A 127,869-nucleotide genomic window follows, 5' to 3' on the forward strand; every position below is an offset into this window, starting at 1 on the left:
AAAAAGAGGGTAGCACATTGCACCCAACAGAAGTTAACTTTCTATGACCTACAGTATATGCAATAATATATATGCATATATATATATATATATATATATATATATATATATATATATATATATATATATATATATATATATATATATATATATATATATATATATATATATATTGTGTGTTATAATTGTGGTAAGCCTTCATGTCTACAAGCAGTTCAAGCAGTTTAATAAGTGATTGTGTTGAGCAGAACAACATGCTTCAAAATCTTAAAGTTTAAGGCTGTGTGCCCACACTGCGTTTATGCTGCATTTTTTCATGCGCTTTTTCTTGCAGATTTTATTAATCAATACTGCAAGGAAAAATACATCCCAGGAAATCCTATGAGAATCCTGACTTGCTATGCACATACTGCGTATTTCTTTTCTTGCAGATTTTTGTGCAGAAAAAATCTGCAGAATGTAAATTCTTTCTGCGTGTTTTTCCTGAGGATATAATCCACTATATTGCTCGAGCTTGATCACCACGGTGGATTATATCTGTCAGTGCTGCACTCATAGCACTGATCCTTGACCTCACATACCATACATACGGCATGGTCTGTGACGCTTTCCGTAGCTCAGCCATGGCAGCAATCAGGTCTCTGTGATGGCATTACAGGGACCCAGTTGCCAGGGAGATGCAAGCGATTCCTCTCCCTGCCTCATGAATGTTGCAATTGCATTGATCAAAGAATTCAATGGGTTAAACTACCAGGAGTAGCATGGACACCACTCTGGGCAGTGAGAGCTGGGTCCCGGCTGTAGCATCAGCGTGGAACAATTCTACATGTCAATGGATCTTCCTACGATTGAACAAGGATCATAATTTGGCATTTGCTTTTATTAACAAAAGTTACACCCACATACCTCTCCTCTGATGACTAATAATAGGGATGGTCATGAGATATCGCTTCTGTCCCCAGAAATTTATAAAATCACCAACTTTTCATCTGGATGATGCTATCCATGCTAAGTTTCATCTCTATAGAAAATTAAAATCATGATAAGAAACATGACCATACCATCTGCATGCTGGTCCCAGAAAGGCTGGTTGGTTCTTTTGATTAGAGAAAGAGGTTTCCTTTAGAAGTATACTTGTCTGCCTCTGAATATAAACACCCCAGAAATTGTATATGTTTCTCAGCAGACAACCAATGCAATTACCTCTACAGACCAGAGTGACCTAGCCAAACAGGGGACAGATGTTGTGTTAGGTCTCTTTACTTCTTCAGTTATAATTACTCCAATATGTTCAAAGAGTGGGCTGGATATGTAACCGCTCTAGAGACCAAAGAGATGTCTTTATGGACTTTATAATTTCTCTATGACAGTCAACATTTGAATTAAATAAAATACTATGGCAGGAGACGAAGGTGGAACCTACTGCTAACACAGGGACATCAAAAAGCTAGACTGCAGTTTGCCAAAATGTACTTGAGTAAGCCAAAATCCTTCTGGGACAGAGTCTTGTGGACAGATGAAACCAATATAGAGCTATTTGGTAAAGCATATCATTCTACTATTTACCAAAAATGGAATGAGGCCTACAAAGAAAAGAGCATAGTAACTCCAGTCAAATTTGGTGGAAGTTTAAAGATGTTTTGGGGTTGTTTTGCTGTCACTGTCACTGCATGTCTTTACTGTCTGCAACGATGCTTGTTGATGGATATAGAAAGCGATTTTATCCAGCCCATTTTGGGGTTTTGTGTGTAAATATGTCCAATCTGCCTTTTTTCCCCTGTGTTTTTGTGTGTGTGTGTGTGTGTGTGTGTGTTTGTGTGTGTTGGTAGAAAACACACAAAGCAAATAAATATATTGAAAACCAAACATTTGTAACTGCAATAATTTTCTGGGAGAAATACTTAATTTTCCTGAACAAATTCAAGGGTGCCTGCCGACACTTTCAGTTATAACTGTATTAGTGTCTTTTAGCCCCATAATATTGTATTCATTTTTACATATCAGCTTATGCGTGCTATAGCCATAATCCATTTACTCAGATTTATTTATATTTTTGAATTTGTAACGTATATATATATATATATATATATATAAAAATATATATATATATATATATATATATAAATATATATATATATATATGTATACATATAAATATATATATCTAGTATATATACTATAGTATATAGTATATAGTTAATTACAGCCCTTAGAGTCCCTTGTCCAATTACTTTTGGTCCCTTGAAAAAGAGGAGGCTATGCATTACAGAGCTATGATTCCTAAACCCTTTCTCCGATTTGGATGTGAAAACTCTCATATTGCAGCTGGGAGTGTGCACTTTCAGCCCATATTATATATATAATTGTATTTCTGAACATGTTTTTGTAAACAGCTAAAATAACAAAACTTGTGTCACTGTCCAAATATTTCTGGACCTAACTGTATGTATATATATATATATATATATATATATATATATATATATATATTAGTATCCGTTAAACCTTTATTTTATCCAAAGAAATGATTGGGTACAGATTAATTTTACATGTTATTCTTCTTCGCATGATACTTCTGAAGTTATTTTGTTTCTAAAAATGGTCTCTATTTACATAGGTCCCCATGTTTTTATCTCCTTTTCAGGAAAAAAGTTATTTATATTAATACTTGTAATTTTTAATATTGTTTTCTATTAATCTTTGGACTGATATTTTTAATAATCCATGAATTTATATTAATTTCTATTACCTAGTCCTTGATGGACACCTTAGTATTCACTTCAACTCTTCTTTCTTGTTTTTTTATTTCTTACCCCAAAGTGTTTTAATTAATAAGACTGTATTCCAATCCATTCATTCCGTATTCCATAGCACAAGCTAAGTGTTATATCCCTGCTATTAGAATATAATCATTGTGATAAGGCTGACACCCTCTTGCATCTAGAGGGTGACTGTGAGTTCCATATTGGCACATTATCACTTTATGGTCTGCACTGCACTTTAATTGATTTTTTGCACTGCACTTTATCGTCTTGGCTAGGGACTCACAGGGCCATAGTTGGGATAGCCATCAAGGAGCGGGGGCGCCGCTGCGCAGAATTTAGGGTGCCAACCTCCGCGGCTAGGTAGAGCACAGGAGGGAGTGGATATTATAGGGAATTTTCCCTCTTTTTCTCTGTGCACATATTCATGTAATGTGGTGATTAATCTTTTTAATATCGAGTAATTAAATGTTAAGTTTTAATAGGGTTTATGAATTTTTGCCCGACAACATATCGCCTGATATATCGTACTGTGTGACGCCGGCATTACTCCTCCTCACATTCTAAAAACAATTAAACTTTTATTTGTTAAGCCTGCTTTACACGTTTCAATATGTTATGCGATCGCATTTGCGATCACACACGCCCCCGTCGTTTCTGCGGCACGGGCAATTTCTTGCCCGTGTCGCACAATGTTGTAACCCCCCGTCACACGTACTTACCTTCCAAACGACCTCGCTGTGGGCGGTGTACATCCACTTCCGAAGGGGGAGGGACGTTCGCCGTCACAGGGACGTCACACAGCGGCCGGCCAATAGAAGCGGAGGGGCGGGGATGAGTGGGACGTAAACATCCCGCCCACCTCTTTCCTTCCTTCCTTCTGCATTGCCGTCGGCCGCAGGTAAGCTGCAGTTCATCGTTCCTGGGGTGTCACACGGAGCAATGTGTGCTGTCCCGGGTACGATGAACAACAGGACGTGCGATTTTTAGAAAATGAGCAACGTGTCAGCGATGAACGAGAAGGTGAGTATTTCTGCTCATTCATAGCTGTCACACGCTACGATATCACTAACGATGCCGGATGTGCGTCACTTACGACGTGACCCCGCCGACATCTCGTTAGATATATCGTAGCGTGTAAAGCCGGCTTTAGTCTATGTCCCTAACGTATCAAATAATCAATTTTCTTTTTATTTCTTTGTATACTTTACACAATCCAGTTGCTTAGCTCATTCTTACCGCAAACCTCTTGTCTCATAGCCTCCCCTCCCCCCTTTCATACACCATAACTTTCACACCACACATTTCTTCACAGAAAAAAAATCTTTATTTGATAGAACTTCTTTTCAAATCAAATATCTCTTTATCTTTTTGTTCTTCACAACTTTTGAAAGCGCTATCCTGTACACAAAACCACATCTAAGGCTAAAACACCTTCACACACTAACAACTCTGCTCTTTATTTCACCACACACTATTTTTCTCTCAAACTCTATACACACTAATTTTGCAGCTACTGTCTTTCCCACCTGTCACAAATTTCTATTTGTTACAATTACACTAATAGTTTCCCTTTTTCTTTAATTTATTCATTTTTTCTTTTCTTGTCTTCTTTCCTTTTCCTTTCATGTCATCTAAAGGCTGCTTTACACACAGCGACATCGCTAATGATGTCGTTGCAGATCGCACCCGCCCCCGTCGTTTGTGCGTCACGGGCAAATCGCTGCCTATGGCGCACAATATCGTCACAATATCCCCGTCACACATACTTACCTTCCTAGCGACGTTGCTGTGGCCGGCGAACTGCCTCTTTTCTCAGGGGGCGGATCGTGCGGCGTCACAGCAACGTCACATGGCAGGCGGCCAATAGAAGCGGAGGGGCGGAGAGCAGCTGAAGGAAAGACACGCCCACCTCGTTGCTGGAGGACGCAGGTACGGTGTTGTTCGACGTTCCTGGGGTGTCACACATAGCGATGTGTTCTGCCTCAGGAACGACAAACGACCTGCGTCCACAATGAGCAACGATATTATGAAAATGAACGACGTGTCAACGATCAACGATTTGGTATTTTTGATCGTTAACACTCGCTCGTAGGTGTTACACGCAATGACGTCCCTAGTGCGTCACAAATTCCCTAACCCCAACGACATCTCGTTAGCGATGTCGTTGCGTGTAAATGGGTCTTTACACGCGCTACTCACTTCCATTCAATGCTTCTTTTTGAGTTCTAGTCTTTTACTTTTTCACTTTCTTCCTTTTTCTTTTCCCAGTTTCCTTTCTTCTCCTATTTTATTTCATTTTTGTTTTCCATTTTCCTCCATGCAATCTAGATAACTTTTCTGTTTCCATGTTTCCACCTCATACTTTCTATTTCCCTTAAAGGGGTTGTTTAAAACCAACATTTACTCCTTATGGCCATGTGCACACTAGAAAATGACTTTTTCTTAAGGAAAAACCAGACCCTGTGAAAGAATCCCGCACCTGTGGTAAAAAACTCAACGAAATTCGCATGCAGTTTTGCTGCGTTTTGGTGTGGTTTTGGTGCGGATTTGCTGCAGATTTGCAGCGGTTTTTCCGCAGGGTGGTCCCTGCGGATTTTTACCATTATCTATGGCACAAACAGCAGATACCTGCGGAAGAGAAGTGACATGCGCATTTATTCCGTAGCGGAAATTCCGCGGGTAAATCCGCAGGTATAAAAAAAATTCAGTGCACGCACAGCATTTTTTTACACCCATAGGTGTTGCTGGGGAATGACTGCATCAATGTTAGAAACATTTTCTGGGGTAAAATCCGTGGTAAATCCGCAGTGTGCGCACATAGCCTAAAGGGGTTTTTCCCATGAGCAAAGTTCTTTTAAAGTTGATTTTAATCAACAGATCTGAATAGGGATGAGTGAACCCTAACGCAAATGGGAAAAAATGTCTGAGGTCAGAGTTCGGGTGCTGTTCCTATGCTAATAAAGTTTGTTGGTTCATTGAGAGGCTGCACTACAGCCAATCAACAATCTTTATTGCATGTGGAAGATGCCTGTACACTGCTGTGAACAGTAATGAAAAACATATGATGTGAGTTTTCTACTATATTCGATATGAAGCACAGGTAACTGCAGGCTGCAATCCAAAGCTGTCTGCTTTACCTTAGCTGATTATCAAAAATAGAGGGGATCCCACTATGTTTTTCATCAATGATTTATTTAAATAATTTAAAAAAAAGTCTATTTTTGATAACCAGCCAAGGTAAAGCAGACAGCTGGTGGCTGGTTTTTATCAGGCGTGGAAGGCCCATGGTTATTTGGCCTTTGCCGGTGTAAAAAAAAAATCTCACAGCCGCCCCAATTCTGGTGCTTTCTGGCTGTTCCTGATTGCCCTGGTGTGATGGCAATTGGGGTAATACTTTTGGGATTAATGTCAGCTGTGAGTTGACAGCTGGCATCAAGCCTACGGTTAGTAATGGATAGTCATCTATCAGACACTTCCATTACGAACCCAACAAGTGTATTATTAAAAAGCACACACACTGGAAAAAATAGTCTATTTGAAGGAAGATACTCTCTTGTTTACCAATTTATTATTTAAAAAGAAATGGTATGTAAGAGTTTGGGCACCCCTGATCAAACCTACTGTTATTGTAAACAGTTAAGCAAATTGAATATGAAATGATCTCTAAAAGGAATAAAATTAAAGATTACACATTTCCATTGTATTTTAGGAAAATACAAAATTATTTTCATTCTTTCCATTTTTAAATTAACAAAAAGAAAAATAGCCCTATGCAAACGTTTAGGCACCCTGCATGATTAATACTTAGTAGCACCCCGTTTGGCAAGAATCACAGCTTATAAACGCTTTTTTTTTCCAGCCAAGAGTCTTCCAATTCTTGCTTGAAGGAATTTTTTCTAGTTCTGCGAGTTTCCTGTGAATGATAATTTTCACTAAAATCAAAATCCAGATTTGTAGGATCTGAGGATCAAATTTAGTCCCCATAGATAGAAATGCATCAAAAGACTTGTTATATACATTGGTAAAGTGCTTTTTACAGTTATTGTTAAAATGTGTGTTACACTTTAGCAATACTTTCCATAAAATTAACATTTTTACCTGTGTTTTCGCTCCATTGGTTTAAAAAAAATGTATTTTTATACATTTTTGTACATTTAGAATCTAATTAAATGTTGCTTGTTATTTGTTATTTATTTCTTTTACTAAACATTTAACGTGTATCTTAGTTACAAACAGATGATGCTTGAGCTATCTTTAAAACATTTTTTTCTACTTTTTACTGTTCTTAATAGTCTACTTAGGGAACTATAACTTGTGATGGTCTGATTGCTTGTGCATTGCTGCATATTGTGAAAATTATAGTCTCCTTAGAAGCTCAGCCACAGGCCTTGTTTCAAAGGATCACTGCTATGACAAGCACGTCACAATAATCAAAGGTATGAATGGAGAAAAAAGGTCACAGAATTTCAGGAAAAGAAGATCTCTACAACCATTAAGCACCGGGGTGGATTAATCATGTTTTGGGTTTGTGTTTCAGCCAATAGCATGGGGAACATTTCATGGGTAGAGGGAACAATAGGTTTAATGAAATTTCAGAAAATTCCTAATACAAATATAATCTGTAATAACACTGAACTTGAGAAAAATATGGCTTCTACAAATGGATAATGAATAATCCTAAACACGTCAAATCCACAATAAACTACCTCAAAAAGCGCTTGCAAGCTGAGGTTTTACACTGGCCCTCACAGTCCCCAGATCTTAACATCATTGAGAATTTGTGGCTAGACCTCTAAAAAGCAGTGCATGCAAGACGAGCCAGGAATCTCACAGAACTGAGAGAACTTTTCCAAGGAAGAATTAATGAATATTCCTCAAACAAGAATTAAAAGACTCTTGGCTGCCTACAAAAAGATGTGACACTTGCCAAACGGGGTGCTATTAGGTACTATCCATATAAGCAAGGAGAACAACGAAGTTTTAAGATAATAAAATTGTATTTTAATTTTTATATGAAAAAATATTAAAACATTACATATAAATGACATTGGCACATGACACGACTTAAATAGATATGTAAAGAGTTAAATATACAATTATGGAAGTACGGTGGGTGGGCAAGCATAAGTGACTGGATATGCACCCCTATCCTGGCACAACCTATATCACAATAGTCTCTGGATAAGCAAATTATCAGTATTACAGTATCGGGGAAAGGGTTAGCGTGACAGGATATACCTAAGGCGCCAGTAAAAGCAGCTTGCCGGTGGAGAAGGAGCTCCGCGTGGAGGACCCGACATACGTTTCGCAATGAATTATGGTCGCTTATTCATGGGTAGGTACTAACCATGCAAGGTGTCCAAACTATTTCATCAGCCCAATTTCCTGCTTAAGCAGGCATATAGGCAGTGTTTAAATGCTATTACATCAATTCTATAACACTGCTGCATCATTAAAACATAAGTCCTTTTCAGGGCTACATACAGTCCTTTCTCTAGTAAAACTGCTGTTACCTGCATTCAGTGCAGGGATAGCTGGTGGAGGATGGATAATTTTAGATTAGAGGCATATAGGCAGGGCTTATTGCCTTACAGTATTATGCAGGGCTTATTGCCTAAAAAACAAAAGTATTTTTCAGGGCTGCACCTTTTCTTTTCCTTAATAATACCAGAAAATTTACAGGCATATATTATATGCCTAATTTACAATGCACAAGGTGTGTGGTGAGGGACGAGGAAGTGGGCATGCTGCTGATGGTACAGACTGGGGCCATGGGCCAGATGAAACTGTGCCTGCTGCAAGAGTACAACAAACAGGGTTATGCAAGAAACCCAGCTTCCTGTCCCTCATTGCAGGGTGGCATGGGACATTACTCTTGAAGCCAGAACAGTGAGAACAAGTGGTTGGGTGGATGCCAGATCATGTTTTCAGTAGGTTTCCTAGCAGCACTGGCCGAGAGTCTGGTTCACATAATCCTCACTCTTATCCTCCTTCCTCTGACTATGGTGAGTTCAAGCAGACAAATGATCCCACAGATTGACACTCCAAGGAGCTTTTAACATTTACATTTATTGATTCTGGCCTCTCACATTGCATGTGTCAAGAGGGACATGAGGAGATTGTGTGTAGCGATACCCTAATATTTGAACAGCCATGGTCAGAAGAGGTCCGCAGTGGGGAATGACAATTAGTGTCTCAGGAGGCAGAAGCTGATGAGAGATGTGACGCCCTGGGCAAGCCAGGGGTCACAGGTCATGACACCACCACACCCGACACCCCAGATAGGTACACCAAAGCTACACAAAAATCCTTGTTGCCTTCCTCCAGGGGCTGATGTCCACACCAGGGGGCAGGCCAGGCGGTTGGCTCCGCCTACCAAGGAGTTCACAGCCCTGGAGGTGGGAAAACCAGGCAGATCAGATTAGAGAACAGTTAGTGAAGTTGAGGAAAGTGGTAGTGGAGGAAGAGAGAGGAGTAAAAGTGGAAGAGAAAGTGACAGTTGAGAAAGCCTGAAGTTGGTCCGGGTGTGTGCCCCGGACTGAGAACAGCAAGGTTAGCAGACGGCGGTGACCGTCTGCAGGAGAGGCTGCTTGGAGGTTGCCGAAAGGACCGTGGACGGGTGGTGGCCCGGCGGTACCGGAGCGGTATACGAAGAGAAGCCAGCACCATTGGCAGGGGCCTTTCGGATCCCGGCAAGGCTAGGAGTCGCCGTGAATTTGCCAAATCCGTCAGTGAAGGGGACCTCTGGGTCTCCCAGCAACCAAGTCCCGATTGAAGGCAACAGTCCAACCGTTAGAGAGAGACACCGCCACCGCCAAGGCACCAGTTTCTCAGGGCCAGCGCCTGCGGGCAAAGAGGGGCTCCTCCGGCACATATCCAAGCCGGGGAGCGGGTTACCGGTGGGAACCCATCGCTACCAACATAGACTTAGGTGCTGGAAAAGGGACCGTCACCGTCAACTACTGGGGAAAAGCAACAGCAGCCGTCCGTGGGAACCGTCTTTCCAGCCGTGTGTTTTACCGAGAACTGTGTCCCCGTCTCAGGCTGAGCGAGTACCACAGTGCCGTGAGGCACAGCGCTGCCCCCGCGTCCCTGCACCCCACCAAGCCCTGCACCGGCCCCGCCATCCCTCATCCCCCAACTCATCACTGGGCCCCGGGACGACCCATGGAGGGGAGAACCAACAACTTTGCTGCTCCCTGTCACCGCTCCCGGGATCCCCATACAGAGCAGCGGTGGTGCCATACAATCACCACAACCGTGGGTGGCGTCACGGACAATAAACAATCCCAAAAACCAATCCCCTTTCACTCACGGGCAAGGAGCGCCGCTCGAGTCCCCGGGATCCGGCCCATCGCTCGAGCCACCGAGCAGCAGCAGCGGCAGCCAGACCCGAGCAGTGGGAGAGCGCAGCGTCCCCTCCTTTGCCCGCGACAGAGACAGTTGCCAACAAATTATGTTGTAAAGTTAACAAGTCAGGAGGACCACATTGTGCAAGTGGAAGATGAGTTGGTGAACGATGAAGTCACTGACCCATCCTGGGAAGATGCCATGCAGAGTGAGGATGGCAGCGCAGAAGGGGAGGGATCCGCAGCAGTGCAACAAGCTGAAAGAGGCAGTGGGGTGGCCAGGGTGTAAAGGAGGGGAACTGTTCCCCATATCACCCACATGAGTCAAGTTCCCAGGCCAAGGCTTTGGTGTACCCCAGACTGGCGCTTTTTTCATGAAAGTGCGGCTGATAAAAGAATGATCATTTTCAACGTGTGCATTCTAGCCTGACCACCACCTGCATGCTCAGGCACATGTCATCAAAGCTTCTAATTAGGTAGGCTAAACATGTCTGGGTCCACAATCAGTGTTTGCAGGTGACACTTGCCAATTCCCTGTCCAGGATGCAGGTAAAAGAGCAGATGGGGTCTTACCAGATAAATGAAGTGAATAAATTAAGGATGATGAACTCATCTATTAGGGTTGTGCCAGTCACAATCCCTGAGTGCACTTCAGAAATGGCGGCTGCCACAGCTCCGCGTATGTTAACTTCAGTATTAAAGTAGAGAATCGTGGTATATGCCGCGCTGTCGCCAGAATGACCAAATGTTAATTGTATTCATAATTTCTTTTATTCAGGCCTGAACGTTTCGGAGAGCTCAGTCTCCTCCAACAGGACAATCCAGAAAAAAAAATTGATTGTCCTGATGAAGGAGATTGAGTTCTTTTATTAATACAATCAACATTTGGTTATTTTGGCGACAGCACGGCAAACACCTCGATTCTCTACTTTAATACTGAATTCAGGACGCAGATGCGGATACTTTTTGCCCTACACCTGCTATTGCACATTTGCAAGCACCGTCAGAAACCTTGTCCAACTCTTTGTCTAAGCGCAGTGTTCAGTTATTCCTACCCCAGGCCTTGGAACACAAACGTAAATATACTTATTTGAATCCTTCTTCCTTCTCATTTTCTTGTATTGTCTGCATAGGTTTTGTGAGTTTCAAGAGTCCCTCCTTCATAAATTAAGCAGGATGTGTCTGACCATGTCACACACCAGATGCCCACATAAGGTATAAAATGTTAAAGTTATAATTACCGCTAACTACCGGCGGGTGTAGTTTTATTTTCCTCTTTACTAGGTCATCTACTGTAGTCATAGACGACGGAGAAATATGGTGAGAGATGGACCGGCTGTTAGGAGTGGCGGAGGCAGTTTGTTTTTTCTTTTTGCTTTTTTTTTGTTAACTTTGCCTTATATTCAAGTCATGTTACAGGAAAAAAAATTGTAATTTTTTCCTGTAAAATCCATTTTAGCTTTGGTTTTGAAAGTTTTATAGTCACTCCGTAAAAGTGGAGTAATACTCTGACAACATTGTTCCCAGCAGCGACCTGGGAGTCAGATGCATCCAGTCATCTTCCCCATGCTGTTCCTATTCTATTTGAGCGCTGTTTTCATCCACTTCAGTGATTTTCCTGCCTCCCCAGCCCTCCTGATAGGGTTTACCAGAAAAATGCTTGAGTTTCCTATTGACTCACATTATACTCAGTACTCGAGTCGAACCCATCCGAGCGTCTGACCTGCTTGATTCTAGTACCTAGAATTAAAGCATTTTAGTGTTTCCTCATCTCCAGTAACTGTCAATATGAGTGGTTGTAACCATGGATACGTAAGCTGCAATGCCCTGCACATGAGGTAAGAGACATGGCTGTATCAGGAGAAATATGGGCATACTTGTAGTATCGGGGACTGGAAGTGACTGGCCATAAGATAGTGTGCGGAGCGGAGACAGTGGGTGGCAGCGGAATGAGTTAGGTCACGTGGTAAATGGAGTTCAGCAGGGGTTTGGGGGTAATAGCCCCCAACTGGGTAGGCAGGAGGGAAGGGGGGGACCATGAACTAAAAACGTAATGTTTATTCCGTTGAAAAAGAAACGTCGGGCCACCTAAACTTGTCACACCTACCCTATCTGTGTTCCACCCACTAACTCCAACTGATCGCACCCACTATCTCCACACCGCCCACTATCTCCGGGCAGTCTCTCCCGGTCACTTACAGTCCCCTATACTGCAAGTATGCCAAAATATGCTACATTTTTAATTGGAGGGAGGTATTTCCTAATACCATTATTATAATACCTATGACATAATAGGATAGGACCTTGGAGATGGGAACTTGCAGTCTGTAGTATGCAATCAGCAGTCTATGAAGTTTTATCACTTTACCTTTCTACAGCACCAACAATTAACAAGGGGTTATGCTGGAAATTGTAATTTCCCCAAGAATCGATTATTCACTTAGTTTATGCTCTAGTAATAAACCCCCAGTCTGTAGCACTGCTCGAATATTCTGTGTCCTTCCTACATATATTACAGTCAGCCACTGTGTCGTGATGATGCCACTCCTTTTTACTTTTAGTTTCATCTTCTCGGTTACATTCCCTGTTTACCCAGCAGCTGCTATCATAATGGAGCAATACACTAAACAGGAGTCTCGTCTGGATGTCTGCGCAAGGACAACAGAAGAAGGGGCATATGCAAATAACTCATATCTTACAGGTATATTACTAGTTTAATGAGAGCACTAGAGCTATGTATAGTAACATCATTGCTTTACAGGATATATAGGTGTGATAATTTACCGGTGTACAGAGTATTCACAAGTGTTGTGTATTCACCTTTAGTAACATGTATACTACTTATATGTGCACTTTACTTACTGTGTGACCTGCTGTATGTATAAGATAGTGTTTAGCAGCAGCTAGAATTCTACAATATTGGAGGTATTCCTTACAAGAGTGCTGTCACTACTCCTGCTCATAGTTAGATATCCAGTCTGTGGATTCTAGAGGGGACTTCAAGTGGGGTTCCCCTTCCAGAAACCTTCCAATTAGCTAACTATGGGTAAATATATTCAGAAAGGGGATAACCTCATTACACAATAACTTGTTGAATCCAGTATCATACTCACCTTGCCTCACATCCACATCACCTGCCCTCAGACGAGTGGCACTGACAGCTAGGGGGGGCAGCAATAATGGTATTGCTGGGCAGCTCTACTTAAATACTAACTCGATGAACAACCAATGACAGAACCGGTCACAAATTTGGTGGCCAATGGGAATGTAGTTTCCCATGTGATACCGGTCCCATGCCTGTTATTTTATGATTTATTTGCACCTGATTTGTTTTATTCTTGATTGATAGTTTACTGTCTACTGTTTAGCAGCTACTCCATGGACACCACCTGGGGACCTCTACAGTGAAAGCCAAATCTGAATATAGGGAAAACCAGAGTGTTCCCCGAGATTTTCTAAGCAAAGTTGCTATCACATGACATGTTCTTTGGCCTTCTTCACGCTACATCAGGGCTTCTGGCGACAAACAGGCCTCTGACATCATGGTATATGTCATGATGTTGCGGTGCATGTTGTAACATACAAGATGTTACAATGTTAGTCTCCCAACATTTTTACAATTGTTTTGCGAAATGTCGAATCAAATTCAATTGATTTCCAACAAATTCTCTCATCTCTAATATTTTATTTTGCATTACACAAGTCTTGACTATTTGTATTTTGTATTTCAGGTGGTGAAATTGTTGCTACTCAGGTAAGCTGTGCTCTAAAATCATTGTTCTAGGGTGCACCAGTCTGTACAGTGACGGCATTTCTACATAAAGTCATTCTCTGTCATCCATAAAATTCTCCCCTTCAGATAAGTGAAAGTTTTAGAATGAGACTTCATTTTATCTCTTGTCCCAATATTCAAACAGACAACTTTATATTGTTTTTTAATTGTGGCTACAGAAATGTTTTTCTAATTTTAATAAAACTTAAGCTTTTGCAATGAAAGTTATATTAACCTTATTTTCATGTTATGGGTAAAAGAAATGTTCTATGAAACATTCTTGCGTTTAATGAGATATTGTTTAAAAAGATGATTTTCAAAGTGGGTGTACTCATTTATGCTCAGCACTGTACATACCTTTAGGGACATGTATTGCAATCTTTTTTATGTTTAGCGAAATCCAAAATTTCTGTCATTTTTTGTGCACCCACATAGAAAAACTACCCTAGTGAAGCTCTTCAGTGTTTCCACATACTATGAGATCCCTTTCATAAACCCAATACAGTATCATGACTCCCCATGAATGGACATGATGCCCCCTCACACTTTGCCCATGGGGGGTCATGATGCCCCATCACACTGAATGATGGCCCCACAGTGCCTCATTATATATTCTATGATGCCCCTACCTTACATTTGTCCAAGTAGTATGACCTCAAAGTATGGGTAGCATGAGCTTACAGTTTAATTTACCTGATAGGAAAATCAAAAGTTAAAAGTTATAGCAAAATGTACTTTGAATGTTTATGCCTAGGACTTCGATAGAGCTAAGCAAGAATGTTGGCTGTGCCCTAGAATTTGTAGAAACTTGTGGTTATCTGGGACTTAGATAAAGTCCCTTTCACATTGAGTTCTATGCTCCGTTCAGTGGTCCCTTTGGGGCTTCTGTCCAAACCCCCCAACAGGGCCATTGACTATAATGGTGAAGACAGAGTCACCGTGTGCTGTTTTGTGCACCATTTTCTGGAGTATATGCTTTCTGGAGGTGGACACCCAGACGTAGTAGACTGCATCTGGCTTTATATCTCCAGAAAGCGTATACTCCAGAAAATGGTGCATGACAGAGTTACTCTGTCTTCACCATTATAGTCAATGGCCCCGCCGGTGCATAAATCCGAAACTCATTTTGGGGGGTTCACACAGAAGCCCCAATGGAACCACTGAACAGAGATCGGTATGCAATGTGAAAGTGGCCTAAGATATAAGCAAACAAATGCGCAGGCAACAGTTCCAATTATTAACTTCTTTAATTCAATTATTAATTTCCGAAGAACTTATGTATACTTTTAGATTTTCACCAATAAGAAATGGACAAGTATACCTGAGTTTTACACGGTATTATGATGTAGAACTCTCATGAATCTAATGGTATTTTATAAGTCAGACAACGCCTTAATTTTGTCTTGTCTACTCACTGCAAGTAAATAAATCAACCTTTAGGCTGCGGCCACACGGGGGACTAGTGCAATCCTTGCATGACACTCGGCTCACGCTGGCAGCACAGTGGGAGCCGAGTGTCATGCGAGTGTCACTGCGACTGAGGTCCGATCATGCGATTGGACCTCAGTTGCAGTGGCGGGCCGACTCTGAGAAGGGGTAGGCCAGCAGCCAGGAGGGGAGGGCCAGCGTTGAGGAGAGGGAGGTATTTATCTCCCTTTCTCCTCTGTAGCCGGCTATTGTCATTCTCGCTCTGCACTCGTGATACACCGATGTACCGTGAGTGTAGTGCGATTTTTCTCTCGCCCAATAGACTTGAATGGGTGCGAGAGAAACCAGGAATGCATTACAGTCGCAGCATGCTGCAATTGTTTTCTCGGTCCAATTAGGGCTGAGAAAATAATCGCTCATGTGCGCTGACACATAGGCTAATATTGGTCCGAGTGGAATGCAAGGTTTTATCGCATTTCACTCACACCGATTTTCATGCCATCTGTCTTAGGAATTACTTTAATGATCCTGCACGTTGAGTACATTTTTTTACAACATTACCATCTTTATCACACATACAGACTGTATTCTCAATGTTTGCAGATTTCCACCGATCCAGTTGGAAGAAGTATATGTGAATGGTTCTACTATACATTACCCAGAGAGATAAATGATACTGATCAACCTTTCATCAAACTTGCATTGCGTTATTTTATGGAGAATGTACAACTTCAGTGCATCTATAATATAGAAGGACAAAATAAAGTAGACTGTGTGGGTCTGAAAATGATTATTTGGGTTCTATCTGGAATATTCAAAGAGGAGAATCTCCGCTTTAGCCCAAACTTTGAAGGTGGAGGACTAAAGACTGAAATGGACCGATATGGAATATTGACTGTGGAAATGTCTGGGACTGTACACAAGGACAATTCTTATATCGGAATATTTGATCACACATTCACAGCGGTACGGTGTCCAAATACTGGAGGATTCAGAATTAAATCAGTTCAACTAAAAATGGTCAAGTAGCTGTATAACTGAGCAACATGGACAGCTTTACTACTAATGCATTTAATATAAATGTAAGCCTATGGTTTAATGTGCAGAGCTTTTATGTGTGTTCCAGGCAACAGGTGACAAACAATCATGACGTGTGGTCAGAAGTTCCAACTAAAGGGGGCTTTACACGCTACGATATCGTTAATGTTTGGTCGCCGGGGTCAAGTTGTTAGTGACGCACGGCGTCATTAACGATATTGCAGCGTGTAATACTTACCAGCGACCTTAGGCGACCTCAAAAATGGTGAAAATCGTTCACCATGGAGAGGTCGTCCCAAAGTAAAAAATCGGTAAGGGTTGTTTAGCGTTGTGGTTCATCGCTCATGCGGCAGCACACATCGCTATGTGTGACACCGCATGAGCGAGGAACGTCTCCTTACCTGCCGTCAGCCGCAATGCGGAAGGAAGGAGGTGGGCGGGATGTTACGTCCTGCTCATCTCCGCCCCTCTGCTTTGATTGGCCGGCCGCTTAGTGACGTTGCGGTGACGTCGCTGTGATGCCGAACGTCCCTCCCCCTTGAAGGAGGGATTGTTCGGCAGTCACAGCGACGCCGCCGACCAGGTAAGTATGTGTGACGCTGCGTAGCAATAATGTTCGCTACGGCAGCGATCACAAACAATTGCATGCGCGACGGGGGCGGGTACTTACACGGTCACTAACACTAGAAATTGCTAGCGATATCGATACCGTGTAAAGCCCCCTTTAGTGTTGCTGTCCACAATCTGTCCCCTTTTTTAGTTCTTGCAGGTCAGGAAAGGAGTCACATGGGGTGAAGACAAGTCTACAGGTTCAGACTACACAAAATAGTATCCTGTAATCATGGAAACATGAGTCTGCACAGAAGCTATATGCACAAAGAAAGGGGTCGCTTATTTGGAATCAGAGTTTCTTCATTTTAGCTATTTTAGGTATAAAAGCAATAAAAATAAAAATGGTGTTCAGTATATTTCATTTTCAAAAATGTTGCTTGATTCTTTACTTTACCCCTCTGAAAGCTGAGCTTTATTCAATAAGAGAAAACTTTTGAACAATATTTTTTTTTAGAATATTTAGTTAAATGCATAAATTGGTACAAAAAAATTCTTAATCACATAAGGACTGTAGGTTATTTCATTTTTTTTATTAAGTGCATATTCTGACCACATTATAATTTTTACACCTGTTTTCCAACTCTAATATATAAAGCTGTGTGTGTGTGTGTGTGTGTGTGTGTGTGTGTGTGTCCGCTAAAGCAATCCGAACCGTTGCATTAACAATCACAAAATTTTGCACAGCCACCGCATTTGACTCAGGGATTGTCATAGACTATGTTTTCAAGGGAAAATTTAACCCTGCGCTTTACAGTTATTCGCCCAAATGCCTGCTTACAGTAAAGTCAATGGAGCTGGAAGCTACAGGTCATTAATAGAAGCTCTGATTGGTTGCTATAGGCAACAAAGGACATTCTTGGTATAAAACAGCTTATGTGTGAGGTAATATGATGATTTCAGTAGAGACAAAGACACACAGAGACAGAGACACAGAAACACAGAGACAGAGACACAGAGACTAAAGCCTGCTTTACACGGGATGACCGATCGTGCGATTTCACGATCGATCGTACCCGCCCCCGTCGTTTGTGCGTCATGGGCAAATCGCTGCCCGTGTCGCACAAAGTCGTGAAACCCCCGTCACACGTACTTACCTGCTGAGCGACCTCACTGTGGGCGGTGAACGTCCACTTCCTGAATGGGGAGGGACGTTCGGCGTCACAGCGACGTCACACAGCCGCCTGCCAATAGAAGCGGAGGGGCAGAGATGAGTGGGATGTAAACATCCCGCCCACCTCCTTCCTTCCACATAGCCGGCAGGAGCCGTTGGATGCAGTTAAGTAGAGTTCATCGCTCCCGTGGTGTCACCGATGAACAACCAGCACAAGTAAAAATAAACGATATTATGAAACTGAGCGACGAGTACACGACTCACGATTTGTGAGCGATACTGCGTTGCTCAGAGGTTTCACACAAGATGACGTCGTGTATGATGTCGGATGTGCGTCACGAAAACCGTGACCCCGACGATGCATCGCACAATCCGTCGTCTCGTGTAAAGCACCCTTAAGACAGTGACACAGAGACTAAGACAGTGACACAGAGACTAAGACAGCGACACAGAGACTAAGACAGACACACACAGAGACACACAGAGACACACAGAGACACACACACAGACGCACACACACAGATGCACATACAGACGCACACACACAGACGCACACACACAGACGCACACACACAGACGCACAAAGAGAAGACAGACAGCAAAGAGGGAGACAGACAGACACAAGGGAGACAGACAGCGGGAGACAGACAGAGAGAGAGGGAGCCAGAGAGAGAGGGAGACAGAGAGAGAGGGAGAGTGAGAGAGTGGGAGAGAGGGAGAGTGAGAGAGACAGTTACTATCCCGGGCAACGCCGGGTACTACAGTTAGTTTTAGATAAATATGGTGAGCACACCATTAAAAATATCAAAGGTGCTAAAAAAGGGGGTCCTTAAAGCCTGCTTTACATGGTACGATCGATTGTGCGATTTCACAATCGATCGTACCCGCCCCGTCCTTTCTGCGTCACGGGCAAATCGCTGCCCGTGTCGCACAAAGTCAGTAACCCCCGTCACACATACTTACCTCTCGTGCGACCTCGCTGTGGGCGGCGAATGTCCACTTCCTGAAGTGGGAGGGACGTTTGGCGTCACAGCGACGTCACACGGCCGCCGGCCAATAGAAGCGGAGGGGCGGAGATGAGCAGGATGTAAACATCCCGCCCACCTCCTTCCTTCCACATAGAGCCGGCGGCGGCCGCGGGAGGCAGGTGAGCTGGTCATCGTTCCCGTGGTGTCACACGGAGCGGCGTGTGCTACCACGGAAACGATGATCAACCAAATTAAACGATATTATGGAACCTAACGAGCAGTACCCGACTCACGATTTGTGAGCGATACTGCGTCGCTAGGAGGTGTCACACAGGCCGGCATCGCCAGCGATGCCGGATGTGCGTCACAAAAACCGTGACCCCGACGATCTATCGCACGATAGATTGTCTGGTGTAAAGCAGCCTTTAGTCCATGAAATCTAAATTGTGAATGCGCAAAAAAACCTAGTGTATTTTATAAACACAAGCGACTATATAATTTTTGACGTTTCGACCTCTAGGGTCTTAATCTTCAAGTTGCCCTACAAAACATAAATGGAAAATAAGATAAAAACTATTGAGGGCATAACACGGTACGATATATCTGGCGATATGTCGTCGGGGTCACGTCGTTAGTGACGCACATCCGGCATCGTCAGAGTTATCGTACCCTGTGACACCTATGAATGAGCAGAAATACTCACCTTCTCATTCATCATTGACACGTTGTTCATTTTCATAATCTCATTCCTCCTTCTGTGCTCCGGTTATTCGTCGCTCCCGTGGCAGCACACATCGCTCCGTGTGACACCCCAGGAGCGACGAACACATCTTGCCTGCGTCCCACCGGCAATGTGAAGGAAGGAGGTAGGCGGGATGTTTACGTCCCGCTCATCTCCGCCCCTCCGCTTCTATTGGCCGGCTGGCATGTGACGTCGCTGTGACGCCAAACGTCCCTCCCCCTTCAGGAAGTGGATGTTCGCCGCCCACAATGACGTCGCCCGGGAGGTAAGTACGTGTGACGGGGGGTTAACGACTCTGTGCGACTTTGCGACGCACAAACGACGGGGGCGGGTGCGATCGCTTATGCGATCGCACGATTTATCATCCCGTGTGACGCCCGCATAATAACATATACATACAATCAATGTGTAGACAAACAGATATATAACTCTGACATGTAAAGAGACATACATATATACAATTATATAGAATGTGGTAAAGTAAATAGGATCCCAAATATTGAGTAACACAGAATTGTACCATAAGGTAAGAATGCTAATCATGCATCAACAAGGTGAAAATTGCAGCATACATCAATCAAAAACTGACATATATAGATCCAGGCCAAATAGCAAAAGAACAAGAATAGATCAAAAGAAGAGTTTGTGGAAAGACTCACCTATTGTCTGAAAATGTCATGTCATGTTTGTATCTAGAAACATTCAATGGGGGAAGGAGGAGGATAATCCTGAATAAGCAAACTGAAAAGGTAAGTATATGAGTCACAAGATAAAATGTGTATATAACAATGTAATGTAGATAATCCATACTAAAGTGATGGACCTGGAGTAGGAATTGTTAAATACAGTATTGATTGGAGACTTCAGGAACCATAGTGGTTGCCCATAGAAATAAGCCTCGCCAGGTAATTGAAGTGCTGAAATAGTTGTAATATTTTATGTAAGAGTACATGTTTGAGATGTATAGGGAAAGAAATAAAAAAGCATACCTGTGAATATGAGGAATATTTGTATTCAGGCCAGACTAAAAGATGTAATGTCCCTTTAAATGTTTATATAGAAAAGCGGAAATCTGCATAAACGTATAAGGGGACTAATGTTGTTGGCAGGTTCAACTGAGGCAGAATTTGGCTGAAAGAAAGAAGGCCAATTTGTTAAAAAAAAATTAATGGAACAAATAAATTAATATTCCTGGCATTATATTGATGGGCAAAAGCACTCACCGTCAGGTTAGTAGAAAAGGGGCACCGAGCTGGTGTGGAGGAGAATCTACTGGTAAGCTCAACCTGAGCTGGTGTCTGACTGGAATAAAAAATGGCCAGTGGGTGTAAGTGGGAGAGAGAGTGTACGTACACATCTCTGGCACCACTGGATGAGGTAGAGACTAACCGTTGTAAAACTGGAACTTGCTTCCTGGCTGTGGGGCCGGCTGTGTGTCAGAACGCAGTGACCGCAATCATATAGTCAGCGGGAGAAGGAGCAAAGTCCAGTCATCTGACAGGTCACATGCGCAATGACACGCTGTGTAATATGACCGCAACATAGAAGAATGTATAGTATGGAGTGACAGGCTCGTATCATGCTGTGCCAGACAGAGACAGAGACAGACAGAGATAGACAGAGAGACACAGCGAGAGACAGACACAGAAAAACAGATACAGAGGCAGACAGATAGGGAGACAGACAGATAGAGAGACAGACAAACACAGAGAGAGAGACAAAGAGAGACAGAGACAGATAGAGATAGACAAACAGAGACAGACAGAGAGCGACAGAGAGAGTCAGACTGACAGACAGACAGAGAGACAAACAGAGAGAGAGAGAGAGACAGGCAGACACAGACAGACGGAAAAATACAAACAGACACACAGACAGAGAGAAACAGACAAGACAAAGACAGACAGACAGACAGGGACAGACAGCGAGAGACATAGACAGAAGGAGAGGCAGACATACACAGACAGAGAGTCAGACAGACAGAGAGGGAGACAGAGACAGACAGACACAGACAGAGACAGACAAAGACAGAGACAGGCAGAGACAGGCAGAGACAGAGACAGACACAGACAGAAACAGACAAAGACAGAGAGACAGGCAGAGACAGACAAAGACATACAGAGACAGACACACAGAGACAGCCAGAAACAGAGACAAAGAGATAGACAGAGACAGACAGACAGAGACAGACAAACAGACACTCAGAGAGACCGACAGAGACAGACAGACAGACAGAGACAGACAGAGACAGACAGAGACAGACAGAGACAGACAGAGACAGACAATGGCAGAGGGGGAGACAGATAAACAGAGAAGGAGACAGCTAAGAAGAGTGATAGTGGGAGAGAGGGAGAGTGGGAGAGAGACAGAAAGACAGTTAATATGCCAGGCAATGAATGGTACTACATCTAGTCTAATATATAAAGCTGAGTGTATGTGTGTATGAGAGAGACAGACAAAGACAGACAGAGAGAGACATACAGCAAGACAGAGAAAGAAGGAGAGGCAGACAGACACAGAGAAAGACAGAGAGAAAGGCATAAACAGACAGAGACAAAGAAAGACAGAGGGGAAAATTTAACCCTATGCTTTACAGCTATTTGCCAAAAAAAGCTGGGAGCGGATCTGTTATTATAGACGCCTATTATTGACAGAGAAAGACACACAGAGAGACCCACTCACACAAAGAGACATACAAACACCGAAAGAGACATACACATACAGAAAAAGACACACAGAGAGACATACACAGAAAGAGACACAGAAGAAATGAGACACACTGAAAGACACACATACACAGAAGGACACACATGGAAAAAGACACACAGAGATACACACACACAAAGAGACACACATACACACAGAAAGATACACAAGAAGAGAAACAGAAAGAAAAAAAGAGACACACAGAAAGAGACATACACAAAAAGAGAGACAAACACAGAAAGACAGATACACAGATAGAGACACACACTGAAAGAGACACGCACATAGAAAGAGACACAGACACAGACACACAAACACTCACAGCACTCACAGAAAGAGACACACACTGAAAGAAACACACACACCAAAAGAGATACACACACCGAGAGAGAGACACAGACAGAAAAAGACACACAAACAGAAAGACACACACAGAAAGAGACACATAGAAAGGAACATACACAGAAAGAAATACATACACAAAAAGAGACACACACCAAAAGACACTTACACAGAAAGAGACACACACAGAAACTGTTTGGGTGTTTGATGTAATATATTGGCTGTTTTCACAGTTACCATTGGATATTTATCAGGCCTATAGCAACCAATCATAGCTCTGATTCTATTTTGCTACAGGTCATTAATAGTAGCGGTGATTGGTTCCTATAGGCAACAAAGGACATTCTTAGTATAAGAAGCTTATATGTGAGGTAATATGATTGCAGTGGAGAGAGGGACAAAGAGAGATACAGACAGAGAGAGACAGAGAGAAAGACAGCCAGAGATACAGACAGAGAGCGACAGAGAGAGAGAGACAGAGAAAGCGACAGAGAGGGAATGAGGAAGAGAGGGAGAGAAAGCAAGAGAGGGAGAGTGGGAGAGTGGAAAAGAGAGAGAGAGACAGTTACTAGCCTGGGCAACTATCCCAGGTCCTATAGCTAGATGAATATATGTACGAGTATTAGTCTCTTTACTTGTCATTGTGTTATATTTCTGTATGTCTTCACATTGAATGTACAGTATGTACATTTTATTAATTTTTCTCTTATTTTCCATGTATGTTTTGTAGAGCGACTTTATAAGGCTATGTGTCCACGTTGCTTTTTACCTGCTTTTTACCTGCTTTTTTGCTGCTTTTTCAACTGCAGCGTTTAATGCCAAAATGGATGTGTTCGGCTTTTCAAGCAAAGTCTATGGGATTTTGGTTTTCTTGTTCCCACTATGCAGTTCAAACTGCAGCCTTTTTGTGGCAGAAATTTGGGCAAAAACTCTGCTTTTCAAAGAAGCAACATGTCAATTGTTTTTGCCATTTGAGTTTTGAACTGCAAAGCAGAGTTTTTGCCCAAATTTCTGCCACAAAAAGGCTGCAGTTTGAACTGCATAGTGGGGATAAGAAAACCAAAATCCCATAGACTTTGCTTGAAAAGCAGAACACATCCATTTTGGCATTAAACGCTGCAGTTGAAAAAGCAGCAAAAAAGCAGGTAAAAAGCAGGTAAAAAGCAACGTGGACACATAGCCTAATAAAGAATCTACAGGTCGAAACGTCAAAAATTTTCCAGTTGTCTATGCTTATAAAATGCACTGTTTTTTGCCCATTCAGAATATTAAAAATTCTGTGCATTCTCTATTAAGTGTGCTACAATTTTGTGGGACTTTTGTTTTCCAACTCTATGCTGTATAAACTTGAATACTTATTGGATGAAGTAGATCATGCAATGTGTATTTATGTAAGGAGGGAAGGTGAGCGTTAAGGATTTATAAAGGTGTATAGAATTATTAGGCAGCTCATTTGGCCTCAGGCAAAATGGGCCAAAAAAAGGGATTCAACTAATTCTGGAAAGTCAAAAACTGTTAAAAGTCTTACAGAAAAATGCAGTACTCTTGAAATTGCTAAGATATTGAGTAGACATGAGCGAACATGGGGTTTGATGTTCGTACTGAACACAGACTTTCCCAAAAAACAGAGTTCAGGTTCGGAGTTCGGATACTTTACATATGTAAACTACTCACGTGAGCATCGCTGTGCTCGGCTATGCTCAGTACTCGTCCCAGTACGTGCCGTTTGCAGTGTTTGACTGGTTTGCACTGGAGGTAATAACAGTGTTATCGTATGTAGTGTGCAAAAAAGATGAAAAAAATGGAAACCTCCCCCCCAACTCTCCTTCGGAACTGATCTGTTTATGTCTGGCTGCATGTGGGTGGAGACAAAAATTGCCCAAGTAGTGACTTCCAATGGGGTTCAGGTCAAGTCCGGGTCCAGCTAAACCTGCAGAACCAAACTTCTGTGGGTCCGCTGATCTATAATACTGTGGAGTGATCACAGAACCATCAAAAGTTTTGTTGCACACATTGTATATCATATGACGAAATATTGTAAAGGAACATGAGCCAACTACTTCCTAATTCAGTTTACAAATATAGACTCAAACGTACTATCACCTTATGAAATATTGTTGAGTAGCACAAGCTATATCTCAAATAATGAAAAATGCTTAGGTGGACTGTTTGTCTAAGCTTACCAGTGCTTTTTATGCCACCTTTAAAGTTTAAAAGGAGTCTCGCCATTAAATAAACACAAAGCCCAAGGGTGGATTAAAACTATGTTCACACATAGCATTTTTGCTGCATATTTTTTTTGTTATATATCCTACAAAGAGGCAATGCACCTAGGATTTCACTGTGTTGAATGCCTTTGCTGGCTGCCGGCAGTGTTTTCTCTGGCTGGTCTCCTCGAGATTAGTGATTGTTTTGTCTTGTTGGTCTACTAGGCATTGCTCCCACCTAGCCAGAATCCTTCTCCACACTGATGAGGGGCAATACCCCAAAACAGTTGTCTGTGGATGGATACCTGTCCTTGGTATTTCCCTTGTCATATCTTTAAACTCGTCAAGAGCTGGATATTGACTAAAAGGGCCACTTAATATGGTCGTTATGGTGGTCTCCGAAAAAGAGACACTCTTTGGCTAGGTCCTTCCTGGAGGGATATCTGGCTATTTTCCGTGTTGAGACTCCTAACAGAGGCTCCATGGACCCTTTTGGTTTGCATAAAGATTACTGCGTAATAGGTAAGATAGTCACAGGAATTTTTTCAACAATATTCCAAATTTTAGTAATCAAAAAGTACATGAAAAGACAATACAAGATATAAAAATAGAGACACTAAAGTGCAAAGTAGGCAGTAGGTACATCAAAACCCCTTCCCACATGACTAAAATGAGACACAGATAAAGATGGTATAATAAACAAAATACTGCCACAGTTGTAATCCCAATTTTTTAGACCACCTGCAGTACATATTGTATATTCAAAAAGTGACCATATAGTATGGATTGGCCGCACCATGTGATCAACAGATCCATGCCATATATCCTGCAACCAGCCTAGAAACAACACCATAAGTATTGAGTGCTCAATATAAATCAGGAAAATGGGTTTCAAGAGTAAAAAGTGCTCACAAAGAGCTCAAGGTAACTCATCCATTTTTAGCCTGCACAAAGAAAATGAGAAGAGAGGATGACCTTGGGCCCCGACGCGCGCGTTTCTCGTAGGTCTTCCTCAGGGGGCCATATGAGATTGCGTGTCCCACCATCTTAAATACTATCCCGGCAGGTATTTGAAATAAGCGCGTTAAGTTAACGCATGCGCACTCACACAATGCAGCTCTATTTTTATATTTTGTATTATCTTTTCATGTACTTTTTGATTAATAAAATATGAATATTTAAAAAAACAAAAATCCTGTGACTGATGTATTACACCGGAATCTTTATAGGATATATTATTCTCTGGAGTTGGTCAATAATGATTATTCTATAGATGACATTTTTTCGGACTCTGACAATAATATTTTTATTGTTTTTTAGATTGGATTTATGCAAATAAATCCAAATAAAAAGCTGCTTTTTACAGTACTAGCAAAACCTATGGGATTACAAAAATCTCATGTATTCCAAGAAGGTAGAGCAGAAAGCAGGTTTCAAACTCCGCGCCAAAACCACAGAAAATCCAGATGTTTATCAGTAAATCCTTTCTTTATTTATTTTTTCACAGGTCTACGCGTTTCGAGGACACATCCGTCCTCATCATCAGGACAAAGTACAAAGAAAGACTAACCGGCGCGGAGTTTGAAACCTGCTTTCTGCTCTACCTTCTTGGAATACATCTACACTGCGGGACCGCTGCCTTCCACATTTACTACGTGCCTTCATAGGGGTTGTGACTTGCACAACCCTTCCAGGTGAGTGTACTAACCCACACTTGCCCCCATGTGTCATACCGGGTAAGACCCTATTTTGCGCCTTTCTTTCCACAGTTATCCTTAAAAATCTCATGTACGCACAGATGCACTCCTGCTTTTTTTTCCTTGACTGAAATGGAAAACTGCTGCGCTTTTGCTGCATTTTTTAATAAACCAGAATGCCAGTTCTGTCATAATTTTTGCTGCTGTTTACACCATTGAGAGCAATGAGAATGCAAAGACGCAGCTGTATTTTTTGTTGTGTTTTTGCTGCTTTTGTGGTGAATTAAACTAAAACATGTACTATAGACAAATGACACACCAAAAATACAGCAAAAAAACAGATTATGGGCGGGTACTAGCATGACGCTGGTGAGGTCATGCACAGCACCGCCCATAATCCCGTGCCTCAGCAAATACATCCCCAGCGCGCGCGAGGGATAGTTTGTGCACAGGCCCGCGATAGTGGCCTACGATAACGGCGCATGAGCGATACTTTGGCACAGCGTGGAGGATGACGGAACCGTTGTCATCAATTCAAATCAACATGGGATGACGTACAGCGGCAGGAGGGAGGAACGAAGAAGAAAGAGAGCCCGCCCTTTAGGTCCACCGATAAAATTTACATACGAAAAGGTAATATTTTATAAAGTTGTTTTTGCAATCTGAAAAGGGGGCCAGATACAAAGTGCGCCCTCATAGAATGCAGCCCAGGAGCTGCAGAAGGTGGTAGTTTTAGTTGCATAGGGAAAAATCAGGTGACAGGTTCCCTTTAAGTCTGTGTTTGGTACAGACACAGAACACCGAACTTCGGATTCACTCAACTCTAGAGATTAGCAAACCAAGGTTCAGTGTTCGTAGCAAACACCGACTTAACAAGAAAAACAGAATTTGAGTATGGAATTTGGGTGCTTTACGTATGCAAACCACTTGTGCGCGCATCACTGTGTTTTGGTACAGTCAGTTCTCAGCTCAATACGAGTCGCTGGCAGAGTTTGAATGGCTCGCACTGAGGGTAACAACAGTGTGATCAGATGTAGTGTGTACAAAGAAATAAAAATGGAAAAACTGACCCAAACTGCCCAATTGGTGACTTCCAATGGGGTTCAAGTCAAGTCCGGGTGTCAGACAGAACTTTATCTAAAGTCCGGCTGAATCCATTGAACTGAACTTTCATGGGTCTGCTCATCTCTTATCCCAAGATCTGAACATCTCATAGAGCACTATTCAATGCATCATCCAAAAATTGTAGGATTTTGGCACCATCCCAAACCTAACAAGACATGGCCATCCACCAAAACTGACAGCACTAATTATAGAAACATCTTAGAGTCACACATGATCACTCTGGTGGAGCTGCAAAGATCCATGGCTCAGGTGGGAGAATCCATCATCAGGATAACTATTAGTTGTATAATTCACAAATTTGGCCTTTACAGAAGAGTGACATGAAGAAACTCATTTTTGAAAGCAAGCTATAAGAAGTATTGTATTGTTTGTAAAAAAACAGATAGGTGCCACAGCAAGCATGTGGGAGAAGGTGATCTGGTTGAAAAGACCAAAGTAGAACTTTTTGGGTTAAATACAAAACACTATGTGTGGCAGACAATTAACACTGCACATCACCATGACAACACCATCCCCAACCATCACTTATGGTGGTGGCAGCATCATGCTGTGGGGAAGCTTTTCTTCAGCAGAAACAGGGAAAATGGTCAGAGTTAATGGACAAATGTATGGAGCTGAATACAGGGCAAACATGGAGGAAAACCTGTTAGAGGCTGCAAAAAGCTTGAAACAGGACAATGGCCCTAAACATACAGTCAGTGAGACAATGGAATGGGTTAGACCCATGCATATGTATGTATGTGAATGGCCCAGTCTCAGTCAAGATCTGAATTCCATTGAGAATCTGTGGCAAGACTTCAAAATTAGTGTTCACCGACGTCTCCATCCAATGTCACTTAGGTAGAAATATGTTGCAAACAATGACAAAAGTTTCAGTCTCTGGATGTGCAAAACTGGTAGTGACATTCACAAAACTCTAGCAGTGATTGCAGCGAAAAGGTGATACTACAAATTATTGACTCAGGGGGGCTGAGTACAAATGCACATCACATTTTTCAGAATTTATATTTTTAAAATGTTTAGAAAACACCCTTTTATAGCCCAGTGCCCTACAACCTAAGAAAATACTGGTAAAAAAATACTGCTGGTAATTGCCCCACATCATTGACGACAACCGGTCCAATAGGTGACTCTGAACCATCCTCTGCTCCTTCTCTGTCTTCACAATCACTATTTTCCTATCTTGCTTGGAGTATCCTCCATCATCTACAAATGATAAACTCTCAAGCTTGCACAGTAGAAAACAAGAGTTGTGCAGTTCAGTAGACGGTGGGGATGACAATAGCCATGTCAATCAATGTGTTTGTGCTGTGTGGTGGCCATTGTTGCGGTGATTTTGTGTCTGTGGGGTGTTGTTTCCTGGAGTCTTGGAGACTCAACCTTGCAGTATTGGTGCTCTGAGGCACCAGGTTACCTGACCTGCTGGTGCATTGTTGCTGCGGCAGTGGTTAGCGCACAGCACCGCACCTTTAAGGCATAGATTAGGTACCCACTCAGAGGTTCGCCGAAACATGGCAGTGGGCTTCATACAGTCTGATCAGAATGTTAAATCAAGAATCTCATGTTCAAGTATTTATATTTTGCCTAGCGGCATTAGATCAACTTATGATTTTTGGATGTGCGGTTTGTCTTTTTTTTTACTACTGTGTTGATTTCCCAAAACACTAGCAATTGTGATTGCAACGAAAGGGGATCCTACAAATTATTGATTCAGGGGGCTGAATACAAATGCCCATCACATTTTTCAGAATTTATATTTTTAAAATATTTGGAACATGCCCTTTCTGCAACCCTTTCATAACCCAATTCCCTGCAACCTAAGGAAATACTATTGGTTAGTGCCTTACATTATAGGCTACTTGGCGACAATCGGTGTCTCCTCTATCATCCAAAAATGATAAACTCTCATGCTTGCAGAGTAGAAAACAAGAGTTGTGCAGGTGCAATAGACTGTGGGGAGGACAATAGGCATGTCAGTCCAGGTAGAAGGACAGTGTTTGCAGGGACAGATGAGGTGCTGCGTCCGGTCCAGAGACACCCATCAAACCAGACAGTGCCGATTACCTTACCAAGCTGGACAATTATTGTACTTTTTTAGCTATGCGTTGCCGCCTCTCAAAGAGCTCAGCACCTCTGCCTGAGAAGATAATGGAAAGCGCTCAGAGCCGCTAAGCTCACTAATTGTCTACAGATCTGATAGCGCTGTAGAAAACAACAGACAGTCGGTTAGTGGCACTAAACCTGGGGAGGGTGAGTAAAGCAAAGGCTTTTTGTGTACCACATATATGACAGCATTGTCAGTGTTTGGGATATATAGCGACAGTCTAATTAATATGGTGTAATTTAGCAGTAAAGATAACTAAAATATTAATTTCTTACAGTTGCTAATTAAACTAATATAGCAAAAAAAGATACAGTTGCACTCTGAAATGGTAAAGCTTGAAAAACATGAATGTAAGAATATAGCTATCATTACTGCTAAAAGGGAATCTAAGAAAAAATTGAGATATTTAGCATACAAAAATGGCTATTTTTATATCTGCCCAGTGGCCACGTCAAGGCTACTTTCCGGATAGAAAAATGGCTGGTTTTGTATGCTAAATATCTCAATTTTTTCTTAGATTCCCTTTTAGCAGTAACGCATGTCTATATTCTTACATTCATGGTTTTCATGCTTTAGCATTTCATTGTGCAACTGTCTCTTTTTTTGTCATTTTATGTCATGTTCAGTTATGCACCTGTTCACATTGCAGTTTTGGGAGTGACGTCAGTCTTTTTGTCTAAACTAATATAGCAGTTATCCTTCACAAAATGTATAAAAGTACATTAGAAACACAATATATTCTAGAGGTGTAGAATGAGTTGTATATATTTTACACATACTGTATATTCCTAATATATAATGGTTTATTTCTTATTAGAAATTGACCTTTGATTAAGATTTTATCTCCTAGTTTCTTTATCATCAATAGAGGTAAAGAGAAGTTTTCGGTGCCTCTTGACAATTGTAAATAAGAGAAGACGGCTCCTTTAAGATTTTGCTGTGTTTCCTTCTGTGAACAGAAGTCTCCTCCCTGCCATTTAGAATAGATTTAACTTTCTGTTTTACGTTTCGTCGAAGAAGACGGTGGCAGTGGAAAACAAGGGAACAGAGAAATACTGATCCTAAAGATGGAAACTATCTCCTTGCCAGGTAAGGAATAATACAGGATATATTATAGATAAGTGTTTTAGCTGCATACATTCAAGAGAAAATTATAATATGTTCAGTTCATTGTCAAATACTTTTTAAAGGTTAGAGATATATTGTGTAGCTATGGGACCATCACTGCAGTCAGATTGCACAGCACACAATGTAATGGCTTACTCAGGGGGTCTAAGGAATGTGGCACTGCGGTCTTCTCCACATGTAATTACAACAAGATATTTCTCCCATGTGTATGGTCTGTCAAAAGTCACTTTCCTCTTATCAGTCCATAAACCTTTGAAAAATCTGTCTTCAGATAGTTCTTGTCCCAGACTTGTCTTGTTCAGGGGTGGTCAGTTTCAGCCTCCCTTACCTGTGCCTCTGAGCACACCTTGTACTCTGGGCCTCCATGGAGGCTGCAGTTTTGGAATATGACAGTACTGGGACAGTGAATACTTTCAGCGGGATCAGAGAGGCACTACTGGAATAACAACATTATCACTGCGAAGATAAATTGACACAATGGAAGTCGAGATGGCTCACAGAAGAGAAGTGTCTGTGTATATCCGATGGATGCTCAGCATGGTAATAAAATAAAAACAAAAAATATTTTGTAAGCAATTTAGAATCCTGAAACTAACAAAAAAGTACTCATAAAACATAAATGTATTAATATATAGTTAAAAATCACCAAAGGTTGGGATAATTTTGCAATGCAACACACAGAAATTATAAATGTATAGAAACAGTATGAGGGTGGGGGGCACTGTGCCTAGTGTGCCCTGAACTGATGTACTGTGCCCACTGAGGTTGAAAAGTGCTTGACTATACTGCTGCTGCCAGGGCTGCCCTTCATGGCCCTAATCTGCTAACATCTTCTTGCCTGCTCCCTCTTAGGCTAGTTTCACACTTGCGTTGAACGGCATCCGTTGCATTGCGTTGTGTGACGGATGCAATGGATGTGTTGCATATAATGGCACAACGGATGCAACGGATCGTACAAAACAATGGAAAGCTTTTTTTTTCTTTTTTTTTTTCTTTACAGTTTTACCGGCAGCAGACTATTGTGAATGATCAGCTGATCACCCGGCGGCCGGGCGCTCAGCTGAGCGCTCTCACATAACGGCTGCTGGCCGCTCAGCTGAGCGCTCTCACATGCCGGCTGCTGGGCGCTCAGCTGAGCGCTCTCACATGCCGGCGGCCGGGCACTCAGCTGAGAGCTCTCACATGCCAGCTGCCGGGTGCTCAGCTGAGCGCTCTCACATGCTGGTGGCCGGGCACTCAGCTGAGAGCTCTCACATGCCGGCGGCCGGCCGCTCAGCTGAGCTCTCTCAATAGCCGGCGGCCGGGCGCTCAGCTGAGCGCTCTCACATGCCGGCGACCGGGCGCTCAGCTGAGAGCTCTCACATGCCGGCTGCCGGGTGCTCAGCTGAGCGCTCTCACATGCCGGCTGCCAGGCACTCAGCTGAGAGCTCTCACATGCCGGCGGCCGGGTTCTCAGCTGAGAGCTCTCACATGCCGGCGGCCGGGCGCTCAGCTGAACGTTTGGCCACCGAGAAAGAAAATAAAGTTGTGATTTATAAAAAAAAAAATAAAAATTGAGCATGCGCTGTGAAAAATAAAGGTTTCCGCCTCTCAAAAAAAGTTACATGCTGCGTTCCCTCCGTCCGACGCAGCGTCAAAATAACGATGCTGCGTCGTCTAGCGGATGCAACGCTGACACTTACGTTACAGTGCGTCATTCATACAAGTCTATGGAGAATAGCGCAGTGCGTTAACGGACTGCGCTATTCTCCATAGTGACGGACTGCACTGAATGAAAGTGTGAAAGTACCCTTAATGCTCTACAATGCTGCCCCTGCCACATCCACTGCAGAGCCACGCCAGCCACAAACCACTTGGCTGACGACTGTGTTTCATAGTACTTTAGTTTCGTAGTTTCAGAGTTTTTTATGGTTGAAGGTAGACTTAAGTCCATTGAGTACAATCTATACCCTAATATGATGATCCAGAGGAAGACAAAAACCCAATGTAGCAGACAGTAAGCTGCACATTAGGGGAAATATGCCTTCCCGATTCCACATTCGGCAATCAGACTAGTCCCCTGGATCAGCACCCAATCACAGAATCTAGTGCACATGACCAATAATATCATATTTTCAATTATTTAGGCATCCAGGCTTTTAAATCCAGTAGCTGGGCTTTCAAATGCACAATGTGCACACATCTCACCAAGCAGCATGCACCATCAAATAGATGTTCAAGGGTTGTGTGCTGCCCCTGCAGCGGTCGAACTGCTCGGATCCGGGGTTGCTGCTGTGGCTTGAGGATCTCCGGACCTGGGGGCTTGCGGCCACTCAAATGTTAAGGGGACTATTTACAGGGGATAAGAGTTTGTGACGCCACACGTGGTTCGCGGTAAGGGGACTACCACCGCTGACGATGGGCATACCTGGGGAAGATGGAGAGGGGCAGCCAGATGACGTTCCCTCCATGGGTAGGGTAAGGCCCCGGGACTCTGGATGTTGGAGGTATAGGGAACGCAGTGCTGTTGGGAGCAGGGGAGGACAATGTACTCACTCAGGCAGTGTGATGATGTGACAGCAAAACAGACTCTGACAACAAGGTAAACCAAGTCTCTGGGTGCTGCTGCCCTCTTGGTTTAGCTCCTCCGAGTATCCGTTCCCTCTGCTACTGCCAGGTGATCCGGTGCCTGCCTCCATGCACAAATTAGAAGTGTTCTGGTGGCACGTTGGCTTAAAGCTGTCCGGGCCCCGCTCCCTACTTGTTTGTAGTAGAGCTGCACTCTCAAAGGCTCACGCTTGGGATTTCTGTGGGCTGCGTGGGTTGGAAAGCCCTATTCCCCTCGTTGCGCTAGTGCCCCTGATCTCTGAGCTTCTTGGGGACAGTCAATAAAGTCACTATCCTCCACAGGTTAATTGCCGGGTTGCCTGAAGCTACTCCCTGACCTAGGGTCCTGTATCCCGCCGTGCTTTCAGTCCAGGACCGGTTATTAGGCTCAAGCTGCTGACGGTCCTCCAAGACCAGGTCTAGGCACCCAGCCTCAATACCCTGCGACTGGGTCTCTGACTCCTCCAGGCCCAGACCACCATCTGCGACCCAACCTGTAACATACAGGGAGCCACCACTCCCCAGCTCCTCACTTCTCGAGGGCTACAACTTCACTTTCTACTTCCCTCCCACCAGTCTGCCTGACCCCTAGGTAGGCAGCCCTATTCCAGCTAGGCAGCCCACTGGTGTGCCTGCCAGGGTGTGGTGTGAGATGTGGTTGGGATTTGAATGCTGATGGAGGCAGTACCATAGGTTGGGAACTCAGAACCATGAGGGGTTGAGTCCTGCACTAAAGAGCAGAAAGTGCAGTACCCTGTGACGCCCTGACTAGTCCAGGGGCGTCACAATTGCATACATGCTACAAGATGCACACTGAATGGCATTGTCAATAATGGATAATATTTTCCTAATGGGGATTGCACAAGACAGAAATATTAAACAAAAATACAAACAGTACAAGTTACTCCTTTCTAAACTCCCTGAATCCAAAGTCACTGATTCACAAGTCACATAGTTAATCAAAGTCACACTTAGAAACAAATCACACTTACAATGGAAGATGGTTAAATATTTTCCTTTTCCCTTGGCAGCTAAACAACCTGCAACTCACAGCAATGTCTGCAAAGGAGTGCCAACCCAAGCAGCTGCTACTTATAAACCCATAATTATGAACTCCCACCTGTAATTATTTAGTAACCCTTTTTGAATATACCAATACCTCAGAATCTATCCCTTAAGTCCAATGTAATTAACCCTTAAGCAAACTGATAGTAAGGTAAGAGATTTGTGAGCTGTAGGGAGAATATAAATTAATTAAGAATGTATAAGTAAATTAAAGAGATGGGTAGAAATGCACTTAGCAATGAACAAAGGTATTTGATGCAGGATTCCAAAATACCCTTTCACTGAATCACAAGTCACAAACTTAATCCAAATCACACTTAGAAACAAATCACACTCACCTGCGCTTTCACACTCGCATTGGATGATAATGTGAATACTTTCTTTTTCCATTAGCTGCAATTCAACCTGCAACTCACTGCAATGTCTGCAAAAAACTTTAATGTCCTACTGATGCTGGGAAACATACTCATATTTTTGAACCCTCAAGAAACATCTTCCTCACATTCAAAACAGTACAACTGTTTTGTCTCTAAAAATAAGGGAATAATTGGACAGTTTGGCAAAAGCTGTTGTAATTTCCTATTTTTATTCCACTTCTCGTTAAGAACCCATTTTGTCTTCTCATTGAAAATATAATACAATATTTATTCATTTATATAGTGCTATTAATTCCACAGCACTTTACATACGTATACAACAGTACAGTACACCTGTAGTGTTAAATGTATCATTTTTGGATTACTAATAACAAAGCTATTGCTTTTTCATTTAGCAAAGTACAGATCTCTTTATACCCCTAAAACAGGGATAATTATTGCACTAAGCAATGTGAAAATCCCATGGCTTCCTCCATTTTTACCACCTGTCAATAAACAACTGCAATGTATACAACTAATTGGCCAATTTGGATAATTTTTCAAAACATGTTAAAGGAGAACTCAGTATTCTGCAGATATTTTCCAGCAATTAGAGGCTTTTTTATGCAATTCACACAAATTTTTTCACACAAATCTAATTTTTGGGAGAAAGTCGGCAAATGCAAATTTCAAAAGATCCGCCCAGCTTTATAACTCTAACAATATTAATACATTGTACTCATTTTACAGCTTGTCTAAGCTGCTCCTTTTTCTTTATAATGTTTGTTAATATTTTTACATACTATGTAATTCCATGATACATTTGCATCAGGATTCTTGTGTAATTTTCTTAGTAAAGTGAACCCATTGAATGAAAGTGAAAGCTCTTGAGGGAGATGTGATTTTCACAGCAAGTATCCATTGGTATTCCTACGTAGAATTCACATCTTGTTCTTTTGTTTTATTTTCAACATATGGCTTTATTTATATGTCTGTGTTTCACAGTTTATTTGTGGATCACAACCTCTGTATTTACCATGGGTCTCCTAACCCAAACGAACAGCTCATAGGCATACATGATGGTGTTACTTCAGGTTAAGAGATTGCTGTTTGGTCAAAGAATAGAAGTCTGTACACTGTCATATAAATGAAGCCTAATCCAAAGCTATTTTTTTTACTTGTTCTTATTGAAATGTGCATATTGTAGAGTCAGACTGATGGAAGCAAAATCACGAAGGAACACAAATAGAATTAAGGTGTAAAATAAACCATAATGTATTAAACCTAAGATTTCTCAAATTATCCTTTTTAGGCCCTGTGTGCACACTTGTTTTTTTGCTGCATTATTGCTGCGTTTTTGGTGCAGAATTATTATTATTAATATTTATTATTATAGCGTCATTTATTCCATGGCATTTTACAAGTGAAAGAGGGTATACATACAACAATCAGTAACAGTACAAAACAGACTGGTATAGGAGGAGAGAGGACCCTGCCCGCGAGGGCTCACAGTCTACAGGGAATGGGTGATGGTACAATAGGTGAGGACAGAGCTGGTTGCACAGTGGTGTACTGGACTGAGGGCTATTGTAGGTTGTAGGCTTGTTGGAAGAGATGGGTCTTCAGATTCCTCTTGAAGCTTTCCACGGTAGGGGAGAGTCTGATATACTGAGGTAGAGCGTTCCAGAGTATGGGGGAGGCACGGGAGAAATCTTGTATGCGATTGTGGGAAGAGGAGATAAGAGAGGAGTAAAGAAGGAGATCTTCTGAGGATCGGAGGTTGCGTGCGGGTAAGTACCGGGAGACTAGGTAACAAATTAAGGAGGAGACAGGTTGTGGATGGCTTTGTATGTCATGGTTAATGTTTTGAACTGGAGTCGTTGGGCGATGGGAAGCCAGTGAAGGGATTGGCAGAGTGTCGAGGCTGGGGACTAGCAAGGGGAGAGGTGGATTAAGCGGACCGCAGAGTATAGGATAGATTGGAGGGGTGCAAGAGTGTTGGAAGGGAGAATTGGTTTAGTTTGTGTTCATAAACTTCATGCAGTCCTTCCCCAGCAAAGTCTATGAGAAATCCGAAATGCTGTGCGCACGTTGCTTCTTTTTACCTTACAGGTTTTGCTGCAGTTTTTCTGCAACAAAGAGAAGCAGTATGTGACTTCTTTCTGCAGGTCCCTGCATTTTTTCCTGTGCTTTGCTATTGATAATGTTAAACATATGCAGGGACAAAAATGCAGGGACATAAAAGCAGGCAAAAATGCATCAAAACCGCCCCAAAACGCGGGAAAAATGCATGCATTTTTCTCTAGTCCCTTCCACGACAGCATAGGAGGTTGTCTCTCCACGCCCTAATTGGGACAGGAAGTACAAGAGGTTTAAAAGGACCCTCCCACCTCCCATAGCCAGTGTCTTTCCTGTCCCCATGGGGCATGGAGAGGTTTTTTCTTTTTCTCCTATGCTGTGGTGGCCGGCGAACTACAGTATAAAATTTTTTTTTTTTTTCCCCTCTTACCTTAAGCCGGACAGTATCGGTCGGGCCTTCGCCGCTCCTCCCTTGCTGTTCCCTCACGCTGTGGGGGACCGCTGCTCCAGCCTTCCGGAACTCCTCTGGGGTGATGCAGGCTGTGGAGCTCCCCGGCCGGCGTCCTCCCTGAGTCACCGGCCGCTTCCTGCATGCACGCTGCTGGAGCGATCCGGAAGTGCTACCGTGTGCGGGACTTCCGGTTTAGCGAACTTCCGGTTTGAGCACTTCCGGTCGCGGAGGCAGAGTGGAGGACACGCCGACACTGACTCGGCCTGTCCGGGACTGGATGCAGGAGGCGGGGAACGTTAGCTGTCACTGGGGGGGCAGGCCCTTCTGCATAAGGGCTGCCGTGAAGACGTCAGATTCATGGTAAGAGATTCGGCCGTGCTCCCTGTCATGTCTTCCCCTGCAGCTGCATCTGCAGAGCCCAGTGTGCCCCCTGCAACAGTAAGTACGGAGGGGGATGGTCCCTCAGGCATAGGTCTCAGGCGGATAATTTATGGCTTTCTGGTCTGTGTTTTCTAGGAGGACAAGGCCACTAAGAAACTTGACAAAAATGAAAAGTCAGAGAAGTCTGAGAAGTCAGAGAAGTCTGAGAAGTCCGATAAACCGGATAGACCTGACAGATATGAAAAGATTAAAAAATGTCCAGTCTGTATAAGGAAGCTCCCTGCAGTCTGGGATAAGAAGCTTTGCCAACAGTGTACGGACCAGATTGTTAGGGCCGAACAACCGTCCCTGGTAGACGAGTTGCGGTCCATGATGAAACAGGAGATTCAGGCCTCACTAGCCTCCCTCCCTGCTCCTGGTACCCTCTTCTCCAAAGAAAAGGAAACTCCAGTCAGCCCCGTCTGATCATGAGGACGCTGATTCCGCCTCAGAGGGTCCTGATGAAGGATTTCCCTCTGGGAGGTCTGACCAATCCTTTCTTTTTCCCTCAGAAGATTTGGGGGATCTTATTGGGGCGGTTCGGAGTACTATGGGGTTAGAGGAAGTACAGTCTCTTCCCTCTATCCAGGATGAAATGTTTGCTGGCCTGAAAACAGTCAAACAATTAGGGTTTCCGGTTCATGCCAATATTCTGGATATTGTCTCTCAGGAATGGGAATTTCCTGAGAGGCGGGTACGGAGTGACCCTAGACGCCGGTTTCCTCTAGAACCTTCTGGATTACATTGGGAGGTCCCAAAAGTAGATGTACAGGTGGCTAGGGTAGCTAAACAAACGGCGCTTCCCTTTGAAGATACTTCCCAACTTAAGGATCAGATGGATAGGAAGGTAGAAGGCCTAATGAAGCGATCCTGGGAGGCATCGTCTTCTTCTATTCAGGCTAACATTGCCTCCACTTGTGTATCCAGGTCCCTACTTAGGTGGTTAGACCAGTTGGAGGCTCATATTTCCCAAGGTACCCCTCGGGAGGAGTTGCTGGAATCCCTTCCCTTACTTAGGAAGGCTACCAGTTTTTTGGCAGATACCTCAGTGGAATCAGTCCGCCTGGCGGCCAGGACCTCGGTTCTATCTAACTCTGCCAGACGTGCCCTCTGGCTTAAGGCCTGGAGTGGAGACTCCACCTCCAAAATGAGGCTTTGCTCCCTTCCGTTTAAAGGGGATTTGGTGTTTGGGCCTGCCCTGGATGATATTCTGGACAAGGCGACTGATTGTAAGGCCTTACCTGATCCTAGACCCACCAGGAAGCGGTCCTTTCGTTCCTCACTGCCTCCGGCCTCCCAACCCAGGGGAAAAGGGAGAGCGGGCCGGTGGAGCTATCCTAAGGGTAGAGGGAGAAACATCCTCATCCCTCCACATCAACAACGTCCTCAGCAGGACAAACAGTGACTCGGCTCGGATGGGGGGAAGACTCTCGGCGTTTCTTCCCCAGTGGTGGTCCATAACCTCCTGCCAATGGGTTCTGAAGATCGTCTCAGAGGGTCTCCTAATAGAATTCATCTCCCCCCCTCTTCCGGGTCTCCGAGTCACAGCTCTGGCGTCGCAGGTTTCACAGGCTCTGTTGTACGCAAAGATTCTAGAGCTACTGCACTCGGGGGTCATTTCCCCAGTCCCGAGTCAGGAAGAAGGGATAGGACACTACTCCCGCCTCTTCCTTGTCAAGAAGCCGTCTGGCGACGTCCGGATAATAATCAATTTAAAGCGTCTCAACCGACAGGTCAGGTACCGGCGGTTCAAGATAAAGTCAGTAAAATCGGCTATTCCCCTGATAGGTCTACACCACCAGATGGCCTCTATAGACTTGAAGGACGCCTACTTCCATGTGCCCGTCCATCCGGGTCACAGGCAATACCTCAGGTTTGCGGTTCTACACGGGGAGGAAGTGCTTCATTTCCAATTCAATGTACTTTCCTTCGGGATCTCCTCGGCTCCAAGGATCTTTTCAAAGATCATGGCAGAGGTGGTCGCCTTCATACGATTGCAGGGTATCTGTCTGGTTCCATATTTGGACGACTTTCTTCTCATGGCTCCCTCTGCTCCGACCCTCCGGAGCCATGTGGAAAAGTCTTTAGGAATCCTTCGGTCCCTGGGATGGATTCCCAATCTCAAAAAAATCACAGTTAAACCCCTCCTCCACTTGGCAGTTTCTCGGAGTGCTGCTGGACTCCGACCGACAGGCATCTTTTCTCCCGGAAGGCCACAGGGTAGCTCTGTTAGCCAAAATATCAAAGCTTCGCAGTCAGGCTCGCCCGACACTTTGAGCGGCTATGTCGGCTCTGGGTTCTATGACATCCTGCATTCCCTCAGTCAGGTGGGCTCAGGCCCATTCTCGGTGTCTCCAGGATCATATCCTGGCGCATTGGGACAGACTCCCGTCATCCCTAAGCAGACGGTTTCGCCTCTCGGGGCCCATCTCCTCATCCCTTCTCTGGTGGCTGCGGCCCAACAACCTGCAGGTGGGGGTTGCCTGGACTCAGGCACCCCTGGTTACACTGACCACAGATGCCAGCCTGCGGGGATGGGGTGCTATGGTGGCAAACTCCCCATTTCAGGGGGTCTGGAGTCCTTATGTCAGCTCCCAATCCTCCAACTACCGGGAGCTCAGGGCAGTCAGGGAAGCCCTCCTTGCGGCTCAGGGACTCTCACGTCCTGGTATACTCAGACAATGTCACAACAGTGGCACATCTCCGCCATCAGGGCAGTACACGATCGGGCGCCCTGAAGTCGGTGTCCTCCCGGATCTTTCAATGGGCGGAACAATCACTGCTATCCCTTTCTGCAGTCCATCTAAAGGGCTCACTAAATCTTCAGGCAAATTTCCTGAGTCGTCGGGATGTTCATCCGGGGGAATGGAGTCTGGATCAGGCAGTGTTCTGCTCTCTGGTGGCAAGGTGGGGTGCTCCAGAAGTGGACCTCTTTGCTTCAGCAGGAAATCGCAAGGTCGCAACATTTTTCTCCCTGAACCCTCGGGACAAGGCGTTGGGGGTGGACGCCTTCTGCCACGATTGGTCCTTTTGCCTCGCCTACGCTTTCCCCCCCTCTTCCTCTTCTCGCACGGACCCTGAGGAAGATCAGAGACGATGGGGTCACAACTATCCTGGTAGCCCCGCTGTGGCCTCGGAGGAGTTGGTACAGCCTGATCATGGTGTGGACCCGTGAAAGCACCCCTAGAGGTGCGAAACGGTACCGTCGTCCTTGTGCTCCGCTCCCCCTGCTCCCTCATGTTTGTATCACCTGTCTGCAAAAAAGAAAAATAAAATAGATTTCTTGACACCACAGAGTGCTGCCAAAACTTCTCTTTTTTATGATATTGGTACTTGCTCTGGCTTCTTGGCATATAGCACCACGGTAGTTCAGGACTTCCACTTGCCGTCAACTGTTTTTTTCAGCCAAGTCCAATGTGAGGATACAGCAGCTGATCTGCACTTCAAGCACCCACAAGACAGGCTCTACATGGAATTGAGCCAAAGGACTTTCTTGCAGCATTTTCCACAGAGTGGTAAGCAGTGCAGTGCACAACTTCTGTTTTTTTCTTCTATTTTTATCACAGCCTGATCATGACTCTCGGGATAGACGGTCCGGTCCTCTTGGGTTCAGACCCCAGTTTACTATCCCAGGGTCCGATTTTCCATCCGGATCCCCAGAAACTCAAATTGGCTGCCTGGCTTCTGAGGCCCGGGCACTAAAGGCCCAAGGACTATCTGACAAAGTTGTGGCTACCCTACAGAAGAACCGTAAACAGTGACTAATAATATTTACAACAAAATCTGGAAGAGATTTTCCTCCTGGTGTGGTTCTCGGCCTCCTGACCCACTCCGGCCTAATGTTGCGCAGATTCTAGACTTCCTCCAGAGTGGATTGGACTTAGGCCTTCGGCCTAGCACCCTGAAGGTTCAGGTATCAGCACTCAGTGCAGTCTTTGACACGGCTCTGGCAGATCATCGCTGGATCCGCCGGTTCTTTGTGTCCGCTAGTAGGCTCTGTCCATGTCAGAGGGTCCTGACGCCTCGCTGGGATCTCAATGTGGTCCTTACCGGACTTTCTCAGTCACCCTTTGAGCCACTGTCCTCCTGTAACATTCGTTCTCTTTCTCACAAGACTGCCTTTCTTGTGGCTATTACGTCTGCTCGTAGAGTCGGGGAACTTCAGGCTTTGTCTATTCGGGAGCCTTACCTGACCATCAGAGATGACAGCATTGTTTTTCAGCTGGATCCTTCCTTCCTTCCCAAAGTGGTTTCGGATTTTCACCGTTCTCAGTCCATCATCCTACCTTCCTTCTGTCAGCATCCTCGGACTCCGGGTGAGGAAGTGTTTCATTCTTTGGACGTTCGTCGGACAGTGTTGCACTACCTGGAGGTTACTGCTTCTTGGCGCCTTGATCATAACCTGTTTATCCAGCCCTTTGGTCGAAATAAGGGCAGGAAGGTGGCTAAGAGTACCGTCGCCAACTGGATTGTGCGGGCAGTTAGAGACGCCTACCTCGCTCAGCATCTCTCTCCGCCTACCGGATTTACAGCGGACTCCACCAGGGCTACCTCTGTCTCCTGGGCTGAACGGGCAGGGGCTTCTCCTGAGCAGATCTGCAAGGCGGCTACGTGGTCTTCCCTCCATACTTTCACGAAGCATTATCGTTTAGATCTGGATTCCAACAGGGATTTGTCTTTTGGCAGGAAGGTCCTGCAGGCTGTGGTCCCCCCCAGGTATTAATTCTTTGGTATTCCTCCTATGCTGTCGTGGAAGGGACTAGAGAAATAAGAATTATTCTTACCGTTAATTCGGTTTCTAGGACCTTCCACGACAGCAGGTAATTCCCTCCCCTTTTGTATTCATATATTCATGGATATGTTGTACTTCTCATATGCTATGGGTTCTTTGTAAGACACTGGCTATGGGAGGTGGGAGGGTCCTTTTAAACCTCTTGTACTTCCTGTCCCAATTAGGGCATGGAGAGACAACCTCCTATGCTGTCGTGGAAGGTCCTAGAAACCGAATTAACGGTAAGAATAATTCTTATTTTGGGGGCGTTTTTCTGCCAGATGTGCGTTTTTCTACCAGAAGGTGCATTTTTTGCTGGAGAAACTAATCTGCAGTGTGCGCACTTACCATAACTCTAATAACTACTTTACAACACCCTTGGCATTCTCTCAATCAGCTTTACCAGGTAGTCAGCTGGACTGGCTTTAAATTAACATGTACACCTCATCAAGAGTTCATTTGTGAAATCATTGACTCTCAGAAAGTGTTTGTGACCATTAGGTATATTTTGCAAAGGCAAATTCTGAACCCTATTCCATGACTTTTGTACAGTAATATGGAAAGAACCACTCAGCAAATTAAAGAGTAAGAAAGTCAAACATCATTATTTTAAAACATGAAGGTCAGTTAATCCCAAAAAATTGATAGAACCTATAAGGTATTTTCAAGTGTAGTCATGAATTCAATATGATGAAACTTGCTCTCATAAGGAAAGAAAGACAAATAAGTGCCTCTGCTGCTAAGGATAAGTTCATCAGAGTTACCAGACTCAGAAACCACAAATGAACAACATAAAGAAGAGGAGGAGAAAATCAGCACTGCCATGCAGTAAAATGCAAAAAAGTCTTACTTTACATTATTGAAATTTTATTAAAGGAATAAAAGATCTAGAATTACATGACAATCTAATAATTTGCTATGGAATTTGGGAATCTTTATTCCTTTAATGAAATTTCAATAAAAGAAGACTTTTTTTTGCATTTTACCTCATGGAACTGCTGGTTTTCTCCTCTTCTTTATGTTTCACGCTGTGTGCACCAGTGGATCACCATGACCACTCAGTGGGATTTCTCACAGCCATATCTTTACAGCAAAAGCATGGTGAGCTATTTCCCCAGACTTTTCCACAAAATAAGGACAAAAAAAGATGATCCAGCACCATATAAAATTCAAAATGTCTTTTTGAACACATTGGTGTTCTTGATCACATGCCATCTCCACCCCAGGAACAGGTCACCCACAGAGCTCATTCAAGGGAAGGACACAACATTGCTTGTGGTAATACATGAAACACACCTTTACGGATGAAAAGGATACATTCTAATTATTTCTGTCATATTAGCTTCATAAAGTAATTATTTGTTTTGAGAGATTTTTTGATATTGTAGAAAAGAAGGCAAGTATGTATTTATTTGATATGTCACATATCACATACTGTATATTTATGTATTCATTTGTTATATTCACTTATATTTCCCTGTCTATAAATAGTTTTACAGTCTAGCATTTAAAGGGAATCTGTCATCACGTTTTTGCTCCCCCATCTGAGTGCAGCATAACGTAGGGGAAGAGACCCTGATTCCAGCCATGTGTCACTTACTGAATTCTTTTCTGTCATTTTGATAAAATCCTTGTTTTTTGCTGCAGATCTAGCTGTTATTTGAATGTTGAGCTTTATATGCCCACCTACAATGACTGGCAGCTTTTTCTCCATGTAAAGTGTACATAGAATGCTGCCAATCAGTGTTGGGGCAGGGTTACACAGAGCTCATGAATATGCCGACTACGTGCAGCACGCCAAGTAGTCCTGTAATGATAATCTACTGCTGATTAATCAGTGATTTTATCAAAACTACAGTAAGCAGCCCAGTAAGTGACATATCACTGGAATGAGGGACTCTGTCCCTATGTTATGCTGCTCTTAGAATAGGTGGCAAAAACCTTTTGACAGCTTCCCTTTAACCTATTATCTACCAATGTCCTTTTTTTGGGACGCCTAATCTTTTTCTTAAAATTCATTAAATTAAATGAATCATTAATTAATTCATTTAATTTATACATTAAATTAATAAATTTTACTTAAATTTCATTTTAATTTTTATTTTTTTTTTCATTAAAAATCTGTCATTTAATAAAAAAAAATGAAAACTTCTAATTTGGCAAGTAATGGGTTAATGGCACTCTTATGTTAGTAAGTGACCACTAGGTTGTGCTTCTTTTTAGATTTTGTGACAGAATACAGCAAGCTCACCAAAGAAGCTATAGAAGAATATGCTAAGAAAAATAACATTTCATCCATTTCAGCAGAAGACTTGAAACTTCTAAACTCACATGTGGCAACTTACTGCCTGAATAAGATGACTGAACAATTTCTCCAGGTTAGCAAGCACAGAATTTGGTTTTTTAAATATGCCCAACGACCTGCTCCATTTTTTTTTTCATTCATATTTTGCAGAGCTTTAAGAAAAAAGTATGTCTATAAAGTGCCGAAACATGTTTGTGAAAACAAAGGAGATAGAAATTTTGAAAATGGCTACTGTTTTATTTGGAGGACCCAACATAAAGCATAGAGATGGTATGAGGGGGTGCTGATAAGTCTTTGGCTTAGCCAGAAAGAAACAGGATGATGAAACTTTACATTCATTCCACATACTCTCCACTGATGTCAACACACGTCTTACATCAATATTCCAAGTTCTGTAAGTTCAGAAAGAAGGATTTTGGTTGTGCCTCAAAACAGGCATCAATAGCAGCCATGGCATCAGAAATGGTGTGTGTAATTTGGTACCCTTGAGGTGTTTTTTCAGGTTTGGATACAGATGATAGTTGGAGGGAGCTAGATCTGGTGAATAAGGTGGGTGGTCAACCAGCTGGAAGCCCAGCTCTGCCAGTTTTTCCATGGTTGATTGTGCATTGTGAGTGGAGGCATTGTCTTGCAGGAACAAGATTCCTTTGGACATTTTGCCGTGCCTTTTGGCCTTCAGAGCTGTCTTCAATTGGTCCAAAAGTTCAATGTAATACCTTGCATTGATGGTGGAACCCTTTTGAAGGTAGTCCACTAGGAGCATGCCCTCCTTATCCCAGAACACAGACACCATCACCTTAGTGAATGATTTTTGCACCCTGAACTTCTTTGGATGAGGAGAACCACTGTTCTTCCACTCTTGACTGCTCCTTGTTTTCAGGGTCATACAAATAAATCCAGGTCTCATTCATAGTGACCAGTAGATCCAGGAAGTTCTTAGTTTGGAAATGCTGACAAATGGACTGGGGAGTTTTCACTGGCATGACTGTTGTCAAACATTTGGGGACCCACTCTGCAGATAGCTTCTTCATGTCCAATGACACAAACACATTCACAGGAAATCCCCATGATGTCTGCTATTACTTTAGCTGAAATTCATTGATTCTCCAGTATGAGGTTGTGCACAGCATCGACGATCTCTGGAACAACCACTCTCGGTCATCCAGGACATTCCTCATCATTGGTGCTGAAGTGGCCCATTTTAAATAGTTCTTAACTGTGAAATATGAAGGGCATTGATCCCCCAATGTCTGCGACATATCACCATGAAAAACCTTCATGTACTTTCCTTGCAGAAAGAAAAATTTTATCACTCCTCTGCTCTCAGTTGCTGTGAATATCGCATTAGACTCCACCATTTTGTTATCCCATGTGCGTAGAACACTGTTGCCATAAGAAACAAACACAAAATTTTGAAAACATATATAAGACTTTAATGTGATGTAACATTTATTACCATAGAAACAAAAAACATCACAAAGCCAAAGACTTAGCAGCAGCCTCTCATATAGATGCGAGAAAAACTATTTCAAAGACCCTTAATCAGCATCCTCATTGTTACTCCATGGAAGCCACACCATGGCAGTGCACACTTCCTCAGCTGGTCCTCGAATGCCAGCAACCTTGGCACCTCTTGGGATTACTAGGCCCCCCATTTGAGTGTGGATCATTGAAATACACGCTGCCCTTGTCTGGCTGCCACAAAGTACCAATGATATCACGTTGATCGGCGGTAAATGAGAAGCCTTTTGTGTTCCAAAATGGTTCTTTATTATTACAACGCATTATATCTGTTTTTTATTTACCTTGAAAAAGCTGCTACTTTGGTGCCGAAATGCGTTGGCACAATAAAGAACCATTTTGGAACACAAAAAGCTTCTCATTTGCCGCAGTACGGCCCGATCAATGTGATATGGTCATCCTCTATTATCTTTTTGGAAAATGTTTTTTTCCTCCAGCCACAGAGCCGCAGCAGCAGATATGTAGCGCCTCAGTGCCAGCAGCCGGGCTGCTGCTCGGATCCGGATCCGAGGTGACTCGAGGGGTCTCCAGACCCGAGAGGGGTCACGTGGACACTCAAATTAAAAGGGGGGTATTTACAGGGGATTTTGTGGTTAGAGTTCGTGACGCCACGCACGGTGTGTGGTTAGGTGGGATACCACCGCTGCTGTTGGGAGCGCCTGGTGGCGATGGAATGTTTAACTCCTCTGTGGGTAGAGGGGATGCCCCGGGGCTTGGTGATGGTAAGAGGGGAGCACCGTTGAGGAAGAAAGGGTCACTGCGTACTCACTCAGTCCAATAACACTGACACCGACAACTTGTAAACCGGAATTCTTAGCACCGCTGTAGCAGGGAGGGAGCACGCTGGGATTCCGTGCCCGTTAATGTTGCTTGTTAGCCTGTGACCTTTTCCTTGCCACTCTCTTTACTGGTTGGCCTCTGTAGTGTAGAACTAGTCGGGTCACGCTTGGGGTTTTCTGGACTGTGTATTGGGAAAGTCCTATCCCCCTTGTTGCACTAGTACCCCGATTTTGGAGCAGATGGAGGATGAATAATAAAGTCTTCGCCCTCGTCGGGTAAATTACCAGGACGCTTGAAGATACTTCCCGGCCTAGGGTCCACGTACCCCGCCGTGCCCTGGCCCCTGCCCGGAGATGGCTCAAGGCCACCGGCTGCCCTCCTCAGCAGGTCTGTGCCCCTTGACATGATCCCCTGCGACCGGGGTTCCAGCTCCTACCAGGCCCAGACCAACATCTGCCACTTAGTGACTGAGGAGCCCAGCTCCTAACCTCCTCCAACTAACTTGTGACCTCTCCTCACGAGAGTCACCACACAACCGACTAATCCTGACACTCCTGACTCTCCCTAAACAACCCCCCAAGTGGGCGGCCCTATTCCCTTTAGGCTACCTATTGGTGTGTCTGGTGGGTGTGGTGCGTTTCTAGGAGTTTTGATTGGCTTGTTCTTAGCAACACCAAAGGCCAGGGACCCGTAACCAAGGAGGAGATGGATATTGTATAGAAGTGCAGATTGCACAATGTCCTGTGATGACCTGATAGGCCAGGGCGTCACATATTACACGCATTTACAGACAGCGTAAGGGGAGCACATACTCCCTTCCGTCTTTTTACTATTTACACCAGGCAATACTGCTTTGTGTGATTGTGTGCTTTTGTCCCCCAAACAGCTCTTCAAAACCCCAATGAGGACACTGAACCAGGGTTCTACAAATCTTTTGGCTCAATCTTCTCAACCACTGTAAATAATGCAATAGATATACTAGGACTTGTTGGCTGTAAAGACTTGGACCAACCTTAACCAGTAAAAAAATATAGTAGGATTCACTGCAAAAACAAAAATAAATAAATCACACATACAGATCAAAGGGTATTCCCATCTCCAAAGATCCCATCCTAACATATATAGGTATAATAATAATAATAATAATAATAATAATAATAATTATTCATTTATAAAGCGCTATTAATTCCACAGCGCTTTACATACATTGGCAACACTGTCCCCATTTGAGCTCACAATCTAATTTCCCTATCAGTATGTTTTTGGAGTGTGGGATTAATCCGGAGTACCCGGATGAAACCCACGCAAACACGAGAAGAACATACAAACTCCTTGCAGATGTCCTTAGTGGGACTACAACCCAGGACCCCAGCGCTGCAAGGCTGAAGTGCTAACCACTGAGCCACCGTTGGCAAATACTTCCAATTAAAAATGTAGTATAGTTTTCCTGATTAACTATGTTGCTTACCTCATGTGCAAGGCATTGAAGTAGCTTAGGTATCTATGGTTACCACCACTAGCAACTAACATTTTAACTAACTGTCAGTAGGCTACACAATCATGGGGAAGACTGCTGACTTGATAGATGTCCAGAAGGCAATTATTGACACACTCCACAAGGAGGGTAAGCCACAAAATATCATTGCTAAAGAAGCTGGCTGTTCACAGAGTGCTGTATCCAAGCATATTACTGGAAAGTTAAGTGGAAGAAAAAAGTGTGATTGTATCCAGGACATGGGCTACAACTGTCGCATTCCTTGTATTAAGCCACTCATGACCAACAGACAATGCCAGAAGCGTCTTACCTGGGCCAAGGAGAAAAAGAACTGGATTGTTGCTTGGTGTCTAAGGTGTTGTTTTCAGATGAAAGTACATTTTGTATTTCATTGGGAAATCGTGGTCCCAGAGTCTGGAGGAAGAGTGGAGAGTAGAGTTGAGCGCGGATCGCGGTTCGGGGTTCTCCAGTTCGCGGTTCGAGTGATTTTGGGGGCTGTTCTAGATCGAACTAGAACTCGAGCTTTTTGCTAAAGCTCGATAGCTCTAGATATGTTCGAGAACAGTTCTAGCAGCAAAAAGACAAGCTAATTACTAGCTGGCTTTCCGCTGTAATAGTGTAAGTACTCTGTGACTCACACTATTATGAAATTCAAGTGTATAGTGTGCAGGAACAGCGCATTCAGATCACTGCTGTTTGGATAATGGATCGCCATTTTTTTTTTTTTTTCCTTGTCTTCCTTCCCTAAGCGCGCGCATGTAGTGGGGTGGGCCAGCATGTCAGCCAATCCCAGACACACACACAGCTAAGTGGACTTTTAGCCAGAGAAGCAGCGGCATGTGTGATAGGATGTCCATGTCACATGTCCCTGCATTATAAAAACGGACATTTTCCTCCAGCACGCCATTATCTGCCTTCTGCGTCTTGGTGTCAGTCACCGCTGGCGTAGCTCCTGTCTCCGATACTGCTGTGTACGCTCTATACACAGCACTATACAGAATAGGGATAGAAGTTTCTTTCAGCCCTTGTAAGGGCTAATACCGGCAGGGTCAGAGCCATAGGTGACAGTCAGGTCCGTGAAAACAGATTTTAACAGCTACACAAGATGACAGCATCTGTGTAGCTAAGGTCAGGGATTTCCTTGCTGCATTTCCCCATTAGGAGGGATAGAAAGGGAGGCTTCCTTTCCTCTACCCAGACCCACAACCCTGGCACTGTACCCTCCTGCCCTTTGCACACTCAAGCTCATTGTTACTAAGCCATTATACTAGCAAACACTGAGGAAACTTAGTGGCATCCTAAAAGTGGCTGTTGGACTTCATTATTGTCCCACTAGTGCAAAGATATTTGCAGCACGTCTGCCTGCATTGCACACTCAAGCTCATTGTTACTAAGCCATTATACTAGCAAACACTGAGGAAACTTAGTGGCATCCTAAAAGTGGCTGTTGGACTTCATTATTGTCCCACTAGTGCAAAGATATTTGCAGCACGTCTGCCTGCATTGCACACTCAAGCTCATTGTTACTAAGCCATTATACTAGCAAACACTGAGGAAACTTAGTGGCATCCTAAAAGTGGCTGTTGGACTTCATTATTGTCCCACTAGTGCAAAGATATTTGCAGCACGTCTGCCTGCATTGCACACTCAAGCTCATTGGTACCAAGTCATTATACTAGCAAACACTGAGGAAACTTAGGGGCATCCTAAAAGTGGCTGTTGGACTTCATTATTGTCCCACTAGTGCAAAGATATTTGCAGCACGTCTGCCTGCATTGCACACTCAAGCTCATTGTTACTAAGCCATTATACTAGCAAACACTGAGGAAACTTAGTGGCATCCTAAAAGTGGCTGTTGGACTTCATTATTGTCCCACTAGTGCAAAGATATTTGCAGCACGTCTGCCTGCATTGCACACTCAAGCTCATTGTTACTAAGCCATTATACTAGCAAACACTGAGGAAACTTAGTGGCATCCTAAAAGTGGCTGTTGGACTTCATTATTGTCCCACTAGTGCAAAGATATTTGCAGCACGTCTGCCTGCATTGCACACTCAAGCTCATTGGTACCAAGTCATTATACTAGCAAACACTGAGGAAACTTAGGGGCATCCTAAAAGTGGATGTTGGACTTCATTATTGTCCCACTAGTGCAAAGATATTTGCAGCACATCTGCCTGCATTGCACACTCAAACTCATTGTTACTAAGCCATTATACTAGCAAACACTGAGGAAACTTAGTGGCATCCTAAAAGTGGCTGTTGGACTTCATTATTGTCCCACTAGTGCAAAGATATTTGCAGCACGTCTGCCTGCATTGCACACTCAAGCTCATTGTTACTAAGCCATTATACTAGCAAACACTGAGGAAACTTAGTGGCATCCTAAAAGTGGCTGTTGGACTTCATTATTGTCCCACTAGTGCAAAGATATTTGCAGCACGTCTGCCTGCATTGCACACTCAAGCTCATTGTTACTAAGCCATTATACTAGCAAACACTGAGGAAACTTAGTGGCATCCTAAAAGTGGCTGTTGGACTTCATTATTGTCCCACTAGTGCAAAGATATTTGCAGCACGTCTGCCTGCATTGCACACTCAAGCTCATTGGTACCAAGTCATTATACTAGCAAACACTGAGGAAACTTAGTGGCATCCTAAAAGTGGATGTTGGACTTCATTATTGTCCCACTAGTGCAAAGATATTTGCAGCACATCTGCCTGCATTGCACACTCAAACTCATTGTTACTAAGCCATTATACTAGCAAACACTGAGGAAACTTAGTGGCATCCTAAAAGTGGCTGTTGGACTTCATTATTGTCCCACTAGTGCAAAGATATTTGCAGCACGTCTGCCTGCATTGCACACTCAAGCTCATTGTTACTAAGCCATTATACTAGCAAACACTGAGGAAACTTAGTGGCATCCTAAAAGTGGCTGTTGGACTTCATTATTGTCCCACTAGTGCAAAGATATTTGCAGCACGTCTGCCTGCATTGCACACTCAAGCTCATTGGTACCAAGCCATTATACTAGCAAACACTGAGGAAACTTAGTGGCATCCTAAAAGTGGATGTTGGACTTCATTATTGTCCCACTAGTGCAAAGATATTTGCAGCACGTCTGCCTGCATTGCACACTCAAACTCATTGTTACTAAGCCATTATACTAGCAAACACTGAGGAAACTTAGTGGCATCCTGAAAGTGGCTGTTGGACTTCATTATTGTCCCACTAGTGCAAAGATATTTGCAGCACCTCTGCATTGCACACTCAAGCTCATTGTTACAAAGCCATTATACTAGCAAACTATGCTGCCAGTTTAAGGGCCGTAGTTGCATTGTCAGGGATAATTATTGTTGTTTATTCTGCTGTTAATAAAGCTAGACCACCGCTGCAATCTACACCACCTCTCAATTTTTACTACCACATTTTAAGTGCACAATTTTGTTGCAATCAAAATGAGTGTCAAAATGACAGATGCTGGTGGAAAGGGGAAGAGGCGTGTTGGAAAAGGAAAAAAAGGGTTTGTCCGTGGGGAAGGTGGCAAAGCTCCATTAACATCTGCTGAAGATAGACCATCTTCCAGCAAAAGTAAGATGTCTACTACTTACCGTGGACAATCCGATGTGCTCCCTTTTTTACGGACAAGAACAACTGGAACAAAGGTAGATGATGGCCAAAAAAGGAAAATGCTTGAATGGATCTCAAGTGGTCCAACAAGTGCCCTCTCCGCCACCTCAACTACCGCATCCAAAAAACACCAGTCCTCTGAGTTGTCAGCCCAATCACACTTGCATTCTCCCAGCTCTGAAGTCTCCATCCGCCCTGCACAGTATGGTGGAACTGAGATGGCTGAGTCTGCAGAGCTGTTCAGTCACACTATAGCCTGGGAATCAGAAGTCTGCTCCCAAGCAACAGTGAGTACAGACCAGGAAATGGTCTTCAGTGATGCCCAGAACCTTTGTGACTCTGATTCAGGCCGTGAGGACCAAGTTTCTGAGCATAATGTTGACCCTTTTTCACAAGCTGTAACACCTGTTGTTATAGACAATGAGGAACATACTGATGACGATGAGACGCAGATACCAGATTGGGATGACAACTTAAATATTCGGTCAGGGCAAGAAGAGGCTCGGTCTGAGGGTGAGGGGAGTGCAAACACAACAATTGATGAGGAAGTTCTAGATCCCACCTGCTGTCAACCCACAGTCAGGCACTCGAGGAGGTCAACAGAGGCCGTGGAGGAGGATGCAACCGACGAGGAAGTTACCTTGCGCCTTCCTGGACAGAGTCGAAGCACTGGTAGCACGTCTACAACTGCATCCTCAGCCACCACTCTGCCTCTGAGCACTAGTCTGGGGTCTCAGCAGGTCGCATGCCCTCTAAGCCTTGCCTAGCCTGATCCTTTTTTGACATAGCAAAAGATCGCCCAAATTATGTGATCTGTAAAATTTGTCGTGATTCTGTTAGTAGAGGGCAAAACCTCAGCAGTTTGACAACTTCTTCCATGAATTGTCACATGAATAAATATCATATGTCCCAGTGGGAAGCTCACCGTGCTGCAATGCGGCCTAGCGGAGCGAACCATCCACAGCCTGCCCCTTCCAGTGCATCCACGCGCTGTTCATCTTCTAGGACTGTGGGGACAGCTGTCACACCTGGTTTTCCATGCACAACTTCCACCACTGTAACCGCAACAGGCAGTTTGCTTGGTAGGTCGTCAGTTGGTTTGGAAGGGGAAACAAGTGCATGTGTACAGCTCTCTAAGACATCGACAGCACCAACGTTGGATGAAGGCAACATCATGTCTCCGCCTGCACTTTCCTCACAAACCTGCATTTTTCCAGGGACACCCTACTCAACACCGTCTACACACAGCAGCCAGATCTCTGTCCCTCAGATGTGGACAAATAAAAGGCCATTTCCTGCGACCCATGACAAAGCTAAGAGGTTGACTTTATCCCTCTGTAAGCTCTTGGCTACTGAAATGCTCCCTTTCCGCCTGGTGGACACACAGGATTTTAGAGACCTTATGTCTGTTGCTGTGCCCCAGTACCAGATGCCCAGTCGCCACTACTTCTCTAAGAAAGGTGTGCCCGCGCTACACCAGCATGTCGCACACAACATCACCGCTTCCTTGAGAAACTCTGTGTGTGAACGGGTGCATTTCACCACCGATACTTGGACCAGTAAGCATGGACAGGGATGTTACATGTCGCTGACTGGGCACTGGGTAACTATGGTGATAGATGGTGAAGGGTCTGCTGCACAAGTCTTGCCGTCCCCACGACTTGTGTGTCAATCCTCTGTCTGTCCAAGTTCCGCCACTGCTTCTGCCTCCTCCACCTCATCTGGGTCCTCCACCTCTGCCCCAAGCCTGCCTGGTCAGGCCACCAGCATTCTCACTGCGTAGAAGGAATCACGCACCCCTCATTACTATGCTGGCATCAGAGCGCAACGGCATCAGGCGGTCTTTAGCTTGACATGTCTTGGAAATAGGAGTCACACAGCGGATGAGTTGTGGGCAGCTCTGGAGATTGAGTTTAATAAATGGTTGTCTCCACTCAACCTGCAGCCTGGTAAGGCCGTGTGCGACAATGCTGCAAACCTGGGTGCGGCCCTTCACCTGGGCAAGGTGACACACGTGCCTTGTATGGCTCACGTGTTGAACCTTGTTGTCCAGCAATTTTTAATACACTATCCCGGCCTAGATGGCCTTCTGAACAGGGCACGAAAACTGTCTGCTCACTTCCGCCGTTCAACCGCCGCAGCTGAGCGACTTGCATCGCTCCAGAAGTCTTTCGGCCTGCCGGTTCATCGCCTGAAATGCGATGTGGCGACACGCTGGAATTCAACTCTCCACATGTTACAGCGACTGTGGCAGCACCACCGAGCCCTGGTGCAATACATCATGACGTATAGCCTGGGCCAACGAGATGCAGAGATGGGGCAGATCACCCTGATGGAGTGGTCTCAGATCAAGGACCTATGCACCCTTCTGCACAGTTTCGATATGGCGACGAATATGTTTAGTGCTGACAATGCCATTATCAGCATGACAATTCCAGTCATTTACATGCTGGAGCACACGCTAAACACTATTCGGAGTCAGGGGGTGGGACAACAGGAAGGGGAGGAACTACGGGAGGATTCATATGCGCAAGACACAACAACATCACCAAGGTCCAGACGTTCATCATCACCAACGCGGCAGACCATGGGGGACAGGGATCAACAAGGGCGCATGGTAGCAGGCGAAATGTTGAGGAAGGTGCAGGAGAACATGAAGAAATGGAGGACGAACTGTCCATGGATATGGAAGACTCAGCGGATGAGGGAGACCTTGGTCAAATTTCAGTTGAAAGAGGTTGGGGGGAGATGTCAGAGGAAGAAAGAACGGTTAGCACCTCTATGCCACAAACACAGCGTGGACTTGGTCCGCATGGCTGCGCAAGACACATGAGTGCTTTCTTGCTGCACTACCTCCAACATGACCCTCGTATTGTCAAAATTAGAAGTGATGATGACTACTGGCTTGCCACACTATTAGATCCCCGGTACAAGTCCAAATTTTGTGACATAATTCCAGCCATAGAAAGGGACGCACGTATGCAGGAGTATCAGCAGAATCTGTTACTCGATCTTAGCTCGGCTTTTCCACCAAACAACCGTGCAGGTGCAGGGAGTGAATCTCCCAGTTTTAACTTGACAAACATGGGACGGTCTCGTCATCTTCAACAGCCTACCCGTACCAGTAGCACCGTATCTGGTGCTGGTAACAGCAATTTTATTGAATCTTTTCATAATTGTTTTAGACCGTCCTTTGCAAGGCCACCAGAGACAACAAGTCTGACACATAGTGAATGGCTGGAGAGGATGATACAGGAGTATCTCCAAATGAACATCGATGCCATGACTTTGCAAATGGAGCCTTGCTCATTTTGGGCTTCAAATCTTGAAAAATGGCCAGAGCTCTCCACTTACACCTTGGAGATTTTGTCGTGTCCAGCTGCCAGCGTTGTCTCTGAACGTGTCTTCAGTGCTGCTGGGTGTGTGCTGACAGATAAGCGCATGCGTCTGTCCAGTGACAATGTGGACAGACTAATGTTCATCAAAATGAACAAGTCATGGATCCACAATGAATTTACTACCCCTGTGTCATCCTGGGGAGAGTAAATGCTTGTGGATTTGGAATGTGCTTGATGCAAATCAAAACATCCTGTTTGCATTTAGGGCACAAGTGCTGCCACTGATGGGGTGTCTGTGTGGCCCAATTTTTGGAAAAAAGGGAGACTCCGCTTGGAGTAACCCTTGCTTACATTGTTTTTAAAAATGATCCAAGATGAACAGAGCTGGGATCAGGAAAGACTTAGCTACCTACCCCGGTGTCCTCCTGGGGATGGTTAAGTATGGCGTATTTTTGAATGTGCTTGATGCAAAGCTAGCTGTGAAGTGTACAACTGGGGCAGAAGTGCTGCCACTGAAGGGGTGGGTGTGTGTGGGGCCCAATTTTTGGAAAAAAAAGGAGACTCCGCTTGGAGTAACCCTTGCTTGCTGTGTTTTTTAAAAGGAGCCAAGATGAACAAGTCATGGTTCAGCAAAGACTTAGCTACCTACCCCGGTGTCCTCCTGGGGACGGTTAAGTATGGCGTATTTTTGAATGTGCTTGATGCAAATCTAGCTGTGAAGTGTACAACTGGGGCACAAGTGCTGCCACTGAAGGGGTGAGTGTCTGTGTGGCCCAATTTTTGGAAAAAGGGGGACTCCGCTTGGAGTCACCTTGTGGTGTTTTACATGATTTTAGAAGGGCGTGCCATGCCTATATCTGTGTCTCCTCCTCTTTTTCCTTGTCCCGCTCTTTTGTTTTCGCATGAGTATATGTCCTTGTCACTTTCCCATGTGTTTGTGTTGTGTTGTGAGTTGTTTGTCACCTTTTGGACACCTTTGAGGGTGTTTTCTAGGTGTTTTTATGTGTTTGTGATTGCCTGCCATTGTTTCCTATGCGGTTCGAGTTCGGTTCGTCGAACGTTCGCCGAACCGAACTCGAACAGGACCCCCGTTCGACGAACCGAACTCGAGCCGAACCACGGCCGGTTTGCTCATCTCTAGTGGAGAGGCCACAATCCAAGCTGCTGAGGTCTAGTGTGAAGTTTCCACAATCAGTGATGGTTTGGGGAGCCATGTCATCTGCTAGTGTAGGTCCACTGTGTCTTATCAAGGCCATAGTCAGCGCAGCCGCCTACCAGGAAATTTTAGAGCACTTCATGCTTCCCTCTGCTGACAAGCTTTTCGGAAATGGAAATGTAATATTCCAACAGGATCTGGCACCTGTCCACACTGCCAAAATTACCAATACCTGGTTTAATAATCACAGTATCACTGTGCTTGATTGGAGAGCAAAGTTACCTGACCTAAACCCCATAGAGGACTGTAGTTGGATGACATGTGACATACACACAGGTTGACAATGGAGGAGATGGGGGGCTAAATCTCTACCTCTCCTCTGCAGCTGTGATCTGATCTCAGGAACAGATCATAATTGTATGACACTTGGCTCATGCTCACAGCAGAACAGGAGCTGAGGGTCATTGGCATATCTCATTCGATGCTTTCACATCAGAAGTGATACACAAGCGTGACTCTGTCCTAATTATGTGGTCATGACTGAAATCTGCACTAAGTCAAAGGCTTGGATTTAAGATCTGAATACATTTGAGGATCTGTTTACTTGGCCAGAGGGGGTTAATCTATTTACTGATCTATTCTGAGATCTGAATTTATTTCAGTGTCTGGCAGAATATTGTCGTCCTTTTTACTGGATACACGTCTTTCTTCCTTTTCCACCTATTAGATACTGGTAAACGAAGAAAGAAACATGACTATAAACATTGGCTCTTTATTGGACAGAGAAGGACAAGCAAATGTCCCCACAATGGAGCAGGGTGGCAGTAGCAATAGATGCTCACAGTTCAAGCAAACCAAGTAACATTTCTAGGGGCACCTATGGGTGAAAAAAAAGACAATTACAGCTCATATTTTCTAGTCTCTACAACCCCATAGAATGGTAGTGTTGGAAGGGACAACAAGGGACATCATATCCAACCCCCTACGAGTGCGGGTTTTCCTAAATCATCACAGTTATATTTTTATCCAGCTTCCGATTGAAGATTTCCATTGATGGTGAGCTCATTCTAGAATCATAGAATAAACCTATTGTAGAATTTGTCTGTTAGCAGAATATAGTCTCTTCTGATTAGGATTTATTACAGAAAGTACATCTGATTTTATTATATAATTGATTAGGGCTTAGAATTCCAAAATACCCAACATAAGATCATGACAGACAGCCTTTCTCCTTAGGGGTACTTTGCACGCTGCGACATCGCTAGCCAATTGTAGCGATGCCGAGCGCGATAGTCCCCGCCCCCATCGCAGGTGCGATATCTTGTGATAGCTGCTGTAGCGAACATTATCGTTACGGCAGCTTCACATGGACTTACCTGCCATGGACCACGTCGCTCTGGCCGGCAACCCGCCTCCTTCCTAAGGGGGCAGGTCATGCGGCGTCACAGTGATGTCACACGGCAGGCAGCCAATAGAAGCGGAGGGGCGGAGATGAGCGGGACGTAAACATCCCATCCACCTCCTTCCTTCCTCATTGCAGGCGGGATGCAGGTAAGGAGATGTTCCTCGCTCCTGCGGCTTAATACACAGCGATGTGTGCTGCCGCAGGAACGAGGAACAACATCGTACCTGTCACTGCAGTGGAATTATGGAAATGACCAACGCTACACAGATCACCGATTTACGACGCTTTTGCGATCGTTTATCGGTGCTTCTAGGTTTTACACGTTGCGACGTCGTTACCGGCACCGGATGTGCGTCACTTTCATTTTGACCCCGACGAGATCGCAGTAGAGATGTCACAACGTTCAAAGCACCCCTAAGTCTCAGTTCCTGATATTTTGGAGAATATGTGGTCAGTTGATGTTTAGTTTGTTACAGTCATGATTATGAACCGATGTTTTCTTGCAAATATTGGCAAATAGATTAATGTATTAAATTAAAATGGCATAACTTCTCTAAAGTTAATTTTTATGAAACATTTGGAGAAAAAGAACATTTTTCATGGGGTTGTTTTCTATATAGAGGTGTGGTGGACCCCAACAGATCATGTAGCCTATGGATGAGCCAGCAATTATAGATTTTGAAAAACGCTTTAATTCTCAGCTTTACTGGGAAGTCACCCTTATAACTCTGTGTCAGTTTAATTTTTTTCTGATTTTATGGTTCATACACATTTGTTCAGCCAGTTTTTGGTCACCGCAACATTGAAATATAATGCAATAAGAGGTGAACAAAATATTACATCTTTCCAATAATGGTATTAATCAATATGTCAGCTCAGTACACAAAGCATAAACCCTCACATAGCTCCGAATCCCGAAAAATGAGAATGCTACGGGTCTCAGAAAATGGAGACAAAAGCAAAATTCTTTTTTTTTTGACAAATTTCTGATTTTTTTTTCACCACTTGAATAAAAAAAAATGTATACATTTTGGAATCTGAGTACTTGTACTGACCTGGGGAACATATTGTCAGGTCAGTTTTACCATATAGTGAACATGGTAAAAAAAAAAAGGAAAAAACCCCAACCTTGTAAAAATGTATTTTTTTTGCAATTTCACCACACTTGGAATTTTTTTCCCCTCCAGCACACTATGTGGTAGAATGAATGGTGTCATTTAAAAGTACAACTCGTCCCAGAAAAAACAAACCCTCATATGGTTATATTTACAGAAAAATAAAAACATTATGGCTCTTGGAAAAAGGGAATTATCTTTCTTATAGCAACCAGTAAGAGTTTTCATTTTTCTAGAGCAGATAACTTCATAAACAAATCCCATTTTGTTTTATATTACAGGGTAAAGAATTGAACAATGAAGCTCAAATTAGAACGGAATTTCCGAAAGAAGAAAAAGATTTTGAAGAAGAGAAATGTTTGGAGCCAGCACCGATACATCAGTCATTAACTGGTCCCTCTGAGGTTCTGTTTTTTTTCCTTATAAATATTCTGCAACTATATACAGTGAAACCTTGGTTAACTAGAACAATCCGTTCTGGGAGTGTACTTGTTAACCAAGTTACTCGTCTAGCAAAGCAAAATTTCCCATAGGAAATCATTGCAATGCAGACAATGCGTTCCACAACTTGTTAAATGACCCATCCTGGTCCCCTATTGTGACACACACACACACACACTGACACACACACTGACACATACTGACACACATACAGACACACACACTCACAGACACACACACACACACATACACTGACACACACTGAAACACACATGTTATGCTCACCTTACCTTCCGTTCCATCACCGGCCTCCTGGTTCTTGCAGTTCGCTGGTACATGATGTGTATCGGGTAACCATCGCGACCGATGCCGGAGCCTCCACTGCCAGTGCGCTGACGTCAAAGGCATGAGCCGCTTGCCTCTGATTGGTCAGCGCGCTGCCTTTGTGTAGCGGCTGACAGGGGAAGTTCCTCCCTTGTCGCGATGGTTAACGATACACATCCTGTAGAGGCGAACTACAAGAACCAGGAGGCCGGCGATGGAACGGAAGGTAAGGTGAGCATAATATGTGTGTGCATGCTTGTGCGTGTTTGTGCAGACTGGAAGAGTGGAATAGAGCGCGGTGGATGTGCGTGCGGTGAGTATTTTGCTCATACTGCAAAGCTTGCTCGTAAACTGAGTTACAAATTTACAGCAAGCTTTGCTCATTAAGTGAAATATTCGCTAAGTGGGTTACTCGTTAACCGAGGTTCCACTGTACATATTTTGCTTCCTCACAACAGTGCACCATGAGCTCATCCATAGTTCCTTCCCCTGTTTATAGGATAGGTTCACTATATCAAGTATATTATTACTAGTATTACCACTATAGTAGGCTAAAATAATACTGCCGTACTGTGAATACTTCCATTACAACTAAATGGTGTATACAAAATAGTACTTCTATGAATCAAAATGCCAACTGTATGTAGGGTGTCGTGGGGTGGTATGCGTGGGAAAGGAATTGACCCCGGATGCCACAGTACGCTACGTAAAAGGACTGTTCCTGGCTGGGTGTGTGGACTTGTGTAGTGTGAGCCATTCGCCCATGTAGGCCACATGTTGCTGACGTTCGCTGGCAAGGACGAAATGACGACTCGTTTCTACAAGGATATCACCAGTTTGTTTCAAACATCGGAACTTTACTCAAAGGTTCTTTTTCACCAAGAACTTCACCAGATAGCAGACACAATTCTTCCAGCACGTTTCAACTGTACAAGGAAAATCAAGACACATTTTACATTCCCGTTAGGTTGTTTTAAATCTTACTGGTCCTGTGAGTACCAGCACAACCCAGCCTAATGCTACAGTTCAACTCATGATGGCAGCTCATGTTGGTCACTTTTCCTTCCAAGCGGTTTCACGTGCAGTCTCCCAGTAGAGGGGAGGTTCCATGCTTCTGTCACTAAGGCCAGAGTGTGTTCCCAGACACTTTTTTTTATATGAGTCTCATTTGCTCATACAGGATTGAAGGTAAAAGGTAGCCACAGGTGCTAGAGCAGGATCTTATGCTCTTCGACACTTGGGGAGCGTCCACCAGAGAAAGATCACATCATTTACATGGCAGTTATTAATAACCAATTACCTTGAAGGTTAGGGACTTGACCACCAGAGTCCTGACCTGTGGCTCCTATTGTCTCGAGACGCTCAGTTCTAGGGTTGGTCTCTAAGTTTGACATTCTCACGCTGTGTCTCGATCAACACTCAAGAGACCTGCTATCTCCATTCAGGTCTTCTTCCTCCAATTGCCACAAGTCACCCATTGCATACAGTCTCAATGACCTACAGGCTATTATTCCGCACTTAACACATACTGAATCTCCACTAACTATTTTAGAACAAACCTTCTCGTACTTCATCAACTAACCCCTCCCATAGTGGGCTAGTTACAACATTTAACTATTACAGACTCTATAGTCTGACAACCACACATAAACTTGCTGTATATTACACATTACATTACACATTAACAGCTACTTATCACAGGCTACAATACACATTACACGAGAACACATCGCAATACTTAACATTACATAACAATCCACATGACATATTTACAAAAGTTGCAAGACATTATTCACATTACACTACACAATGTGATTGGTGTCTTCAGGGGCAGGAATGTGACAGCATCAATCCACCCTCTTACATGTACAATGACCAAGATTACCAATAATACCACTATACAACTTCCGTTACATCAGTGTTCCCCAAATCCATTAAAATCCAATATCAATAACTCCACTATGCTCCTGTGCCGCCCCCATGCCAGCAGCCGACGCTGCTCGGATCCAGACCTTCAGAGGTGGTGGCTCGAGGGTCTCCGGAACCAGGGGTCTCGCGGACACGCTGAATGAAAAAATGGGGGAAATGGACGTAGATGTACCGGCTAGGCCGTAATGAGTTCGTGACACCACCCATGGTGTGTGGTGAGGTGGGACACCACCGCTGCTGTTGTGGGGCACCCGGTGGAGATGTTGTGCAGCAAGTTTTTAACCCCTCCGTGGGCAGGGATGGTGACTCCGGGACCCGGTCGGTGATGCAGTGCAGGGGGATGGTGACCACAGGAGGTGCTGGTGTACTCACTGTTAGTAAAACACACAAGTCTCTGGTAAACCAAGTTGTTGGTGGCCAGTGCCGCCTCCGGTTGCGTTCGGGTCCCCCACCCGGTTGGTCCTGTTCCTGTATTGTTTTTAGTAGAAAAGGACTATCCCAGTATGCAACTCAGGAGTCCGCTCCTGGCTGGATGTGGCCTAAGGAGCCGTGCCTGCAGACGCTGGCCCGAGGGATCTATGGGCCTTGGCGGTGACCTCTTATCCCTAATCGGTGGGCTGTTGTCTTCTATGAGGGACTTTGAGTGGGACAGGACCTCTAGTCCTGGCCTCAATCAGTGAATTAACCAGCTCCAGTTGGTTCTGGCTTCTGGCTTCAGGGTCCGAGTACCCCCCTTTGTGCTACGGTTTCTGGGTCGGTTCCCGTGTCGGTACCGGCGGGCTACAACCATGTCCCGGTCCACTTCGGTTCCACCGAGCCGTCTTCCCGTCTCTTGCTGATGGAGACCACCGTCTGCCTCCTAGCCAGTGGCACCAGGGCTCCTACCCTGGTACCGTTCAACTTGAACTCACTGCTGGAGCTACACTTAGCTCCAGCCCACACTCCTCTCCAAATTGAACTACAAACTCATCTGAAGTAGACTGCTTGTTTTCCTGCCCCGGGCTGTCTAGACCTCTGGGTGTGCGTGCACCAACCTGGCCATGCCCACTGGTGTGTCTATCTGTTCCTAAGGGGGTGACTAGGGTTTAATGGTTGGCTGTGTGTTTCCTAGTGAGGGAAGGTGTTATGCAGGGCCTATTTGTGACTACCTGGTTTTGCCAGGGCGTCACACTCCCTTGAAAGTAATCATGCCCCTATAGGGTCTGACAGTAATATATAACTTGATAAAGTAAAAATGCCCCAAGTGCTCCCTTTCGCTGTGTGCGCACGCTAAGTTTTTGTTGCAGATTTGGTGCAGTTTATTGTGCAGAATGTTACCCAAATCGAATGTCTATCCTTATGCCAGTGTAGCACCCCCTGAACACCTCAGGGTGCTACAAGAATCTGTATCTTCACAAGGATGCAGGGCCAACCCCCTTAGAGACCCAGAACCCCAGTGCCGGTAACACCAAGAACTCAGGTAATCCCAGTTACCCCAACAAATCCCCCAGCTATGGTGAGACCAATGGATGTCCGCCTAGAAGTGGAGCCACTCCAGTCCACTAGTTGACTAGGTGGGAGGGGCAGACTGTGGAGAGGAGACAGAGAGAAGTCAGAGTTGACAGGAGAAGTGTGGAGTGGTGATTGAGCAACGTCCTGACTCTGGTTAATGGTGACCTGGTACCCAGGAGTGGTAGTTGCCGATGGAGTACGGTGGTGTACCCCCGGAACTATGCACCTACGGGGTACAGGACCCTAAGACAGGAAAGAGCTCCAAGCCAACCTGTTAACACCTGCACAGCAAAGGGGACGATCAAGGACCTTGCTGACCCTAAAGAATCCGAAGACTCAGTAGCAACGGGAGAGCTGGGGACAGGACCAGAGACTCCATCCCCACAGGGTTCACACTACCGTCAGGCGGACAGAGGTGGACAAACCACAGACTGGGAATCCCCAGTGTTCCATACCACGGGGACCCACTTACCAGAGACAGGTGCAGGGAAAGAAGGTACCAGAGAACCAGGCAGGCACTGGGACGAAGGGGACCTTCGAAAAGGAGATGAAACTAGCTGGCCTCGGGCAACCAGTTGACACCAACAGTGAGTAAACCAGTTTCACTGAATACCTGTTTGGACTCCTTCTTCCAACGCTCACTGCACCATACACATGTGAAAAATAATTGCGCCACAGCAGGCTAAAAGGCGCAAACAGAAAACCCCGCCCACGACTCCAGTAAACGCGGGTGGAAGGGGGCAGTAACCTGACACTGAAGTCCTGGAGGTGTTCCGGTCCCGCGAGGTGGTGAAGGAAAACCAGCGGGGCTGCTGCAGAATGCCTCCAGGACTGCGACAAGCAACATCCTTTCTGGATATCCAGTTAACTGGTTTTAGCCTGTCCAAAAAAGTTTTTGCTCATGTTATCGCAAACCGGCATCAGGCAATGCTATACTCCATGCCAAAAGTTGCCATCCTCGGCATGTAGTACATAACATACCGGTTGACGAATTTGTGAGGGCAAAAAGGAGTTGCACGAAAAAGGTAGATTATGACAAGGAATGTATTGAGATTACTAACCGTTTCTCACAAAGAGGTTACTCCTCTAGTGTTATTGAGGTTGCAAAAAGAAAAGCTGATCGGAAAAACAGGCAAGATTAGTTGCAATATAATGATAAAACAGCAGAGAGTAGCCATCTTAATCAGGTAACTTTTTCAACCACATTTAATGATAATTATAGTGAGGTGATTAGAGCTGTAGAAAGGTATCTGCCAGTTCTTTATACTGATGACAAAATTAAATCCATTTTGGAAGAAGGAGTGAAGTTTGTGGCGAAACAGGGATGCAATTTGCGTGATATCATATCTCCTTCAGACCATACCTCCCATACCGCTAATTCAAGCTTAAATAATTGGTTGTCACTGCAGGGATCTTTTAGATGCGGAAAGAAATCTTGTGGGTTATGTAAGTACATGAGCATGACTAACGAATTTTGTTCTACCACTACCAATACAGTTCACAAATCCAAACAGTTTCTTAATTGCAGTAGTACTCATGTAGTATATGCAATTTCCTGTCTTGAATGTAGACTTCAATGTATAGGTTGTACTACCAGAAAACTACGTACTAGGATAGCCGAACATGTATACAACACCATTCACACTAATACCACTCGCAGTCTAACTGGTGCATAGTCATAATGGGGACCTTAGTAAAGTCCCCGTGAATAACAGCAACAGTGATCGTACTCGCAAATTATAGTTATTAGACGCTAGATATATTTTTGAGATGAACACCAGACACCCTATGGGACTCCATAAGAAAACTGATATTTTTTATTTTTTACTGAAATAACATTATTCATCTTATTCATACTTGCGGTAGCGCTGATTCCATATAGGCTTCAGAAATAGTTTATGCACCGTTATAGTCCCCTCTAAACAATGTGTTTTTTTTTCCTGCAGTAGGAAAAACAATTATCTTGCAGCGTTTACACCTGTTTAATATAATCCAAGGTGTTTTATTTTTCCATTTGTTGTTAAAGTTAAAAACCATTAAAAAACTAGTAATATCTAATCTAATATATAAAGCTCAGTGTATGTATGTACAGTTAGGTCCAGAAATATTTGGACAGTGACACAATTTTCGCGAATTGGGCTCTGCATGCCACCACATTGGATTTGAAATGAAATCTCTACAACAGAATTCAAGTGCAGATTGTAACGTTTAATTTGAAGGTTTGAACAAAAATATCTGATAGAAATTGTAGGAATTGTCACATTTCTTTACAAACACTCGTTTAAAAGAACAGAAAGTCCTCAGTGGTTGATACCTTTTAATGGCTAACTGAAAAGATGGTAATAATTGCAAGCTTTAGAGACTACTCAGGTCTCTTCATCAGGCATGGTAACTTGAGTAGACCTGAGTAGTCTCGAAAGCTTGCAATTATTACCATCTTTTCAGTTAGCCATTAAAAGGTATCAACCACTGAGGACTTTCTGTTCTTTTAAACAATGTTTTTATCTCTACTGGCTAACACGGTACAAAGATATATTTTACTTTACAAACACTCCACATTTTAGGAGGTCAAAAGTAATTGGACAAATAAACCAAACCCAAACAAAATATTTTTATTTTCAATATTTTGTTGCGAATCCTTTGGAGGCAATCACTGCCTTAAGTCTGGAACCCATGGACATCACCAAATGCTGGGTTTCCTCCTTCTTAATGCTTTGCCAGGCCTTTACAGCCGCAGCCTTCAGGTCTTGCTTGTTTGTGGGTCTTTCCGTCTTAAGTCTGGATTTGAGCAAGTGAAATGCATGCTCAATTGGGTTAAGATCTGGTGATTGACTTGGCCATTGCAGAATGTTCCACTTTTTTGCACTCATGAACTCCTGGGTAGCTTTGGCTGTATGCTTGGGGTCATTGTCCATCTGTACTATGAAGCGCCGTCCGATCAACTTTGCGGCATTTGGCTGAATCTGGGCTGAAAGTATATCCCGGTACACTTCAGAATTCATCCGGCTACTCTTGTCTGCTGTTATGTCATCAATAAACACAAGTGACCCAGTGCCATTGAAAGCCATGCATGCCCATGCCATCACGTTGCCTCCACCATGTTTTACAGAGGATGTGGTGTGCCTTGGATCATGTGCTGTTCCCTTTCTTCTCCAAACTTTTTTCTTCCCATCATTCTGGTACAAGTTGATCTTTGTCTCATCTGTCCATAGAATACTTTTCCAGAACTGAGCTGGCTTCATGAGGTGTTTTTCAGCAAATTTAACTCTGGCCTGTCTATTTTTGGAATTGATGAATGGTTTGCATCTAGATGTGAACCCTTTGTATTTACTTTCATGGAGTCTTCTCTTTACTGTTGACTTAGAGACAGATACACCTACTTCACTGAGAGTGTTCTGGACTTCAGTTGATGTTGTGAATGGGTTCTTCTTCACCAAAGAAAGTATGCGGCGATCATCCACCACTGTTGTCATCCGTGGACGCCCAGGCCTTTTTGAGTTCCCAAGCTATCCAGTCAATTCCTTTTTTCTCAGAATGTACCCGACTGTTGATTTTGCTACTCCAAGCATGTCTGCTATCTCTCTGATGGATTTTTTCTTTTTTTTCAGCCTCAGGATGTTCTGCTTCACCTCAATTGAGAGTTCCTTAGACCGCATGTTGTCTGGTCACAGCAACAGCTTCCAAATGCAAACCCACACACCTGTAATCAACCCCAGACCTTTTAACTACTTCATTGATTACAGGTTAACGAGGGAGACGCCTTCAGAGTTAATTGCAGCCCTTAGAGTCCCTTGTCCAATTACTTTTGGTCCCTTGAAAAAGAGGAAGCTATGCATTACAGAGCTATGATTCCTAAACCCTTTCTCCGATTTGGATGTGAAAACTCTCATATTGCAGCTGGGAGTGTGCACTTTCAGCCCATATTATATATATAATTGTATTTCTGAACATGTTTTTGTAAACAGCTAAAATAACAAAACTTGTGTCACTGTCCAAATATTTCTGGACCTAACTGTATGTATGTGTGTATGTATGTATGTCCGCTAAAGAAATTTGCACCGTCGCATTTACAATCAGGAAATTTTGCACAGACGCCCCATGTGACTCAGGGAACGCCATAGACTATGTCTGGGCGGGAAAATTTAACCCCGTGCTTTCCAGTTACTCTACAAAAATCCTACAGCCATTAGACTGAATGGAGCTGGGAGCTGCAGGCTATAAATAGCAACTGTCAGTAGTTGCTATAAGAACAAAATAAACTGTTAGTATATAAAGCTTATGTGTGAGGTAAAAAGATGTCGGTGGTGAGACGGATAAAGAGAGACAGAGACACAGACAGAGACAGCCGGGCAAAGAGACAGCCCTGGAAAGAGACAGACTGGCAAAGAGCAGACCTGGAAAGAGACAGACCGGGAAAGAGACAGACCGGGCAAAGAGACAGCCGGGCAAAGAGACAGACGGGCAAAGAGACAGACGGGCAAAGAGACAGACGGGCAAAGAGACAGACAGACAAAGAGACAGCCGGGCAAAGAGACAGCCGGGCAAAGACACAAATGCCCAAAGAGACAAATGCCCAAAGAGACAGCCCTGGAAAGAGACAGCCCTGGAAAGAGACAGACTGGCAAAGAGACAGATGGGGAAAGAGAAAGACGTGAAAGAGACAGCCCTGAAAAGAGGCAGCTGGGCAAAGAGACAGCCGGGCAAAGAGACAGCTGGGAAAAGAGACAGCCAGGAAAAGAGACAAATGCCCAAAGAGACAGACTGGAAAAGAGACAGACCTGGAAAGAGACAGACCTGGAAAGAGACAGACGGACAAAGAGACAGCCCTGGAAAGAGACATCCCGGCAAAGAGACAGCCCAGCAAAGAGACAGCCCGGGAAAGAGACAGCTCGGGAAAGAGAAAGCCCTGGAAAGAGAAAGCCCTGGAAAGAGAAAGCCCTGGAAAGAGCCAGACCTGGAAAGAGACAGACCTGGAAAGAGACAGCCGGGCAAAGAGACAGCCGGGCAAAAAGACAGCTGGGCAAAAAAACAGAGAGAGAGAGAGAAAGACAGATACAGAGATTGAGACAGATAGACTGATGCAAATACAGATAGAGAGATAGAAACAGACAGACAAGGAAAGTGACAGACAGCGAGAAGACAGACAGTGACACACAGACAGAGACTGGGAGAGAGACAGAGAGACAGTTACTATCCCGGGCAACGCCCGGGTACTACAGCTAGTAGATTAATATACCCAGTTTTTTGTTTAAATGTATTAGATTAATTCATAAGCTCTATTGCATGAACTTGATACTTTGGAATAGTAATTTGTGTATAACACTGTTCACACTCTCTATACTCATGGTGGCGCTGAGATCATATTTGTTATGTGGTCCTCAATGTACATATAATGTATGTATAGGTATATTTCTTCGCCCATAATATGGTGAAAGATTTTATCTACCTTTATCAACAATAACAATTATTACCTTGCGTTTTTTCCTTGCACATTTTTTTAGTGCTTATATTTATACAAACATATGTCAGCTTTAAAGGTAGTTTTTCCACCTGTTCAGCGCAGATATGTATCATGAACCCATTAGTTTAGAGTGGTGGTGTTTTTTTTTTTTTTTTTTATATATAACATCGTTCACACTATTTAAATCTGCGGTGGCACTAAGGCTATATTTATAAGCCAGTTTTTAGTGTAAATATACAATAGGTATATTTTTCTGCCGATAATATAGAGAGAAGTCATGTTTGTTCTATTTATAACAACAATAGCAATTATTACCTTGTGTTTTTTTCTACACCTCTATGTGTTTATATCTGTATAGGTATTTGTCAGCATTATAGATTTTTTTTTCCCACCCATATGGTGATGTTATCTAGAGTTATATATTATCGTTGTATCTATATTTATGAATCATGTGATCTAACATATACAACCAAGCATATCTATGTTATATATATAGTCGTGGCGTTCTTCTTAGGCGCTCATAGAGTTAAGAGCACTATTTTGGATGGTTCTCAGATTTTGTTGATCAATATAATTGCATTACTCCTCCTACCTGTTCCCTCCCCTATTTTGTTATTTAAGTTCACTTTGATTTTATGTTAGTTATGGTTACGACTAAAGAAGACTCTCTTCCGAAACGCGTCAACTGCGTCCCCATGTCTGTACGTGTAATGGATTTTAATTAACACTACTAAACGGTATTTTAATGATGGATATTTTCCCTGAATGAAGACGTTTTTTGTTGCCGGATTTCACCTCCTTTTCTGCGACAAGCAACATGTCTGCCCCAAGGGACTGTGCTAGTGTCCCAGTCCAACAAGGGACATGGACCATGGAGAGGCTAGAGGCGGAGGTCCAGTGGCTGTGCTGGACTCTGCGAGCTGAGCACTTGCAGAAATTTGAGGAGTGGAAGGCGGACATGATGGAGATGGTGGCAGCCATGCGAGCCCCAGAGAGAGGAGCGCGGCTTGACCAGGCTGCACCGATCCAGCTACCGGGATCAGTCCTCGACCAGGCCATGTCGCCGCCGGAGAGACCAGAAGTGGTAACACCACCTTTTCGCTGGAGAAGAAGCAAGCACCATCTGCGCCAGTGGTGATCGCCCAGCCTGCTGAGTCATTAGGAGCCACGAAGGGGGCCGCTGCTGGTGCTGACAACTGCCCCCAGGTGCTGTGCCCGGTGGCTGCAGGGGGCTCGGCTGACCAGCTTCCCGCACTGGAATGGATCCTGCATGCAGAAGGAGAGGTTGTTAGTGTCATGCTATGGAGCTATCAGGTGCTCGATCCCAGGGCATAAGAACTGGAGGACCGGTTACGCCAATTTGCTGTCATTCCGTACCAGGCCTGGCACTTTCAGATGCAGCCCCATGTGCCAGCTCCTACACCCACTCCAGCATCCACTTCAGCATCCACTTCAGCGTCCACTGCAGCACCAGTCCCTCAGCTGCCACCAGGAGGCAGTGCAGGTGCACAGGACCAGTGCACACAGACACTAAGTGCTGAGCCAGAAGGCCAGGTGAAGCTGATGGCCCCTACCCAGCACCATGGTAGCTATGACCTGATAAGCTACCAGTTCCTTGTTGCTATTGTTTGCTGTTTATGATCCTGATCTGAAAAAGTTACCAGTTTTCATGCTTGGATGGATGGATTGTGGGTGCATGAGGGGTACCCAGGTAGTATCATTAAAGAATGAACCTCCCCTGAGTAGAATGGACCTGTTTAAAAGTTTACCTGTTGAAATAAAAGAAAAAAAATGTATAACGAGTTTGTCTTGCAGCCCAAGGACATGCTGGACTTAACCAAGGGGGAAAGTAGCGCCCCTGAACTCCATCCCCACATGGTTCACGGTACCATCAGGCAGACAGAGGTGGACAAACCACAGACGGGGGATCCCCAGTGTTCCATACCACGGGGACCCACTTTCCATGTGAGTTCATGATGTTGCTCCTTTGACATACGAGACAGATGTTTCGAGCTGTGTTTCTTCAAATTGCAACCTTTCTTGACATGTGACTAGGATGGGTTGCAGTTTGAAATATGTGACAGTGCAGTGGCCATTTCAATCCTTAGGTCTCATTAATCAAAACTGCCTAATAGGAAAATGTTATGCCTTCCCCTTAGTAACAATCAAAACTCAGTTTTTATCTTTCCTGAAAATATTTCTAAATGAAAGTTGTGCACTAATTGGTTGTTATAAGCAAAACTAAAGTTTTACTCTACAGGTAAAAAAACCCCCAACAAATACAGGTATAAAAATATAAAAAACTTAAAGGTATGGTTAGTATTTGAGACATTAGAGCACCATTTCATCAAGATTGGAGATGTAGGGTCTTGATAGGGGCACTTCTTGGAGTCAAATGTCTGACAAGTTGAGTTTGCTTCTGTGTGTCTTGGCGCAAATCTTACTCTGTTAAGAAATTGGAATAAGATATCTGCTGTGAGGAACGCCACTGTGCGTCATGAATTAGATGAGCTGAGGCGTCACCCCGCCTTCCCCCAGTCGTACCCCAGTGATCCTGCCCCAGTGATTCTGCCCTAGCTTCGAGGTGCATAAAACTGTCATGAAGATGCCAGAATCACAAAACTTTTTCACAATTCATGTTGCGCAAAAGCTTAGAGACTTTTCTAAGTGATTTATACCTGAAGCGGGGTCTAGGTCTCATTATTCAAATCCAAAAGGAACATTGTTCGTCTTCCTCATAGCAACCAGTCAGAACGTTCATCTTTCTAGAGCAGTTTAAGAAATAAAAGCTGTAGTCTGACAATGATAGTTGTACTGTATACCCGTTTTCAGAAACAAATCCCATTGTGTTTTACATTACAGGCTGAAAAATTGAACAATGAAGCTGAAACAAGATCAGACGCCCTGGAAGAAAAAAAAAGTTTTGAACAAGAGAAATCTATGACACCACAACCAACATATCAGTTAGCGACTGATCATTTTCAGGTTCTCTATGGGTTTTTTTTCATAAATATTTAGTAAAAATATAAACATGTGTATAAGAAAACATATGCAATTGCAATGATTTTGTAGCAGAAATACTTAATTTTCTCTAACGATTTCAAGGCTGCCAACACTTTCAGCCATGATTGTACATTTGTACATTTTGAGAGTTGAAAGCATAGTGTGACACTGATAGTAAATGAGTTATCCTGTTTCAAATTACATAAGTAAAAAAAAGGTTTATAGACTTAAGGGGGTGTTACACGCAGCGATATCGCTAGCGATATCGCTGGTGAAAGCACCTGCCCCCGTCGTTTGTGCGTCGCGGGCAAATCGTTGCCCGTGGTGCACAAAATCGTTAGGAGCCATCACACGGACTTACCTGCCTAGCGACGTCGCTGTTGCCGGTGAACCGCCTCCTTTCTAAGGGGGCGGTTCGTGCGGCGTCACAGCGGCGTCACTAAGCGGCCGCCCAATAGAAGGGCAGAGATAACATATCCGCCCACCTCCTTCCTTGCTCATTGCCGATGGCCGCAGGTAAGCTGTAGGTCATCGTTCCCGAGGTGTCACACGTAGCGATGTGTGCTGCCTCAGGAACAACGAACAACCTACGTGCTCAAAAATCAACGATTTTTTAAAAAGGAACGAGTGAGGTGAGTATTTTCCATCGATAACAGTCGTTCCTTGCTGTCACACGCAACAACGTCGCTAACGATGCCGGATGTGCGTCACGGAATCCGTGACCCCGGCGATATATCGTTAGATCCGTCGTTGCGTGTAACGGGGCCTTTAAAGGCAACTGAGCTTTTACTTATCCTCTTGATTTCTGCCTCCACTCATGGTCTTTGTTTATTGGCTGCAAAACTGAAAAAATGGGCCAGCACATCTGTTCATATAAGTGCCATATGTAGGTGCACATTCACACTGTGGTCATAAACTGACAAAACCAAGAATAAAAACTATGAACAATACACTGCAGTAAGTAAATACAGTGGTATGTAAATGTTTGGGCACGGCTGATCAAAACTACTGTTATTGTTAACAGTTAAGCAAGTTGAAGGTGGAATGATCTCTAAGAGTTGAAGATGACATTTCTCTTATATTTTTTTGGCTCAAAAAATATTTTCATCATTTACATATGAAAATTAACAAAAAAAGGAAAATGGGAAGATGTAAAAATTTTGACAACCTGCAAGATTATTAGCACCTCCTTTGGAAAGTATCACAGCTTGTGAATACTTTATGTAGCCAATCAAGAATCTTTCAGTTCTTGTTTGAGGGATGTTTCAAACATTCTTCCTTGGAGGTAGTTGGCACCTCGTGGGAAGCTAAAGAATCTTTCATGTGTGAGGCCAACACCTTCCAAGGAATGAGGATCCTATTTGGCCACCCTAGTTCTGCAGCAAGTGTCCTGAACCTAACAGCATACTGACTTGAGGAGGTACTCCCCTGCTCCAAAGTCAGCAGCTGTAAAGCCTTATCATGAGTAGCCTTAGGCCCCAGGAACACTTGCCGTATAGACTCCAAGAACTCAGCTGAGTCCTGAACTATGGGGTCGTCCCTCTCCCACAGTAGTGTAGCCCACTCCAGTGCTCTATTCGTGAACATGGAGATGACAAACCCCACCTTTGAACTCTCTGTAGGGAACCGTGCAGCCAGCAGCTACAGATGGATCGAGCACTAGTTCACGAATCCCCTACAAGCTTTGCTGTTCCCAGAAAACTTATTGGGCAGCGAGAGGTGAGGGAGGGGTGGAGTGGGCATGGTTGGCAGGAGACACCAGTGCAGCCACTTGGCAAGCCGACCGAGCCACCACATCAGTCATATCAGCAGCGAGAGCAGACTGCTCTAAAGACCCGACTCTGGTCTTAAGCTGCTGTATGCACTGATAAAACTGCTGTATATCCGCCATGCCAGCCAGACCCTGACGTAGTTGTGCTGTAATGAGGGGACTGGCGAATTAGGATGTAGGTAGCAAATATCCCAATCGTCAGTCGGGGTCCACCATGCAGTGATGTTAAACTGCTGCTGGAAACCCGTAGGTCAGGCAGATAAGGCAGAGCTGGTGGCTCGGTAAATAATATAAAGCCCGACTCGAGTTACGTCACTCGGAGCAGGTTAATTGTGAACCCTGTTAACACCACAGGGCCCACACATCGAAACCAGGACCTCTCTTGTTAGCAGCACAGAGAGTCCTGGGGGTGACTGTCTGTGCACGTACGGGTACACCTGGACAAAAGGTGCAGCTCAGTTAGCACCACTGAGCTGACACTGAACCACTTAATCGATAGAGCAAACGTGGGGTAGCTGACCCAAAGAGGTACAGAGTTTAGTGCTGGTGTGACCCTAGACACCCACAGCTTACTGGGGTTGCCTATGTGGCGCCCTGGACTAGCCAGGTCGTCACAGGTAAGACACACACACACCCCATCCCCCAGACAGCAACACTAGCCAAACACAAATCCTTGTTGCCTCCCTCCAGGGTCTGAGTCCACACCAGGTGGGGCGGAGCCAGGTGGTTGGCCCCGCCCATCGAGGAGTTCACAGGCCTGGAGGCAGGAAAAGGCAATCAGATCAGTTCAGGAGGTGAAAGGGAGAGGAGTGAAGTAGAAGGAACTGCAAGTGTCTGGGTGTGTGGCCCAGGCACTGACAGCTAGGTTGGCAGATGGTGGTGGCCATCTGCAGGAGTGGTAAATCGACGCGGAACCGTAGGACCGGGGTTGGGCGGTGGCCCGCCGGTACCGAACCGGGGAGCGAAGTGAAGCCAGCACACACAGGCAGGGCCTGCGGACCCCGACCAGGCTTGGAGCCACCGACAAAGGTCAAATCCGTTAGTGACCAGAATCCCAGGGGTTTCCTAACAACCAAGTCCCAATTGAAGGCAACCGTCCACCCAGAGAGAGGATATACAGCCACCGCCACAGGCTAGAGATCCAAGGCCCAGCGCCTGCGGGCAAAACTGGCTCCTCCTGCACCTATACACCGGGGAGCAGACTACCGTTGGGCAACCATCATAGTCAACAGTTACAACAGGGTGTAGGGAAAGACAGCCGCCATCACCTGTCAGGGGAGAGAGACACTGCAGCCGGCTGCGGGACCCGTCCATCCAACCGTTTGGTTTACCGGAGACTTTGCCTGTTTGTTACTGAGTGAGTACACTTGTGCCATCCGGCACCGCGCCGCGCTGTCCCTGCAACCCTACACCTCATCAGCCCTGCCTCCCCGTCACACCACCGGGCCCCGGGACCACCAACCCCTACCCACGGAGGGGGAAAACAACATCCCAGCTGCTCCCTACCAACGCTCCCGGGATCCCCGTCACCAGCAGCGGTGGTGCCCATCTTCACCACAACCCGTGGGTGACGTCACGGACTCAAATCCCCAAACAAACTACCCCTCTTCACTCACGGGCGAGGAGCGCCGCTCGAGTCCCCGGATCCGGCCCACCACTCGAGCCACTGAGCAGCAGCAGCAGCAGCGCCGGACCCGAGCGTTAGTGAGCGCAGCGCCCCACCGTCCGCGACACTTACACACCGGTTAATGGCCTGACCTCCAACGCATAACCATGCCTACCGCTTCAGATGTAATGGCGCTAACTGCAAAGTGGCTGTACTGCTCTTGTAACTCCCCAGAGCTGAAATGTGATGACTGCACACCGGGGTGTTCTCTAAAGAACCTTTTAACAACTAAGGTCTGTCCCAAACACAGTTCCAATCCAAGATGGCGCCCACAGGGACTAATTGTGGAGTGCCACATCATCAATGACATCACCAGCGGCCTATCTGGAACTGCCACGTCACTGATGACACAACTGTAGCACCGCCCCAAACACCCTATCAGTCATCGTCAGAAGACAAATGGTGGGGTGCCAGGTCATATGGGTAGGCTTCCAGTCTGGAGTGGCCACATCATCTGGACACCTGACGCTATCCAGCCTATCAGGTCCTGCCACCTCACGAACATGCCCAGGGAAGTCCTCACTGGACTTAGCCTCAGATACTGCACAAAGTTTGTGAGCATGTTCAGTAGCCTGAACTGTAGACTTAGCCTCAGGAATGGAACTAACAGGCTGAGCATTCTCAGTAGACACAGCGCGAAGGCCAAGCACCTGGGTAAAGAGGCTTTTCACACTAAGTGTGTGAGCATGCTTAGTAGCCTGAACTAAAGACTTAAGCGGGCTTCACATGCTGCGACATTGCTTACGAGATGACGTTGGGGGTCACGGAATTTGTGACGCACATCCAGCCTCATTAGCGACGTTGTTGCGTGTGATACACATGAACGACCGTTAACGATCAAAATTACTCACCTTATCATTGATCGTTCACACGTGGTTCAAAGCCCAAATATTGTTGCTGTTGCAGGACGCAGGTTGTCTTCCCTGAGGCAGCACACATCGCTTTGTTTGACACCGCAGGAACGACGAAAAACACCGTACCTGCATCCTCCGTCAATGAGGTGGGCGTGTCTTACCTTCGGCTGCTCTCCGCCCCTCCGCTTTATTTGACGGCTTCCGTGTGACGTAGCTGTGATGCCGCACGAACCGCCCCCTTATAAAGGAGGCAGTTCGCCGGTCACAGCGACGTCGCTAGGCAGATAAGTCCGTGTGACGGGGACTAGCGATGTTGTGCGCCACGGGCAGCGATGTGCCTGTGACGTACAACTGACGGGGGCAGGTGCTTTCACCAGTGACATCGCTAGCGATTTCCCTGCGTGTAAAGGGGGCTTTAGCCTCAGGAATGGGGCTAACAGGCTGAACATGCTCAATAGGCGAAACACTGGACATATGCTGGCGTCACATGGGACAATAAATCGTGCGATCACATAAGCGATCGCACCCGCCCCCGTCATTTGTGCATCACGGGCAATTTGTTGCCCGTGGCGCACAAAGTAGTTAACCCCCGTCACACGTACTTACCTGCCAGATGACCTCACTGTGGGCGGCGAACATCCTCTTCCTGAAGGGGGAGGGATGTTCGGCATCACAGCAATGTCACACAGCGGCCGGCCAATAGAGGCGGAGGGGCAGAGATGAGCAGGACGTAACATCCCGCCCACCTCCTTCCTTCCGCATTGCTGGCGGGACGCAGGTAAGCTGTGTTCTTCATCATTCACGTGGTGTCACACAGAGCGATGTGTGCTGCCACGGGAACGATGAACAACCGGATCACAGAAGGAGGACCGACTTTTTGAAAATGAACGACGTGTCAATGAGCAATGATAAGGTGAGTATTTTTGCTTGTTCACAGTCGTTCCGAGGTTTCACACAGTACGATACCTCGAACGATGTCGGATGTGCGTCACTAACGTCGTGACCCCAACGACATATCACCCGATATATCGTACCGTGTGACGCCCGCATAAGGCTCTGACTGGAGTAAATCGGCACATGCATACTCACTAACCACCTCTTCACACTTAGAAGCCGAGGAATGAGCAGCCAGCTGGACGACCTGAGGCACGGCCAAAAACGGAGGTCGGCGCTTGGGCGTAACAGGAACTGCAGCAGGCTGCTTGCGGCAACGGCGGCGCAAATCTTTAACATTGTGTCATTAGCGAAGAACACTTTAAGGTGGTGTCACACACAGCGACGACGACAACGACGTCGCTGCTACGTCACCATTTTCTGTGACGTTGCAGCGACGTCCCGTCGCTGTCGCTGTGTGTGACATCCAGCAACGAGCTGGCCCCTGCTGTGAGGTCGTTGCTCGTTGCTGAATGTCCTGCTTCATTTTTTCGTCGTCGCTCTCCCGCTGTGAAGCACACATCGCTGTGTGTGACAGCGAGAGAGCGACGAAATGAAGCGAGCAGGGAGCAGGAGCCGGCGTCTGGCAGCTGCGGAAAGCTGTAACCACTGTAAACATCGGGTAACCAAGGGAAGACCTTTCCCTGGTTACCCGATATTTACCTTCGTTACCAGCCTCCACCGCTCTTGCTGCTAGTGCCGGCTCCTGCTCTGTGCACATGTAACCTGCAGTACGCATCGGGTAATTAACCCTATGTGTACTGTAGCTAGGAGAGCAAGGAGCCAGCGCTAAGCAGTGTGCGCGGCTCCCTGCTTTCTGCACTGTGACATGTAGCTGCAGTACATATCGGGTTAATTAACCCGATGTGTACTGTAGCTAGGAGAGCAAGGAGCCAGCGCTAAGCAGTGTGCGCGGCTCCCTGCTCTCTGCACTGTGACATGTAGCTGCAGTACACATCGGGTTAATTAACCCGATGTGTACTGTAGCTAGGAGAGCAAGGAGCCAGCGCTAAGCAGTGTGCGCGGCTCCCTGCTCTCGCGGTTATGATCGCTGCTGCGTCGCTGTGTTTGACAGCTAAGCAGCGATCATAACAGCGACTTACAAGGTCGCTGTTACGTCACAGAAAATGGTGACGTAACAGCGATGTCGTTGTCGCTGTCGCTATGTGTGAACCCAGCTTTACTCTCAATCCCATCCACAAGGTCATTAAAAGGAGAATAAAAAGAATTGATCCTTTCACACATACTTGTTGACTTTATCCCATTTAGAGAATGTACCATTTACAATAACTCTTTGTTTCTTGTCACTTAACCAGTTTTTTCCATTTGCATATAGTATCCCATTGTCCTAGCTTCTGGAGCTTCAGTATAGGATTTTATGTGGTGTTGTATCAAATGCCTTTGCAAAAGTCCGGATAAATCACATCAGCTGCATTACCAATATCTAGATTTGCACTTACCTCCTCATAGAAACCCAGCACGTTGGTTAGGCATGAATTGTCTTTCATGTCTTTCATGAATACATGCTGATTGTCAGTTATTATACTATTCTCTGCAATATATTTTTGCAAGGAATCTTTTATAATGCCTGCATGGTAGTTGCCTAGATCCACCTATTTAACTTTTTTAAATATCGGTACCACGTCAGCTATCCTCCAATCTTGTGTCAGTGAAATTGTTACAAGAGAGTCTAAGGGGCACTTTGCACACTACGACATCGCAAGCCGATGCTTGCGATGCCGAGCGCGATAGTCCCTGCCCCCGTCGCAGCTGCGATATCTAGTGATAGCTGCCGTAGCGAACATTATCGCTACGGCAGCTTCACATGCACTCACCTGTCCTGCAACGTCGCTCTGGCCGGCGAACCGCCTCCTTATTAAGGGGGCGGGTCGTTCGGCGTCACTGCAACGTCACACGGCAGGCGGCCAATAGCAGCGGAGGGGCGATGATGAGCGGGACGTAAACATCCCGCCCACCTCCTTCCTTCAGCATAGCCGGCATGAGCTGCAGGAAGCAGGTAAGGTGATGTCCCTCGCTCCTACGGCTTCACACACAGCGATGTGTGCTGCTGCAGGAGCGAGGAACAACATCGTACCGTCGCAGCAGCGTAATTATGGAATTCCTCGACACTACACCGATGATATGATTACGACGCTTTTGCGCTCGTTAATCGTATCATCTAGGATTTACACACTACGATGTCGAGAGCGACGCCGGAAGTGCGTCACTTTCGACATGACACCACCAACAATGCACCTGCGATGTCATAGTGTGCAAAGTGCCCCTAAGGGGTACTTTGCACACTACGACATCGCAAGCCGATGGTAGCGATGCCAAGTGTGATAGTCCCCGCCCATTCGCAGCTGCGATATCTTGTGATAGCTGCCGTAGCGAACATTATCGGTACGGCAGCTTCACATGCACTTACCTGCCCTGCGATGTCTCTCTGGCCAGTGAACCACCTCCTTCCTAAGGGGGCGGTTCGTGCGGCGTCACAGCGATGTCACACGGCAGGCGGCCAATAGAAGCAGAGGGGCGGAGATGAGCAGGACGTAAACATCCCGCCCACCTCCGTCCTTCCGCAAAGCCGGCATGAGCCGTGGGACACAGGTAAGGAGATGTTCCTCATTCCTGTGGCTTCTCACTCAGTGATGTGTGCTGCCCCAGGAATGAGGAACAACATCGTACCTGTCGCTGCCGCGACATTATGGAAATGACCGACACTACACCGATGATACGATTTCGACGCTTTTGCACTCGTGAATCATATCAAAAATGATTTACACACTCCGATGTCGACAGCGACACCGGATGTGCCTCACTTTCGATTTGACCCCACCGACATCGCAGCTGCGATGTCGTAGTGTGCAAAGTACCCCTAAGAAGATGAGATACAGCAGTCTGTTAATTACTGAGCTCAGACTCCCTCAATTTCATGAATTTGACCCAGGGGCTTTGTTAATATTCAATTTGCCCAGATGAAGCCATATTTCTACATGTATTAATTTAGTTATATTGAGTGATGAACTTTGATTTCTATATTGTGTGATGAACTTTGATTTTTGCCTTGCTGAATGATACTTACATTGCAGTGCATTGCTGAACACAGATGAAAAGTGCATGTTTAATTTCTCAGCCTTCTCTTTCTCTTCTGTAATTATATTGTAATGATTATGAATATGAAACATATTCGTTTTCTTTTGTAGATTTTTGTATTTTATCATTTGTAGATGATCAAGGGGGCAGTCATGGTACTTGAGATGCCGCTTTGAACTGTTAATAGCAATTATAGAAAAGTGGCATTACAGATGAGCCACTGGGGCAAATTTATTATTCAAAATTTGCCAAGACAGCAGAAAATTTAGTCATATTAGTTTTCAGCTTTCAATAAGTTTCTCACAAAATGGTGGAAGAATAACATTGTCAACATCGTGAACTGGTAACAAAAGGCCAATACACTGGTGTACTGTAGTTGAGACTCTCAAGTGGTGTAGTGAAGCCTACCAACTGATGTAGTGTAACAGAGACTACCAACTGGAGTAGTGCAGAGGAGACTACCAACTGGAGTAGTTCAGTGGATACTACCCTATTAGAGTGGCATATTTTAGTCTACAAACAACTTTAGTATATTGGAGACTACCAATTGGAGTATTGTATTGGAGACTACCAACTAGAGTAGTTCAGTGGAGACTACCAATTGGAGCAGTGTATTGGAAACTACAAACTGGACCAGTGCAGTTGAAACTACCAACTGGAGTAGTGTATTGAAAACTACCAGCTTGTGTAAAGTGTGTATACTACCAACTGGTGTAGTTTATTGGAGACTACCAAATGGAGTGGTTTAGTGGAGACTACCAAGTGTTGTAGTGTTTTGGAGACTAACAACTGGTGTAGTGTATTTTAGACTAACATCTGCTGTAAAGGTATACCTACTTTACTTGTGGGAATTGCCTTTTTATGTTGCTAGGTTCATTAAAGGACCCATTGCCACCTATTTGAAGCACCTATCTCCAGTAAATTTTAAAGTCAGCGCTCTTCATCATATCAAGATTGTTTTGTAACAGAAAACAACTTACTATCTATTTATTTGCAGTATTAATTTACTTGACATTATGCAATCCAGCTTCTAGTTTATCATGCATTTTCTTGTGTTTTAGATTTATATGGATTCATTAATGAAGTTGATGACTGAACTTCACAAGCAACAACAGGAGAACCAAAACGCAGCATTAAAGAGCTTTCTAGACCAACTGAAACATCAACACTCACAAGAAGAACAAAGCCAACAGCAACAAAACAGATTTCAGGAGCAGCTTCTCCTGCAACAACAAGATTTTCAAACCAAACTGATGGGAGATTTCATGAAGCATTCGGAGATGCAGACTGCCCTACTATGTCAGACACTAAGTAAGTTGCTTTTGTGCCTTACTGATGTTGTATTGATTGTATTAATTAAAGGTTTCCTGAGGGTTAACATATTAATATCCTATTTTATGGATAAGACAAAAATATAAGGCCAGTGGAAGTCTAACACCTGACACAACCACCAACAAGATTCCCTGTTTTTCCAAAAATAAGCCCTCCCCAAAAATAAGCCCTAGCAGGAATTTTCAGCACTTTCGAAGTAAGGCTTAAATATAAGCCCTAATCCAACAATAAGCCCTAGTTCATTTCAATAATGAAGTGTCCATGCAGCTAAAAAAGTAGAAGAATACTGCAGGACACCTCATTATAGAAAGCAGACACCCCCAAAATTAGAGAAGAAAGAAAACAAAAGACCCTGCTGTCATACTCACCAGAGGTCAAATGGGAGTAACTGCAGTAGAACGCATCAAGGACCTGCAGTGGAACGCACACCCACACACAATCAGATTGCACACCCACACACACATACACAAACCTCAGATCATACATACACACATAATCACCCATCAGATTGCATACACAATCACCCATCAGATCACACACACACACTCACCATATCCAGCGATACGGATTGTGTCTCGCTGGCAGAGGAACCTGGGATGCAGTACAGTGGAGAGCAAGGACCTGCGGTGGAATTCATGGAGGACTCACAGGTCCTCTATGCATTCCACCGCAGTTCCTCGCTCTCCACTGTACTGCGTCCTATCTTCCCCTGCTGGCCAGAAGCAATCGGTATTGCCGGATGTGCTGAGTGTGTGTGTGTGTGTGCGCCATCTGATCTGTAATTGTGTATGTGACCTGATATGTGTGTATGAGTATGTGTGTGTGTGTGTCCAATCTGATGTATGTGAGTGTCTGCCAGAAGCAGGGGAGGACTGCTGTGAAGCATGCCTGCTTGGAGCACCAACCAAAGATCGCAGGAGTACCTAAGAGCCACACAGACCTCTGGGATCTGGTAAGTATGATTCTCCTTGGAAAGGGGGGGTCTGCTTTTTGGGGGGTAAACTTACCCTCAACCGTGTTACCCCAAGAATAAGCCCTAGCCAAAAATAAGCCCTAGCACTTTTTTCGGGGCAAAAAAAGTATACGATATTGTCTTATTTTTGGAAAAACACGGTATTATATGGCTCTGTACATTGTTTATGAGCCATTTTAGCAGCTTTATTTTCTTTTTCTGAAACCAATTGAGAGTTTCTTTGGCTGTGTGTTTGGGATCATTGTCTTGCTGAAATCTACATTTACATCTACATTTCATCTTCATCCTGGTAGATGGCAGCAGATTTTAATCAAGAATGTGTCAGTATATTTGTCCATTCATCCTTCCTTCAATTCTATAAAGTTTGCCAGTGATGTATGCTTAAAAACAGCCCCACACCATGATGTTCTCACATCCAAACTTCACGCTCACCTGACCTGACCCCTTTGGAGTTCTTTGTGTGAGGTCACATCAAACAGCAGGTGTATGCGACCCCTCCACCAACATTTCAGGACCTACGATGACGTATCACAGATGCTTGTGCAAACGTGTCACCTACCATATTGCACAACGTGCAGCAAGATACAGTATGCTGTCCAGAGTCCAGATATGCATTGCAGCTGATGGAGGCCACTTTGAGCATCAAAGTTAAATTAGCGTGACCAGCATTCAATGTTTTGGGGGGGTTATGGGTTTCATATCATAGCATTTCTGTATGCAAGGTGTCGATTCGTATTGAATTGATGATGCCCTACAACTTTGTAATTCACTTTTTTTCTCTATCTCGTTACGTTTTCGAGATAAAAATGTTAACTCTGTTGTTTTCCACCAGGTGGCGCTATAGGTGGTTTCATTGCGTAGTGCATGGCTACTTTACTACACCCAGACACCACTTCTATGCATAGCTGCCGCCGTTCCCAAGTTAATGGCGGTGGACAGGATATGGGTGGACACACTGTGTATCTCTATGTATAGATATATATTTATATATAGATATAGATAGATAGATAGATAGATAGAGCCCAATCTCCTGACCTGAACCCCATTGAAAACCTCTGGAACGTAATCAAGAGGAAAATGGATAGTCACAAGCCATCAAACAAAAAAGAACTACTTACATTTTTGCACCAGGAATAACATAAGGTCACCCAAAAGCAGTGTGAAAAACTCGTGGAAAGCATGCCGAAACGCATGAAAGTTGTGATTAAAAATCATGGTTATTCCACAAAATATTGATTTCTGAACTATTCCTGAGTTAAAACATTAGTATTGTTGTTTCTAAATGATTATGAACTTGTTTTCTTTGCATTATTTGAGGTGTAAAAGCACTACATTTTTTTGTTATTTTGACCATTTCTCATTTTCAGAAAATAAATACAAAATATATTCCTTGGAAATTCATAGATATGTTGTTAGCGGTTTATAGAATAAAAGAACAACTTACATTTTACTCAAAAATATACGTATAAAGAAAAAAATCAGAAAAACTGAAAATTTTGCAGTGGTCTCTTTACTTTTGCCAGAGCTGAATGTGTGTGTATATATATATATATATATATATATATATATATATATATATATATATTAGTGAGACAGGGATCTTTGCTTTGGTCCAAGCGAGTGGCTGTGGATTCACAGATGACAGCGGCAGACCGGCAGGTTCCACACAGGTACGGCCACTGCCGTGTTTATTGTGTACACTTATCTCTCAGTGTTACACATTCAAAAACAGGAAAATAAATGTCTAAGGCCGTCTGGCCACTAACTAACAACAGAATGCTAACTACAAAATAAACCTATGTAACAAACAAAACAGTATTCTCTTACTGTGTCGGTTCCTCAGTAGAGATGAGCGATGTTTGAGGTTTGCCAATTTCATGTTCGAGTAATTTTGGGGGGGTGTTTGAGCTCGAGCTCGAGCTTTTTGCTAAAAGCTTGACAGTTCGAGTTACGATCAAGAATGGTTTGAGCACCAAAAATGTGGCTTTTCACAGTAAGGCTATGTGCACACGTTGCTGTCTGCATGCGTCCTGCATCCCCAGCACAATCCCTCTCTCTTTCCTACTCACCGATCACGGGCGCAGCGCTGCACGGCTGTCACAAATCTCCAGCGGCATTTCCTCTTTTGAAAATGGCTGCCACTTCATTATTCAATTAGTTATTCCATATTTTCTCCGCCCACCGGCGCCCATGATTGGTTGCAGTCAGAGGCGCCCCCACGATGAGTGACAGCTGTGTGCAACCAATCACAGCCGCCGGTGGGCGGGTCTATATCGTGCAGTAAAATAAATAAATAAATAATAATAATAATAAAAAAAAAATGCAGTTCCCCCATATTTGATACCAGCCAGGATAAAGCCGCATGGCTGGAGGCTGGTATTGTCAGGATGGGGAGCGCCACAGTATGGGGAGCCCTCCAGCCTAACAATATCACCCAGCAGCCGGCCCGGAATTGCCGTATCCATTAGATGCGACAGTCCTCGGACTCTACCCAGCTCATGCTGAATTGCCCTGGTGCAGTGGCAATCGGGGTAATAATGAGTTAATCATGCCAGGCGTCTCCCCGAGACACCTTCCATGATTAAACTGTAAGTGAAAGTAAAGAAACACACACAGCGAAAAATCCTTTATTTGGAATAAAAGACAAACCCCCCCTCATTTACCTCTTTATTAATCCCCAAATACCCCTCCAGGTCCGAAGTAATCCACATGACACTGTCAACTCTGATAGCTCTGCTACATGAAGATGACAGGGAGGGCTCTGTGTCCTCTCCACGTAGCACCTGAAGTGAACCGCGCTGTAATCTGAGACTTCAGTCTGCAATGTAAAAGTCAAGATTACCAAATCTGCCTATGTTTTTTATTAGAGCAAGTAGCTGAATGGTTAGAGCGCTTGACTCACAAGCATAAGTTCACGAGCTCTATCCCCGGCCGTCCCGGTAAAAAGTGTAATTTTTTTTAATTTTAAATTAGAATTATTTATTTATAATTCTAATTTAATTTAATTATGCACTGAGGGGAGGAGCCGGACATCAGCTCTGAGCCACACTTCTAAAATAGGAGCAGTTCACGGAATGAGGCTGCATTGCTCTCTCTCTTTCTCTCAGTCAGTCAGTCTCAGTCAGTCAGTCAGTCAGTCAGTCAGTCAGTCAGTCAGTCAGTCAGTCAGTCTCAGTCAGTCTCAGTCAGTCAGTCAGTCAGTCAGTCTCAGTCAGTCTCAGTCAGTCTCAGTCAGTCTCAGTCAGTCATGTAAACAAAGCAGACTGCAGCACCTGTGGTCAATGGCCGCCTGTGTGACACACAATTTGGCGGTACTGGGACGCCCGTCCAGTATCAAGGGATCACTTGACTCCACATACCATGTAAAAAAGCGATTGACAGCGTCCTCCTGAGTGCAGATTTTTTCTTTCTCTATTCCATCATAGTGCAATAAACATGCAACGTTTCGACATCAGTTTGTCTTTTTCAAGCATGGCATTAGACCTCAGCTGTCTAATATTTATACAAATGTCAATTACATGTAAACCAATTAAAAACAACCTCACACCCCCTTATGCAAATTAATCTCGGACATAAACAATAGTACAATAGAGCGATCTGAAAGAGCTACATCTCATCAGGTATCAAGGACAAAACAATGTAATGCAAAATAAACTCATAGTACATACAGATATCACAGAATCGCAGCACTTGTATATAAATCGCAGCTCCATGCTTAAATAGCATTGTTGTTATGGAGATCCAGTACCCAGAGTCTATTGTAGGCAAACCACATGACTCCCAGAGGCCAATCCAATTATCACACTCTCATTCATGTCTGAATGACGTCACAGGGCTCCTCTGATAGTATCGTTCAGGCTTTATAGATGTTCTCAGAACAGTCCAGACAGTTCCTATGCACAGACACAGTAACTCTCCAGGGCCATCCAGACCTCATATCAAACTCCATATTCAGCGGAGATATCGTTACTGATTAAGTCGCACATGTGTCCCAGCTCCTCAATATTGCATAAACAGATCATACTCACAGAATATCAATATACATAACTGTGTTCAATTACACAATACGTTCCTATATCACAATATACGTATATTATACATCACTAAAAAAAACACCCATGAGTCAAAAATACCACGTTAGTCGTGTTTAAAGAGGAGACACACAGTGTGATCACGTCACAATACTGCGTCTGCGCATAGGAACTTTTGCATTACATTGTTTTGTCCTTGATACCTGATGAGATGTAGCTCTTTCAGATCGCTCTATTGTACTATTGTTTATGTCCGAGATTAATTTGCATATGGGGGTGTGAGGTTGTTTTTAATTGGATTACATGTAATTGACATTTGTATAAATATTAGACAGCTGATGTCTAATGCCATGCTTGAAAAAGACAAACTGATGTCGAAACGTTGCATGTTTATTGCACTATGATGTAATAGAGAAAGAAAAAATCTGCACTCAGGAGGACGCTGTCAATCACTTTTTTACATAGTCTCAGTCAGTCAGTCTCAGTCAGTCTCAGTCAGTCAGTCAGTCAATCTTAGTCAGTCAGTCAGTCAGTCAGTCAGTCAGTCAGTCGGTCAGTCGGTCAGTCGGTCAGTCTCAGTCAGTCAATCTCAGTCTGTCTCTTTCTTTCCTCTCTTCTCTCTCTCCTCTCTCTTCTCTCTCTCCTCTTCTCTCCTCTTCTCTCCTCATCTCTCCTCTTCTCTCCCCTCTCTCTCTTCTGTCTCTTCTCTCTCTCTCTCTCTCTCCCCTCTCTCTCTCTTCTGTCTCTTCTCTCTCTTCTCTCTCTCTTCTCTCTTTCTCTTCTCTCTCTCCTCTCTCTCTCCTCTCTTTTCTCTCTCTTCTCTTCTCTCTCTCTTCTCTCTCTCTCCCTCTCTCTTCTCTCCTCTTCTCTCTCTCTCTCATCGCTCTCTCTCCCTCCCTCTCTCTCTTCTCTTTTCTCTCTCTTTTCTCTCTCTATTCTCTCTCTTTTCTTTCTCTCTCTCAGACGTGGCGATGATAAGCTGATGCGGTCACCTGACGGCATCAGCTGGCACTATAAGTCAAGCGGTGAGGCCTGCTTTTTACCGCCCGGCCGACTAAACTATCAGCTGATGCTGTCGGACAGGAGTCTGCACAGAAGTGTGTAGTTTTGGGGTTTTTTTTGCACTGATGCATCATCTGATTGTATAAAAGCCATTTATACAATCAGCTGCTGTGTCATGTGATTCAGGCCCTTGAACCTGATACATCATCTGATTGCTTTGCCTTTCAGCAAACCGATCAGATGATATTGGATCCGGATTGGACGGCGCGGGACTCTTGACCCAGGATTACTGTGGAGGGGGGTTCTTTATTTCAATAAAGATGGAGTCACTAATTGTGTTGTGTTTTATTTCTAATAAAAATATTTTTCTGTGTGTTGTGTTTTTTTTTTATCTGTACTAGAAATTCATGGTGGCCATGTCTAATATTGGCTTGACACCATGAATTTTTGGCTTAGGGCCAGTTGATAATATACAGCTAGCCCTAACCCCATTATTACCCAGCAAGCCACCCATCACCAGGGCAGCTGGAAGAGTTGGATATAGTGCCAGAAGATGGCGCTTCTATGAAAGCGCCCTTTTCTGGGGCGGCTGCGGACTGCAATTCGCAGCGGGGGTGCCCAGGAAGCTTGGGGACCCTAAGCTGCAGATTCCAATCCCCAACTGCCTAGTTGTACCTGGCTGGACACAAAAATTGGGCGAAGCCTATGTCATTTTTTTTTAATTATTTCATGAAATTCATTAAATAATAAAAAAAAAGGGCTTACCTATATTTTTAGTTCCCAGCCGGGTACAAATAGGCAGTTGGGGGTAGCCCGTAGCTGCCTGTTGTACCTGGCTAGCATACAAAAACATGGCGAAGTACATGTAATTTTTTTGGGGGGCAAAAAACTCCTGCATACAGTCCTGGATGGAGTATGCAGAGCATTGTAGTTCTGCAGCTGCTGTCTGTCTGTATGGAGGAGAGCAGACAGCAGCTGCAGAACTACAAGGCTCAGCATTCTCCATTCACTAGTGTATGCAGGAGAGCAGACATCAGCTGCAGAACTACAAGACTCAGCATACTCCATCCAGGACTGAAATTGGTTGAAGGATTTCACCAGCACAAAACTCCAGGCATTTTGTTCTTTAAAATAAAAATTCCTTTATTTTCTTATCATTAAAAAGTCCATGCTATGGTGGTCAAGCCCATGTCAGAGAGGACGCGTTTCGAACATCCAGTTCTTATTCAGTCTCTAAACCATCTAGTCACAGAACTGTTTAAAAAGGGCTGAACCCAAACATGTGATCAAATGCAAGGAGAGAGCAAGACAATTACAAAAACATTAACCCCTTGAGTTATATCACTCCATATAATGCTTATAACACTTATATATATACAAAGTTTTTTTAGCCAGATTAATATGCAAACATTAATTCATTTCTTTTATTTAAACCTTTCGGAAATCTTGTGCCCATTAAAAACATCCATTTTATTTCTCTCTGAAAAAGGATATCTTTCAAATTTCCACCTCTTCTAGGTAGTTGAATTTTTTCAATGGCATTGACTTTCATGCCTGTTAAATTACCTGCATGTGCGTCGCGAAAATGTTGAGACGCTCCTGATAATTTTCTGGTGGTAGCATTATTAACATCATAAATGTGTTCAGATATCCTCTTTCTGAGAGAACGACAAGTGCTGCCTATATATTGTAACTGGCAAATAGTACACGATATTAAATAAACCACATGGTCTGAACTGCAGTTTATAAGTGACATTATTTTATACGTTTTTTTATCTGTAAATGAAGAAAATTCCTTCACATTTGACATATAACCGCATAGTCCACACGATCTGTGGCCACATTTGAAAGAGCCTGTGCTGGGTAACCAATTGCCAGTGTTTTTTTCTTTTTTAGTGGAACCGCACCTATTCATATGATCACTAGGTGATAACATGGATCCCAATGTAATGTTCCTTTTTGAAACAAATTTAACTCCATTTTTTAAGATTTTGTGTAATGTGTCATCTGTAGATAAAATGGGTAAATATTTTTTAACAATTTTAATTACATCATAATAATTTTTACTGTATGTTGTTGAAAAGACAACTGACAATTCTTTCTGGGGATTACCTCTGGTTTTATTCATGTCCAAATATTGTGACCTACTCACTTTGATTGCCTTGGTTTTGGCTTTCTGGAGATTTGTCATTTTATACCCTCTTGCCAAAAACCTTTTTTCAATAGTGCTGCATTCTGCCTCAAAACCATTTTGGGTGTTGCAACATCTCCTAGCACGGACATATTCACCTGTAGGGATGTTGTTTATAACATGCTTTGGATGGCAACTTCCCGCATGTAATAATGAGTTGCCTGATATGGGTTTTCTATAAAGACTACAATTAATTTCTCCATTGTCACCCTTCCCATGGAATTGTATATCCAAAAAATTAATTTTTGATACATCATGAAAAAAAGTGAAAAAAAGATTATGGGCATTATTATTAATATATGATATGAAATCCTCAATTTTTTTGTTTGGATTTTGCCATACAATAAGTACATCATCTATAAATCTCAGATATAATGCTATATCCGAGAAAAAAGGATTGCACTGATTAAAAATATATTGTTCTTCCCACCAAAACATAAATATGCCTGCTAGAGAGGGGGAAAACCGTGCGCCCATTGAACATCCCTGTAACTGAATATATCCTTTATTTAAAAAGGTAAAATAGTTGTTTTTGAGTAAAAACTCAGTTACATCAATCAAATAGTCCTGTAATTCAAGTGAGTAGTCAGAATATTTTTTGAGCAAATCTTTCAACGCTAAAATGGCAAGGGAATGTGGAATGGATGTATACAGTGATTGCACATCACAAGTTAACCAACTAAAATTATCTTGCCATTTCATCTGAGAAATAATATTCAACACATGTTTGCTATCCAGGACATAGCCAGGAGACATTTTAGGAAGAAATTGAAGGTGGTTGTCCAACCACTCTGCCAGATGTTCAGTATAAGAATCTATACCTGAGACAATCGGTCTCATTTTTGGGGGAAATTGGTTTTTATGTGACTTGGGTAAGGCATGTAATAGTGGTATTAAACAATACGATGGATTAAGATAATCTCTCAATTTTTCATCAATTAAACCCAAATGTAAGCCTTCTTCTAGAATTTTTTCCAAGGATTTTTTTATATCTGCAGAGGGGTCATGATCGACTCTCCTGTAGGTATCACAATCCTGTAACATAGTCAATACCTCCCTTTCATAAAGTCCAGTATCCAAAACTACGACTGCCCCCCCCTTGTCAGAATTTTTTATTATGATGTTAGAGTTTTTTTGCAAGGAAATAATCGCATCCTTCTCAGTCTTAGACAAATTTTGAACCATAGGTTCTTGTAAATGAGAAAGAGCAGTTAACTCCTTTTCTACTATGTTCTGGAAATCAGTCATCTGATCACACCTCGAAGGTATGGGATAAAAACTGGGATTAGGAACATTAAAGTGGGAAACCGCACAATGTGGATTAGGTCCGGCACCACTATCACTTGACAAATCATGCAAATCTTGTAAAGCCATTTGTTCTTTAAATGACATAGGAGAGAAAAAAATGTCAGCTGATGCATTTGAAACATTAGGAACATTAACCTCATTTTCATCGTGAAAAAAGTGTTTTTTTACTGTTAATTTTCGGATAAACTTATTAACATCTAGTATTGTTTTAAAAAGATCAAACCTCTTGTTGGGAACAAAATTTAAACCCCTTTTCAAAACACTAATTTCACTGCTGTTTAAAATGCATGCCGACATATTTATAACAGAAAAATTATTATTATCAATATTCATTTCCTCTTCCTCCTCGTAAAATGATTGTGTTGGTACACATGACTTTCTATGCTTGCGGCCGCTCCTCCTTGTTTTTTTCGATTTTTTTGAAAAAACGGCTGGTTTTTCAAGTTTTTTGACACACATGAAGAGGTGGATGGGGTGTCAAAATTAGTATCGGACGTGTCAGTATTATAATCTGTAGAGTCCACATCAGTCGTTTCAAAGTCCGTAGAAGAAAAAGTAACACGAGTGGAATTGTTACGTCTTTTATGATTTTTCAATATGGATCTGGGACCAGCTTGGAAAAATCTCCTGGAATTATGCCAATTGTAGATTTTATTATCCTCATAGTCCCTTAGATCACGAACAAACTTTTTTTCTTTGAATGCAGTGATTGTATCCTCAAGGGCAATGATTTTAGTGTTTATCTGGTCTTTCATGGTCTTATAAGCATCCAGACCTGAATATTGTGCAAGGGAAACTTCAATTTCTTTAATCTTATTCTCCAACACACCTATTTTATTTCGTTCTTGTTCTATAATTAATTGAATAAGTTTTTTGGAGCATTCGGATAAGATAGTGTCCCATTTTGCAACAAATTCTTGATTAAATTCAACTGTGGGTCTTTTGTTCAGCCGAAGTCCCCTGGGAACCATATTTTTGTCAAGATATGCTTGCAAGGTTTCACTGTCCCACCAGGTACGAATTCTCGCTGACATTACTTTTTCTAATTCCCACATAATTTGATTCATTTCTGTGTGCGTTTCCAAGGGGGTATCCTGCTTATTCAATGAAAACATTTTTGCAGCTCTCTCCATACGTAGTCTGTCTGAAGTAACAAAAATCTGATTGCTATTAGCTTCATTCATCTGGTCTTCCATTTTATGACACAATTATTATAAGGAACTATAAGTCATGCAATTTCATCATATATAGTATACAATGTCTCTTATTGAAAAGATCCAAAACAATGATAATTGACTTACTGACAGTTCCTATTCATGGATCACAGGGAGCACGGGTATAGCAGCTCAAGGTGAATGTAGAAAGAGGTTTTTTGCCCAGCTCACCTGTGTGATGGAAGCCAGTAATCCTGGGCTGTGCACGGAGAAGAGGTTTGGAGAGCCAGTCCATGTGCATTGAAATTGGTTGAAGGATTTCACCAGCACAAAACTCCAGGCATTTTGTTCTTTAAAATAAAAATTCCTTTATTTTCTTATCATTAAAAAGTCCATGCTATGGTGGTCAAGCCCATGTCAGAGAGGACGCGTTTCGAACATCCAGTTCTTATTCAGTCTCTAAACCATCTAGTCACAGAACTGTTTAAAAAGGGCTGAACCCAAACATGTGATCAAATGCAAGGAGAGAGCAAGACAATTACAAAAACATTAACCCCTTGAGTTATATCACTCCATATAATGCTTATAACACTTATATATATACAAAGTTTTTTTAGCCAGATTAATATGCAAACATTAATTCATTTCTTTTATTTAAACCTTTCGGAAATCTTGTGCCCATTAAAAACATCCATTTTATTTCTCTCTGCAGTTCAGACCATGTGGTTTATTTAATATCGTGTACTATTTGCCAGTTACAATATATAGGCAGCACTTGTCGTTCTCTTTGAAAGAGGATATCTGAACACATTTATGATGTTAATAATGCTACCACCAGAAAATTATCAGGAGCGTCTCAACATTTTCGCGACGCACATGCAGGTAATTTAACAGGCATGAAAGTCAATGCCATTGAAAAAATTCAACTACCTAGAAGAGGTGGAAATTTGAAAGATATCCTTTTTCAGAGAGAAATAAAATGGATGTTTTTAATGGGCACAAGATTTCCGAAAGGTTTAAATAAAAGAAATGAATTAATGTTTGCATATTAATCTGGCTAAAAAAACTTTGTATATATATAAGTGTTATAAGCATTATATGGAGTGATATAACTCAAGGGGTTAATGTTTTTGTAATTGTCTTGCTCTCTCCTTGCATTTGATCACATGTTTGGGTTCAGCCCTTTTTAAACAGTTCTGTGACTAGATGGTTTAGAGACTGAATAAGAACTGGATGTTCGAAACGCGTCCTCTCTGACATGGGCTTGACCACCATAGCATGGACTTTTTAATGATAAGAAAATAAAGGAATTTTTATTTTAAAGAACAAAATGCCTGGAGTTTTGTGCTGGTGAAATCCTTCAACCAATTTCAATGCACATGGACTGGCTCTCCAAACCTCTTCTCCGTGCACAGCCCAGGATTACTGGCTTCCATCACACAGGTGAGCTGGGCAAAAAACCTCTTTCTACCTTCACCTTGAGCTGCTATACCCGTGCTCCCTGTGATCCATGAATAGGAACTGTCAGTAAGTCAATTATCATTGTTTTGGATCTTTTCAATAAGAGACATTCTATACTATATATAATGAAATTGCATGACTTATAGTTCCTTATATAAAAAATTGTGTCATAAAATGGAAGACCAGAGGAATGAAGATAATAGCAATCAGATTTGTGTTACTTCAGACAGACTACGTATGGAGAGAGCTGCAAAAATGTTTTCATTGAATAAGCAAGATACCCCCTTGGAAACGCACACAGAAATGAATCAAATTATGTGGGAATTAGAAAAAGTAATGTCAGCGAGAATTCATACCTGGTGGGACAGTGAAACCTTGCAAGCATATCTTGACAAAAATATGGTTCCCAGGGGACTTCGGCTGAACAAAAGACCCACAGTTGAATTTAATCAAGAATTTGTTGCAAAATGGGACACTATCTTATCCGAATGCTCCAAAAAACTTATTCAATTAATTATAGAACAAGAACGAAATAAAATAGGTGTGTTGGAGAATAAGATTAAAGAAATTGAAGTTTCCCTTGCACAATATTCAGGTCTGGATGCTTATAAGACCATGAAAGACCAGATAAACACTAAAATCATTGCCCTTGAGGATACAATCACTGCATTCAAAGAAAAAAAGTTTGTTCGTGATCTAAGGGACTATGAGGATAATAAAATCTACAATTGGCATAATTCCAGGAGATTTTTCCAAGCTGGTCCCAGATCCATATTGAAAAATCATAAAAGACGTAACAATTCTACTCGTGTTACTTTTTCTTCTACGGACTTTGAAACGACTGATGTGGACTCTACAGATTATAATACTGACACGTCCGATACTAATTTTGACACCCCATCCACCTCTTCAAGTGTGTCAAAAAACTTGAAAAACCAGCCGTTTTTTCAAAAAAATCGAAAAAAACAAGGAGGAGCGGCCGCAAGCATAGAAAGTCATGTGTACCAACACAATCATTTTACGAGGGGGAAAAGGAAATGAATATTGATAATAATAATTTTTCTGTTATAAATATGTCGGCATGCATTTTAAACAGCAGTGAAATTAGTGTTTTGAAAAGGGGTTTAAATTTTGTTCCCAACAAGAGGTTTGATCTTTTTAAAACAATACTAGATGTTAATAAGTTTATCCGAAAATTAACAGTAAAAAAACACTTTTTTCACGATGAAAATGAGGTTAATGTTCCTAATGTTTCAAATGCATCAGCTGACATTTTTTTCTCTCCTATGTCATTTAAAGAACAAATGGCTTTACAAGATTTGCATGATTTGTCAAGTGATAGTGGTGCCGGACCCAATTCACATTGTGCGGTTTCCCACTTTAATGTTCCTAATCCCAGTTTTTATCCCATACCTTCGAGGTGTGATCAGATGACTGATTTCCAGAACATAGTAGAAAAGGAGTTAACTGCTCTTTCTCATTTATAAGAACCTATGGTTCAAAATTTGTCTAAGACTGAGAAGGATGCGATTATTTCCTTGCAAAAAAACTCTAACATCATAATAAAAAATTCTGACAAGGGGGGGGCAGTCGTAGTTTTGGATACTGGACTTTATGAAAGGGAGGTATTGACTATGTTACAGGATTGTGATACCTACAGGAGAGTCGATCATGACCCCTCTGCAGATATAAAAAAATCCTTGGAAAAAATTCTAGAAGAAGGCTTACATTTGGGTTTAATTGATGAAAAATTGAGAGATTATCTTAATCCATCGTATTGTTTAATACCACTATTACATGCCTTACCCAAGTCACATAAAAACCAATTTCCCCCAAAAATGAGACCGATTGTCTCAGGTATAGATTCTTATACTGAACATCTGGCAGAGTGGTTGGACAACCACCTTCAATTTCTTCCTAAAATGTCTCCTAGCTATGTCCTGGATAGCAAACATGTGTTGAATATTATTTCTCAGATGAAATGGCAAGATAATTTTAGTTGGTTAACTTGTGATGTGCAATCACTGTATACATCCATTCCACATTCCCTTGCCATTTTAGCGTTGAAAGATTTGCTCAAAAAATATTCTGACTACTCACTTGAATTACAGGACTATTTGATTGATGTAACTGAGTTTTTACTCAAAAACAACTATTTTACCTTTTTAAATAAAGGATATATTCAGTTACAGGGATGTTCAATGGGCGCACGGTTTTCCCCCTCTCTAGCAGGCATATTTATGTTTTGGTGGGAAGAACAATATATTTTTAATCAGTGCAATCCTTTTTTCTCGGATATAGCATTATATCTGAGATTTATAGATGATGTACTTATTGTATGGCAAAATCCAAACAAAAAAATTGAGGATTTCATATCATATATTAATAATAATGCCCATAATCTTTTTTTCACTTTTTTTCATGATGTATCAAAAATTAATTTTTTGGATATACAATTCCATGGGAAGGGTGACAATGGAGAAATTAATTGTAGTCTTTATAGAAAACCCATATCAGGCAACTCATTATTACATGCGGGAAGTTGCCATCCAAAGCATGTTATAAACAACATCCCTACAGGTGAATATGTCCGTGCTAGGAGATGTTGCAACACCCAAAATGGTTTTGAGGCAGAATGCAGCACTATTGAAAAAAGGTTTTTGGCAAGAGGGTATAAAATGACAAATCTCCAGAAAGCCAAAACCAAGGCAATCAAAGTGAGTAGGTCACAATATTTGGACATGAATAAAACCAGAGGTAATCCCCAGAAAGAATTGTCAGTTGTCTTTTCAACAACATACAGTAAAAATTATTATGATGTAATTAAAATTGTTAAAAAATATTTACCCATTTTATCTACAGATGACACATTACACAAAATCTTAAAAAATGGAGTTAAATTTGTTTCAAAAAGGAACATTACATTGGGATCCATGTTATCACCTAGTGATCATATGAATAGGTGCGGTTCCACTAAAAAAGAAAAAAACACTGGCAATTGGTTACCCAGCACAGGCTCTTTCAAATGTGGCCACAGATCGTGTGGACTATGCGGTTATATGTCAAATGTGAAGGAATTTTCTTTATTTACAGATAAAAAAACGTATAAAATAATGTCACTTATAAACTGCAGTTCAGACCATGTGGTTTATTTAATATCGTGTACTATTTGCCAGTTACAATATATAGGCAGCACTTGTCGTTCTCTCAGAAAGAGGATATCTGAACACATTTATGATGTTAATAATGCTACCACCAGAAAATTATCAGGAGCGTCTCAACATTTTCGCGACGCACATGCAGGTAATTTAACAGGCATGAAAGTCAATGCCATTGAAAAAATTCAACTACCTAGAAGAGGTGGAAATTTGAAAGATATCCTTTTTCAGAGAGAAATAAAATGGATGTTTTTAATGGGCACAAGATTTCCGAAAGGTTTAAATAAAAGAAATGAATTAATGTTTGCATATTAATCTGGCTAAAAAAACTTTGTATATATATAAGTGTTATAAGCATTATATGGAGTGATATAACTCAAGGGGTTAATGTTTTTGTAATTGTCTTGCTCTCTCCTTGCATTTGATCACATGTTTGGGTTCAGCCCTTTTTAAACAGTTCTGTGACTAGATGGTTTAGAGACTGAATAAGAACTGGATGTTCGAAACGCGTCCTCTCTGACATGGGCTTGACCACCATAGCATGGACTTTTTAATGATAAGAAAATAAAGGAATTTTTATTTTAAAGAACAAAATGCCTGGAGTTTTGTGCTGGTGAAATCCTTCAACCAATTTCAATGCACATGGACTGGCTCTCCAAACCTCTTCTCCGTGCACAGCCCAGGATTACTGGCTTCCATCACACAGGTGAGCTGGGCAAAAAACCTCTTTCTACATCCATCCAGGACTGTATGCAGGAGTTTTTTGCCCACCAAAAAAATTACGTGGGCTTCGCCATATTTTTGTATGCTAGCCAGGTACAGCAGGCAGGTAGCTGCCCCCAATCCCCAGCTGCCTATTTGTACCCGGCTGGGAACTAAAAAAATAGGGAAGCCGTTTTTTTTAATTATTTCATGAATTTTACTAGCTAGTATTAAGCCAGAGATTCTTAATGTCAGGCAAGTTTTACCCGGCCATTAAGGAATCTCCAACAAAGGGTTAAAAAAAAGACACCACACATAGAAAAAATACTTAAATAGAAATAAATACACAGACACACTTAGAGACTCCATGTTTATTACTCCCTGTCAGCCCTCCACGATCCATGGTTTTCTGTCTTCTTTCTCCTTCAACCCATGCAGCTCTGCTACATCAGACAGCGCTGCATGGGAGGAAGGACGCTGCTGCTCCCCGTGCAGTCTATATCACTCAGTCAGTGAGCAGAGTCTGTAGGCTGTAAGCGGTGACATCACCGCTGACAGGTGGGTTGCTATAGCAGCGGTGATCTCCGTTATTGACCGGCTGTGGCAGCCGGTGAATAACGGAAAGGGGAAGCAGAAGGGGGAAGCCGACCATGTGCCAGAGCATTTCGCCGGTACATGGACATACTGGAACGATCACCGCGTACCGGAGAGATGCAATGACAGGACCTAGCAATGATGTCTAGCCATGTGACCAGTCTGTAGCCAATGAGATAATAGACACGTGACTGGTCACATGCTTTTTTGATGTCACGGAAGGTCCTATCATCAGTGCTGGTTACCGGGAGGACGCAGCGATTATCGGAAGGAAAAGCGGCAGGAGACAGAGTGCAGGACGCATCGCGGGGACCTGTAAGTGTAATGGCAATGTTTATTAACTGTATGTGTATATTTATAATGTTTTTTTATTTGTTTGTGTTTGCCTGCCATTGGTTTCAATGGGTCTCGAGAGGTTCGTCAAACGGCTTGTCGAACTGAACTCGAACGGAGCCTCTATTCGACGAACCAGCTCAAACTCGAGCCTTTATAGGCTCTCTCATCTCTATTCCTCAGCACAGCAAGCGGAGGTATGGAGTCTCAACACCAGCAGCCATGAGCCTGTACTGCTCTCCTCAGCAGTCTCTTTGTACTGAATGCCTCCTGATTATTTCAGCTGATCCAGTGAGGAATCAAAACCTGGATTGAATGTGGAGAAGGGAGCAACCAGTCTCACTGCCATTCCTACTGATTACTCCAGGAAAAACTGAACCCAAAATTACACTGAAATAAACAGGCTTCAGTGGCTAACTTATTGCTGAGCCAGATCTGACTTTCCCAACTTTTCCCAGCCCATTTGTATGGGCTGACTGCTCCACAATCAGTACGTGGAGGCATATGAAATGAACCGAGGGGAAACATACCTGTTCTCTAGTACTTCTCCCCTTGGCATCTCACAATATATATATATATATATATATATATATATATATATATAAAATTTATATATATATATATATATATATATATATATATAAAATTTATATATATATATATATATATATATATATATATATATATATATATATATATATATATATATATATTTATATATATATATATATATATATATATATATATATATACATACTGTGTATATATCAATTAATTAGATATAGTGAAAAAGTTAATTTATTTCAGTAATTCAATTCAAGAAAGTGAAATGCATATATTATATAGAGTAATTACACACAGAGGAATCTATTCCAAGTGTTTATTTCTGTTAATGTTGATGATTATGGCTTACGGCCAATGAAAATGGAAACCCAAATATCATTATCTCAGAGAATTAGAATATTATATAAGACCAACTATAAAAATGATTTTAAACTCAGAAATGTTGGCGCCTACTTAAAAGTATGTACAGTAAATGCATCAATACTTGGTTGGGGCTCCTTTTGCATGAATTACTTAATCAATGTGGCGTGGCATGGAGGCGATCAGCCTGTGGCACTGCTGAGGTGTTATGGAAGTCCAGGTTACTTTTATAGCAATCTTCAGCTTCTCTGCATTATTGGGTCTGGTGTCTCTCATCTTCCTCTTGACTATACCCCAGATTCTCTATGGGGTTGAGGTCAGGTGAGTTTGCTGCCTACTCAAGCACAGTGATACTGTGGTTAGTAAACCAGGTATTGGTACTTTTGGCAGTGTGGACAGGTGCCAAGTCCTGCTGGAAAATTAAATTTCCATCTCCTAAAAGCTTGTTGGCAGAGGGAAGCATGAAGTGCTCTAAAATTACCTGGTAGACGGCTGCACTGACTTTGGTTTTGATAAAATACAGTGGAGCTACACGAGCAGATGACATGGGTCCCCAAACCATCACTGATTGTGGAAACTTCACACTAGACCTCAAGCAGCTTGGATTGTGGCTGCTCCACTCTTCCTCCAAACCCTGGTTTCATTGATTTCCAAATGAAATGGAAAATTTATATCACTCGAAAAACAACACCTTGGACCACTGAGAACAGTCCAGTTCTTTTTCTCCTTGCCCACGTAAGACGCTTCTGGTGTTGTCTCTTGGTCATGAGTGGCTTGACACAAGGAATGCGATGGTTGTAGCCCATGTCCTGGATACGTCTGTGTGTGGTGGCTCTTGAAGCACTGACTCCAGCAGCAGTACACTCCATGTGAATCTCCCCCCAATTTTTGAATGGCCTTTTCTTAACAATCCCATCATAGTTGCAGTTTTCCTGGTTGCTTGTGCATCTTTTTCTACCACACTTTTTCTTCCACTCAACTTTCTATTAATATTGTTGGATATACATATATAAATAGGCACTACACTTTGTAGGTATAAGAATAGAATATAATATAGAATATTATAAGGTATAACAATGGTCATCTCTAAGTTCATACTTTGGATTTCTGAACCAGTGTATGGACTGGAATCCTAATGACCTTTAAACATGTATAATCAAGGTTTCTATCTAATGTATCTTGGTATCTTGTAAACAATGAGAGCTTGGCTGCAGTTTCTTTGTATGTCACAATGTGTTACCGAAACATTATGCCATGTACAGCATTATGGAAGAACCTGTTTTTTGTGTCTTTTTAGCTTTTCAGTGGTTCAGTCGCTCAATAACAGAGCTTGATATACCAGTTCTTATGTTTTAGGTCAAAGAGAGCAGCCTAATCATGATGATCATCTAAATGTGGATATAAAGGTGATATTTATTTAATTTCTAAATATGCTTTCTATGCTCAGTGCACGAGGTATACAATATGATACAACATACGCTAAGAGGGTGCAATAAATGTCATCAATCAAAGTAGAATCCCAAACATGTATAGCCTATTCTATTCTTATAACATAAATCATCAATGTTTGTAATTTCCTAGAAGATTTAGGTACATTATTTTGTAATTAACTTAAACATCATTAAAACTTATGGATAAATTTGACGTGAAAAAATGTTTTACAGTATGTTAGTAATTAGCTTTAGTTAATAAATTTGCACATTTCTGTCTGAAATCTTCATTCTTTCATTCATCGTCACACCCCTTGCTATGACGTTTGCAGACAAATTTCATACTTTTTCTCTTGTGTGCATTCTTGGTGCCCCTGACTTCATCAGCTCATAAATCAGTACAGGTATAGAGATGGATCTAGATTTTCCAGCACCTAGGGCAAGAATTTAGTTTATTCCCTTCTATCCTCAAGTAGTGTGAGTAGTTGTCCTATGAGATTTACACAGTTACACTCATGTGCCGATGAGCTGCTCTTACTAATTTTCTCGATGTTCATCGGGAAATGAAAGTCCCTGCTTCATTGAGAGAAAGTTAGTAGTCTTGTGACCATAAGTATGAAAATCACATATGAGTGGTCATGTGATGACTGCTGGAACCAGCAAGCAGAGCAGAATCCTGACATTGACTATATTCCATGCTGTTAGGATTGTGTATGCTACAGTGTTTAATTATATAATTAAAGGGATTGTCTAGGTTTGTGATGAATGTCTGCAGTCTAGGTGACTGCAGACTTCTGAATTCTCACAGCGTGCACACTGCACACTTTTAGGATTCTCCCATGAAGGTGGCAAGAGTTGATCATGAGAGTCCACATATGCAATTTATAGTAACCCTTAATTTCTCAGCTGGCACAGCACTTTAATAACATGGTGATGTATCATGTAATCTTACAAGTTATGGATTTTTACATGTGTACACGATCAGAACCATTACCATTACGAGATTACATTACCAGAATCCCCTTCAGTACAGAATCACAGAATCACAACTCTCATTAGTACATACAGTCATATGAAAAAGTTTGGGCACCCCTATTAATGTTAACCTTTTTTCTTTATAACAATTTGGGTTTTTGCAACAGCTATTTCAGTTTCATATATCTAATAAATATGATGGACTCAGTAATATTTCTGAATGAAATGAGGTTTATTGTACTAACAGAAAATGTGCAATCTGCATTTAAACTAAATTTGACCAGTGCAAAAGTAATGGCACCCTTATCAATTTCTTGTTTTCAACACTCCTAACTACTTTTTACTGACTTACTGAAGCACTAAATTGGTTTTGTAACCTCATTGAGCTTTGAACTTCATAGGCAGGTGTATCCAATCATGAGAAAAGGTATTTAAGGTGGCCACTTGCAAGTTGTTCTCCTATTTGAATCTCCTATGAAGAGTGGCATCATGGGCTCCTCAAAACAACTCTCAAATGATCTGAAAACAAAGATTATTCAACATAGTTGTTCAGGGGAAGGATACAAAAAGTTGTCTCAGAGATTTAAACTGTCAGTTTCCACTGTGAGGAACATAGTAAGGAAATGGAAGAACACAGGTACAGTTCTTGTTAAGCCCAGAAGTGGCAGGCCAAGAAAAATATCAGAAAAGCAGAGAAGAAGAATGGTGAGAACAGTCAAGGACAATCCACAGACCACCTCCAAAGACCTGCAGCATCATCTTGCTGCAGAGGGTGTCAATGTGCATCGGTCAACAATACAGCGCACATTGCACAAGGAGAAGCTGTATGGGAGAGTGATGCGAAAGAAGCCATTTCTGCAAGCACGCCACAAACAGAGTTGCCTGAGGTATGCAAAAGCACATTTGGACAAGCCAGTTACATTTTGGAAGACGGTCCTGTGGACTGATGAAACAAAGATTGAGTTGTTTGGTCATACAAAAAGGCGTTCTGCATGGAGGCAAAAAAACACGGCATTCCAAGAAAAGCACTTGCTACCCTCAGTAAAATTTGGTGGAGGTTCCATCATGCTTTGGGGCTGTGTGGCCAATGCCGGCACCGGGAATCTTGTTAAAGTTGATGGTCGCATGGATTCAACTCAGTATCAGCAGATTCTTCACAATAATGTGCAAGAATCAGTGATGAAGTTGAAGTTACGCAGGGGATGAATATTTCAGCAAGACAATGATCCAAAACACCGATCCAAATCTGCATTCATGCAGAGGAACAATTCCAATGTTCTGGAATGGCCATCCCAGTCCCCAGACCTGAATATAATTGAAAATCTGTGGGATGATTTGAAGTGAGCTGTCCATGCTCGGCGACCATCAAACTTAACTGAACTGGAATTCTTTTGTAAACAGGAATGGTCAAAAATACCTTCATCCAGGATCCAGGAACTTATTAAAAGCTACAGAAAGCGACTAGAGGCTGTGATTTTTGCAAAACAAGGATCTAGAAAATATTAATGTCACTTTTATGTTGAGGTGCCCATACTTATGCACCTGTCAAATTTAGTTTAAATGCAGATTGCACATTTTCTGTTAGTACAATAAACCTCATTTCAATCCAGAAATATTACTCAGTCCATCAGTTATTAGATATATGAAACTGAAATAGCTGTTGCAAAAACCCAAATTGTTATAAAGAAAAAAGGTTAACATTAATAGGGGTGCCCAAACTTTTTCATATGACTGTAAATACTGTAAATATTTCACCAGAACCACCAGCAGTACAGAAATATGTGATTGAACCATCATCAGTACATGAATATATGACCAGAACCATTCTTAGTACAATAATACATCACTATAACCACCATCAGTACAGAAATACATAACCAGAACTATTATTAGTACATGAATACATCACCAGAACCACCATAATTAAATTGTTAAATCACCAGAATTACTATCAGTACATTAATACATTACCAGAATCCCCATTAGTTCATGAATAAATTACCAGAACCATCATCACTACATGTATACATGACCTGAACCACCATCAGTACATGAATACATCACTGTGACCACCATTCGACCATGATTCAGCACCAGACCCACTATCAGTTCATGGTACATCAATTGTAATGTCAGGTCAGACCCAGATACATTTGTACTACATAAACCTACAACTGCCAGTATGTCCTTAACAATGGTAAGGAGATACTGGGAATTGTTATTACAAGTCATCATCGGACTGCGGACCATACAGGAACCACAGTACTGATGAGAATTAGTCAGTATCACAAATAAACATTTACCTTCAGGTAAATAATTGGTGATATCTTCTCTGATTGGAGTTGTTCTCTGTGTTTTCTTTTTCTTGTCTAGATCCCATGATGACTTTTCACATTCACAGCTCCTCTCTGCAGCCTTCCATCCTTTTTGGTCTTCTGTTACACATCACGGCACAATGAGCTTAAAAATAATAGTTTCATTATAATGCTCCTGAATAAAGATATTTGCCATATGCTGTACTTCTGAATATATAATTCACTCTCACTGTGCTCCCTGCACAAAATATGACCCACACAAGGTCCTGCTTATGGTACATGCCCCCACACTGCCTGCTCTTTCCCATACTGGGTTCCCTCTTCGCATTGTCTTCTCATACTGTGTCAACCCTATACTGCCCAGTTTTATTACACTCCTTCTGCTTGGCATACTGTCCCTTCCTTACTGTGCCCTCACACTGTGGCCACATGCTACTCCTTCTTTATACCGTCCCTACACTACCCAGTCTCTATTTTGTGCCCCCTCCTACTTTTTTCCAGCCCATTCTGACTCCTCACAGCATTCCCCTCAATATTCTCATACATTTTCCCCTCAATCATACTGTCTCCACACACACATCCTCCACACTATCTATACTGTCGCCTCACATATTTACCCTCTTACTTTCCATACTGTCTCCTCATACATTACTCTCGCTCCCCATACTGATTCCATATCCAATAACCACCTTTGCTCCTCATACTATTTCCTCACAAATTCCCCATTGTCCCCCATACTTTGTCCATACACATTCCCCCCTCAGTAACCATACTATTTCCTCATAAATCCCCCCTTGCTCATCATACTATCTCCATACCCATTCCCTATTGCTCACCATGCTGTTTCCCCACATATTGTTCTTGTTTTTCCATACTGTTTCTTCATCGTCCCCCTCCCTATACTGTTTACAAATTAATTCCCCCTTTTCATTCTGTTTCCTCACATATTCCCCCCTTGTTCTTCATACAATGTCCATCCCCATTCCACCCCCCTTGCTCACCATAATGTTTCCTCATACATTCCCACCTCACTCCCCATACTATCTCTTCACACATTCCCCATCAACCTAGGTTACCTTATTGCTTCCTCACACATCCCCCATCACCTTCCATACTATCTCCTCATAAATCCCCTTTACCATATTGTTAACACATGCATTGCCCCTCCCTTTGCTCTCAATACAGTGTCCTCATACATTACCCTCCTTGCTCCCCATAACATGTCCAACCCATTCTCCTCCCATGCTCCCCATATTGTTTCCTCATGTCTGCATCTATTCCTACTCTACTGCCCAAATTGTTTCCTCATAAATTCCCCCATTCCCCCCCCCTCAATACTGTTTCCTCTTACTTTATTTCCCTTTCTCTCCATACTGTTTCTTCATACATTCCCACTTTGCTCATCATAGTATTTCCTCTTACATCCCCCCACTCGCTCCCTATACTGTTCCTCCCCTCATTCCCTCCCCTCACCTTAGATACTAGCTCTTCTTACATCCCCCTCCCCTTATTAGTATATCTGCACCCATTCCCGACCCCCACCCCAACTCCCTATACTGTCTACTCAAATTCTACTACTTCCCTCTATTAAAATAAATCTTCGGTGTCTTCAGCTCCATTGGAGTGCTCACCACACCAATAAGTGATCTTCTCACCTATGCAGTACCGGCGAGTGACCTCAGCACTGTTATCAGATGTTTTGATCATGCTGCTGATATCGCTCTGACTCAGAAGTGCTGACAGACAGGGCTTCAATTCTACTTGCACCTGAAAGATGCGAGTACAATTTGATTGCTGAGAGTCGGCGTGCTACACTTGCTCTTAGCCAGCTGTCAGCTTGACAGCTGGCTCAGAGAACATCTGAATCCCACTACAGGGGACGGCAAAACACAGCTACTGGGGAGACACTTCAGACTGCTGCATCAAGCCTCTAGATGGCGCTCCCTGCTGGCTGCACCTGCAAATGCCCTGCGTGTCCCTCTTCTGTTACTCCTCTGGCTTCTATACTGCACTTAATTATTTTTGCAGTGCTTTTCTCCTTTTTTGTAGCATGTTTTTTTTTTTGCTCTTTCTTGCGTATGCCTTTTTCCCATGTCTATTCTTCATATATATGTTAAACCTGCTGCCTGCCTTAACACTGAGAAAATGAGGAAAGGGTAATTAGAGAAGGAGTCAGATCTGAGCAGTAGAGCTAATAGATTTGTTATATTTTTGCAAAAGCACTGCACTTGGTAAAGTACTTAGAGGATCTTTCAGGAATTTGATCATTTTAAAATGATCACATCATGAAAAGTGCCTACAGAGCTGAGTAAAATGTAAATGATATTTTTTTATATTTCTTCTCCATTGCAAAGATATCTCTTGCATGATCTTGACAAATCATAAGATGGCAGCAACATACCAGGGAAAAAAAGAACATGACCCCTCAAAAGGTTAAAGCAAGCTCTCTCCTATGTGAGTCATGTAATGACAGCTAGTTTGATCTCAATACAGAGCTGTATGTTAATACTAAAGGTGGTGTCACACACAGCGACGGCGACAACGACGTCGCTGCTACGTCACCATTTTCTGTGACGTGGCAGCGAGGTCCCGTCGCTGTCACTGTGTGTGACATCCAGCAATGACCTGGCCCCTGCTGTGAGGTCGCCGCTCGTTGCTGAATGTCCTGCTTCATTTTTTGCTCGTTGCTCTCCTGCTGTGAAGCACACATCGCTGTGTGTGACAGCGAGAGAGCGACAAACTGAAGCGAGCAGGGAGCAGGGAGCCGGCGTCTGGCATCCTGCAGTAAGCTGTGTGATATAATCACTGGTACTATGCTGAGAGGGTTAAGGTGTGTTACCTGGGCCGGCTCTGTTGTGGACAGCTAATGAGATAGGTGGGACGGCTGTTCACCATATCTCCACCTCGGGGTGTGGTCCCAGGAATGAAAGTCAGGCCTCTGGACACACTCAGGGCCCTGCACTGAAGTTCCTGTGCTGGAGGAAGTAGCTGGGTGTATTGATGGGTGGAGGTAAGGAAACAGCATCTGAGAAGGCTCTGCAGCGACTTGTGGACTGAACATAACCTGAAGGGCTGAGGTTTGGGAATGTACCTGTTTTCCTGCCTGTACATGCCATGTGATGTCCGTACCAGCGCGGTGCTTTATGGAGTGGAATAAAGCAGGCTGTGATCTTAAGAAACTGTGCCTCCTATGTCTACCTGAAGCCCTCATGCTGAGCGAGTAACCCCCTATGTTGCAAGGTGCAACGTCACATATGGTGTGGAGAATGCGGGCATGCGGTCTGGTTGCTAGGGGCAACGCAGCCTGGTTGCTAGGGGCAACGGCCTAGGACATATTTCTGTGGATACGGACTGCTTGCGGTGGATCGGCGGGTCCACGAAAAATTTTTGACGCGGTTTGCGGTGGATCGGCGGGTCCACGAACAGTGACAGCGCTCTCAAGCACCTGGTGGTGAATCAGCAGGTCGTTGGGGACCCGTGCTGCAGTGGCGAGAGTCCAGCGACTGGAGGTTCCAGGCCAGCCGGAATTGCAAGGCCCTGCTTGGTGAGCAGTGATACACCACAGGCTGGAGATCCTGGTTGTACGGGCAGTACAACCCGGAAAGGTTAGTGGTTCTCTAACCCCCCCCCCCCTGTCTTTGACCACCGGGTATTACCCATTGGAGCGCCCCTCCTGTTCCTCTTTTCGTTGCAGCATGGAGGAGCTCCTGAACCAGCTGCTGCAGAGCCAGCAGCACCAACAGCATGTGCCTGGAGGTCCAGTGACAGCAGTGGGGGCTAAAAGCCAAAAAGAGGGAATGGTCCCTGCAGACGTTGTGGAGGAGCTGTACCAGTTCCTGGTGCAGGGACAGCAGGAGCTGTCACTGTGCAGTGATGTGGCAGCCATGGACCAGTTTGAGCGTTCCCTTCGGGGGCCGGTATGGACACTGGGTGCCCAGGGAGATAAGGGCGAACGGTGTGAACTGGGGGCTAAGGATGTTGCATGGAAACCCCAAAAGGGGGCGGAGTCCCAAAAAGGGGTGGTTGCCCAAAAGGGGGCGGAGTCCCAAAAAGGGGTGGTTGCCCAAAAGGGAGCGGAGTCCCAGAACGAGGTGGTTGCCCAAAAGGGGGCGGAGTCCCAAAAAGGGGTGGTTGCCCAAAAGGGGGCGGAGTCCCAAAAAGGGGTGGTTTCCCAAAAGGGGGCGGAGTCCCGGAACGGGGTAGTTACCCATCAGGGGGCGGAGCCTCAGAAAGCGATGGTGACCCACAAGGGGGTGGAGCATTTACAAGCCAAACAGGTAGACTATAGCAAGGGGCAATGGGGTTCGCCTTACATATGTCCTACCTGCGGTATAGGCTATCCATCCAGTATGAGGCCACAGAAGTGCTCCATGGACTTGAATGGGCTACGTGTGTCTGGTCTGTTAGACCCGGGGAGCCGGTTGACCTTAGTTAGACCCATGCCTGATCTCCATGTGATGGTGGGTAGGACGATAGAAGGAAGTTGTGTGCATGGGACCACTAAAGTCTATCCTCTGGCCAGGGTGATGATTCAAACGGCCAAACGTTTGGGACGCCCTGATGTGGGTGTAGCGCCAGATCTGTTATATCCAGTTATCATAGGACGGGACTTTGAGCTCTTTCAGGATTTATGGAAGACAGAGGCCGGGACCGATTGCACAGGAATGAGTCGGCCCTCGCCTAAGAAAGCCTCTTTTCCGTATGAGGTTATACAGATTCCCTGTGGGATATTGGGGTGCAATGAGGAGATGGTACCTCCACATAAGGACTGTCAAGAGTTAGGGGTGACCATGACGTCTCCAAAAGGAATTGACAGTGTGACCACTACAGTTATAGTAGCTCCAGAAAAGGGGGCCGACATCTGGTTAAGTGGGGACGTGTTAGTCCAGGACACCAGGGGGAGTGACAATGACTCCAGTAAAGACACTGACTCCAGAAAGGTGACAAGCAAGTACAGTGAGGTACAGAAGTGTGAGAAGGGGAAAACTTCCTCCCGACGCCGAAGACGTAATAAGCGCCGAGAGGTGGCACAGTGTATGTCGCCTGAGGGTGCAGAGAAAGTGAAATACCTGGGTAATGAAAACACGTTGCCAGTAGCAACTGCTACGGTAGAGTCTGACAGTGATATCCTACAAAAGAAAGAGGAATCAAAGACTGAACTGACACATTGTCACGACAAAAATCAGCAGGGTGAAATTGCAGGGAAGGAACCGACCAAAGAAGTAATGGCGGTGTCTCCTATAATTTCCATGCATAAAGCTGGAGGTCTGTTGGATGATAGCGCTGTACGAGATGACATCCTACAGAATAATATAGGAGAAGGAATCCAGGGCAGTGTTGGTGGAGTACAAATCCCCAAAGGTCATGGTGAGCAGACCGGTAAGCTACCCAGTGGTGAAGTGATGAATGTTGAAAATGGGGCCAAGGTTCTAAGAAGAACAGAGTGCAGTGCTGAAGGGCGTAACACCCTGGTAGAAGGCGATGCTGTAAACTCCCAAGAGAAGGCAGAGGGTGACACTGCAGAGACCCAAGGGGAAGGTGGAGGGAATGCAGTGAAGTCCCAAGACACAGCAGGTGCTGTAAAAGCGGAAAGAGCCTCTGAGGAAGAGGTGAAGTCTGGACGTGAGGTCTCATCAGAAGCTGAGAGCCTGACTGACTCAGTGGGTAAGACCAAGATCGCAGACAAGAAGATTGGCTCAGCTAAGAGCCTGAAACCCGAAGGCTCTGAGGCCGGGACGGAACATGAGGCGTGTGTAACTCAACAGGTGAAGCCTTTGGCGGAGAATATGGAGGAAGGCAAGAGACCTGAGAAACAGTCTAGTGTCCTTGACACTGAAGGAAGCAGACCAGTCTTCAAGTACCGGATAGACGTGCCGGAAGACTTAAGAGAAGCCTGTGCCAGTGAGAAGGTGCATGAGAGATTCCAGAAGGCAGTAGGGGCCTGTAAAGTGTACTTTGCCGCAGAGACTAATCAGTTGGTGGTGTGCTCTTTCAGTGATGCCACAAAGAAGCGAGTGGCAATCCTGAGTGACATGCACCTACGGTGTCTTCGTACGAAGTGGCTCATCACTGCAAAGAAGGATGAAGACACCAGACGCTTGGCGCAGCTGACCGCAGGCTTTCAAGAAGTGGTGGTTGTGAAGAAAGCATTAATTGGACTGGCATTGAGAGCACTAAGAAATAATATTAAGCAAGCCAGGAAGGTTCCAGGTGTCACAGCTGTGCATTTAGATAAAGACAGTGGAACATTTCGTATCTATGGGACAACTGCAGAAGCGGTGAAGACAGCTCGCCGGTTATTGGAGTTTGTGGAAGAGATCATTCAAGTGCCCAAAGAGATGGTTATGAGGCTTATTGGACGATATGGAAGAGCCATGCAGGAGATGGTTGATAAGACCGGTGTGACGACATTAAGAATTGATATTCATAACGAAGCCAGGAGGCCCTGTGAAGTCGGTATGGTTCCATGTACCATTGTGGGCACAACTGGATGTGTTGAAGATCTACGAGCCCTCCTAGACTACCGTTTGGGATACCTGGAAGAGTTAAAACAATTGAATCGAGAAAGACGGAAGATTGCAAACCAACTTCGCCAAGTTGGTGTAGTTTGGCGACCATATAGGGGCTATGGCCCCGAAGAGAAAGGTGGCCCGCTCGATGAAAGTGTTGCTTCAGAGGGCAAAAGCAAGTCCAATGGTAAAAGGAGCCAGGGTAATAGAGGACCCAGGTATTCATCGGGCTATAGCACAGACTCTGAACGGTCTCAGTCCTGTGAGACACAATCCAAAGGACTGAATGAAAGTAGCGATGGGTCGTTAGCCAATGTCGTTGACAAGAGAGTGCACAATCCGAGAAACAGACGACGATGCCCGGGTAGAAGAGCCCACGATAAATTTATACACAGACCCTGCGGAGGGCCTGGATATGGCGCCTCTTCTGGCAGTTCACCGCTGAGGCCCCTCGATAGTGACCCCTCTAGTGGTCGGGATAGCTCAGGGTTAGACAGAACGGTAGTATCGACTGGGAGAGAGACTCTCTCCTACACTGACCGTGGGTGGCAGCCTTGGAGAGCTGGGACTGACCAGGGGGCGTATGAGAGAGTTCGCTGGGGAGGGTCCGGTGACTGTGACGGACGGTACGTCAATGGCTGTAGTCCGGGGCGGACGGAGCGGGTGCTCTTGTCCGCTATGTCAAGGTGCCAAAACCCTCCGGCTTTGGGCAGAGGGGGAGGATATGTGATATAATCACTGGTACTATGCTGAGAGGGTTAAGGTGTGTTACCTGGGCCGGCTCTGTTGTGGACAGCTAATGAGATAGGTGGGACGGCTGTTCACCATATCTCCACCTCGGGGTGTGGTCCCAGGAATGAAAGTCAGGCCTCTGGACACACTCAGGGCCCTGCACTGAAGTTCCTGTGCTGGAGGAAGTAGCTGGGTGTATTGATGGGTGGAGGTAAGGAAACAGCATCTGAGAAGGCTCTGCAGCGACTTGTGGACTGAACATAACCTGAAGGGCTGAGGTTTGGGAATGTACCTGTTTTCCTGCCTGTACATGCCATGTGATGTCCGTACCAGCGCGGTGCTTTATGGAGTGGAATAAAGCAGGCTGTGATCTTAAGAAACTGTGCCTCCTATGTCTACCTGAAGCCCTCATGCTGAGCGAGTAACCCCCTATGTTGCAAGGTGCAACGTCACAGCTGTAACCAAGGTAAACATCGGGTAACCAAGAAGCCCTTTCCTTGGTTACCCGATATTTACATTAGTTACTAGCACCGCCGCTCTCACGCTGCCAGTGCTGGCTCCCTGCTCCCTGCACTCCTAGCCAGGGTACACATCGGGTTAATTACCACCACGGTTCCACCTAGCCATCTTCCCGACTCCTGCAGGCTGAGGTCACCGTATGCCTCCTAGCCAAAGGTGCCCGGGCTCCAACCCGGACACCTGTCACAGTGTTGCAGACCTTGGCACAGGCCTGCCTTCAGACTTGAACTTCAAAACTAATCTGTTTGTGTTTTCTTGCCTCAGGACCTGTGAACTCCTTGGTGGGCATGGCCAACCACCTGGCTCTGCCCCCTGGTGTGTCCACCAAACCCTGAGGGAGGTGACTAGGGTTTAATGTGGTTGGCTGGTGTTACCTTGTGAGGGACAGGTGTTATGTGGGGCGCTATTTCTGACTATCTGGCTAGTCCAGGGCGTCACATCTGCAATAAAGAGGAGAAATGAAAAAATAAAAGCTATTTTTATTCAACTCTGTAGCCACCATTCCATGATGGTCAGACATGCTCAAACTGATAAAAAATCCTCTTTAAATGCAAAATAGTAGAAAATGGCTAATGAGGACTATTTGGAAAGTTGCTTAACGTTGTATTTTAGTAAGCAAATGGGCAATAAAAGAAAATGTATAAATGTATACATAGCCTTTAAGTTGAAAACCAATTAATAATTTATTAATTATCTTGTTGGTCATGGAGAAGTAGAAGTTATTCATTTGATTTAACACTTTTTACACAGAACAGGACAGAAATGTTGTGGGTTTGCCAAGCTGATTTGGACACTGGAAAAAAAGCAGAATAGCAGGCATATGAATGAGATTTAAAGGGAACCTGTCAGCTCCCATATGCCTTGTAACCTACAAGCAGGGTGATGTGTGGCCTAAAAAACCCTTCCTACCTATCCCTGTGTTGTAATATTGTGTAAAATGAATTTATAAAAAAAGTTTTATAACTTATGTGTTCCCTATGTAAATAAGCAGAGGGACTAGTCTCCAGGGCGACGCTTCGCCACGTCTAGTTTGCCATCTTTACATGAGCGACGTCATCGTCAGCTCCTGGAAATCCTGTGTGTGCGCTTCTCATTCGCACAGCCTTCTTAGCTGGGTGTTTGCTTTCTGGCTTTAGACACGCTCTGCGCCTGGTCGGAAGTGCAGGAGCCTTCAGATTATGCGCAGTGTGCTTGTGAAGCCGACAAGCGTTCACCTGGCTAAGAATGTTGTGCAAATGAGAAGCGGGATTTCTAGGAGCTGGCTGTGACGTCACTCATGTAAATCCATGATATTACGCCCACAAGGGCGTGATACAATAGAAAAAGGGCAAACTAGATGGGGCGAAGCAGCGCCCTGGAGACTAGTCCCATTGCTCATTTACAAAGGAAACACGTAAGGTATAAAATGTTTTTTTTTTATAAATTCATTTTACACAATATTACAACAGAGGGATGAGCAGGAAGGGGTTTCTAGGCCACACATCATCCTGCTTGTAGGTTACAAGGCATATGGGGCCTGACAGGTTCCGTTTAAACAAATTTCATACACGTTATTTATCAATCTCTCTCAATGAATATTGACCTACAATGCTATTTTTTTTTTTCATATGAATCATTTCAATTTATGTTTTTCAAAAATCAAGGATTTGTTGTGGGCTTTCTAACTGACTTCAAAAGAGAAGTAAAGATGAAATGAAATCATATGGGAACAGATTTTTCTGCAGATTACCTGTGAATTTACTGCAAAATCTGCCAGTCTGGATAATAGTCTAAAATAAAAAATATACTTATCTTACCAATCTTAAGGGTCTCCAGCAATGACTTGTCATGTTAACATGTGACAACTGTAGCTTGTCATAGGCCATAGTGATTATGTGTATCAACACATCATCGCTGAAGCCGTAAGAACCTTGACTTCATGGCCCTGACCATCATAATACGCTGCTGCCCTGTGAAACTTTTGTGGTGTTAAGGGGGCTTTACACGCAATGACATCGCTAACGAGATGTTGTTGGGGTCACGGAATTCGTGACGCACATCCGGCCTCATTAGCGACGTCGTTGAGTGTGAAACGTACGAATGATCGCTAACGATCAAAATTACTCACCTAATCGTTGATCGTTGACACGTCGTTTTAATCCCAAATATCGTTGCTGTTGCAGGACGCAGGTTGTTCCTCGTTCCTGAGGCAGCACACATCGCTACGTGTGACACCTCAAGAACGAGGAACAACACCTTACCTGTGTCCTGCAGCAACGAGATGGACCTCACTTTCATTCGGCTGCTCTCCGCCCCTCCGCTTCTATTGGACGCCTGCCGTGTAACGTCGCTGTGACGCCGCACGAACTGCCCCCTTAGAAAGGAGGCGGTTCGCCGGCCACAGCAACGTTGCTAGGCAGGTAAGTCCGTGTGACGGGTCCTAGTGATGTTGTGCGCCATGGGGAGCAATTTGCCTGTGACGCACAACCGACGGGGGCGGGTGCTTTCACCAGCGACATCGCTAGTGATGTCACTGGGTGTAAAGTGCCCTTTACAAGTAATACATTGTTCATTAAAGACATTGTCATCTACTGTGACAACCCCTTCTCAATCAGCATGTTTGCACCAGTAAAAAACATCTATAATCAACTACCGTGCCGACTCCAGTCCAGCAATGTCAGCACTCGCTCTTTTGACGCGAATGTCACATTGTTGCATCACACGAACCCTGCGCCCAAACAGCAATCACTCTCCCTGCCTTTGGATGAATCAAACAACCAGAGAAAGTCAGGGCTGCAGCTGGCTGCTCACTTTCTCTTTATGTTTAATACATTCGAAGGGGCGGAGAGGGAACCCAAACACTGATTGGGCACATGGCTCACACGACAGAACAATGTGATGACAGCATCAGAAGAGAGAGTGTCAACATTGCTGGGATGGAGGGGATTATAAGTGTTATTTTAGGCTACTTTCCCACTTGCGTTCAGCGAAGTCCGTCACTATGGAGAATAGCGCAGTCCGATAATGCACTGCGCTATTCTCCATAGACTTGTATGGACGACACACTGTAACGCAAGTGTCAGCGTTGCATCCGCTGGACGACGCAGCATCGTTATTTTGACACTGCGTTGGGCGGAAGGAACACAGCATGTAACTTTTTTTGAGCAGCGCAATCCGTAGGATTTTTTTTTTTTTTTTTAAATCACATAAACTTTATTTTGTCTCTCGCTGGCCAAACGTTCAGCTGAGCACCCGGCAGCCGGCATGTGAGAGCGCTCAGCTGAGCGCCCAGCAGCCGGCTTTTGAGAGCGATCAGCTGAGCGCCCGGCCACCGGGTGATCAGCTGATCGTTCACAATAGTCTCCTGCCGGTAAAACTGTAAAGAAGAAAAAAAAAAGCTTTCCGTTGTTTTGTGCGATCCGTTGTGCCATTATATGCAACGCATCCGTTGCATCCGTCACACAATGCAATGCAACGGATGCCGTTCAACGCAAGTGTGAAACTAGCCTTACTGGTGTAAACATGCTGGTCCAGACAAGGGTTGTCCAGTATTGGTGGACATCTTTAACAAACCTTTATCCAGTTACTGTAAGTGGAAGATTACCAAAAACATACAATGAACAAAACTGAAATATGTTTGATTTGTCTTAATATTCACAGGACGCACCATATCATGAGTCTTGTAGCTCAAACATGACACAAAATGTCAATGAATATGACAATTCCTTTCCTGGAAGATCCTTTGCCCAAAAAAATGAATCATTTTCCCACTTTCAGGTGAGTTTTCACAGCTATTTAATAGTTAAAATATTTAGTACCGTATTTCTTATACTGGCTTTGTAGCCAACGTTTCATATGATTGCATGTCTACTGCTTTTTTTTTTTTTTTAATGGAAACTTGTCAACTGATTCATATATCTTATGTCTTTCTCTGAAACGCTACATTGTTTCAGGAAAAATACACTTTAAAGATCCTGCCTGGAACCATTGCCTCGGATAGGATCTAGTCCATCCTGCCTCTCTGCCAGCTTTTCCTAGTGCCACAGCAGGTGATTGGCAGGTCTATTGCATTGTTATTGTCACTGCAAGTATCCTTAAGATAAGCCGATTAGGGCGGACCCAGACTAATCTCATCTCTAGATATTTAACCCCTTCCTGAGATGGTTAATTTCCATTTTTTCATTGCCATTTTTTTCCTTCCATTCTGTCAAGAATTTTTATTTTTCTGACATAGACATATAAGGGCAAGCTTTTGTGGGATAAGTGCTACTCTTGAATGATACCATCTATTTTACCACCTTGTACTGGAAAACAGAAATATATTCCAACTACATTAAAATTATGAAAACCCCTCTCAATTCTGTCACTCCTTTTTAGGAATTGTTTTTAAGGTGAACATTATTTTGTAAAAATGACCTGACATCATGATTGTCCAGGTCAGTATAATTATAGCATGAGACCAAACTTGTGATGGGCAGTGGTTGGCTCCAGTTAGTGTCAGTTCCATTCTATTACAGATTGCTACTATTTACATCACAACCATGCCAAGTACTGGCATGACCGTCACTGGATGGCCACATCATGTCATCACGTATATATATTACCTAGAACCATGATGCTCAGCACTCACTGTCCTCTAAAAGATGACCAAAGCAAAGTAAGTCAACCCTACATGTTATACACTTGCACCCTTTAGTGCCAATCATGGGGCACTAATGGGTGTTTGTATACTTTAACTAATAAATAATTTAGAAAAACAGCATGGGGTCCCCCCAATTCTTGATAGCCAGCCAAGGTAAAGCAGACAGTGGCCAGCTGGTATTATCAGGCTCAGATGGCCCATGTTTTTTTAGCCCTTCCCAGCCTAAAAATAGCAGCTCACAGCTGCACCAGAAGTGGCGCATCCATTAGATGCACCAATCCTGGTGCTTTGCTCTAGCTCTTCCCGATTGCCCCTGTCCAGGGGCAATTGGGGTAATATTTTGGGGTTGATGTCAGCTGTAAATTGACAGCTGGTATCAAGCCCAGGACTTAGTAATGGACAGGCATCTACCAGACACACCCATTAGTAACCCGTTAAGTGTAAAATTAAAAAAATGCACACACACAGGAAAAAATAGTTTATTTGAATAAAGATTCCCCACACTCCCTCATTCACCAGTTTATTAACTTAAAAAATTCTTCAAATTTCTGAGTTAATCCAATGGTGTAATGTCCCATTATGTCCATTAAAGGATATGGAGCCTCAGTCTGAGAGCGATGCTCCATAAGTCACTCGCGATCAGTGGCAGGCATGGAATTTCTGACATTTGTGAGACATGCCATGCCTAGTGCTGACCGAGTGTTACTACAACCCATGGAGCCGTGTTCTCAGTACAAGGCTCCATCGGTCACTTGCGGTAAGCAGCAAGGATGGAATGTCTCACACTCTAACATTATTATCCTCTCATGGACCATGCCGAAATAGGTCTTAGGCTATGTGCGCACTTTGCGTTTTTACTTGCGTTTACGCAGCGTTTTCAACTGCAGTGTTTTAATGCAAAAATTTAGATTTTCAAGCAAAGTCTATGGGAAAATGGGATTTCATGTCCTTCACCTGTGATAGCAAATCACCTGAGTGACTGAAGTGAGCAGCGCGATCAGCGATGCGGTCACGTTCTCACTCTGTAAGCGCAAATCAGGCTGCGACTGAAGTGAGCCGCAGGTGGAGGACTCACCTGAGTGACGTCACCCTTGATCACTCAGCTCACTTCAGTCACACTGAACCTCACAGTAGGCAGTCATGTTTTCTTGTGTTTGCTGTGATTGTCAGATGTAGCAGTGCAGGAAGCGTCGTCGGACCTTGCGTGGATTATGTCGGACCTGGAGGGGTGTTTGCAGGGTTAATAAAGTGGTGAAAGAGGGTGGCTTTTTTGTCTTTTATTTCAAATAAAGGATTTTTTGGGTGTTTGTGTTTATTTAATTTCACTTCCAGATTAGTAATTGGGAGTCTGCCATCACTAACCTAGAACTTAGTGGCAGCTATAGGCTTCCATTAACTCCTTATTACCCTGATTGCCACCGCACCAGGGCAATTGGGAAGAGCCGGGTAAAGTGCTGGGGTTGTTTCATCTAAGGCTGATGTTATTAGGCTGGGGACTGCTCATAATGTGGGTCTCCCCAGCCTGAGAATACCAGCCCCCAGCTGTGGGGCTTTATCTTGGCTGGGTATCAAAATTGGGGTGGCCCGCACACTTTTCTTTAAAAAAATATTTATTTACTTTACTGTACGATAGAGACAGCTGTCACTCAGCGTGGGGGCGGGTCTGACTGCAACCAATCACAGACACCAGTTGGTGGGGGAAGCAGTGAATATTTAATGAGCAGTCCCGAAAGAAGAATGAGAGGCCACGGGAGCAGTGTGACAGCCACGCCAGTGATCGGTGAGTATGAAGCACTTACTCCTATCCACTTTCCACCGGATTCTGGTCCCCTAGGGATTGGCATCCGGCCAGATATCTGGGATCAATCCCTCGTCAACCCCCAAGTTGGCGGGAGAGTGTTCTGCAAATCCTCCGATCACTAGTGAGAAACATAGGGACAAAACGCAAAAGAATGAACATGCTGCATTTTTTTGCCAGACGTTTGTGACAAATAAACTGCAGACAAAAAGCTGCAACGTGCGCACAGCAAACCTGAATTCTCATAGACTTTGCTGGGAAGCTAAAAGTCAGAACTTTCTGATAATAAAACTGCACCAAAAATTGAGACAAAAAAGGCAGCATGTGTGCATATAGCCTAATGTAGGCAAAGAGACCCTGATTCCAGCGATGCATCACTTAGATTACTGGGTACAGACGTTCTGAGTCTGACACAATCAGAATTTTTAGATTAAGCATGTAGCAGAGCTGAGAGAGCTGTCTTGCTAACAGCAGGCTCTATATAGAGATTGGGTATTGACAGTGAGATGTGCATCAGAGGAGGGAGCGTGTGGGACTGCCCTGTGCATGACATTGTGGTCCTAGCAATGAGAAGTCCTGCTGTTAAAACAAACATAGTGAATAAACAACAGATCGGACATTGACAAAACAGGCATCCCTGAATTCTATGTTTTATCCCTTACAGCATGCTGTCTTCAGATTAGGCTGCTGCATGGACATTACGCAGCTCACTTTTGTATACTTTTATTAACATGGGCAATTAAATTCTTTTAGACAATGATCAAGATCCTGGATTGAATAAGCACTGCATTTTCACATCCTAATGGACAGGATAAGGAAATAGGGTCTGCAGACATATCACAGAGTACCAATTGCACAGTGATGCAAAGTTGAAGCTTCACTCCCCAAATTACAGATGTGTTTCCAGATCATTGTGAGACAATCCAAATGGTCCTGATCGAGCACCAAATCCAGACTTGTTATTCTTTTGAACTAATCTAAAAATCCTTTTTTTGTAGGTGTGTAAAACAGAGAAGAAACTTGTTCAGTTTGACTGTCATAAACTTGGACAAGAATTTTGTCAATGGTTCTTTCCTCTACTGAACTCTCAGAACTCCGCTCACGGAGAGGAAAGACTTGCTTGGGATCATCCCCACATGTTTTGGAATGATGCAATATTTTCAATTGTTTATGTTAATTCCAAAGAACAATACACCGGAGATGAATGTGTAAGCTCAAAACTACTAGAAATGACACAAAAGGATAAACTAATATTTACACCAACGCTCGACAGCAAAAGATTCAAATGTGTGAACTCCAGGCATGGACAAGTGGTGGTAGCAGTAACTGGAATCCTATCCTGTACTGACACCTGTTCAAAGGTGGTTTTCGACCAGATATTTGGACTTATTAAATGTCCATCCACTTTTAAATACAAGATCAAATCAATGGCTCTAAAAGTGTATAACATGAATTCTTTAAATATAGGGCAAACATCTCATGTGCCCCCTTTACAATATTCCACAGAACAACTGCAGGATTTCAATATGTAGTGGCTTTGTCAAAAAATGAAAGTGTGTGAAAAGAGCAGCATATACAGTGTATACTACTTGTTTCCTAATAATGTATATAAACTGAGGGGCATAATTTGTATTAGCACATCTGATTTTGTACCTAAATAACTACAATACATCATTTTACAAATATAAGAATAATTCACTGGCAGTTGTAGAGAGCAATGAGTATAAATCTGTCTGATGACACTAAAATAAACTTATTTGCTTCAGATGGTGTCAAGCATGTGTGGTGGCTACCAATGTAGGAGTACAAAGACAAGTGTGTGCTACCTACAGTCAAGCATGGTGGTGGGAGTTTCATGGTTTGGGGCTGCATGAGTCCTGCCAACTTTGGGGAGCTACAGATCATTGAAGGAATAATGAATGCCAACATGTATTTTGACATACTGAAGCAGAGCATGATCCTCACCCTTCAGAACCTGGGCCACATGGAAATATTCCAGCATCATAATAAATCAAGACCTAAACCCTATTGGGCATCTTTCAGACCTCCTTAACCCCTGCAGCTCAGAGAGATTTTCCATCTTTCGTTTTTGTTTATTCCTCCCCTTCTTCTAAGAGCCCAATAGCCATACTTTTTTTATTTTATTTCAATATAGACATATGAGGGCTTGTATTTTGTGGGACGGGTTTTATTTTTGAACAACACCATTCACTCTGCTGGAAAATGCGGTGAAATTCCAAAAAAAGTGCAATTGGAGAATAGTTGTTTTTATTTATTATATTCATTATTTTGAAAAACTGACATGGCATTATGAATCCATTTTGCAGCACAAACGTTTGGGTCCCCATTGACTTCTATGTCGCTTGGGGTCAAGTTTGGGTCAACTTCAGGTACTGAACCAAACTTTTAACTACAATTCAGCAGAACCCAGTGAACCCGAATATCCTCACGTCTGCTCATCCCTACTTATTATTCCTTTACAAGTGATATAACAGAAAAGTAGAAAGACCCAAAGTCACAGATGGGAGACCACATAACATAGAAAAATGTGTTACCCATCACCCTACCTATAAGGTGCTAATTTTTTAAATATGCAAAATCACCAGCAAGAAAAATCTAGTCGATAAAAATGAACTTTTATTAAGCAAGAATTTTTTAAAAGAGAAACAAGATGTTTCAGGAAGGCAGACCCCCAAGAAGGGGTTAAAAAATTATATCACAACTTGTTATTATGTTGGACGAAGCGTTACAAGTGCGAAACGTGCGTCGGAGAGGGTGTGGGACACTTATTTGCACTTCTGTGATACCCCATAGGTATATGTTTTGTTAGCTGATTTTTGTCATCAGCTGGTTGGAATGATTGCTTTTTTATAAACACACTCGTGTTACTATATATATTTATTTAGCATATTGTTCCATTATTATATACACCATGTATACGAGGTGACACTAATTATGTAAAATTGTTTTGTGTTCCCAACATAATAACAAGTTGTGATATAATTTTTTAACCCCTTCTAGGGGGTCTGCCTTCCTGAAACTTCCTGTTTCTCTTTTAAAAAATTCTTACTTAATGAAAGTTAATTTTTATCGACTAGATTTTTCTTGCTGGTGATTTATCATTGATTGTTTGTATCGTCCCAGTACAAAAATGTTTTTTGGTGTTGGTTATTTAAATATGCAGCAAAGAAGTCTTTCGGGCTTTTCTCGTATTCACACTACAATTTGTTATGTTTATAGAATCAAGTCTCTTACGGGGTAGATGCAATTTTCTAATCTACCACTAAGAGGCAGTGTTGTAACAGTTATTACATTTTCCCTAAAATAAGTTCCTTGTGCATTTTACCATTTGCCTGACTAGGAAAATTAAATCTGTGCTGATTGTTGGAAATTTTTGTACTGGAGCAGATTTTGTGAATGAAAATAATATAATGATTTGAGTTTCAAATCAGTCTAGGAACAGATTCATTAACATATCCGCCAACGCTATGCTTTTCCTCTTTCTTTAGTGAAGTTGTCATAAATAAGGAAGCAGAAATGAAGCACAAGTGTAGACGCTGAGCAAACTGAAAGTCATATTTATAGCATAAAACTAGAACTATAATTATCCGAGTCATTATGTTCTGATATGTTTTTAAGCAATATTCATTTTATGGGAATATTGGGTGATACCCTGAGTGAGATACTTTCCTAGTATCCTGTATAGCAAGTTCATAAAGGGATTTAGAATAGAGATGAGTGAATTGCTTGAATCAAGATAAATCAAATTTGCCTCAAGTCCCACGAAAAAAAATCTGAATAAGCAAAATGTAATTATTTTCCTATTCAATTTGTGCAAATCTTAGAAAATGTCGACAGGACAGCCACTTTTTTTGCTGTATTCAAGTGTCAGGAAGAGGTTGAAAAAAAAATATATCTCTTCATAGTCCTTAACTTGTCTATGCAACCCCTGGCTTGGCCATTCCGGTCTTCATTTGTAGGCTGCCGGTCTTCTTCACGAGTTGGTTCCCATCAGATCTTTGGTTCCTTAGGCTTTCTTCTTCATACTATAGCATTTGTTTGGTCAAGAAATGATGTTGCATGATGCTTAGAATAGGTCTCACATAAAATTATGAAGCCTTGAAAGCACCAGAGGTGTTGACGAAACTACGGGTCCTTTGGTATGGAGAAGACTGGTGGACTATGAATGAAGACCGAACAGGTCGGACAGGTCTGACCAAGCGGGAACCTGCATGGATGAGGGACGAGGAGAGGTATATTTTTTCTCATCCGATGTTTATTATACTATAGGTTCTCTCAAGACCCCAGAGCATAACATGACATATCAAATAAATTGCACATTAAACAGAATTTGTGGTAAAATTTGAGCAAACTACTGAATTTCTTCTCTGAAAATTTGCTAGTCATCACAAATAGAGATGAGCGAACCCACAGTTAAGTGTTCTTACCAAACACAGACTTTACAAAAAAATAGAGTTCGGGTGCTTTACATATGAACACCACTTGCATGAGCACCTCTGTGTTCGGGTATGCTCAGGGCTCAGCCGAGTGCAAGCCACCTGCTGTGTTTGAGCGGCTCACACTGAGGGTAACAACAGCATGATCGGATGTAGTGTGCACTTATCAACAAAATGGAAAGATACCACCCACCCTCCCCTGGAAGTGTTCTGTTTATGGCTCGCTACATGTGGGCAGAGACCTGAACTGTCCATTTAGTGATTTCCATTAGGATTCAGGTCAATTCCGGGTCCCAAACCGAACTTTAAGTCTGGCGGAACTCACCGAACTGAACTTCCACGGGTTCACTCATCTCTAATCACAAACACAGAAGTAAGTAGAGGATGAGATGATGTAGAAAGCATTAAATGATTATTTGTAAGACGTAAGTATTGATGAACAGTTGGCCTGGAATATTTCCAGCTCACAAAAATAAAACTTGTTGATATGAAAACATTATTAAGTTTGACAAGTGCACGAGCTAAGTTTTAGAAGAAAAGTTCATGTCATTGTGAAATTGTGACTAAAAGTTATCGATGGCAGATGAAGATTGGAACTTATGCAAACACTTCTCAAAGGCGTATTGTTTATTTATAGGATAATTCACCTGCCAACAATTCTTGTATTGCTGTAAAAAAAAAATTAAATCGGCTTTGAAATCAGCAATCATCCTCCATATTCTTCTGATTTGACCCTATTTGATTATTATTTATCTATTTCTAAAATTTGAAAATTAATTGATATGAAAATTTTTTAAAAAAAAACTATATGTTAACTGATTCTATGAAGTTGTGGTTTACAGTACAAGGATTTATTTATTTTTTTAAGAATTAGAATTCACTTTTGATTAATGCATAGAATGTATAAAATTTGTAAGTGATTATGTTGAGTAAAACAGAATTACGTTAAAATCTCAATTTTTTATAGGATACGCCAGTTACATATCAATACCCCTTTGTATCTTACGATGGCATACTATGTAATTTACATAGATTGCTTTACAAAATTAATGCATGGCCAAGCTGTGTAAACAGGGTAAGTGCATCAATATCACAATATAATCAGGTAGATCTGCCATTTGCAAAACAGTATTCCACACGTCACCAATTTTCTAAGTAAATATATTTCTAAAGGTGCTAGTGACATGAGTTTCTCACCAGATGTTAGTACCAACTAATCCAATACACACAAGCAAAAAAATCAAACCATAGATATTCATAAATTTAGTGATGTGTAATCACAGTAATTAGTAGAGATGAGTAGAAATGAGCGGACCCGTGAAAGTTCGGGTTCTGCTGGTCCAGCTGAACTTTTTTAAAGTATTTTTTTGGACTTGGACTTGACCTGAACTTCATTTGAAGTCACTATTTGGCAGTTTGGGTCTCCACCCACGTCCGGGGGAGGGTAGGCATGGTTTTTTTTCACTTTTTTTGGTGTGGTGCACACTAGATCTGAGCATGCTGTTGTTACCCTTTGAGCCATTCAAGCACTACAAGTGGCTTGCAGTGGGTCAAGCATCATGCATACCCAAGTCCAGTGATGCTCACCCGAGTGTTTTGTATTCGTAAAGCACCCGATTTCCAAGAAAACAAAGTTTGTGTTCAGCAAAGTCTAAGTTTGTACTGAACACTGAACTTTAGGTTCTCTCATCTCTGGAGATGAGTGAACACGTGGAAGTTCAGTTCGGCGGGTGCAGCCAGACTTTGAAACAGTTCAGTTTGAGACCTATACTTGGCCTGAACCCCAATTTAAGTCAATTATTGGGCAGTTTGGGTCTCTGCCCACATGCAGCCAAGCAAAAACAAATCACTTCCGTGGGTGAGGTTTTGACACTTTTGTTATTGGTGTACACTAAATCCTATCCTACTGTTGTTACCCCCAGTGCGAGCCAATTAAACACTGCAAGCAGCTCACACTGGGCTAAGGACTGAGTGTACCCAAGCACAGCAATGCTTGCATGAGTGGTTTGCATGCATAAAGCACTAGAGTTGAGCGAATCGGTTATAATCCGGGTCCGGCGGATCCGGATCGGGTTGCCGCAGAAGTCCGGATCCGATCCGGATGTAAATCAATGGGGAGCCAGATCGGGAGAGAGAGAGGAGACAGAGGAGAGAGAGAGGAGAGAGAGAGGAGAGAAAGAGGAGAGAGAGAGGAGAAAGAGAGAGAGAGAATAAAAAAAAAAACGGATCCGGATCATGCACCCCGAATCCCGGGTACTGGTCGGACTCGGATCGGGCTCTCAAACCTTGCGGATCCGGATTTTGCGGATCCGGGTCCGCTCAACACTATAAAGCACCAAAACTTCAAACTCAAACTCTGCATTCTTTGTAAAGTCTGTGTTCAGTATAAACATCAAACCTTGGGTTTGTTCATCTGTAATAATTAAGGGTAAACAAACTTGAACAGTAAAGTTTGTGGTTTGTACCAGACGCCGGGTATTCGGGGCTCGAACCTGGTGTCACGGTGGGCGTGGGGAGAGACACCCAGTAAGTGGACTCCTGGGAATAAGGGAGGCTGAAACACAAAGAGGGGGGAAACCATGGGCTCCTGCACTGACTCTGACACTGGGGGGCACTGCGCTAGCCCTCAAGCCCCAGGTACCTATAAGGGTTAGGAGGTGTGGCCTGCCAATGTGCTCCTGTCTCCTAGCCAGACCCTAGGACTAAATCCCACCACCCACCAATCCACGGAGGGAAAAACAAACACAAAAATAACCAGCAAAAAGGGAAAAGGGAAAAACAACAACTTATCTTGAGAGGGAATCTTCAGAATATACAGCAACAGTAGTCTGAAGCCACATGCACTCCTGAGCAAGCAACTCCTCCAAGGGAAGGGTATAACCCCCACTGGAGGAGTGAGAGGCCCCAAGTTATAAAGGGCCTTAATTACCAGCTGGAGGAAAGGCTCCTCCAACCTGGCAAGGAAACAGAAAAAAACCCTAAATCAAGCTCTTAAAGAGACAGCGTCCATTAATGTCTGGACGTTCGCCGGGCCCTTCTGCATCTGGTCACAGCAGCAGCACCTGAAGGTCCAGACACATCTGTGACAGTACCCTCCCTCCTAGGAGTGACATCCGGACACGCAGGGCCTGGCTTGGCAGGATGCACCCTATGGAAAGCACGAATCAACCTGGCAGCGTTCACTTCAGATGCTGGAAACCAACTCCTGTCCTCCGGACCGTAACCTCTGCAATGCACTAAATATTGCAAGGAATTGCGCAGAAGACGGGAATACAAGATTCTGGAAATTTGAAACTCAAGATTCCCTTCAACCAAAATGGGCACAGGAGGCAATGGAGATGATACGGCCGGAGTCACATACTTCTTAAGATGGGACTGGCAAAATAGAATATGGATTTTCAGGGCAGGAGGCAGCTCAAGACGGAAAGCCACTGGGTTGATGATAGTAGAAATCTTGAATGGGTCAATGAACCTGGGACCCATTTTCCATGAAGGCATCTTCAACTTAATGTTACGTGTCGACAACCACACCAGATCATCCACAATGAGGTCCGGACCAGGTACACGCTTTCTGTCAGCCATGCATGTATACTTGTCACCCATATGTCTCAGATTGCTCAGAACCCCTCGCCAAACAGATGAGAGAGAGGAGGCAAAATGCTCCTCTTCTGGGATCCCTGAACTACAAAAGCTACCAAATTGAGCATGGAAACTATTCGCAACAAAAAATGGTGACTGGCCAGTGGACTCATTACGCCGGTTGTTAATGGCAAACTCGGCCAAAGGCAAAAAGGATGCCCAATCCTCCTGGTTCTCAGCAACAAAACACCTCAAATAGGTCTCCAGGTTCTGGTTGGTGCGCTCCGTCTGACCGTTAGAAAGCCAAAAATGTATTACTGCTATATGCATTACTGCTATATGAAAAAATGAGATTTTTAGTTTATGAATTGGCCAATGCATGTAAGCCCGGACACCAACAGCAAGGTAATCTCAATAATCCGGGTACCTAACTTAAATGCCACTATCTAGGTTAAAAACATCTATGTCTGGGCAGCTAGGCTAAAAAATCTAACTTGAAATGCCACTATTTGGACTAACCTCCATGTTTGAGCAGCTAGGACTCCTGCTATAAAGGTTATGAACACAGCCTGGTTTATAGGGTGGATTGCTCAGCCAAAAAGAGACTCACTACAATATTAAAAAAAACAACAAAAAACTGACCCGCACATCCAACAAGTGTGAAAAGGTACTAGCCTTATACATTTTTACTTTTAAATTCATATAGCAGTAATGCAATACCAGAGTTTCCTTATACATTTTTGGTTTTTTAATGTGTAGCTGTATGCATCTTATATTTACTATGTTTTTTCAGCTAGCACCTATTCACACTTGTTGGATGTGTAGGCCAGGTTTTTTTGCTTTTTTTTTTAAATATTGTAGTGAGTCTCTTTGACTGAGCACCTGTCTCCTAGCCAGACCCTAGGACTAAATCCCACCACCCACCAAACCACGGAGGGAAAAATAAACACAAAAATAACCAGCAAAAAGGGAAAAGGGAAAAACAACAACTTATCTTGGGAGGAAATCTTCAGAATATACAGCAACAGTAGTCTGAAGCCCCATGAACTCCTGAGCAAGCAACTTCTCCAAGTGAAGAGTATAACCCTTTCTGCTAACAGGTGTTTCCATGCTGTAATTCAGCCTGCCCTATCACTTTGGCTTGCATTTCCTGATAATAATAGTAATATTTCTGAAGTGGACCCTACTTGGAATTACAACCTTTCTATCAAGTACTTTTTTGGCAGATTGCTT

General features: G+C 43.5%; 2 protein-coding genes across 2 annotated transcripts; both read left to right on the top strand.

Moving 5' to 3' along the window:
- Positions 1–12,718: 12,718 nt before the first annotated feature.
- On the top strand, positions 12,719–17,304 carry LOC142283195 (uncharacterized protein C3orf38-like). The gene is made up of 3 exons (XM_075333094.1): positions 12,719–12,815; positions 13,846–13,868; positions 15,918–17,304. The coding sequence occupies exons 1-3, from the start codon at positions 12,725–12,727 to the stop codon at positions 16,341–16,343; spliced, it is 540 nt and encodes a 179-aa protein (XP_075189209.1). The 5' UTR covers positions 12,719–12,724; the 3' UTR covers positions 16,344–17,304.
- Positions 17,305–30,987: 13,683 nt separating this feature from the next.
- Positions 30,988–120,852, top strand: LOC142283211 (uncharacterized). Its single transcript, XM_075333095.1, has 9 exons — positions 30,988–31,052; positions 45,043–45,197; positions 59,851–59,973; positions 71,031–71,180; positions 72,078–72,200; positions 81,600–81,849; positions 101,058–101,107; positions 115,821–115,937; positions 119,599–120,852. Exons 1-9 carry the CDS (start codon positions 31,031–31,033, stop codon positions 120,130–120,132), a joined length of 1,524 nt encoding a protein of 507 aa, XP_075189210.1. The 5' UTR covers positions 30,988–31,030; the 3' UTR covers positions 120,133–120,852.
- Positions 120,853–127,869: the final 7,017 nt, after the last annotated feature.

This window comes from Anomaloglossus baeobatrachus, chromosome 2 (assembly GCF_048569485.1).
Source record: "Anomaloglossus baeobatrachus isolate aAnoBae1 chromosome 2, aAnoBae1.hap1, whole genome shotgun sequence".
Classification (NCBI taxonomy): Eukaryota; Metazoa; Chordata; class Amphibia; order Anura; family Aromobatidae; genus Anomaloglossus; species Anomaloglossus baeobatrachus.

Excerpts from the sequence above, each read along its gene's own strand:
- LOC142283195 (XM_075333094.1), top strand. The coding sequence starts at position 12,725 with ATGGAGCAATACACTAAACAGGAGTCTCGTCTGGATGTCTGCGCAAGG. Across the intron at positions 12,816-13,845 it reads AAATAACTCATATCTTACAG|GTGGTGAAATTGTTGCTACT; the intron begins GTATATTACTAG and ends TTTGTATTTCAG. Across the intron at positions 13,869-15,917 it reads GTGAAATTGTTGCTACTCAG|ATTTCCACCGATCCAGTTGG; the intron begins GTAAGCTGTGCT and ends CAATGTTTGCAG.
- LOC142283211 (XM_075333095.1), top strand. The coding sequence starts at position 31,031 with ATGGAAACTATCTCCTTGCCAG. Across the intron at positions 72,201-81,599 it reads TAGCGACTGATCATTTTCAG|ATTTATATGGATTCATTAAT; the intron begins GTTCTCTATGGG and ends CTTGTGTTTTAG. Across the intron at positions 115,938-119,598 it reads AATCATTTTCCCACTTTCAG|GTGTGTAAAACAGAGAAGAA; the intron begins GTGAGTTTTCAC and ends CTTTTTTTGTAG.